General features: G+C 40.2%; 2 protein-coding genes across 5 annotated transcripts; both read left to right on the forward strand.

Moving 5' to 3' along the window:
* The first annotated feature begins 829 nt into the window (after window positions 1-829).
* LOC118856197 (glutathione S-transferase A4-like) lies at window positions 830-63,578 on the forward strand. The gene is made up of 6 exons (XM_036766343.1): window positions 830-931; window positions 2,588-2,639; window positions 6,439-6,571; window positions 59,895-60,036; window positions 61,270-61,401; window positions 63,110-63,578. The coding sequence occupies exons 1-6, from the start codon at window positions 845-847 to the stop codon at window positions 63,230-63,232; spliced, it is 669 nt and encodes a 222-aa protein (XP_036622238.1). The 5' UTR covers window positions 830-844; the 3' UTR covers window positions 63,233-63,578.
* A 25,578-nt stretch (window positions 63,579-89,156) lies between these two features.
* LOC118856196 (glutathione S-transferase A4-like) lies at window positions 89,157-119,608 on the forward strand. 4 transcript variants are annotated; one of them, XM_036766338.1, is made up of 7 exons: window positions 89,157-89,249; window positions 94,560-94,666; window positions 97,102-97,153; window positions 113,834-113,966; window positions 115,932-116,073; window positions 117,305-117,436; window positions 119,140-119,608. In XM_036766338.1, the coding sequence occupies exons 2-7, from the start codon at window positions 94,580-94,582 to the stop codon at window positions 119,260-119,262; spliced, it is 669 nt and encodes a 222-aa protein (XP_036622233.1). In that variant the 5' UTR covers window positions 89,157-89,249; window positions 94,560-94,579; the 3' UTR covers window positions 119,263-119,608. The 4 variants fall into 4 exon arrangements, with proteins under 4 accessions (XP_036622233.1, XP_036622237.1, XP_036622236.1 ...); XM_036766341.1 differs by lacking the exon at window positions 89,157-89,249 and adding an exon at window positions 92,606-92,787; XM_036766339.1 differs by lacking the exon at window positions 89,157-89,249 and adding an exon at window positions 93,218-93,355.
* The last annotated feature ends 15,934 nt before the right edge of the window (window positions 119,609-135,542 follow it).

Here is a 135,542-nt window from a genome sequence, read left to right on the forward strand (position 1 = left end):
GGTAACAACATACATTTTGTTGAAATGTATTTCTACACAGGAGAGGAAATGAGGCATTGTATATAGATAAACAAGCCACTTCAGCCTCAGGAAGAACTGGGTTCTAATCCTGCCTCTGACATCTACTGGCTGTGTGACCCTTGGCAAGTTGCTTAATCTTTCTGTGTCCCAGGCAACTCTCAGACTGAAAACCCCAGGACAATGGAAGATCTGTTATTGGTAAAGGGAATTTCCTCACCAGGGAGCTGACTACATAATGAAAGCACAGGTCCATATAATTTACTTTGTTTGACCTAACTGAAAGCTTTTCTATTGACTTGTGATTTCAAGGTTTTGATAATGAATTCCATACAGGAAGGCTTAAGTTATATCTGTAAACAGGATCACCCCCGAAAAACACCTGGAGTAAAAAAGAGAGTTATAAAGGATCCGTTATACCCAGACTTGGATGACCAACTTTTACATAATGATCAAAATTTTCCTAGTCACAATGAAAGAAACTTCATCTTTACATTTCAAATGTCCTGTGTGGACCAGATTAAGCTGATCAGTTCCTACTCACCAAAGTCCCACATGCATTTCAATCAGTTAAATAGATCCCTACCTAGCATCCTTTGGTCTGTCTTTGGAGGAAAATGGGAGGTCTGAATCCTGCCCTTCACACAATTCGCCTCCCTCTTCTGCTCTCCCCCATCTGCTCTCTGGATTATTCGCCATTAGTGTTTGGGCTTTCCTCATGTATCACCAGTACAGCCAAGAATACGAAAAGGACAGCTTGCATATTTAGGTCTCAGTCAGATTGTTTGTTCTCTTTTGTTTCTCAGAAAACGACAAATTGAAAATCATGGCTGCGAAGCCCAAACTTTATTACTCCAATACAAGAGGCAGAATGGAATCTGTGCACTGGCTGTTGCCTGCAGCTGGGGTGGAGGTAGATGTTTCATTTCTTAGACTAAGTGAATATTTACTAGTGGAGAAGTCACATGGAACTTACTGAATGACTCCCTCCAAAAAAGGGGTCTAACCACTGTGATCACCATCTTTTTTTTTTCTTTAACATTGAACTGAGTCTCAGGAGCAAGTTGAAAGGCCCATTCATCTTGATAATTAAGTGTTGATTAAGTTCTCTTTATGAAAGTAGAATCAAAGCCTGGTGGAATGGTCACTGGACTTGGATTCAGCAGATGTGGGTCCAAGTCCTGGTGATACCACCAGCTAGCTATACACCTGTAGGCAAACCTCTTTACATCTCTAAGACTCAGTTTCATCATATATAAAATAGAGGAGTTGGACTAGGTTATCTCTGAGATCCTTTGTAGCTGTAACATTCTGTGATTCTGTGATCTTTGCCTATTCTATAATGACTTTTAAAAAAAGTTTCCTATTTGTTAACACAAAAAATGATACTAGTTCTGATTAATTTCACTAATAGACAGACTATTATTATTTACTATTGTTATTAATTGAAAAGCCTGACATTTTGGAGAATTGAAAATATCAAGAAACAGAGGTTGTGTTAGTTTCTAAAGAGATTTAAACAATCTTCATTTTTGTGGATTTTATTTTTTAAAGATTCAGTCAGGATTGGGGAAGGTTCAGATTCATTATATACAAGGTCTTCCTAAAGTCTTTGTGAAGTTTCTAAACTTTTAAACATTAATAATTTAGATTGATATGCTAGAAAATATGTGTAGTTATCTTTCAGGTGGTAATGAATGATTTTTCTCCTCCTCTTTTATATTGGGAAATCTCTTCACCTCTTTGGGGTTCAGTTTCCTCTCCTGCCAGATGAGGAGATTAGAGGAGATAATCGCCAATGTTCTTTTCAGCTTTACCTGTTTCCTAGGATCTGAGGGCCTTCAGTTCTGATAATCATAGCACCCTGCTCTGTTACAGGACTGAAAATACAGCTACTTTGTGGACAGATGTATAATGTGGTTGCTGTAAACTTGAACAAACTTCTTTTTAAATATTGAAAAGTTGTTTCTATTGTATCTTCAACTGAGGTTAGATATAAAGGTCTGCAGAGGTTTTAAGAGGACCCTGGATGGATAGATATATTAGGTTAGTATGTAATAAGTGTATTATTGTTATTCTAAATGAATTAAAATTTTTAAAATATATTTACAATTACAATCTATTGTAATTTAGGTGTTTTAGTGTCTATGTTGCAGATATCAATAGATAGAACCCACATAAGTAGAAGTTCTTTGGGTAGGTCCTCAAAAATATTGCATTAAAAATGTAAAAGGGGATTCTGGGAATAAACAGTTTGAGACTGTTGGATGAGAGCCTCATAGAATCATAGGTGTAGAGCTAGAAGGAACCTTGGAGGTCTTTTAGTCCAAGATCCTCATTTTTGCAGAAGAGGAAACTGAAGCCCAGAGAAGTTAAATGACTTGCCCAGGGTCTCCCAGCTAGGAAATAGGTACCTAAGGCAGGATTTGAACTCAGGTCTTTGTGACTCCTACTCTTGTGCTCTACCCATGACACCACCTGGCTGTCTTAGGTGATCTCTAAGGTCCCTCTCAGGGTTAACATTTTATGATTCCATTGCTCTGATACCCTGCTGTGTCCTCTTTTGTAGTATGAAGAAGTGCTTTTCAGAACAGCTGAAGATTTTGAGAATTTAATTAAGGGTGAGTTCAAAGCCTTGCTGTTGTGCTGTACTGCTCCATGAAGGTCTGACTAACTACCATTGCCTTGCCTGAAAAGATACACAGAGAATCTCTAAGATCCCTCGTACCCCTAAAATTCTCTGATCCTAGAGATGTGAAAAAGTATGTTATAATCATAGCACAGATGGGGAGTTACACAGAACAGGACACAAGGGTGCTTCTCCGTGCCTCAGAGGGAGGGTTTGAATTTCAAAACAAACACATCAGGGAAGAAAGTAAAGCTTTTTTCCTCCTTAAACAAAGGGCCCTTGCCTTCTACAGAGGAATGTGGTGGAAATAAAGAGTGAAGGGATTTAAGACTGGAAAGGTTAGGTGGCAGTTGGGTCATGTGATTCCATGAATTCCAGGAAAGAATTGGAAAAGGAAGGTTATCTGAGGGTTAGTTTTTTTTTTTTGTAAAAATAAATTGATAATTGCTGCATTTCCTTGAGTGTGAAATGGGGATGATGATCATATAGTACCTGCCTCCTAAAGTTGTCAGGATCAAATGAGATAATATTTTTAAAAACACTTAGCCTAGTACCTGGCACATATTAGGCACTCAATAAATGCTTATTTCCTTTTTTTTTTCCAGAAGTTGGCCCCACCCACTTAGAAAATAAAATTTCTTTCCTCTGAAGCAGAGTCCTAGCTCTCTATAAACTGTCTTTACTTAAGGCAGCTAGTTGGTATAGTGGATAGCCTTCTGAACCTGGAGTGGGAAAGACCAGAGTTCAAATATTGCCTCAAACCTTTGCTGTGTGACCTTTGTGCTATGTGATCCTGAGCAAGTCACTAAACTTTCAGTCTCAGTTTCCTCATCACTAAATGGTTCAGAGTTACTGTCAGGATCAAATAAGATAATGTATGCAATGCGAAGTTCTTTGCAAACTTTAAAATATAAAAATGCTGATGATCATTAACTGTGGGAACCCAGGAGTCAGGAAATGGGAATGGTGTGACATTGAGTAAGGAGAATGAGAGGAAGCAGACTTGACCTAGGTAAAGAAGGTGAATGGGCAACATGGCAGCCCTAGGCCTTCTAATGAGCCAAGTAAACATTTAAGGCTTCCACAAAGTTCTTTCTTTATAATAACATGTTCACTACAAGTAGTATTGTATTTACAGATCAGAAAACTAAGGCTCAGAGAGGGTAAATGAATTCTCCAGGGCAACACAGCCAGTGATTGGTAGAACCTGCATCCAAACCCAGGTCACCTGATTTTAAATCTAGTGCCCACCATACCATACTATACTACTGTGACCTAAAGAGTACCAGGAAGTTCCCATCTAGCCTCCGTTGTAGAGGAGCTTTCATTCCTGAAATTCTTTGGGGGTAAATTTTAACCTGTTCAGGCATACACTTATAAAATGTTTTAATTTGCTAACACAAGGATGTGAATTAGCTTTCATTCATTAAATGAGCATTTGCTAAATGACTAGCATTTGAGGAGCTCTGAGCTGAGTAGCTCAGGAAAATACAAAGATAAATAAACCAGGGATCATGCCCTCAAGAATTTTACAATCTATTTGAGACAGAGATCTCTAAGGTCCCTTATAGCTCTCAACCTAGGAAACCAGATTAGAATGTAACTGAGAAACGTTTAAGGAAATAAATAAAAATACAACACAGATGGTGTTAATTTGTTGTTTTCTAAATCAATATGTAGTGCACAGGGATCCCTTTCTAAGTGGCATAGCAGATAGAGTACCACCTCTAGTCAGATACATTCCTAAACTCAAATCTAGCCTCAAACACTTACCAGCTGTGTGACCCTGCAGGGTTAACCGTGTTTGCCTCAGTTTCATCATCTGTAAAATGTGCTGGAGAAGGAAATGGCAAACCACTCCAATAGCTTTACCAAGAAATCCCTAAAAGGGGTCACTAAGAATTGGACATGACAGAAAATGAAAAAGGAGATAGGGGGCTACAAAGAGTATGAACCAGGGGCAAAGTAGCTACTGGCCAAAAGACAGCTAGGAAAAGAAGTGAAGCCCTGATGGGACCTGTCTGCTGTAGGAGACTCTTGAGGTACTCACTAATCCAACCAAAGGCCCCAGATCAAGAGTTCCAGAATTGAAAGGGTGACGTCTGCAAGACATCTTCTCTGGGCCAGTGAGCAAAGGCATTTGATCTGGCCAGGAAAAGAATGGGAAGTAACAGGGATGGGATATAAGACTAGAAAGATTTTGGAGGTCATGGAAGAGTTTGAATTATTTTTTAGTTTTATGGTAATTCTTTAACAGATTTTAAAAATGACAATAAAGCTCATACTTTGACAAGTGTTAGTAAGTAATCTAATTACAACAAAAGAAGAGAAATAAATCTGAGTTGTTACTATACAAGCACAATGTTGCCTTCTTATGGTACCAAAAGGACTAGGTATTAAATTCAGCCAATAAATTTTAGCTTAATGAAAATCATCCATTTCTACATATCTTACTTATAAAACGTAAACAGAAAATAATCAGATTACATCTTTTACTTACTTACAAAATAAGCATCTAATGAATCAAAAGGTATGGGGAAGTTTGGTTTCATATGAGCCCCCAAATTATTTTTCAGGTATTTCCTTCTACTTCTTAGTCATTAAGTCCACAGGTTTAAACATTAAGTCACTACAAATACAAAATAAACAAGCTACAAATGTCTGAATAATTATTTATAAAAGGGAGAAAATGTAATTGAAAAACTGATTAAAAATTCATTTGTTACTATCTAAAGCAGAAATATGCTATTCTATTCGTTACTAAAGCAGAAATATGGCTTTGAATCTCAAAAAAACCCCAAAATATGCTATTCTAGTTTATTTCTGTAAAATCACAAATATAGCCCCTGCCTTTAGGATAGCTACTTATGAAAAAATATAGCCTGTAGGGAAAAGTTTTGGCCATCTTGTTAAACAATCTGAGGCTTGTCTGCTAACTGCTCAAAAAAACTGAAGAATTTCCAACACGTAGTTTACTTATCATTTATCACACTTAAACAGAAGAGTAATAATGTGTTACACACAAAAGCTACATTACAAAGAGGGAGTTAGGGGAGTTTTTTGTGCAAAGAAATAACTTGATAATTGCCTTCATTCCAAAACACTAGTTAGGAAGGACAGTTTGGAAAAGACAGAGACTGGAGGTATGGAGATCAATGAGAAACATTGAAACAATCTAGATGGGAGCTGATGAGAACTAGGGTATGGCAGTGAGAGCTGGAGAGAGGATGGCTCAGTTTATCAACAAGCATTTATTAAGCATCTATTGTGTACCATCTACTATCTGAGGCATGCAGATATGAAAAAATAAAAGTCTCCCTCAATGAGCTTATATTTTTAAAAGGAAGCAATATATACAAATATAATAATTTATATAGCACTTTTAAGGCCAGCAAAGCTCTTAATAAGTTTAATCCTTACAACAACCCTGTAAACTCTGTGATATTATGATCCCTATTTTACAGATGAGGATGCCGACATTAATAGGGTAAGTGATTTGCTTAGGTTCATATACCAAGTGTCTGAGATAGGAAGTGAAATCTGGTCTTCCTAACTCCAAGTCCAGAACACTGTCCACTGTACCAGCAATGTAAGCAAACACGGGGGAAGGGAATAAACATGTATTAAACAGGTTTTGTACCCTTCTCGGGCCTCAGTTTCCTCCACTGTAAAATGAGAGAGTTTAAATAGATAATCTCTAAGTTTCCTTCTGGTTTCAGCACTATCATTCCATGACCGTACTTCAGTGAAGGGGAGTAAGCTACTGATTTGTCTTTTCTTTCTGTTTTTAGGTGGAAAACTAACGTACCAACAAGTGCCAATGGTTGAAATGGATGGAATGTACATGGTACAAACCAGAGTCATCCTGAAATACATAGCTGCAAAATACGACCTGTATGGGAAGGACCTGAAGGAGAGAGCACTGTACAGTAATCATGGCATGCTTATAATAGAACATAGAAGCCACCTTTTTCATTTTAGGAAATTTCTTCTTAATAATTGAGATTGGCAACTGATTTGTCCTGGATCATAAGGCCAGTAGAGTTCAAAGGCAAGACTTGAACCCAGGAAATTTGGCAACTGATTTGTCCTGGATCATAAGGCCAGTAGAGTTCAAAGGCAAGACTTGAACCCAGGAAATCCTGACTCCAAGGCTTGCTGTTTATTCATTACAACCTCTGTCTCAGAATGAAATTGTGTTGAACAGTTGCCTTATTTACTGTATAAAAGCAGTAATGCTCTTATCAGCATGTTATGAATATTTAAAACTTTCTCACTTCCTTTCCCCATCTGAGATGCTCTTGGACTGAAGTTGGCCTTGTAGTGGGTATCTCTACCAGGTAAGACAAAATCTCTAACTTTGCAGTAGACAGCTGAATATAAGGTAATGATATTGGTTTTTGTAGACTACTTATCAATCAACTACTAAGTAAAAATTTATTAAGCATCTCCTATGTGCCAGACGTACTACTCTCAAGGATCCAAAAAAGCCCAAAACAGTCTCTGCCCTCAAAGAGCTTATATTCTAATGGAATGCTTATGGAATATATTCCTACTAATATTGTAAGGCCCATTTGGAAGGGGCTGGCCCACCCACAAACACCTAGATGACTTGCTCAGGAGAGAAAAAATAATGGCTTCACTGAATTGCCAGTTGAATCTCAAAAAAAACCAAAACAATGAAAACAATTTAAAAATAATTTTTACTGCTTTGAAAAAGCATGCGTTAAAAACAATAAATATCTTCACTACTTATTAACTCAGTGAAAGTGAAGGTGTTTTAAAAATTAGTGTCTATGTTTATTTGCTCATCATAGAGAGGGCATGTTGAATAATGGAAGGCCACCCATATTGCATGAATCATCAAGAAGCATTTATTAAGCACCTACTATATTTTTGGTGGTGTTCTAGGCCACGGGGAAACAAAGAATGGAAATATTGAAACAATTTTTATTTTCAAGGAATTCTTTCATGTTTTGGAGTCAGAAAGAACTGGATTCAAGCCCAGGCTTAGACGCTACCTGTTTGATCCTGGAAAGGTTTTTAACCTCTCAGTGCCCCCCTAAAATGATAAGTGAAAGGTGACTTGTCAGTTTGGGGGGTTGAGGGAGAAGCCCATGCTGATGAAATCATAGGTGCAGACAAAAACATAAAACCAAAACAATGCATGCTGAATTATGCTTTACAATGGTGATCATGAGATTGTGAGCTCCTTGAAGGAAGGGACTGTCTTTGGATCTTTTTGTATCCCCAGCATTGAACAGAGTCCTTGCCACGTAATAGGTGCTTAATGAATGTTGATTGGTTGATTACTTTTGCATGTGTCCAAACCAAGTGAAAATATCCTTGAAAACAGAGGTTGATGTTTTTAAAGCCCTGAATCAAGGTTTCCTTCATTCTAAAGAAGATCCTGGCTGCCAATCTGTAGACGGACTATTTTCCATATCTGTGCCCTAACATATCTATGTTTTATTAGGCAGTGTTCTTATCCTGGGGCTTGTGATTTAAATTTAATTTAATTCAGTTAAATTTAAATATTTTAATAACTATATTTCATTTAATTGGTTTCCTTTGTAATCTTATGTATCTCGTTTTATGCATTTAAAAATATTATTCTGAGAAAGGATACATAGGATTAACTAGATTGCTAATGAGGTTCATGACAGTAAAAAAGGTTAAAAATCTGTGGAATAGAGGAAAAGCAGAAAGTGTTAAACATAATAGGATCATAGATGTGGAGCTGAAAGCAACCTTAGAAATCATCTATTCCACCCCCCCCCCCCCTTATTTTACAAATGAGGAAACTGAGGTTCAAAGGAGGTATTTATCCTATTCAATTTGAATTGCCAGTGATGACTGCTTTTCAGATGAACAGATCTGTTTGAAGAGAGAGGCAACAATTTTAAACTAATTTCTTTTCTGTCGGTAGGTCTGTTCTTCAAAGTAGGTCAGGTATTCAAAGCTTCTCCAAGGGGTCTTTGGCCACGTCCCTGGTAGCAGAAATGATACAATTTTGGTGTGACCTAGAATTTCATTGGCAGAGGGAATTACAGTAAGGAAATCCTTTTTAACAATGCAAGTCAGTAACAACTACGACTTAGGGTCTTAGAGAGTTGCTTACAGTCACTTGTCTAGAGTCATGCAGCCACTATGTGTCTTTGATGGGATGTGAACATGAGAACCTGAACATGAGTCACCTAATTCCAAGGCTGACTCCATAATGAGGGGTTCTTAACCTGGAGTCCATGAACTTTTTTTTAATTGGATAACTGTACTTCAACATAATTGGTATCCTTTGTAATTCTGTGTTTTATTTTATGCATTCAAAACATTATTCTGAGAAAGGAGCCATAGACTTAACCAGAAAGGTCCCAAAGTGGCTTATGACACATAAAAGGCTAAGGTTCCCTGCTCTTTATTTCTCCCTGATGAGTCTTAAAGTCTATAGTATAATGATGCATTAATAGCTCACATAAGACATCTTTCTTTGGTATGTCACAACAACACTTTATGCTTTTAAAAGTATGTTCATGGGCAAAATTTCATTTTATCTTGATGTGAATCATGCAAGGAAGACAGAATTATGATTCCCATTGTATGAGATCACTAAGGCCCAGGGAGGAGAAATGGTCGGTCAAGAAATAGCTCAAAGTCATTGGGCTATTTTGTGCCAGCAGTGGAATTAGAATTCATATTTTTAGAGAATCCCAGAATTTTAGAACCAAACCATATCTCAGCAATCATCTCATCCATCTATATTTTCTTTCGTTTGTGTGTGTGTGAAAGACTAACTATATTTACCTCCAACCTATCCTGCCCCCCATTTATTGTATTTTCTCCTTTGACCTTGTCCCTTTACAGAAGTGTTTGCTTCTGATTACCCCCTCTTCCAATCTGCTCTCCCTTCTATCATGCCCCCACTCTTATCTTTTCCCCCTCTACTTTCCTGTAGGGTTAGATACCCAATTGAGCGTGTATGTTATTCCCTCCTTAAGCTGAATCTGATGCGAATAAGGTTCACTCATTCCTTTTCATCTCCTCCTCTTTCCTTCCATGTGTACCAGTAAGGCAATAATAACAATGTAGTTGATAATTGTCAAAATGTCTATGTAGTTCTATATCACAAAGTACATAAAACTCTCCACATAGAAGGTAGAAAAAGTAAACCATTTATTCAGACACCAGAGAACCATATCCCACAAGCCATTTATCCAGTCAACCACAGCAGCAAAGCATTCAATACACAATATAACAACATGAAGCCTCTCCAGCCCAAAACCTCTCTGACCCCCTGCTGGGGTCTTCCCCAAAACAAACTCATAGTACAGCTAAGTCAGCCTGTTCAGTTCTAATAATCAGGAGGGCAGCCATTAGCAGCTATAACATCTCTCTCTCTCTCTCTCTCTCTCTCTCTCTCTCTCTCTCTTTCAGCATTTTTCCTGTGACATAACTTCCTTTTCCTGTCAGGAAGCTCCTCTCACCATGTAACTTAGGCTTCCTGTGATGTAAGCAGGTCACATGGCCTATTAATGGGTAGGAAAGATCTTCAAATCAAAATTGCTAATACAGCAAGTCACTTAAACCCAATTGCCCTGCTTTCCCCCCTTCAAAAAAAATAATGAAAAATAAAATTAACGGGGGGCGGAGCCAAGATGGCGGCTGGTAAGCACGGACTAGAGTGAGCTCCGTACCCAAGTCCCTCCAAAAACCTATAAAAATGGCTCTGAACCAATTCTAGAACGGCAGAACCCACAGAACAGCAGAGGGAAGCAGGGCTCCAGCCCAGGACAGCCCGGATGGTCTCTGGGTGAGCTCTATTCCACACGGAGCTGGGAGCTGGGAGCTGGGAGCTGGGAACGGAGTGGAGCAGAGCCCAGCCTGAGCAGCGTGGACGATCCAGACCAGAAGCCGGGCGGAGGGGGCCCTAGCGCCCTGAATATGTGAGCTGCGGCAGTTACCAGACCCCTCGACCCACAAACACCAAAGACTGCGGAGAAGGTTAGTGGGAAAAGCTGCGGGGTTCGGCTTCCAGCCCCGGGGGCAGCGGAGGTGGGGCAGCTACAGCTGTTGTTACTTCCGGCTCCAGGCCCACCTGGTGGGAGGAATTAAGTGGCGGATCGCAGCAGGGGTGCACAGCCTGCCGAAGATCTGAGCCCAGTCTGGACTGGGGGTCCTTGGGGAAGGAGGAGTGCGGCTCTGACAGAGTTGGCACCTCCCCCCCAAACGTAGAACATAGAACTCTGTAATCTACAAGCAGTCATACCCCACTGAAAAACTCAAGGGTCAAGTTAGTTGGTTGGGAATATGGCCAGGCAGCGAAAACGCGCCCAGATTCAGTCTCAGACTTTGGATTCTTTCTTTGGTGACAAAGAAGACCAAAACATACAGCCTAAAGAAGACAACAAAGTCATAGAGCCTACAACCAAAGCCTCCAAGAAAAACATGAACTGGCCCCAGGCCATTTAAGAACTCAAAAAGGATTTGGAAAAGCAAGTTAGAGAAGTAGAGGAAAAATTGGGAAGAGAAATAAGAAGGATGCGAGAAAACCATGAAAAACAAGTCAATGACTTGCTAAAGGAGACCCAAAAAAATACTGAAAAATACACTGAAGAAAACAACACCTTAAAAAATAGACTAACTCAAATGGCAAAAGAGCTCCAAAAAGCCAATGAGGAGAAGAATTCCTTGAAAGGCAGAATTAGCCAAATGGAAAAGGAGGTCCAAAAGACCACTGAAGAAAATACTACTTTAAAAATTAGATTGGAGCAAGTGGAAGCTAGTGACTTTATGAGAAATCAGGATATTATAAAACAGAACCAGAGGAATGAAAAAATGGAAGACAATGTGAAATATCTCCTTGGAAAAACCACTGACCTGGAAAATAGATCCAGGAGAGATAATTTAAAAATTATTGGACTACCTGAAAGCCATGATCAAAAAAAGAGCCTAGATACCATCTTTCAGGAAATTATCAAGGAGAACTGCCCTGATATTCTAGAGCCACAGGGCAAAATAGAAATTGAAAGAATCCATCGATCGCCTCTGCAAATAGATCCCAAAAAGAAATCTCCTAGGAATATTGTTGCCAAATTCCAGAGCTCCCAGATCAAGGAGAAAATACTGCAAGCAGCCAGAAAGAAACAATTTGAGTATTGTGGAAACCCAATCAGAATAACCCAAGATCTGGCAGCTTCTACATTAAGAGATCGAAGGGCTTGGAATGCGATATTCCGGAGGTCAATGGAACTAGGATTAAAACCTAGAATCACCTACCCAGCAAAACTGAGTATCATGTTCCAAGGCAAAATATGGACTTTCAATAAAATAGAGGACTTTCAAGCTTTCTCAGTGAAAAGACCAGAACTGAATAGAAAATTTGACTTTCAAACACAAGAATCAAGAGAAGCATGAAAAGGTAATCAAGAAATGGAAATTGCAAGGGACTTACTAAAGTTGAACTGTTTTGTTTACATTCCTACATGGAAAGATGATGAGTATGATTCATGAGACCTCAGTATTAGGGTAGTTGAAGGGAATATGCATATATATATATATGCATATATATATATATATGTTTAAGTATATATATAAGTGAATGTGTATGTATGTATGTATCTATGTGTATATGTATGTATGTGTATGTATGTGTATATATATATATATGTAAAAGAGAGAGAGCAGACACAGGGTGAGTTGAGGATGAAGGGAAGATATCTAAAAGAAATAAAATGAAATTAAGGGATGAGAGAGTAACATACTGAGAGAGGGAGATAGGGAGAGATAGAATGGGGTGGATTATCTCGCATAAAGGTGGCAAGAGGAAGCAGTTCTATGGGAGGAGGGGAGAGGGCAGGTGAGGGGGGAATGAGTGAACCTTGCTCTCATCAGATTTGGCCTGAGGGGGAATACCATACATACTCAGTTGGGTATCTTACCCCACAGGAAAGAAGAGGGAGGAAGATAAAAAAAAAATAAAAGGTGGGGGGATGATGGAGTGGAGGGCAGATGGGGGTGGAGGTAATCAAAACAAACACTTTGGAAAGGGGACAGGGCCAAGGGAGAAAATTCAATAAAGCGGGATGGGTTGGGAAGGAGCAAAATGTAGTTAGCCTTTCACAACATGAGTATTGTGGAAGGGTTATACATAATAATACATGTGTGGCCTATGTTGAATTGCTCAACTTCTTAGGGAGGGTAGGTGGGAAGGGAAGAGGGAAGGGAATTTGGAACTCAAAGTTTTAAAATCAGATGTTCAAAAACAAAAAAACTTTTTGTATGCAACTAAAAAATAAGATACACAGGCAATGGGGCGTAGAAATTTATCTTGCCCTACAAGAAAGGAAGGGAAAAGGGGATGAGAGGGGAGGGGGGTAATAGAGGGGAGGGCTGACTGGGGAACAGGGTAACCAGAATATACGCCATCTTGGAGTGGGGGGGGAGGGCAGAAATGGGGAGAAAATTTGTAATTCAAACTGTTGTGAAAATCAATGCTGAAAACCAAATATGTTAAAGAAATAAATTGCATTTTAAAAAAATAAATAAAAAAAATAAAATAAAATTAACAAGGTGGAAAGTAGCGCGGTAGGGGTCTGCCCTCAGCACTGAGCTGATTATCCTGTGGAAAAGTAATATGCACTCCTTTCTTTCTCTGCTTTTCTCTTTCCAACCCTTTGACCATTCTTATTATACATCAGGGAGGAAGTGAAATTCCATTTGGTCCAATTCGCCTCCTGTGAACAGGCTTAGTAAAGCCTTCACAGGGAGAGGCTGTGGGAATCATTGCATAAAGAGGAAGTTTTGAAGTACTTGTGGATTTTGTTTACTCTTGTCACCTCCATCAGGAGAACAGAATTTCCATAGAGGGTCAGACCTTATTAGGGTTTAGATTTGATTAGTTTAGATTAGATTAGATAAGAGATCTAATATAAATCATCTTCATTCCTATCAATACCATAATCCAACACGATTCTGTTTTCCATAAATTCACAATAACATCATATATTTAGATAACAGATTCCAAAGGACCAATGTAGCAGAGATAGAGAACTAATCTTGGCGTCAGGAAGGCCAGGGTTAAAGTCTGCCACACATACAGACTGGAGAGTGGGATTGGGGGGGAATCCTGGATAATGATCTCTCACTGCTCTGGGTAGCTGTCTGAGACTATAAATTGGAGAGCAAGTGCTATTATGCATCAGTAAAAGGAGCTTCCTTACTGGGAGTTCCCCATAGCAATGAAACCACAGGTTTGTTTAAAAAAAAATTGAACCAAAAACCTGTCTTATAGTTAAGGAAACTAAGGCACAGTAGGGTGAAGTAACAAGTGAGGCATGAGTGGAATACAATGAAGACCCCTCAGGGGAACCTAGGCATATGGAACTCCCAAGATGCTGCGATACCCCACACTTAGCCCCACTTTGACACTATGCACAACTTTACTGTAAGAGCAAGATTAGCTTCAGAATGTTCCAGGCAAAACTCCTAAGGCCAGTGGCCTAAAAAGGGGAGATTAGAATTGTGCCGATGTTGTATAATAATGATAGCTACACAGAATATTGATAACCACACCTGCCTGTACTTTTTTAATGTCACTCTGTACTTTTTCCATGTCTCACTGTACTTTTTTCAATGCCACAGGGAAGGGAGGGGAAATTCTGCTTTTAGATTACACACCCAAAAGCTCATGACTCTGAGCCAAGAGGAAGGGGGTTTGGGAAAAGGGGAGCTGTGGTCAGGGTCTATAAAATTCAGTTCTTTTTGCATATGATGCAGTCTGACACTAAGAACATTCTCTGTGTGAGTTGCCCTTTCTCGAGATCATAATAAAATTCCTTTCTGCTTTCTACCTTGAGAAGCCTCTGACTTTAATTTGGGTAAGGGTCTGTGTCCCACACAGCCTTGGGGGTTCATCTGGTATCCCCCTTATTTGAGGAAGAGTCCCCCAGTCGATCCAAGGACAGGTGCCAGGTGGCCATTTGCTAGCAGTCCTTGGCGGGATTTCCTTTCACTCTTAAGGAACAGACCTGAAGTGATGTACTCAGAAAAAGTGGAAATGAAAGTAAGGAGCTCCACACATGCTAGCAAAGACTGTCAGTAGAGAAAAATGAATACCAGTCACCTAAGTTGTGTGCACAGCCCAGGTAAGCGAGAAATGTGAGTCCTGTAGAGGGCGAGACTGGTGAACCCCTGGGTGACCACTAGGGAGGGAGGAGGGGAAGGTCTAAGTGGTTCAGATCTGTAAGGCTCCTTCTTCTTTAAAGGAATCCAAAGAGGAGGGTCTAGGCAGTTCAAGTCCATAAGGTTCATTCTCCCTGGTGAGACAAGTGAGTTCTGATAAAAGATCTCGTGAACCATGGGGAAAGAACAATCTAAAGTAGCTAGCACGAAAAATCTTCCTAATATTCCAGAGGATAGTCCTCTTGGGAGTAGCCTTAAAGATTGGGATGAATTACCAAAATATAAGGGAAAAGATAAAAGGAAAATGATCAAGTATTGTTGTATAGTTTGGGGAGGCGCCCCACTTGGAGGAAACATCTTCTGGCCAATGTATGCATCCTCTGAGGACTGAGTGTACCAACAACTAAATGTATATGTTAATTCCAAAGTCCCATTAAATTCAGAAGAAAGTGAATATGCAGCCCTATGGCTGCAGGTGACAGGACAATTTGTGTTAGCCACAAGGAGGAGGGGCCCAAAAGGGAATTGGAAGAACTGAAGCCCCATCCCTGGGACCCCTTCCTCTCACTACCACCCACATATGCAGCCCCACCACCAACCTCTCCCCCAGTTGCAGAGGGATGGGAACCCACTTTGGCCCTGCTATCCCTTCCTCTTAAGGAGGGGGCAGACAGTGATGTGATTGATTTCAATTCATCCACCCCTCCCCACCCCCACCCCCCAACCCACCATGGCCCTCTTAGGAGAGAACTTACACAATTGATTAAAGATCAGGAGAATTTCCCCCTCCCCTCTAAGACCAAAATCAAATCTTTCCCCTTAAGGGAGTTTCTGTTAGCCCAGGAAGGATTGGGATTTGTGAATGCCCTTTTGAGTACCTCACATATTAGGGGATTTAAGAAGGAAATGAAGTCTTTAGTGGAGGATCCCGTGGGACTATCAGAACAGATTGACTGATTTCTTGGTGCCAACATTTTCACCTGGCCAGAACTAATGTGAATTGTAGGGATCCTCTTCTTGGGGGAGGAGCAAGGACAGGTAAGGAGAGCTGCCATGAAAACTTGGGATGATTAACACTCTCTAGTACAGGGAGGGCCTGGGGAGAGCAGAAATTCCCCTTTGAAGACACAGGGTGGGATCATAACAATGCTGCCCATAGGGAAAGTATGAGGGATTTGAGAAAATTGCTAGTCAAAAGAATTGGGGGGGGGGGCAGCTAGGTGGTGCAGTGAGTAGAGCACCAGCCCTGGAGTCAGGAGGACCTGAGTTCAAATCTGACCTCAGACACTTGACACATGTACTAGCTGTGTGACCTTGGGCAAGTCACTTAACCTCAATTGCCCTGCCAAAAAAAACCAACCAAACAAACAAAAAACAAACAAAAGACTGAGGAAGGCAGTTCCCTGGAGTCAGAATATGAATAAAGTGGCAGGGGTTAAGCAAGGGAAAGATGAAAGCCCCTCAGCCTTTCTGACCAGACTTAAGGAATGCATGAGGAAATTCTCTGGATTAGGGAAAAAAGACACCACTGCCAAAGTACAAAGGGAAATACAAGAAAAAAGAAAAATGCCGGCAATGTCTAATTTGTGCAGTGGATTCTAAAAATCCTCTTTGAGCTCTGTGTCATTTTCTGTCTTTATCTGTTCTGTGTTCATGTGTTTCTGTATGAACAGAGTGTATTATCTGACTTTTCTTGGAATGCAGCTCTTTCTTTCCCTCTCTTCCCTCCCTCTCTGACTATAACAGCATTAGAGGGCGGGAGAGAGAGAGACACACAGAGAGAAAGATATTTTTTTTTGTTTGGGTTATATGATGGAAAATGCAGGTTGAAAAGGGTAAGAGAAGTCTCAGGTCAGAACTAGAAAGAAATAAAGGGGCTTTAATCAAAGTCCACCAGAAAGGAAAGGCAAGAAAGTTTAAACATGTAGGAAAAAGAGGAGCATGTGTAGAAAGTTTAAGGAAGATATAATCTATTTGCACAAACAGAGTGAATAGAGGTTTTGAGAGTAAAAGGTTTGGAAACTTTTGGGAAAGTTGTTGACAAAAAACAGTTCTCCCTCTATCTCCCTTCATTCCAATTCTGGCCAAATTTGGAATGTGAAGAGAGATAAGGAAGAAAGCGGGAATCTTTTCCCTCAGATTTAAGTGAAGTGTGTGACATGTTTAAGATAAGTCAGAATGTATTATACTATTTGGCACTAAAAGAGAGGAGGTTTGCTTAGCTTCTATTGAATTTCTAAATTACTTGGGGAAAAAGGGACTTCAGGTCTCAAAAGGGAAGTTACAGTTTGTTGAAAGGGAAGTTAAATACCTGGGGCATCTCATTAGTGAGGGAAGCAAGAGTCTAGACCCTGAACAGGTGGCTGGAATCCTCCAGACTGAACCTCCAAGAACCAAAAGAGCCGAGCAGCCCCTATTAGGAAGCAAAGGTTCCTCAGGGACCCTCCTGAAGGACCCTCCTCCTTTTCCACCAAATCCCCCTCTTCAATGACTCCTCGGACCTTTAATTCAGGCGCTGGACTCTACAGCCTCCCAGCACTTCCTGTTCCTTAGACCCTCTCTTTCCCCTTCCCAAATCCCTGATTCGGCCACCTGCAAATCCACAACCAGGTTCCACAACTGTGGGGAGAGAAGAAAAGCCTCTACACTTGGTAAGCCCAACATATGAAATGATTTGGGAATGCTATTAATGTCATCTGAAGGTTTCTGCTTATGTTATTATTGTATTTCTAAATTGTAGTAAAATTCCCCAATATTGTCAAACTTGAGTGACCATTGTGAGCCAGAAATGATGTTAAACAAAGCAATTTTTGATCTGAATTTTGTTGAAACTTAAAGATGGAGAAAAATTGTGTAAAAGCAGTTGTGTTACTTTATCAGCTTTGCTAACCCTGTCGTATAATGTTTTATAACTGCCATTTAGAAAACCAAGCATTTGCACTTTTACTTGTAGTTAAAGAGGAAGTTACAGCTAAAAACAATTTGGCTAGCACTTATGAAACTTGTAAGATTGTTAACTAAGTTATTTGCAGTTACTGTTTTAATGCTAAAACCTAAAAACTGATAATTGATTACTGTATGTAGAAAGAAGGGAATTGTGTAAATCTTTATTGGATTGGTTCTGCCCATTCAGAACAGTCTTCCTGTATGCATGGAGGTCAGCAGGAAAGGGCACCAGTATTAACCCTTCCTGGGTTCCATGTTAGTTCTCCTTATTTTGTAAAATTGCTAAGGTCCCTGTAAACCGTCTGTATGGGCTAGGACATCAGCCCAGGAAAAGAACTTGTTTCATTTATGTAGGTCCTAAACAATGAACTTAGCTTGCTGAGAAGTTGCAAGTTTATGTACAATTGATAGAAGGATTCTAACAATTGACTTTTACACCAGGACAAGTTTAAATTTAAGAAGGGGAAGGTGTCTAATGCAATCTCTTGTATATGTGAGTCCTAGTAAATCTTCATTGCTTATTGCAGCTCCATGAAAGTAAAAGCAACTGTATCTGTCCCTAAACTGTGATTGGTGAAACTTGCTGTTCAAGGCAAAAGGCACTTGGGACCATAACTAATTTTGTTTTGAGTTTGAATTTGGGTATAGTCTTCTGCATTAAAATAGTATCTGAGAGAAATTCCACAAGCTACTCAGAGGGAATGTGATCCTGTACTGTTAACAGGTGGAGGTTTGCATTTGGAAAAAAGCCGAGAGGACAATCTTAGCCTCAATCTAGGATGGGATCCTCCTGGTTTCCCCATTGTGTTCTTTTGGAAAGGAATGTTTCCTGCCTGACTATTCCTGAGTTTAGCCATGGAACAGATACTGCATGATTGGAGAACTGACTATATCTGACTTTAAACAAAGTAAGGATGTTTTATCCTGTCATGTTGGGTATGTCACATGTCCCTGCTTTTTCCTTCTATAGCAAATTTCTGTGATCAGAGCAAGTAGTCAGTATAAGATATGAGCTCTTTTGTGTTATCTTACTGGGCAATCTAATATTATTTTATCTAGAACTAGAACATGTGCAGAAATTTAGGCAAACTGCTTAAGACTCACCTTAAGATGTTCTCTTTGTTTAAAAGGATTCTGTGAGATATTTAGGGATTCTGTGATAACTAGGAATTTAATTTCTTGATAATACCCTGGAATTTGTGTTACTTAAGGACTTTTGTACCACCTTAGTAAGGGCCTTATGAACAAGGGTGGAAATGTACGTGAGCCAGTTAGGGCTCGCTTTGGAGATGTTCCTTAAGCAATGTGAGACTATAGTCGTATAATATCTTAAACTGATTATTGGAATTTGCTATTCCAAGACCTAATGGGACTGATAACTGATAAATCTCTAATCTCTTAGTGGCAAATTTCTATAATCAGAAGGTTTTGTAAGTACAGTAACAAATTTACTCAAATAATTGATTATGGAATGTCTTAGGTTACTATAGGACTGGGACTAGTGTTCCTGTGTGATTTAGGGTCCTTTAATTCTTGGCAATGTCATGGAGACAATTAGGTCAAGAGCTTGTGAGAATGTTATTTTGTTATTTGATTAATATCAAACTTGTCTAAAGTTTTGTTACAATTAATAATGCTAAAAAAAAGAAGAATGGCTTGTGGCTTATTTTGTAAATGCCATCAAAAGAAACATGGCATGACTAAAAGTTTAAGATTTTATATGTACTGTGTTAGAAATTGATTATTTAATATATTTATGGATGTATTGGAGTCTGTTATTAACTCCTTAAGTGAAATCTCATCCTCTTGGTGGGGAAATTAATAATGGATTAATGCAAAGTGTAAGACAGTAGGTTTTGATGTGAATTTCTCAAAGATGACAATTGGTCGAGGTTCCAATTTTGAATTTGTGCAAAAAAAAATGATCAGGGTATAAGGATTAGAAATGGTAACTTAAAGTTGCGCTAAGGTCACTTTTGTAGGAGAATGGACAGAAAGCTGGTTCCTACAGGAAGACAAGAAGAAGACACTGAGATGCTGTGCTGGAGATGACTGGAACAAATACCAAGGATCAGAGGACTTCATTGACGATGTTCCCTGCCAGACAACTGTATAGGAAAAGACTTTTTGAATCTTAAAGGGACAATCACATTATTGTTTTCTTTTGGGTCTCCGTATCTGTATTGATAAAGGGGACTTCTCCTTTGACTTATCAATGCATCGATCAATCCTTCCCATATTTACTTAAAGGGGTGATGGTTAAGGGGAAGAATTCAGATGTATCAATAGTGGTATGAGGGGTTCTCAGAAGGTTGAAAAGAAGAGGAAGGATTGAGTGGGATACAATGAAGACCCACAATGCTGCAATACCCCACACTTAGTCCCACTTTGACACAATGGCCAATTTCACTGTAAGAGCAAGATTAGCTACAGAATGTTCCAGGCAAAACGCCCAAGGCCATACCTCACAGTACTTTTTTCAATGCCACAGGGAAGGGAGGGGAAATTCTGCTTTTAGATTGTACCTTCAAAAGCTCATGACTCTGAGCCAAGAAGAAGGGAGTTTGGGAAAAGGGGAGCTGTGGTCAGGGTCTATAAAATTCAGTTCTTTTTGCATATGATGTGGTCTGACACAGAGCATTCTCTATGTAAGTTGCCCTTTCTCGAGATCATAATAAAATTCCTGTCTGCTTTCTACCTTGAGAAGCCTCTAACTTTAATTTGGGTGAGGGTCTCTGTCCCACACAGCCTGGTTTAGGACTGCAAGGCAAGTTTCATGACATCATGTTGAGGATGCATTCTGTTATGCACCAGTGGCCACCATATGCCACCATATTTCCAGCTTGTACCACTTTTGTGGCCAAACCAGCAGCCATATGTCCCCTTTGGTGGTCATATGAAAGAAAAACACTGGTCTTGAAAGCAGAAGATCTTGTTTCAAATCCTAGCTTTGTCATGATAAATATACAATCCCTGCCAAATGGCCGAGAGTCTCAGTTTATTCATCTGTAAAATAGGAATATACTTGTACTCACTGTGGTAGGGCAGAAAGTGTTTGGCAAGTAGTGAATAGAATGATAGACCTGGAGTCAGGCAGACCTGAATTCAAATTTAGCCTCAGTCATTTTCTAACTGTGCTACCCTGGGCAAGTCACTCAACCTATTTGCCTCAGTTTCCCTAACTATGAAATCAAGACAATAATGACATCTGCCTCCTAGGGGTGTTGTGAGGATCAAATGAGATAATATCCATACAATGCTAATCATGGTGCCTGATACATAGCAGACATTTAAATAAATATTTGTTTCCTTCCTTAAAGTACTGTATAAATGTGAGATGATGATGATTGCTGTTATATTCTACTCTACATCCAATCATCAACCTAGGGCTATAAGAACATTGTGTACAATGTTCTCCTGGTTCTGTTTACTTTAATTTGCATCAATTCATGTAAGTAAAGATCATACAATCTGAACCTTTCATTTTACACATGAAGAGACTGAGACCCAGGAAGGTTAAGGAATTTGCTCAAGGTCACCCAGGTAATAAAAGTCACAGTTAGAATCTGAACACAGTTGGCTGACTTCAGAGCCAGGACCAGGCATGTGACTACAAAGGGGCTCTGGTAAAAGCTAAGTTACTGAGTTACCCTGTATGTTATCCTTTAGGGGGGTGGGGCTTTTGATATATAGCTATAAGTCCCAAGCTCTCATACAGTCAAGAACAGCAAAGAGATTGCTCAGGAATGGAAGGTTAGTGGTAATATTTTCATAGAAGTGTCTCAAGTGAAGGGGCAGATTTTTAAAAATGCATCTTGATAGCTTAATTAGGCAAACAGGCTATTTGGGGGATGAATTTCATGTTTCTCGACTTCATGACTCAATGCTAATTGACTGTTTCTAAGCTTGTCTATAGGGGCAAAAAAAAACCCCACCCAGATAGATGTTTATTCATTTGGTTTAGACATAGTCCTGGGTTGTAGGTAAGAAACACAAAGCAAATTGTTTTACGTAAGTAGATCTATTCTGTGTTTACTTTGGGGGAGTTTAATCCAAGTCAGCAATTTTTGAGAGGATCTCAAAGTTTGTGGTATAAACTGTGTGGTGGATGGGCAGTTTGTTGGGGTAAAGGTGAATGAAAGAAAAACTCAGAGTGTTTGGAGAAGAGGTATGTCCTCTGAGTTTGCCTCTCTCAGGAATCCTGGGGAGATTACAAATTGTAATGAAAACTGCAGTGAGTTAAATGAGACTAAAAGGCTGCCTCTTTGCTTTTCTTAATGAGTTAAGAAACCCTTCATGCCCACTTATATAAAACCATCACTTTTAGCTGGCTTATGCCACTTAGAGTTTAAAAAATTGAGGTACAAGTATAAAGTAATGAGACTAATTCTGAATTTCCATAAACTGACCCTGAAGGAAAATGTGAAAAACAGGAATTCTATAAGCAATGAGAACATTGTTGAAACAAGGGTGGAGCTTCGCAATCTGAAGATTTTGAGGTAGATAATATTCAGTTTGCTGTTCAAGTTCTGATCTGTCTTAAGATGTGGGAATTTATAATCATACTTTGTACTGCACCTTCCAGGGGCTGTACTTTCCTTCCACATGGGAATTCACTTCATAAACATAAATAGCAGCCCTTCTAAGACTTGGTGAATGATTTGGGAAAGTTTCTGGGGTTGAAAAATTCATCCCCCTGGGCCTAATGGGGCACTAATGATGGATCCCTAAAAGGGGTTCCATCCTTAGACTGCAAAAGGCCAACCTGGTAATGAGATACATTGGACTTAGTTAGGATGATCCATGGACAAAAGAACCAATATGGATCTTGCCATGTCTGACCCCATATAAGAGGCATCTGAACTTGTGCACCTCAAATGTCTTAGAAAACCTAGGACAACCTCCATGTCACAATGAGGTATCATAGGAAGATGATATATAGTTGGTGGATCATATCATATAAAAAGGGGATTTCCTGGGCTCTTTGCCTAGGGCTTACAATTTGAGACAATCAATTGGACACTGGAAATACGAGGACAAAAATTAAGCAACCTCTGCTTCCAAAGAAAAATTACATTCTATCAGACAGAAAATCTGTACATATATGAGATATACAGAATTAATAGAGGGTAAGTTTTGGGAGGGTGGGCACTAACAGCTGAGGGAATCAGGAAAAGTCTAATTAAGTGGTGCTGGAGCCAAGACACTTTGAAACAGGAGTTATGTCACAGAAGAAACACTTAAAAAACCCTTCTGTGACTGGATAGCAATGGATTTATGACATCATCTGCAGGTCAAGGTTAAGTACATTTTGGGAATCCAGTCTCGTTTTTCAGGCTGTCATAGTTTCCAGTGGCAGTTTAGCATCAAAGGCCCCTCTGTACATTTGGACAAGTTTGGTATAGTTCATATACTCTAAGAAAACTGCCTTTAACCACCATTTTCTGCAGGACCTCAAAGATGGAATGTTTTCATCCTCTTCCTGACTGTAGTTGGCAGCTTGATGAGGCCATCAGGGCTTTTCACACTCCCAAAGTGATGAGTCAATGCCTTCTTTAGTCATTTGTGTCCCCAAGTAGACCATCCTCCCCTTTTTCACATGTGAAAGCTCCCTGGGACTGTCCCAAACTGTTGGTTTTCACTCCTTGGCCCCTTCTACTCCTGCAGTGTTCTAGTAGCATATGGCAGATGGGGTTCAACTTCCTCTTATCCTACTAGAGCAAGTATTATCTCCTGAAAACAATGGCAACTCTTTCTCTGGTCGTAGATGTGATCTCTGCCTCAGAGTTTGCCCAAGAGCGTGGGCTATCCTGGTAACATGCCCATGTAGGGGAATGTCCTACGCTAGTGCTTTTGCTAGATCTGACACATTTCTCTCTTGATCAGAAAGGAGGTCAAGGTCGATTTCTTTAGGGTTCAGTTTGAAAGTCCAAAGTAAAAAGATTTTATCGACAATCATTTACTCGGGAAACATTTTGTAAGTTGTTACTATGTGCCAAGAACTGTGATTGGCACTGGGGATATGAATAAAAAGCAAAACCTGTTCCTGCCCTCAAGGAATTTCCATTCTGGTAGTCACTTTCCTCGTGTTTCTATTCTCTGGGTAGGGAAACCTGGAAGAGTCCAGTACTTCAGAATGCTCACACACAGCTGCATTTGCCTCATTCTCCCTTCTAGAGGTGGTGCCCAGTAATCTATTGCTGCCTAGAGAATCCCAAGCAGTCTGCAGGACCCGTTCAGTGATGCCCCCTTCACAGTAGAATAGTATTCACTATATCAAAGAGAGTTTTGTGTGGATCTTCCTTTATTCCACTGCTTCAGTCATTTAATGATCCAGAACCCATTTCTGTAGCTTACCCTTACACCACAGTGTGATATACTGCCTCTTGTTATGTATGAATAAATGAATAGTTAGATGTGGTGGTGCACACCTGTAATCCCAGATACAGAGGAGGCTGAGACTGGTGGATCTCTTGAATTCTAAAGGGAGGAAAGGAGGAAAGGAAGGAAAGATGAAGAGAAGGAACATTTATTAAACACCTACTATATGCCAGGCACTTTACAAATATTACCTCAGCTGCAGTGGGCCATGCCAAACACCTTTTTGAGATAAGTCTGGTATCAGTATGGTGACCCCTTGAGAGCTGGGGGCCACCAGGTTGCCTAAGGAGGGGTGAATTGACATAAGTAAGAAACAGAACAGATTAAATCTCCCATGATGATGGACAGTGGGATTGAACCCATGAGTGGTAGCCATACCTCCAGGCTGAATGAGATACAGAGATCTAGTCTTAAATAAATAAATGAAAATGAGTGAATGAATGAAAAAATTTTAATTAAGCACTTACTATATACCAAACAAATACAGTCCTAAACCAAGTAATTATAAAACACTGAAAAATAAATATCCCTAATGAATAATGACTCAAAAATTTAAAATCTGAACAAAAAGACTATGTCAATATATCAAAAAAAAATTCACTATGATTAAGTTGCAGTTTCACCAGGGATGTAAGGAATGTTCAACATTAGGAAAATAATATGAATTTATAAATTAATAATATAAGATATATTAAATTAATAATATGAATTATTAATAAATTAATCATACTAAAACCTGAAATGGGGCAGCCAGGTGGTTCAGAGGATAGAGCACTGGGGTTGGAGTCATGAAGACTCATCTTCCTGAGTTCAAATCCTGTCTCAGACACTTATTAGCTATGTGACCCTGGGCAAGTCACTTAACCCTGTTTGCCTCAGTTTCCTCATCCATAAAACGAGCTGCAGAAGGAAGTGACAAACCGCTACAGTATCTTTGCCAAGAAAACCCTAAATGGAATCATGAAGAGTCGGACACAACTGAAACAACTGAACAACAAAACTCGAAACACCCCAAACTACAATGCCTGTGAAATGCCACTAGTTCCATAGTCTTCAAGTCTTTGCACAGGCTTAGGTTCAGAGGCTGCAAATACAAAAATAAATGCTATAGTGGATGATTTGGAAAACTTTATCTTGGGTCATATATCTCACCAACCCCACCCCTGCCCCATCACAAGAAACTGTGGCATAGTAGATAGAGAACCAGCCTTGGAATCTGGCTGGGAATGATGTGGGTTTAAGTCCTGAAGGTTAAGAACGTTACAAAATCGTTTCCTGAATCTCCCAAAGCACCAAGAACATCCCTAAGCACAGAATCAATATCCAAAACATGAAACTTTCAGTGCCCAACTATGTCATCAAATGAGTTACCAGATGAATGGCAGTCACCTGATCTCATCCCTTTTTGGGAGGTACCACTCTAAACTACGAGGTTTAATTCTAATATTGAAAGTTCCTATTAAGAAGGGGACAAGTATAATTATAATGACCATGCTTGTCCCTAAAGAAGAGATTATAAAATATACCTTCCTTCTTGTGCAGAAATGGGAGATTATATGTGCGAAATGCTGCATATACTGTTAGATTCAGCTGTTACTCAGTTTCTCCTATCTGCTCTTTTTTCTCTTTTATTTTTTGTTGAAAGGGCTAGCTCCCTGGGTGGGAGGGATAAATTTGGAAATGAACTTGATATAAAAATGAAGGATATGGGTAAAAATTATTTGGGAGAAGGGGAAACAGTGCAACTTCTTGTGATATATATATATATGTATATATATATATATTTATGCATATGTATATGTGTGTATACACATACCCACACATGCACATGCACACACATACATACATATGCAAAAGTAAAAGTTAAGGTGACTAGAACCTACCTCCAAGAGATTGTTTTTCTTCTGTATTTGTATTGGCCCTAAAAAAACTTCTAGAACATACAAAACAGAAAGCTCTAAGTATACTTATGCTAGTTGGCCACACAAGTGAAAGATGTCCATTCTGGTCACAAGAGTTAGAAGCAGCAGAAAGGCAGCTGTAGGAAACCAGCTGTGCCCATTAGGTCGGGTTAGACGTGAGTGGCTGCGCCAGTTAGGGCTAATATTGGTTTATACTCAGAGGGGCAAAGGAATAACCTAGGGTAAGCAGACCTTTGGTACCTTGTGGATAAATCCATTAATAATGATTTAGATAAGAACCCACACAGGTAGGGATTCTTTTGTTATCAGGGCCTACACTAAAGGACTTATCAGCCATTCTCTCTGTTTGTGTGTATAAGGAGAAAGGGAGTAGTCTGGCCATACTAGCCAGAGCCATAGGCAGAAAGGTTTCACACAACTGTCCACTATGATTCTTTTGTACAAAGACCTTGCTTCTGACTTGATTGCTTCAGCACAGCCCAGGGCAAAGAGGAACACCCGCCCCCCAACCCCCACCCCCAGCTTGTAGGGAACTTAACCCAGATCACACTTGCTTCAGTGTAGCCCAGGGCAAACAGACACCTCCCCCACGCATGTCCACCCCCTAAGCTTGTAGAGAAAGTAACCCAGACTTCCATGTGCTTCCGTGTAACCCTGGGCAAACAGGAACACACCACCCCCTCCCCAGTAGCAGAGATATGCAGGTGCTTCAGCACAGCCTCCATCAAACAGGTGCCCTCCAGCTTGTCGAGAAGGTAGCTCAGGCCTCCACATGCTGCAGTATAGCCCCAGTGAAATGCAGAAAAACCCCACAGGGATTCATCACACCCTAGACACCCCCACTAGAACTCCGCTCAGCACCAGTCAAGCTGCCAGACCCCTCCAAGCCAGTGCTAGCTACCACTTCAACACAGCACTAGACAAGAGGGTCCCGCATGGGTCTCTGGGTAATATCAGCACAGCAACAGGTAAATAGCCAGAGTTTGGAACAAGAAGGCTGAGACAGAGCCCCTTTAACCCTGAGTGCAGAGCTCAAATTTTTAAAAAAAGAGAAAATGCCAAAAAAAAAAAGATTATCTCTTATTAAAGACCTGAGATATTCTCTTTCTCAGGTAAGGAAAGGTAAGGTAAGGTTCTAGAGTAGAGAAATATGACTATAGAAGGCATTGCTTTTCTTCTTCTTCACTCTCTCCTTCCTGGCTTATTTCTTTCAAATGCTCAGTAAAATGATTTGGGTGAGGTTTACTATTGGGGGATTTTTGTGCATAAGCTTATTCAATTTTTCTATAACACTATAAAACTTGATTTTTGTAGAGAATGTGAAGCAGTAGGTTAAGAAAAATGAATCATTGCATAACCAGAAGCTCTTCTGCTCTGAGTGCAGATAGCAGCTTGCTAATCGTGGTTTCAATAAAGCTGTTGCCTGTGCACAGTCCTCTGGTTGTGACCAGTGATGAATGGGTGACATCACCCTTCCCTTTTGCCAGCTGCTCTGGCAAGCTGCCATTTGAAGGGGTTGGGGAGAAGCTACTTAGTTTCAGAGTATTCTAAAGCTAAAAGTGGACATTATTTCCAATGTGCGAACTTTTTGGGTTCCAAGAGTGATTCTTTCTCTCTCTAGTGTATTGCTTGTACTCACATGCACTCTAAAAGGTTATGAAAATAACAGATGCTCTTTTTTCCTGACTTCTCCCTGCTCCTCCATCTTGCACTGAGGGGGAGACGGTCATTTTTCCCACTGACTATGGAATCCTCCTTCTCTCTATCTCTTTGCAAACTTAGTAACTATTGCAAACAGTTTGGGTTGATGGACATAAATTTTAAGTAACAATCACTTAAATAGCATAGTTAACAAACTGAACAGGCAGGGAATAGTTCCTCACAACTCAGTTGTAAATGGCTGTTTACAAGTACAGAGTGTTTGGGTGAAAAATCTCTAATAAATTCCTAATTTGTTTTTTTTTTAAACACATATGGTATTTCTCTTTATTTTGTTCCATAGGCAACTGATAATCTGAAATCATGGCAGAGAAACCCAGACTCTATTACTTTGATGGAAGAGGCCTGATGGAGTCCATTCGATGGCTCCTAGCAGCGGCCGGAGTTGAGGTTTGTTTTTTCTAGGGCCAAGTACTGTGCAGGACTCTGACTTTATTTTAAATGGCCAGTATTCCATGAAAAAGAAGTCCTGAAGGTTCCATGGGTACATCTGCAAACTTCTGCCTCTAATGCCCCCTTTTTTTTGCAAATGAAGGAATAAAACTCTTATGTGGAGAAAGGGATGGAGAAAGTTAGGGTAGGGTTCTTTGGGATATCCATATTCTCTAGTCAGGCCTTTCTGTGCCCATCACATGTCCTGAACATTTATGTCCTTAGACCTAAGTTATTTCTTGCCCTCTGTCTTATTAGCAACTCATCATGGAAAGAGAAGCTGCCAAGTACATAGAGAAACCCTGGAAGAAAGAAGAGAAGAGGGCAAATTGGCCACAGACACAGAATTACAATTTTTTGAGAACAACATGAATGCAGAGGAGTCAAATTTAAAATGTATACAAAATGTTTTGGAGCGGAGAGAAAGTGCCAACAACTGGGAGAATTAGGAAAGTGCTCTCACAGCAGATGACCCTTGAGCTGAACCACGAAGGAAGACAGGAATTCTAAGAGGTGGACATAGTATGAGGAGTGAGAGCATTCCAGGCATGAAGGTGGAAGAGAGAATATTGTATAGAGAAAATGGTACTCGGCCAGTCTGGCTGCATTGTAGGTTGGTGAGTGTCAGGAGTAAGGTGCCTTTCTTAATACAATCTAAGATTTTTGGGGTGGGGTGCAGAACTACCATATCACATTGTTGCTCATATTGAGATTTCAGTGCAGTAAACTTTTTGTTTTTTGGTGGTTTTTTTTTTTTTTGCAGGGAGGAAGGCAGGGCAATTGGGGGTAAGTGACTTGCCCAAGGTCACACAGCTAGTAAATGTGTCAAGTGTCTCAGGCCAGATTTGAAGTCAGGTACTCCTGAGTCCAGGGCTGGTGCTCTACTCACTGCGCCACCTAGCTGCCCCTGCAGTAAACTTTTTTCAGATGAACTGCCATATCTCCCAAGATAGGATAGGTGACTCAGGATCATAGATTTGGAGCTAGAAGGAACATCATGAGCCATCTAGCTCAACTCTTATTTTACAAATGGGGAAACTGAGGTTCAGGAAAATTTAATGACTTACCCAAGGTTACATAATTGGCATAAATTTAACCTAGATCTTTTGGGAGGTAGAGGCTTCCTCATCACTTCAGGTCATTAAGCAGAGGCAACGACCACTTGTAGGGTATGTCATAAAGGTACCTGTATCATCAGGTACAGGTTGGACTAGATAACCCCTGAAATCCCTTCCAACTTTGAGATTCTATGTTTCTAAAACTCTTTTTTTTTTTAAAAAAATATTGCAATCGATGTTCTCTTCTTGCTTCTATTGTAGAAGTGTGTCTTTATCTAGGACTTTGGAAACAAAATAGTCTTTTTTTTTTAGTTTGAAGAAGTGCTTATGGAAACAAGAGAACAATTTTTGAAGTTAGTTGAGGGTAAGCCTGAATTATTTTACTGATATCTTGTGCTTGAAATGGAAACTAACTCTTTAGAGTATATTACCATAGAACTGAAAGAACTTAAATTATTTGGAAAAGACATAGTGTGCTTTAAGTAAACGTATACGTATTTCACTTCACAGACATAAATGATTAAGCACAGATGCTATGGTCCTAGTTATAATAATAGTTAACATTTACGTAGCACTTACTATGTGCCAAGCACTGTGTTAAGCACTTTACAATGATCTCCTTGGATCCTCACAACAATTCTTGGAGGTAGATGTTCTCCTTATCTCCACTTTCCAGTTTTGAGGAAACTGAGGCAGACAGGTTAAGTGACTTGCCCAGGGTCCCACAGTGTCTGAGGTCACATTTGAACTTGGGTCTTCCTGACTCCAGGACCTGGCAGAAAGCATTGACTCAAAGGTTAGAATGTTTGAGGGTCAGGAATGGGGAAGGATGGAATCTACTAACCAGCCACACAGTTCTCCCAGGTTTTGTGTTCCTTCAATAAATCTCATGCCTAGTATCAATGGTTATCTCCTGTGAGGCATTGATCCCAACTCATTCGGAGGTGGGGAGGCACAATGATCCTAAGGGTAAGTCCACTGTTCTCTTGAGGAATATGAGGAAGGAGAGCATTCCAGGCATGGAGGTGGAAGATGGAAGATTATGAGGGGCAGAGAAAATTCTTGGAGTACATCCTTTGAATGAACCCTAGGGTGATGAGGCAATATGATTTCTTCTTAGAGGGTTAACTCATGGAGATTTTTTCATGTGTTTGGTTGCTGTCTGAGTGCACTAAGAGATACCTGACATGCTTGACCCAAATATTATGGAATAGATGATGGGTTCATGGTCTGGAATTTGGGGAGAAGGTCCTAGGTTTGAGTCATATGGTACTTTCTCACTCTCTTTCCTTGCAAGTTCACTCAAAACTGGGAAGATATAACTCTTCTCCTCGCTCCCTCAGTGTTGTGAGACTGACTTACAACACGCAACCATGTGCCACACTATTACTATCTTTTCAAAAAGAAGGAAACAAAAACCAGAAAATCTTAAAAGAACAACTATTAATTCCAGCTCTGTATGTAAATCTCCAGTCACAGATCCAAGTATGAGCTCTATCTGGGGAGCTCTTTTGCTTCTCTTTGTTTTGGTTCCAAAGGAAGGTTTGTCAGGGAATCTCTGCTTTCTGTGTCTCCCTATCTGTTTCTGTGTCTCTCTGCCTTTCCAGCCTTCTCTTTCTTCCTCCCCGCTCCTCCTTCCCATCCTGTTTCTAACTCTCCTTCTCTCTCTGCTGTTCTTCATGTCTCTAAGATGAAAACAAATTATTTTACTTTCTAGGCCGAGGTTGAGGTAAATGAGTGGAAGAACTTGCATTAACCATATACTATGTGTCAAGCACTGTGTTAAGTGCTGAAGATACAAGGAACTGAGCAAGATACTCCCTGCTCCCAAGGACTTCACATTCTTATTGGGAGAGAGATCACATATAGCAGAGCTCTGCTGCAAGGGATGTGGGAACGTCCAGTGTTCCTTACAGGCTTTGATGGCAATAGCAAAGCTATTGTTTGGAGAAAGTTGCCATAAAGATGCCAGAATTTGCAAATGACCAAAAATTCTCCCAGAATTCTCTACTGTGATGGCATATTTTGAACTTGTTGGAACTTGAGAGAGACACCAGAGGAGCTTGTCCTTCATCATGTCTGTACCTTGTAGGAGACCAGGGCTCTTTCCACTGCACCATACTGTCTCCCCAAAGGGGTCCTGATGGCATTCTATAGTTCTGTGTATATATTTATAAATATATACACAGATTTACATACACATACATGTGTGTATACACACACATATATGTGCCACTTGTTCTATCATCATATTTTTTTTGGTCCATGCTATTCCTGTCTTTGGGTCTCCTCAGGGGGATAGGTATTGTGGCCCTGAAAGTTTGGTTAAAGGAGGCAAACATGCTAGGTGATATATATTTACATTATTTATTCCCTTAAAGCTAGCAGATACATGATCATTCTGACTGACTGATAAAAAGAATGAGAAGGTTTAAATACACTTCAGAACAATCCCAACTCCAATTTATGGTCTCCATATCTTGAGAAAGGAAGTTTCTTAGTTGAATAAGTAAGACAAGACAATTGACAAAGTAGTATTAGTTAGAAATTAGGATCCCAAGATGTCTGTGTTTCTCCTATATAACCATATACCCCTAGGATATCAAGATAAGAGAAGTCCCATTATTCTGGCTTATCATTCAGTGGTTACAAACAGAAAGAATACTCCTTATCAACCTTATCTGGTCTTTGAAGTTGCTGACACAGGAATGGGCATTTTTAGAGCAAATTAAAGCAGTTTGGTTGTTTAGCTCAGGCTTTGGATATTATTGGGGTTCAAATAATCTGAAAGGATTGTCCTTTCTTCCATTTGGTCAAAGGTGAGCAAAGGCAACACCAGTAGACCAAAGAAGGTACAGGAAGAAGAGGGAAAAAAAACCTTACTCATCTTCAGGGAATGAGAAATAAAGTTCTAAAAAATCTTCCTTTGTTGACCAGGGAGATGAGCTACTCTCTGCATCTGGAGTGGGCCCAGCAGACTGAGGGAAAATAAGCACAGACAGCATTATTTTGTTTACCAAGGTGGTGGAACATTTGTGGGCCAAAGTCAGCCCTCTCATACCCCCTAGTAGGAGGGGAGCAGGTATAGTAGGTACCCCAGCAGCACAAAGGAGGAAGGATCTGAGTAAGTTACTCAGCCCAGGGGAGAGGCTTCAGGTGGGGAATTTTGCTTCATGCAGCCCTGGTCTGGACTCTTGGGAAAGCTGTCTGATATCTTTTTTTGGGCCCCTTCAAAACTGGAGGACAGGGTCTCTTATGAGCTCAGATGTCCACTCAAGAGCAAGGGCAATCTTTAGAAGTGACAGATGGATCCAAGAGTCTATATCCACAGGTTGGCAGCTATGGGAGTAGTCAGAACTGACGGCTCCCAGAAGCCATATGATGAGGAAACAACACAAACATAGCTAACATGGCTAAAGGCACATAGAAATGGTTCAGTTTCCCAACCTTGCAGGGCTAGGTTCAAACAATACAATAAAGTTTTTCTCATAGTTCACAAAATTGCATATTTACATTAAGTTGGGTACAGATTAAACTACATAGATGGCTCACAATAGACTGGTTTTGATAAGGGACATTTACATGTCACCAAGATAACTAAGAAAACTTAAATATGAACCATACAAAACAATGCAATCATTATTAACAATGTTAACTAACATTAAATTCCTTGTATCCCAGTTACCTATTCCCAATGTCCATTTAAACAGCACTTTTTGAATCCCAGATGCCTGATATTATCTGGTCCCTAAAGGTCCTTTCTTTTCTTCTTAGGACAGTTCAAAAAGGGAGTTCTGATTCTCTGGTTCAGGGCCAAAAGTTCCCAGATAATTTTGACAATATAAATTAGTACAATCACTTACATGTGGGTCTCCATTTTTGAAACCAGAGAATTTCAGTTTATATATCACCTGCTGTTTCTATCCTTACCTAAATCTTGTACCTGGTATAAGAAGCTATTTAAAATATGAGGGTCCAACCGTAAAATGAGCTCATCTGACTTTTAAAATTATCAGACAGATACTTTAGTAAAGGAGAAATAATTTCACTTTTACTACTATCTTATATAATTTTTGTGCAAAATCCAAATTTAAGATCTATTTAACCAAAACATGATAAATTTTGGAAGCCAATCATATGCATTTGTATATAATTCTTAGAGGAATTCATCTGTTACTGTTGCTTTTCTCAAAATTTGCCATCCTATTTGATTAGACCTCTGTCATGTGACATCATTGTCTTATTACTTTGTCTAATCATTTCCTCCTTTTGGAGGATGTTATCTCTGTATTATATTTATACTTACAGAACTTCTTGATTATAGAAATTTGCTATGAAAGAAAAAGATGGACAATGTCACATATCTTAAGAAAAGGAAAGCACTTCTTTAGCACTCCTTGATTCCAGGCATGAGTCATAGCAAGGCTCAGGATTAATCAGGTGGGAATTTTCCTTTATCAGAAAGGAAATAGCACAATTTGGAAATAAAGTTAAAAAGATCCCACATAGGTCATGTCCAAGGTTATCTTCAAAACCTTTCCCAAGACACAGACATCCACCTTTAGCAGTTCCCAGCCTGCAGTCCATGTCATCCTACCATTGGCTTCATGACAGCTCAGACAACTATACCTGTAATTAGGATTTAAAGAAATAGTAAATTGTAGTCCCATAAAGTCTTAAATAGCAAATAAATATGAGCAGATAGCCTTCAGATAGAGCCATCTCGAATTTGATTAAGCTATTAATTATCCAATCAAGTTACTTAATTTTTCTGTCTTCTTAAAGTACTTCCTCACTCTCAGCATACTGGAACAACTATCTAGTGACAGGAGAGGCTTGGATAACCCCTACTTGTCCTCAAAACATCTTATCTGCCTTAAACAAAAGAAGTTCCTGACTTTGATCTCACAAGTGAATAGATACACATCTTTGTTTCTCAAGCTCCTTTACCTTTCTCTAAATATACTCAGTCTTTAAGGAAAAGATACTTCAGGAATTAAATCTTTTACATATCATAAGTTCAAACACTAATTTTAGCCCTTGCTTAGGCCATGTAGTAGCTACAAATTCAGATCAAGACAGCAAGATGTCTTCTGCTTTACAACTCATTACATTAATTTAGCAGTAAATTATCTTGAAAATTTAGCAATTTTTCAAATCATTTACTCTAAAATTATTTCCCCTTCTTTAAAAAGAGTTTCAAATTTATCCTGATATTAAGAGGAATAGTCACTAAACATTTATGAAGAAAATTAGTTGGAAACTTATGAGGGCAGAGCCAAGATGGTGGCTGGAAAGCAGGGACTTGCATGAGCTCCCCACCACGTTCCTGCAAAAACCTATAAAAAATGGCTCTGAACAAATTCTAGAATTGCAGAACCCACGAAATAGCAGAAGGAAGCAGGACTCCGGCCCAGGACAGCTTGGATGGTCACTGGGTAAGGTCTATGGCACAGAACTGGGAGCAGAGTGGAGCAGAGCCCAGTATGAGCCATGCCTGGACCAACCAGACTGGGAGCTGGGTGGAACAGGCCCTAGAGCCCTGAATCTGTGAGCTGTGCCAGGTACCAGACTTCTCAACCCACAAACACCAAAGACAACAGAGAAGGTTAGTGGGAAAAGCTGTGGGGAGTAAAAGGAGTTTCTGGGTTGGCCACTGCCCTGGGGGCAGCAGGGGTGGTGCAGCTACAGAACTACAGCTGCAATTGTTTCCAGCCCCAGGCCCACCTGGTGGGAGGAATTAAGTGGCAGATCATAGCAGGAATGCAGAGCCTGCTTAAGATCTGAGTCCAGTCCGGGTTGGTGGTTCTTGGGGGAGGAGGAGTGCTGGTGTGGCAGAGCTGGCTGTATAGAAATAGTTCTGAAAACAACAGAGCATCCCCTCAAGCTTGGAACAAAGTACTCTCTACTCTATAAGCAGTCATACCCTGACAAAAAACTCAAGGGTCAAGTAGTTGGCTGGGAACATGGCCAGGCAATGAAAACGACTCAGATTCAGACTCAGACTTTGGAATCTTTCTTTGGTGACAATGAAGACCAAAACATACAGCCAGAAGAAGTCAACAAAGTCAAAGAGCCTATATCAAAAGCCTCCAAGAAAAACATGAACTGGTCTCAGGCCATGGAAGATCTCAAAAAGGAGCTGGAAAAGCAAGTTAGAGAAGTAGAGGAAAAATTGGGAAGAGAAATGAAAATGATGTGAGAAAACCATGGAAAAACAAGTCAATGGCTTGCTAAAGGAGACCCAAAAATACTGAAGAAAATAACACCTTAAAAAATAGACTAACTCAAATGGGAAAAGAGCTCCAAAAAGCCAATGAGGAGGAGAGTGCCTTGAAAGGCAGAATTAGCCAAATGGAAAAGGATGTCCAAAAGAACACTGAAGAAAATATTACCTTAAAAATTAGATTGGAGCAAGTGGAAGCTAGTGACTTTATGGGAAATCAAGATATTATAAAATAGAACCAAAGGAATGAAAGAGTGGAAAACAATGTGAAATGTCTCATTGGAAAAACCGCTGACCTGGAAAATAGATCCAGGAGAGATAATTTTAAAATTATTGGACTACCTGAAGGCCATGATCAGAAAAAGAGCCTAGATATAATCTTTCAAGAAATTACCAAGGATAACTGCCTTGATATTCTAGAGCCAGAGGGTAAAATAGAAATTGAAAGAATCCACAGATCACCTCCTCAAAAAGATCCCAAAAGGAAAACTCCTAGGAATATTGTTGCCAAATTCCAGAGCTCCCATATCAAGGAGAAAATATTGCAAGCAGCCAGAAAGAAACAATTTGAGTATTGTGGAAACACAATCATAATAATACAAGATCTAGCAGCTTCTACATTAAGGGATTGAAGGGCTTGGAATATGATATTCCAGAGGTCAATGGAGCTAGGATTAAAACCAAGAATCACCTACATAGCAAAACTGAGTATCATGCTCGAAGGCAAAATATGGATTTTCAATAAAATAGAGGACTTTCAAGCTTTCTCAGTGAAAAGACTGAATAGAAAGCTGAATAGAAAATTTGACTTTCAAACACAAGAATCAAGAGAAGCATGAAAAGGTACACAAGAAAGAGAAATCACAAGGGACTTACTAAAGTTGAACTGTTTTGTTTACATTCCTACATGGAAATATGATGTCTATGATTCATGAGTCCCCAGTATTAGGATAGCTGAAAGGAATATACATACATACATGTATATGTGTGTGTGTGTGTGTATGTATGTGTGTGTGCGTATAATGTGTGTGTGTGTATATATACATATACACACACACACACACAAACATACACACACCCACATATATATATATATATATATATATATATATATATATGGACAGAGGGCACAGGGTGAGTTGAATATCAAGGGATGATATCTAAAAAAAAATCAAATTAAGGGATGAGAGAGGAATATATTGACAGAGGGAGAAAGGGAGAGATAGAATGTATTAAATTATCTTGCATAAAAGTGGCAAGAAAAAGTAGTTCTGTAGGAAGGGAAGAGGGGGCAGGTGAGGGGGAATGAGTGAATCTTTCTCTCAACAGACTTGACCTGAGGAGGGGATAACATACACACTCAATTCGGTATCTTACCCCACAGGAAAGAAGGAGGAAGAAGATAAAAAAGGGGGGATGATAGAAGAGAGGACAGATGGGGGAGGAGGTAATTAAAAACAAACGCTTTCAAAAAGGGACAGGGTCAAGGGAGAAAATTGAATAAAGGAGTTAGGTTGGGAAGGAGCAAAATATAGTTAGTCTTTCACAACATGAGTATTGTGGAAAGGTTTTACATAATGATACGCATGTGGCCTATGTTGAATTGCTTGCCTTCTTAGGGAGGGTGGGTGGGGAGGGAAGAGGGGAGAGAATTTGGAACTTAAAGTTTTAAAAACAGACGTTCGAAAACAACAACAACAAAAAGTTTTTGCATGCAACTAGGAAATAAGATACACAGGCAATGGGACATATGAATTTGTCTTGCCATACAAGAAAAGAAGGGCAAAGGGGATTGGAGGGGAGTGGGGTGACAGAAGGGTGGGCTGACTGAGGAATGGGTCATCCAGAATATATGCCATCTTGGAATGCGTGGGAGGGTAGAAATGGAGAGAAAATTTGTAATTCAAACTCTTTTGAAAATCAATGCTGAAAAATAAATAAAATAAATATATTAAAGAGAATTAAAAAAAGAAAAAAATGACAGTTATGTCTTCCTCCTTAAAGCAAAAATAAACCTTTAAAACTGGAATTCATTCCCAAAGTATTATAATAAATGAAATCCCTTGTCAGAATTCCTAGATTTCACAAAGTTCCTTAGTAAAAAGGTGTTTGTAATGGAGAGGGCACTTAGTTTCTATAAGTCAAGAAGAACATACCCAATTAAATTAGCCTTATCACAATTAACAAAGTTTACCAGGCCTTTAAAAATTTGAAACACCCTAAACATTATTATATATTTTAGAACTTGAAACACCCTATTATCAAATTAGGTGAATGCATTTCTAAATCTCTTTGCACAGTGAATCATTCATCTCCTCATTAATATGTTGAAGCTATAACTAAACCACCAAAAAAAAGAAATTATTCAACTTATTTTTGGTATTTAAAAACCACTTCAAAGTCAACAATTACAGTAGAGATAATAATAATGCTGTTCTAACATATGCCAGTCATTATGTTAATAAGCATTTTACAATCATTATCTCATTTTGATTCCATAACAACAGCCATTTTTTTCCCTTTACAAATCAGGAAATGGGTCAAATAGAGCTAAAATGGCTTGCCAAAAGTTGATACATTTTGCAACCAGAACAGAGAAGTGTGGAGTTTTCTGAGGGCAGAGGCTGGTTTCCCAGTAATGGTAATTCTTGGAGGCAGGGCTTAGGGAATGCTCCCCACAGACCCAATCTATCCACCTCTCCCTTTCCCACAACTGCAGAATTTATTGAGCCTGTGGCAGTTTGCAGCTGCTGGGGCAGGGTGGACAGAATGTATAGGAGGACCTGGGTGACATTTCCAAGCTTTGCTGAGAAGGGTGGGCTACAAGGTGCCCAGGGGCGCAGGACTGTTAGGATCACTGCCAGTCTGTAAGTGCCATCCCTCCCCTCCTCTTGCCAGGTGGGGAAGGGTGATTTAAGTTTTCCCTACAATTTTGCATTTTCTTCTCTTAATCTTGATCTGACATGAGAGGAGTCAACAAGAACCCTTGTGGCTGTTAAAATTCCCCACACTGAGATACCCTTTTAACTCTGGGGAGGGAGTAGGGAATAAGAAGTGATCAGGATTGGGGGAAGGTGTTTTACCATGAGTGAACTCCTGGAGTTACCCCAAAAGTCTCAGGATTTTTTTCCTGCATTCCCCAAATGACAAACTTTTTAATGATTAATTTCACAACCTCCAGAATCTGCTAAGATGTTTTTAGCTTTTTTGAACTTCTAACTGTAGCTCCAGGTTGGCCAGACCAGGAACCACAAGGAAGAGTCTTGCAGTTTCACCAGCTGCAGCGCTTAGAAGTCTCTGGCTGCCTGCATTTTAAATCTTATAGGGTAATAGACTCATTCACAGCACACAGACACACAGACACACACATACACACATATACACACAGACACACACTGACAGACAAAATTCACAATTAACAACATGACGAATGCAAACAGAGCTCACAATGAACGACAGAGAGGGGGGAATTAGAGGCTTGTTAGAAATCCCCATCATGAATTGGTTACTATCACTCAAAGGAATGGAGGTTGGGGAATTTGCAAGGATTCAAGACCTGACAGAGATGGATCCTGCAAGCTTTGCTCTGAGCACCTCTATGATCTTTGGGGGGAGCCTTGGTGTCCCGGATGTCTCTGACTTTCCATAGCCTACATTCAGAGTAAAGCTGTCCTCCTCAAGACCAGAGGCCTTAAGGGAGGTGGGGAGGGGGAGGAGGCAATGGTGCAACAGAGTTATCTTCCTCAGGACTAGATGAGGTAAGGGAAGGCAAGGAGGGAGGGGGTAATGGCAAAGTGCAGTTATCCTCCACAGGATCAGAGCCTTTAAGGGAAGGGAGGGAGGAAGGAGGTGAGGCATAGGGCAGAAAGAATGGAGGAGCATCAATGACTGGGGTTGTTGGGAAAGGTGGGAGAGTGGGGTAGAGGGAAATAGCCAGTACTGGGGGTGATGCTGAAGCACCTTTGTGAGCCTTAAGGGAAAAGGCTTCTGAAAACATTCCCACCCCCAGATAGATATTTTTTGGCCTTTAAACCTAATTTGGTTTTAAGACAAAATAACTTTGGCCAGTCCAAAAGAGCCCTATTGTGGCCAACATAATTTGGACTATCTTTAGTTAACTGACACTAGCGCTGGCAATACTTGTGCTAATTTTCCTGAGATCCATCATTACCTCCAGAGGATCTATACAGAGCATTTGACCAAAGATTTGATCCCTACCCCTAGAGCTAGCTTTAAAAAAAATTTTGAACTTTGACCAAACTAGTGAGAGTCCTTTGGAAGCTCGGAATAGGTGGGAACTTACCTGACCCTCTCAAGTTTGCCTGACCCTGTCAAGTTTAAGAGTCCAGGAAAAAATGAATGCTGAGGTGCCTGAGTCATTAGTGTTGGTGAGGTGCGGTGCTGCTCTGTCTTTGATCCATTCCACCAGTTCCATCTGATGTCTATGGCACTATAACTGTCCACCTGAAAGTTTGGTTAGAGGAGGCGAACAGACTAGGTGATATGCATTTATATGACTTATTCCCTTAAAGCTAGCAGATACATAATCATGGAGTCAGAAGAAACTTCTGACTGACTGATAAAAGAATGAGAAGGTTTAAATACACTTTAGAACAGTCCCAACTCCGATATATGGTCTCCCTATCATGAGAAAGGAAGTTTCTAAGTTGAATAAGTAAAACAAGACAATTAACAAAGTAGTATTAGTTAGAAATTAGGATCCCAAGATGTCTGTGTTTCTCCTATATAACCATATACCCCTAGGATATCAAGATAAGAGAAGTCCCATTATTCTGGCTTATCATTTAGTGGTTACAACCAGGAAGAATACTCCTTATCAACCTTATCTGGTCTTTGAAGTGGCTGACAAAGGAAAGGGCATTTTTAGAGCAACATAAAGCAGTTTGGTTGTTTAGTTCAGGCTTTGGATCTTATTGGGGTTCACATAATCTGAAAGGACTGTCACTCTCTACCTATAACATATGAAAGGGACCATCATAGGACCTATTGCCTGGATGCTTTTGTATACTTATACTCCTAATTATTTGTGAATCCAAAAGGTGGTGGTATAGTGGGTAGAGCCCTGGACTTGGAGTCCCAAAAATTCAAGTTCAAATCTTGCCTCATCAAATCTCTGTGATTGTAGGTATCAATTGCTTAACCTCTGAGTCTCAATTTCCTCCCAATAATGGCACCAACCTCATGGGATTATTGTGAGGACCAAATGAGAACATTAAAGGGCTTTGAAAACCTTAAAGATAATTGTTATTTAAATATAGTCTTTCTTTCTTTTCCACAAGATCCTCTCTCCAAATTCAGTGGTCCTTTGGCTGTGTACTCAGTAGTTCAGTGTCTAAAACAAGGGATTTGGTTCGAGATGAAAGGCCAATGGTTGCCATCCCACTACTTTGGCCATTCCATGTATTGGTCCCTCTTCCCAAAAGTTTTCCAACTTTTCCCTTGGTTGTCTAATTGGGGGGTGAGGGGTGGGGGTGGGGGTGGGGATACCAACACAGACTACATGCTTATTGAACCAAGTTTGCTCTTTCTTCTTGAATACCTTAATTATTAACTTTTGAAACAATCTCTAGTCTTTGTCCCTTTGATCCTGAGCTCTTTGATGGGAATCAGTCATCAGTCTGAGTCATCATTTTCATCAGTTGCTTCCCTGTTTGATTATCTAGGCTTCTATCTAGGCTTTTGAGGGAGTTGCCTTTGTTTTGGCAGTATCCATTCTTCCTGTATTTTATTTACTTCTCAAATACTCTGTGGACTTTGACACAGAAAGGCAGGATCCACTGCCTATTCTCCCAGTGGTCCTGGCTCTATTTGTAATTCTTTCAACTTGGACTTTGTTCAGCATCCTGGGGGACACAGCCTGGGAAGTACCCGTGTCACCGTCTTCCTCCTTGGAGCATCTTGCCCTATGTCATTGACTACACCTGTGGTTCTCTTCATTGTGAAGGCTGTTTTTAGATTGATTCATTTGTGAGCGCAGGCTGAAGAAGAGATAGACGTAGTACTCATAAGCTGTTGTAGCCAGCTGTTGCAAAGCAAAAGCAGATAGGTAAAGATGGAGATTTCAGACTCCTAACGCCAAGAGCCAAAGTACACCAAGGTTCTATTTCTCTCTTTTTAAAAAATTATTTATTTTATTTTTAGTTTATGGAATAAAACAAGCATTTCCATAACAACGTATAGTTAAAAAGATGATTGCACACTTCTTCCTGACATTAGTAGTTGTCAACATGTCACCCGATAAAAAAAGTTTACATTTATAGAACATTTTACCTACATTTTCTCATTTAATTTTTACAACATTGTGAGGTAGGAAAAACAATACCTAGCATTTATATAGCATTTTAAGGTTTTTGAAGTGCTTTATATATGTTATCTCCTTTGTTCCTCACAACAATCCTGTGAAGGAGGTGCTATTATCCCCTTTTTATAGATGAGGAAACTGAGGCTGGTCAAGATTAAGTGAATTTCCTCAGGGGTCACACAACCCTCAAGTATCTGAGACAGAAATTGGAACCCAGGTTTTCTTGAATCCTAGTCAAGCACTCTAATCATTACGTCAAGCTGCCTTTCTACTTTCCCCATTTTGTAGACAAAGAAATGGGCTTTCAGAGAGGTTAATGTCACAAAGTTAATAAGTGATAGACTGAAACTTTGGTATTCAGATTCTGCCTAGTGTTTGTTTTTTTATAAAAAAAAATGTATTCTCTTTTGTTATTTACCCCAGGCACATTCCTGATCTCCCCTACCCCCACACTGTAGAACCCAAAGTAAAAATGAATAGTGACTTCATCTTACTCTGTATGCAATATTCTATTCCTATAGTTCCCTACCTTAAGTTTGTATAACAGGTTTAGAGCTGGAAGGTCCCTTAGAGTTTATCGAATCCAATCTCTCCTTTTACAATGGAGTACTGAGGCTCAAAGAGGGTCTATGATCAAACAGATAGTGAGAGAGACAGACAGTATTTAAACCTAGATCCCTCTGACTCCAGAATCCAATACTCTTTCTATTTTTCTACAAGAGAAGAGAGGTATGTTTCATCGTCTCTCCTCTGGAGTCAAGATTGGTCATCGCCTTAGAGTTCAGTCTTCTTTCAACATTCTTTTCATTTGTATCATTGTCTTCTTGTATATTGTTTTCCTTTTTCATTTTATCTCTGCCTCAGTTCATACAAGTCCACTCAAATTTCTGTGAATTTCTTATATTTACCGTTTTCTATAATGCAGTAGAATATTCTATTGCATTCCAATGTTCAGTCATTTTTCAGTTGTCTGACTCTTTGTGACCCCATTTGGGGATTTCTTGGTAGAGACACTGGAGTGTTTTGTCATTTCCTTCTCCAGCTCATTTTATAGCTAAGGAAACTTAGGCAAAAAGGGTTAAGTGACTTGCCCAGGGTCACACAACTTAAATGGCTGAGGCCAGATTTGAACTCAGGAAGATGCATCTACCTAATTCTAAGCTTGGCACTCTACTGTGCCACCTGCCTGCCCTTTCCTAATCTGATAGGCACCTACTTTCCTTCCAGCTTCTTGACAGATCAAAAGTTCTACTGTGAATATTGGATTGCACTTTCTGTCTTTGATTCCTTTGTGGTAGATGGATGCTTACTGGGTCGAAGTTATGAACAATTTGGTAACTTTTCTCATATAATTCCAAATTGTTCTCCAGAATGGTTGGACTGATTCACAGCATTTACGTGCCTGCTCACATTATTTCCATCCTTTAGCATCCTTGTCAAATTGGTGGGCAGGAGGTGAAATCTCAAAGTTGTTCTAATATTCTCTTATTTAGTGATTTGGAAGACTTATTCATATGGTTGTTGATGGTCTGTAATCCTTTTAAAATTATTCATATCTATTCATCTATTAGGGAATATTTTCAATTATATATTCTTGTCAATTCTTTTTGTTATCTTATAGATAAATTTTTATCTGAAACATTTGATGCAATTGTTTTCTCATCTAATTCCTTTTTAATTATAGTTGCACTACTTTTGTTCGTGCAAAATTTTAAAAAATTGTATATAACCAAAATTATCTATTTTGCCTTTTATGACCTCCACTATCACTCATTTAGTTCTCCCATTTTACTTTAATTTTCGTGATGTAACCTTTGATATTTAGCTCACATAGCTATTTGGAGCTTATTGATATGGTATAAGACAGAGGTGGGGAACCTGTGGCCTTGAGGCCACATGTGGAACTTTGACTGAATCCAAACTTATGAAGTTCCTATATCCAGTCAAAGGGCCATGCTTGAGGACCTAGAGGGCCACACACGGCCTCAAGGCCGCAGGTTGCCCACCCCTGCGCAAGATCATGGTTCCCATCTGAACATGAGCTGGGCAGTTAGGTGGTGCAGTGGATAGAGTCAGGAAGGGGCTGGAGTCAGGAAGACTCATCTTTCTAAATTCAAATCTGGCTGCAGACACTTACTAAGTGTATGACCCTTCCTTTTTGGATTTGTTCTGCGAAGTTTGTATTCAGTCAAAGGGCCACACATGAGGACCTAGAGGACCACATGTGGCCTTGAGGCCACAGGTTCCCCACCTCTGGCACTGTAGACTCTCCTTGCATCTTGAATCTGCTGTCTGAAAATCGAATCTCACACGAGGCTGGGAGAGATAATTGATTGTTCATAGTCATCCCCTTGAGGCCAGGTGACCCTGGAGGACTGGTCAGCATAGAAATGATGTTCAGCATAGAAAAGGTCAGGATCACATGAGGGAGAAAAAGAAACAGACAATCCTAGTGGGAAATGACCGATTATTTTTTTAAAAAGGCTCAGCATAAAAGGAGTTAGGGATTCATTGATTCACTTCACTCATTAATTCATTCACTTATCTATCCAATAAACATTAATTAGTACCTGCCATGTGCAAAGTGCTATACTAGGCCCAGAACACATGCATTGAAAAGACCTAGAGATAATAATCAGATAATTTTATGATATACAATTCTATGATAAATGCATGAGACATATACAAAACAAAATGCTATGTGAGGTCTGAAGGACAAGGTTGCTGGCAGGAGTGAACAGAGAAGGTTTCATGGAGAAAGTTGTGTTTGAGTTGGGCTTTAAAGGATCTAGAGGCATGGCATAATGAACAGAGAGCTGACCTCAGAGCCAGGTTCAAATTCAACCAAGACTATAAAATGGAGAGAATGTGCTGACCTGCATCAGTAGGAAGAGGTCCTGGGAGTTCCCTATTCCTATGAAACTGCAGGTCCAGTTCCTATTCCTTTTAAAGACTTACAGGTGGAGGGGACCTTCAAGGACATCAAGTCTAATCTCTCATTTTACAGATGAGTAAACTGAGGCACGCTGGGGTTAACTGAGAATGCTAGGGTCAGTCACACAGCAAGTAAATTTTGGAGGGGGGAGCTAAACCCAGGTTTGGTTTTCTGGCTTCAAGTCCAGTATCCTATCCACTACACCATTCTGCCTGTCCAGTGTTAGAGAAATTTTTGATTTGAAGATCAAGTAAGATAACAAATATAAAAGTGCTTTTAAAACTTAAAAAAAAAAACCTTTGGCAAGTGTCATTAGTGGGATACACCAGGGTAGCAGGCTCCTGGAATGGGGAAGAGGTCTCCAAACTGCATGCCAGGGCAGGGCTTTCTTCCTTCACCCAGATGAGTGTCAGCAGTCCCTGTCTGGCTGGTGACTGCTCTCTGGGAAAAGTTTGGCAGCACAGGTAATACTTTTTTGTTGTTGTTGAGAAGAGCTTAAGAGTTGTGTTTCCTTTCTTTGTGTGATAGGTTGTTCACTTGTTTTTCAGTTGCGTACAGTCCAATTCTTTGTGGCTACATTTGAGGTTCTCTGGGCAAAGATACTGAAGTGGTTTGCCATTTTCTTCTCCAGCTCATTTTAGAGATGAGGAAACTGAGGTAAATAGGATGAAGTGACTTGCCCAGGGTCACACAGCTAGCAAGTGTCTGAGGCTGCATTTGAACTTGGGTCTTCCTAAATCCAGGCCTGGCACTTTATCCACTGTGCCACCTAGCTACCTTTTTTGTGTGCTACCTTAATATAAAAGGTGAGCTTCTATGTGATATGTAAGCCCCCCACGTAAACAAAGCCTCAGTCTTATGGGTTCCATCCTGTTCTTGTATCTTGGGAATCTTGGTTAGTAGTTTGGCTGGGAGACGAATGGGGATAGTTGGTGGTCTAATTGGTTCATAGTCTTTTGCAGCTGTTGAGAAAGAACAGCCGCAGTAACTTTGCTTCTTGGAAGGCATAGTTTTAAAGGAGGTTGGATCATGGTCCTTGCCAGAGGACATCACTGTCCACCTGTACAGATAGAAGGAAAATACCTTTGAGCTTTTTATTTAATGTATTTAGTGCCTCCTACATGCAAGACACTCTCAAAGTGCTGGGGAGACAAAGATGATGATGATGGTGATGAAGAAAAGAGGAGGATGCTGAAATCTTAGAAAATATTTCAGTCCTTACCGTTATTCTCCCCTCCCCTCAAAAATGACCAAGAAAATATCAGTGACTCAAGCCACACACCTAATTTTGAGAGGGACTGGGTCTATGATGTCATTCATACATGGTGAACTACTAATGCAGATTGGCATCAATTTTGCAATTCATTGCTTTAGTGAATTGCCTAGGGCTGTTGCTTTTCAAAGAGGACCATGATGTCATGGAGATGATGCCATGATGTGCAAGTGAATTAGATTTTAGTGAGGGAGAGCTGGACACTGAGAGGTTAAATGATTTGCCCAACTCAGGCAGCCAGTACCTGTCAGAGGTAGGATTTGAACCCAGGTCCTCCTCGATCTGAGGCCAGCTCTCTTATCTACTATACCACCTTTCCCATTTTTATTTTTTATTGAAAAAAATTTATGGGAATAATATATGTTGAGAACATTTTTTAATAAAGATAACAGAAGGTGACAGGCAGACCACATTGTTACAGTCACATAATTGACTGAAAAGGAAAGGGAAGAAGAGATTCCAGTGTGCTCTTTGTTGACTATCAGCATGTTCAGGAGAAAGAGCACTGGAGAGAGAACTAGGGGACATGGGTCCAAATCCCAGTTCTGCCACGTACTACCTGAGCAGCCTTAGGAAGGCCATTTAACCTCTCTTGGCCTCAGTTTCCTTGTCTGTATAATGAGGGGATTGGGCCTTTGAGATCCTTTGCAACTTTGTGATCTCATTAAACCCTTATTATAGAAAAGGTAATTGTAAACCCAAGCTTGTCTGTACCCTGGCCTGCCTCCAATCTGTTTGTCACAAAATCACAATCTCAGTTTGTTTCTCACAGACATAAAAAAATAAGCTGAAATTCTACTTTGTCTTACAATTATGTGGCTAGAGTTGCATGGTGACCTGCTCCAGATGGGCACACCCCATTTGTAAGGAAGGCATCCACTAGAATAGATAGACCCTGATGTGCCCAGACCATAATCGTACCAACCTTACACTCAGATTTCCTTCCATGAATGCATTGGGCCAGCTGTGCCAGGACCATAGCCACATGCCAAGGATTATGGTAAAAGGATTATGGCCTTCCCAGTTCAGGAGATTATTTGAACAAAAGACCCATATGTGCAATGATTTCCTCAGTGCTGAGTCACTGTGAAAGTCCAGCCACTGGGGAACAGTAGGCGGACCTTGCTATTGCCAGGCCACTCAGATTACCAGCTTTTAGCCATAGGACATCCCAAGCCTGCACAGCCAATCAAATCAATATGGAGCCTCCTGTGCTATGATTTATTGCTCTTATTAACTCAGTTCTCCCTGACTTGGAATGGCATGTAACTTCAGATCTGTGGGATTGCATGGACCCAGGCTTTTAGAGGAAGAAGTATATTACTGTAGCAGTCCAGTTTATGTGTCCCACTAACAAGTCCATGACCTTGTTTGTATTTCTGTGCCTTCATAGTGATTATATATTAGAGGAGGGGGAGAAGTCAGTAGGTAGTGACAGAAATATTAAAAGAAAGAAAAGAGCTTTAATAAAGAAATTCAATACATTTTTTAAAAGCACAAAATAATGGTGTCATATAGTGCTAGATTTGCAATAAGAGGAACTGGGTTTGAATTCCAGGATCCTTGATGCCCCCAGGGCTCTGTCCTGGGTCCTTTTATCATCCTGGGCAGTAAGTGGCCAGGGTCACACAACTAGTAAGTATCTGAGACTCTATCCACTACCTGCATGAGGCCCAGATAGGAGGGATGTGACTTGCCCAAGGTCATACAGGTAATGAGTAGCAGAGTCAATATTTGAACTCAGTCCCTGACTAAAATAGAATGATCTTTTCACTTTTATTCAACAAAGGAAGGCTCCAGGGAGAGCAGAAGGACATAGCTGCTAGAGAGAACTGGGAATGCGTTTACCTTTTGGGGTTGGCAACAACCCATATGGCCAGTGGAGAACTGACTTTGCCACAGACAGGACACTAACCTGCAGCTTGGCATGGGTCCCCAGGTCAGGTGGTCTTGGTGCAGCCCATCTCTACTGGGAGAAGGGCACAATAGAAATAGTATTTATAGATCACTTTAAAATTTGCAGAGTGGAATTTACATACATTACCTCATTTGGTCCTCAAAGTAAACTTCTGAGGAAGGTGCTACTTTTGCCCCCATTTTCTAGGTAGAAATTGTGGCTCAGAGAGATTAAATTATTTGTTTAGGGTCACACAGCTAGTAATTGTCCCAGGCCACATTTGAATTCAGGTCATCCTGACTCCAATTTCCGTGCTTTATTTATTATGATATAAGACCCTTAGGCTTGGTACACCAGGACCCGAGAGAGGGAGCAGATAATCAGTGGAATTGTAGGTATATGTAGGGGTCAGTGTAGATAACAAGAATTGAGGCACCCAGGATATTGGTAACCAAAGCACAACCTTAGTTCCTCCATGCCACCAGTGGCTGTGGCGCCGGAGATGGCTGAATGCCACAGAGAGTTAAAAGAAAACACGGGCCAGGTCAAGAGTAAAGAACAGCTCCGTTTATTAAACTGAGGGACAGGGCTTATATACTTTTTTAGGCAAGCAGAATCAACAGGTTCACATACAAAAACATTTGCATTGCATGACTTCCATGTGCTTTGTTCGTAAACAATATTGTGTTAATAGCCCACAGGTGGTGTTTAGCACGTGTTTGCCTTGGGGGTATTGGAGAAAGTATGTGTATACCAAGGAGGCTTGGAGAGCCTTCATCCTAAACAGCACTGTATGCAGAGAGGGGATGGGGTATGGAGAGCCCAGGTGCTGAGTTATCAGCCCAAGGGCAAGAGCAGGCCTCAGGGAAAACCTGGCCTGTATCTTATCCCAGAATGGACTTTCTCAGAGCTGGCCCTCTACAGCTGCATACTAGTTTCTACTCTATACCATGTATGTTAAGCCCCTCTAAACTATATGATGATAGGGCTGCTGGGTGGCACAGCGGATAGAGTGCTGGCCGTGGCATCAGGAAAACTTGAGTTGAAATCTGGCCTCAGACACTTATTAGCTATGTGACCCTGGATAAGTCACCTTACCCTGTCTGCCTCAGTTTCCTCATCTGTTAAATGAGCTGAAGAAGGAAACAGCAAACAACTCCAGTATCTTTGCCAGGAAAGCCTCCAGTGGGGTCAGGAAGTGTTAGACGTGACTGAAACGATTCAACAGCAACAATATGGTGATAGAATAATTGATTAGTTTAGTCAGTCAGTAAAACTCAGAGTCTACTCAGGGCTGTCCAACCTTAGGTTTTATTGAAACAATAGACAGATTATATATTTTAGTGAGAGCTCTGTGGTTGCTGGCCTTAGTTTATAAAGCATTTATGTAAATTTCTACGCTTGTAGGTGGGCCGCGTAAATGGCACTGGGTAGGTGGGGGGGGGGGGGCGCATTTTTGGACAGCCCTGATCTAGCTAGCTCCTGGGGAAGAGAAACTGAATGAACTGCTGAGTTAGTTCTGCTAAAATAGTTGATCTGGAAACTCTATGTATAGGACTGCATCCTACAAAAATATAGAAGACTGGGTTAATGCATGACAATTGTTTGAACTTACTGGCCTCCTTCAAGTTGATTCACTTCCAAACAGATCAGTATCTGAGGTCCTTTTTGGTCAAGGAGGGATCTCTCCTCATCTGAAGCATAATAATTGCTGCCTGCTTACAGGGTTGACTAATCAAAGTGAGATAATGTATTTGAAGTACATGTTAGTGGGAGGTATTATTTTTCTACCTCACATACTGCTCCTTTCTCAGTATTCTCCATTGCTTGTGGACAGGTTTGTGCCCCTGTCTCTCTGAGAACACCACCAAAAACCTGCATGCACTTATTTAATGTTTTTAAGGTTTGTTTTGTTACTGTTGTTGAGTCGTTTCAGTCCTGTCCAGATCTTCAGGACCCCATTTGGTGATTTCTTAGCAAAGATACTGGAGTGGTTTACCATTTACTTCTCCAGCTCATTTTGCTGGTGAGGGAACTGAGGCAAACGGAGTTAGGTGACTTTCCCAGAGTAACACAGCTAGTAAGTATCAGAGGCCAGATTTGAACTCAAGAAGATGATCCTTCCTGATTCCAAGCCCAATGCTCTATCCATTGTGCCTCTTACGTGCCCCGGGTTTTGTTTTTGGTTTGTTTTTTTTTTTGCTATCCTATATATTTAATTTTATGAATTTAAAAAACATTACTGTGAGAAAAAGCCATAGGCTTTGCCACACTGCCAAAGGAGTCCATGTCACAAAAAAAGATTAAGGATTCCTGTTCTAATGGGAGATGCTAAGAGGTTGTTACTTTTCCACAAGGTCATACACCTTGTATGTTTCAGGGCAATCCTTCCTTCTTGCCAAGATTGCCCTCTATCCACAAAGCACACTTCCATCTTGTAGGAACTTAATTTATTGAATTGAATGCAGAGATACCACTAGAGAAACCTTTGTTTTCCTTTCTGTCCTCCCTAATGTCTCCATCTCCCTTTCTAGCTCCTCATTTCCTTCCAATCAGAGTCTGACATTGAGATGCGACACATAAGCATGACCACCATGTTAAATTGAATTATACTAAATATATTAAAAGTGATATGCCTTTTCAAAGGCCTAAGATGGTATTATTGTGTGGAGATACAAGAGGGTGCTAACTTCAACACCCCTTTGCTATGGTAGCATCCGAGATTGAAATCTGGGAGGGACCTCAGAGGCTATTAATTTTAGAAATGAGGAAAGTGAGATCCCCAGAGGTTAAGTGACTTTCTCAGGATCACACAGGCAATAAACATCAGAAGTAAGATTTGAACCTAGGTCTTTTGACTGGAGTGTTCTTTCTGCATGCAGCAAATTCATAAATTGATAGAACTGGAAGCAGTTTTAGAGATTGTCTAAACTAGGGGTTCTTGGATAGACTTTGAGAAATATTGGAGTATATAAGGGTTTGATGTGCTGTGATCCATGGGGGTCACAAAAAGGTGGACATAACTGAACAACTGAACGACAACAACAAACCAGGGGTTTTTAATGTGGTTTTTTCATGTTTGATGTACCCTTTTGGTAGGCTGGTGAAGCCTATAGACTCCTTCACAGAATTATGTTTTTCAATGCATAAAATAAAGTACCTAGGATTACAAAGGAAGCCAATTACACTGAAACATAATTATTAAAATAATTTTAAAAACAAATTTGTGAATGCTAGTTTAAGAGCTGTGCCCAAGATCACAGAGCCAGTTTAATGGCAGAGCAGAAAGGCCCCAGGTGAGCTAACTCCTTACCTGGAGCTCTTTCTAGTTTTTTTCTCTTGAGAAATTAATTGGTCATTACAACTTGAAAAAAAAAGCATCAACTCCCTAGAAAAAATCTCCAGGGCCAGATGGGTTTTACATGTGAATTCTATCAAACACTTAAAGAACAATTAATTCCTACGCTTTATAGACTATTTGGGAAAATAGGTGAAGAAGGTGTCCTACCAAGTTCTTTTTATGACATAAATAATACCTAAACCAGGAATTGACAAAACAGAGAAAGAAGGTTATAGACCAATTTCACTAATGAATATTGATGCAAAATTTTTAAATAAAATAGCAAAAAGATTGCAGCAACTTATCATGAGAATAATACACTACAACCAGGTAGGATTTATTCCAGGAATGCAAGGCTGGTTCAATATGAGGAAAACTATCAGCACAATGGTTCAGATCCACAACAATAATAGCAGAAACCATATGATCATCTCAATAGATGCAGAAATATTAAGGTTTTTTGTTTGTTTTTGGAGGGGGGAAGGCAGGGCAATTGGGGTTAAGTGACTTGCCCAAAGTCACATAGCTAGTAAGTGTGTCAAGTGTCTGAGGCCAGATTTGAACTCAGGTCCTCCTGACTCCAAAGGCAGCGCTCTACTCACTGAGCCACCTAGCTGCCCCATGCAGAAATATTAAAAACACTAGAAAGCATAGGAATAAATGGAGCCTTCCTTAAAATTATACATAGCATCTACCTAAAACCATCAACAAGCATTATTTGTAATGGGGATGAGCTAGGTGCATTCCCAATAAGATCAGGGGTGAAATAAAGATGTTCATTATCACCCCTACTATTCAATTTGGTACTAGAAATGTTGTCTATAGCAATAAGAGAAGAAAAAGATATTGAAGGAATTAGAATAGGTGAAGAAGAAACTAAATTATCAGTTTTTGCAGATGATATGATGATTTACTTAGAGAATGCTAGAGAATCAAGGAAAAAACTACTTGAAATAATAAACAACCTTAGCAAAGTTGCAGGATATAAAATAAACCTACATAAATCCTCGGCATTCCTATACATTGCTAACAAAGCCCAACAGCAGGACATAGAAAGAGAAATTTACTGTTACTGTGGACACTATAAAATACTTGGGAGTCTATCTGCCAAGACAAACCCAGGGCCTATATGAACATATTTATGAAATACTTTTCAGACAAATATAGTCAGATCTAAATAAATGGAAAAACATCAGTTGCTCATGGTTAAGCCGAGGTAATATGATAAAAATGACAATTTTACCTAAGTAAATTTACTTATTCAGTGCCATACCAATCAAACTACCAAAAAATATTTTATACAGCTGGTTAAAATAATAACAAATTCATCTGGAAGAACAAGAGGTCTAGAATATCTAGAGAATTAATGAAAAGAAATGCTAGGGAAGATGGCCTAGCCATACCAGATATTAAACTGTACTATAAAGCAGCAGTCATCAAAACTACTTGGTACTGGCTAAGAAACAGAGTGGTGGATCAGTGGAATAGGTTAGGTATACATATGTAGCAGTCAATGATTATAGCCATCTACTCTTTGATAAACCCAAAGAATTCAGCTTTTTAACTAAGAATTCACTATTTTACAAAAACTGCTGGGAAAATTGGAAAATGGTAGGGCATAGACCAATATCTTATACCATATACCAAAATAAAGTCAAAATGGATTCATAATTTAGGAATAAAGGCTGATACCATAAGCAATTTGGGAGAGCAAGGAATAGTTTACCTATCAAATTTATGGGAAAGGAAAGCATTCATGACACAACAAGAGATAGACAGCACTACAAAATGCAAAATGGATAATTTTGAATATGTTAAATTGAAAAGTTTTTGTTTAAACAAAGCCAATGCAACAAAGATTAGGAGGAAAGCAGAAAATTAGGAGAAAATCTTTACAATCAGTGTCTCTGATAAAGCCCTCATCTCTAAAAGCCAAATTTATAGGAATACAAGTCATTCCCCAATTGATAAACGGTCAAAGGATATGAACAGGCAGTTTTCAGAGGAAGAAATTAAAGATATCTATAGGCATATGAAAAAATGCTCTAAATCACTACTGATTAGAGAAATGCAAATCAACTCGCCTGTCAGATTGGCTAAAATGACAAAACAGGAAAATGATAAATGCTGGAGAGGATGCGGAAAAATTCGAACACTGTTACATTGCTGGTGGAGTTGTGAACTGATCCAGCCATTCTGTTGAGCATTTTGGAACTATTCCCAAAGGGCTACAAAAATGTCCCTACCCTTTGACCAAGCAATACCACCTTTAGAGCTGTATCCCAAAGAGATCACACAAGTGGATAAAGGACCCATATGTAGAAAAATATTTATAGCGGCTCTTTTTGTAGTAGCAAAGAATTGGAAATCAAGGGGTGCCCATCAATTGGAGAATGTCTGAACAAGTTGTAGTATATGAATGTAGTGGAATACTATTGTGCTATAAGAAATGGGGAAGACACAGACTTCCTAATAACATGGAAAACCTACGTGATATAATGCTGAGTGAGAGGAGCAGGACCAAGAGAACATTATACACAACCACAGACATATTGATTCTGTGATGACTAACCTTGATAGACTTGGCTCTTCTCAGGAAAACAAGGTTCAAAGACAACTCCAAAGGACTCACGATGGAGAGAGCTAACTACATCCAGAGAAAGAACTGTGGAGTCTGAGTGCAGATTGAGGCAAACTGTTTGCTCTCCTTTTTTTAATTTTGTTTTTTATCTCTTTTGTTTTTGGTTTGTTTTTTTTGGTTTTATTTCTTTTTCTCATGATTCATTCCATTGGTCATAATTCTTCTTTACAACTTGAGTACTGCGTAAATAAATTTAATGCAAAGTTATGTGTAGAAGATATATCTGATACCATGCCATCTGGGGAAGGAGAGGGGGAGGGGGAGGAAAAAAACCTGGAACTCAAAATCATGCAGAACTGAGTATTGTAAACTAAAAATAAAAAACATAATTTAATAAAAAAATAAATAAATAGAAGTTTTAAAAGAGAAAAAAAGAAAAAAAAAGCATCAACACATTCCTGAGGACACATTGGTGAGTTCTGGCTTCTGCCCTTGGTCACGTTGTTATTCTTGTTGTAAACAATGTGTAACAATTAACATGAATAGAAACCCATTTTTGCAACATTATTTTTTAAAAGAATTTTTATTTTTTAATGATTTAATATTTTCTTTTTCCCTAGTCACATTTAAAAACAATTTTTAACATTCTTTTTTTTTTAAATTTTGAGTTCCAAATTCTCTTCCACCGTCCCCTCCCTCATGCCTTATTGAGAAGGCAAGAAATTTGATATAGATTGTATACATGCAGTCATGCAAAACATGTTTCCATATAAATCATGTACAACATTTCTTTAACTACAGCGTTTATTCATCCAGGTGCCGGTAATGAAAGGCAATGAAATAACTGTGTTCTGCAGGAGAATCATAGCAGATTCTTACTCTATAGAAAATCCTAAGTAGTGATATTTAGGCCAGACAAAGACAATGTATTTCATTAGGAGTTACTACAGCCATGAAAAGAGACTTAATGAACCTACCTGTTTTCATCCCACAGATGGATCTCTGCTCTTTCAACAAGTGCCTTTGGTTGAAATTGATGGAATGAAACTCACCCAAAGTCGAGCCATTCTTAGCTACCTGGCTGCTAAATACAACCTGTATGGGAAGGACCTGAAAGAAACAGCATTGTACAGTATCAGCTCTGCTCTTCCTTGATTTTGGCACAATATAAGTTCCCCCTAATAGAGAACCTATTCTGATGTTACAGCCTTTGGGAAAAGGCCAACCTGAGGGTAGATTGATTAGAAGAGAATGAGGGTGGGTTAGGTAATGACAGACTAGACTGACCCTAGGAAAATTTTTTAAATTAATTTTTTCAATTAAAAAGCATTCATTTTTTTCTTACTCCACCCTCCCCATCCTTCACCCTCAAAGAAAAATAAAACCCTTGTAACAAATATGCATAGTCAAGCAAAACAAATTCCTACAATGGCCATGCCTCAAAATGTGACTTATTCTGAATCTTTAGACTATTGCATCTTTGTCAGGAGGTGTGGGTATCATTCTTCATCACTGATCTTCTGGAATCATGGTTGATGCATTGAGCAGAATTCGGGAGACTTTCAAAGTTGTTTTCTTTACTGTGCAGTGATTATTGAGAAATTGTTCTTCTGGTTCTGCTCACCTCACTCTGAGTCAGTTCCTATAAGTCTTCTCAGGTTTTTCTGAACCTATTTCTTTCATCTTTATTTACTTTACCAGAGTACTTCATTACATTCATATACCATAATTTGTTTTGCCATTCCCTAGGTTTTATTATGCTTAAGCACAGGCTCAGGAGGTAGAAAAATAATTAGGATTATAAAGAGGCTTTTAGTAGACCAAATTACATCAGAGTGACAGAGAAATAATTCTTTTACATATTGTAATCCTGTGCATTCCTTTAGGCCATAAAAATTAAGACAGATTTATAATCTCATGCCTTCATTGATGTCATAAAAGTTGAACAAACTTAAACAGAATCGTAATCTCATATATCCCTAAAGAAACAAGCCTAGTTAAATAGATTCTATAGGTAAACTAAGTCAAGTTACAGGTTCATGATAGGGTGGTTGAGAGGGGACATTTACATGCCTACAGAATCAGATGAATCGTTTCTCAAGCCAAGTCAAATTACTTGGGAAGCCTTGATTCACTTTTTGGCTGCTAATCTGAGGCCTTAAATAAGTTTTCACATCCCATGGGTTGGATTTCAGCCAGCTCAATACCCTCCTAGCGAAAAGAAATCCCCTCCCCAACAAAAATTAATTTTAAAATCCCATAATAATAGTGGTTTTAGTAATAGCCTTTTTATGTCACTTCAAGGTTTCCAAAGCCCTTTATTTGCATTAGCTTATTTGATCATGACAGTTCTGTGAGTTTTGTGCTATTATTACTCGCATTTTACAGATGAAACTGAGCTTGAGAGGGGTAAAAGGACTTAACAGAATTACTAAGTGATTGAGGAAGGATTTGAACTTGGGTCTTTCTTGACTCCAAATTGTGTGCTCTAGTCTTTAGACCATGATGGTGGTGATCTCTCCAAGCTGAGCCAGCAGGCACAGGTGTACCTAACCTTTATTCTATGCATGCCCGTGCTTCTGATTATCTTAAATGAATTATCTTTCTACTATATTACTCAGAAAAGGATGATGTAGAATTATAGGCATCAGCAAGCCAGTTGCAAAAGGTATTTGGTAGACATGGGTCATTCCTTAGCACCCTTGAAATCTTACCACCATTGCCAAAGCCCACTTGTTTTTTTTTATTTAAATTTATTTATTTAACATATTTAGTTTTCAGCATTGATTTTCACAAGAGTTTGAATTACAAATTTTCTCCCCATTTCTACCCTCCCCCCCCACTCCAAGATGACGTATATTCTGGTTGCCCTGTTCCCCAGTCAGCCCTCACTTCTGTCACCCCACTCCCCTCCCATCCCCTTTTCCCTTCCTTTCTTGTAGGGCAAGATAAATTTCTACGCCCCATTGCCTGTGTATCTTATTTTCTAGTTGCATGTAAAAACATTTTTTTTTGTTTTTGAACATCTGTTTTTAAAACTTTGAGTTCCAAATTCTCTCCCCTCTTCCCTTCCCACCCACCCTCCCTAAGAAGTCAAGCAATTCAACATAGGCCACAGGTGTGTCATTATGTATAACCCTTCCACAATACTCATGTTGTTCACTAACTATATTTTTCTCCTTCCCAACCCATCTCCCTTTATTGAATTTTCTCCCTTGACTCTGTCCCCTTTCCAAAGTGTTTGTTTTTGATTACCTCCACCCCCATCTGCCCTCCCCTCCATCAACCCCACCCCTTTTTTATCTTCTTCCCTCGTCTTTCCTGTGGGGTAAGATACCCAACTGGGTATGCATGGTATTCCCTCCTCAGGCCAAATCTGATGAGACCAAGGTTCACTCATTCCCCCCACACCTGCCCTTTCCCCTCCTCCCACAGAACTGCTTCCTCTTGCCACCTTTATGCCAGATAATCCACCCCATTCTATCTCTCCCTATTGCCCTCTCTCAGTATGTTCCTCTCTCATCCTTTAATTTAATTTTATTTCTTTTAGATATCTTCCCTTCATATTCAACTCACCCTGTGCCCACTCTCTCTCTCTCTCTCTCTCTCTCTCTCTCTCTGTGTATATATATATATATATATATATATATATATATATATATATATATACACACACACACACACACACACATAGATATATACATACATACACATTCACTTATATATATACATAAACATATATATATGTATATATATATATGTATATACATATGCATATTCCCTTCAGCTACCCTAATACTGAGGTCTCATGAGTCATACATGGCATCTTTCCATGTAGGAATGTAAACAAAACAGTTCAACTTTAGTAAGTCCCTTGCAATTTCCGTTTCTTGATTACCTTTTCATGCTTCTCTTGATTCTTGTGTTTGAAAGTCAAATTTTCTATTCAGTTCTGGTCTTCTCACTGAGAAAGCTTTAAAGTCCTCTATTTTATTAAAAATCCATATTTTGCCTTGGAGCATGATACTCAGTTTTGCTGGGTAGGTGATTCTTGGTTTTAATCCTAGCTCCATTGACCTCCAGAATATCGTATTCCAAGCCCTTCGATCTCTTAATGTCGAAGCTGCTAGATCTTGGATTATTCTGATTGTGTTTCCACAATACTCAAATTGTTTCTTTCTAGCTCCTTGCAGTATTTTCTCCTTGATCTGGGAGCTCTGGAATTTGGCAACAATATTCCTAGGAGATTTTCTTTTGGGATCTATTTGAGGAGGTGATCGATGGATTCTTTCAATTTCTATTTTGCCCTGTGGCTCTAGAATATCAGGGCAGTTCTCCTTGATAATTTCTTGAAAGATGATATCTAGGCTCTTTTTTTGATCATGGCTTTCAGGTAATCCAATAATTTTTAAATTATCTCTCCTGGATCTATTTTCCAGGTTAGTGGTTTTTCCAATGAGATATTTCACATTGTCTTCCATTTTTTCATTTCTTTGGTTCTGTTTTATAATCTCTTGATTTCTCATCAAGCTTCCACTTGCTCCAATCTAATTTTTAAAGTAGTATTTTCTTCAGTGGTCTTTTGGACCTCCTTTTCCATTTGGCTAATTGTGCTTTTCAAGGCCGCCTTCTCCTCATTGGCTTTTTGGAGCTCTTTTGCCATTTGAGTTCGTCTATTTTCTAAGGTGTTGTTTTCTTCAATGTATTTTTCAGTATTTTTTTGGGTCTCCTTTAGCAAGTCATTGACTTGTTTTTCATGGTTTTCTCGCATCATTCTCATGTCTTGTCCCAATTTTTCCTCTACTTCTCTAACTTGCTTTTCCAAACCCTTTTTGAGCTCTTCCATGGCCTGAGACCAGTTCATGTTTTTCTCAGAGGTTTCTGTTGTAGGCTCTTTGACTTTGTTGACTTCTTCTGGCTGTATGTTTTGGTCTTCTTTGTCACCAAAGAAAGAATCCTAAGTCTGAGACTGAATCTGGGTGCGTTTTCGCTGCCTGGCCATATGACCAACCACTAACTTGACCCTTGAGTTTTTCAGTGGGGTATGACTGCTTGTAGACTAAAGAGTTCTATGTTCCACATTTGGTGGGGATGTGCCAGCTCTGCCACACCAGCACTGCTCCTTCCCCAAGAACCCCCAACCTGGACTGGGCTTAGATCTTCAGCAGGCTGCGCACTCCTGCTCTGATCCGCCATTTAATTCCACCAGTTGGGCCTGGGGCCGGAAGCAACAGCAGCTGTAGCTGCCCCACCTCCACTGCCCCCGGACTGGTAGCCAAACCGCGAACTCCTTCCACTCTCGCAGCTTTTCTCACTAACCTTCTCCACTGTCTTTGGTGTTTGTGGGTTGAGAAGTCTGGTAACTGATGCAGCTTACTGATTCAGGGTGCTAGGGCATGCTCCACCCAGCTCCTGGTCTGGTTGGTCCATGCGGCTCACACTGGGCTCTGCTCTGCTCCACTCCCAGCTCCCAGCTCCGTTTGGGATAGACCTCACCCAGAGACCATCCAGGCTGTCCTGGACTGGAGCCCTGCTTCCCTCTGCTGTTTTGTGGGTTCTGCCGTTCTAGAATTGGTTCAGAGCCATTTTTTATAGGTTTTTGGAGGTACTCGGCAGGGAGCTCACACTGGTCCCTGCTCTCCAGCTGCCATCTTGGCTCCGCCCCGTAACTTGCCAAAGCCCACTTGTAAGTCTGGCCCAAACCAAGCACAGTTTCAGAGATCCTAAATGCAAGAGACAAAAAAATGATGGCTGAGAAAACAGGGAATACTCACGGCAACAAGTGCCTACTATGTGCTAGGCATGGCTTTGGTTTGAATCTTCAGACAGTCTCTACCTGTGTGACTCTGGGCAAGTCATTTCACTTCTCTGTGTCTCAGTTTCCTTATTTGTAAAATGAAGGGGTTGGACTGAACCTAAGGTCTTTGGCAGCTCTAAATCTATGAGCCTATGACCTTATTAGCATAGAAAAGACTGGTATAGAAATTAACTGTTCCAAAAGGATAGCTTTGAGTGAAACTAAAATGCTCTGCTTTCAGGATTAACATGTATACGGATGCCATCTCGGACCTGATGTTTTTGACCAGGGAGTCTTATTTAAAGCCACCTGAAGAAAAGGAGAAGGAGATTAAAGTTATCCTGGAGAAAGCCAAAAGTCGGTATTTCTCTGTCTTTGAAAAGGTAAATCTTTGTGAGTCAAGGATTTCACATGCTCTAACACAACAAATTCCAGTACTTTGCCACTGCAAAGAGAGCTGTTCTAAACATTTTAGAACACATAGGTTCTTGTTCCCTTTTCCTTAATCATCTATATTATGGAAATGCTTGTTTTAGTCCAGAAACTTAAAAAAATGAAAAATTCCTTTTTCTCTTTTCTAGGCTTGAACCTACACTTTGTTCCAGAGAGACTGGCCTGAGAGTTGTTCCTTTTATGCAACATTGTAGTTTCTAATTCCATGTTTTTGCATAGATCCACCAGGGTCTGGAATGCATTTCCCTACTCACTTTGGCCTCAAAAAATCCCTGGCTTTCCTTAAAGCATAATTCAGGAGCCCTCTTCTACAGCAGGCCATTTGTAACCCTTCCCCCTGCTTTTATTGAGGCTCTTCCTTTTGAATTTTACTTTCCAATGACTTTTCAACCTTATTTCTGTTCATATTGTATCCCCCCCAGGAGAATGCCAACTCCTTGGACCCAAGGGCTATTTTGTTTCTGTCTTTATATCTAGAGTGAGGCTTTGACTAGAGTATGCACTCAGAACTGTTTGTTGGATTGGATTGGATTAAATTGAAGGTTGTCCCAAAAGAGAATATTTGTAGATTGTCTCAAAGGAGGATGCTACATCAGAGGAGAACTTTATGGACTTTGGCCAAAGGCCATCAAAAAGCTTTGAGGGTGAAGAATAGTTAAAAAATTAAGAAAAAAAGAATTTAATACTTTTGACAGAACTGTTTAAATGGGTTTAGGAGTTTCCAAGTATGCAACAGGTTTCAAGAGAAGCTAGGTGTTGAAGTAGATAGTACACTGGGCCTTGAGTAATGAAGATCTGAGTTCAAATGTGGCCTCAATCACTTCCTAGCTGTGTGATTTTGGGCAAGTCACTTCACCTTGTTTGCCTCAGTTTCCTCATCTGTATAATGAGCTGGAGAAAGAAACGGCAAACTGAGTTAAGTGCCTTGCTCAGGGTCACAATAGTAAATATTGGAGGCCAAATTTGAACTCAGGACCATAAGTCTTCCTGACTCCAGGCCCATCATTCTATCTACTATGGCACCTAACTGCCCAAAGCAGCATATACAAATGACTACAATCCAGTTTAGTAAATGATTCCATACTTTAGTGTGTACTGAGCCAAGGTCAGATAGGGCTTACTTTGATCCAACATCCTTTTGTTGTTTTTTTCCCCTTCTACAGGTTTTGAAAAACCCCGGACAGGATTATCTGGTTGGCAACAAATTTAGTTGGGCCGACATTCACCTGCTGGAATTTATTTTGATGGCAGAAGAATTATGTGCTACTGCGCTCTCTGAATTTCCACTGCTGCAGGTACCTGGTTATGCTTGGGGGAAGGAGGGGAAAAGGAGGAAACCCATCTCCCCACATACACCTGAAAGAAATGGCAGGAACAAAGATTGAAATAGAAATGATACATCCAACCTAACCCGTAGGGCTCCATGTAGGATCCAAAAGAAATTTAAGGAGACCAGCCAGGTGTTTCTATTTAGTTTTGTTCTTTTGCTTGCCTAACATGTAATTTGGAGACATCTTCTGGGTAGGGAAAAGATTAAATCCTGTGGGCCTCTAGTTTGACCGTTTAGCAATTTGCAAGGGTGTTTTGTGTTATTTTTTGAATGGAAGCAAGGACTGACCCTAGGCAAAAAATAATAATTTCTTTCTACAGAGATTGTCTTCAGTACTGCTCTTACCAGAGTCACCTCACTCCCACCCCTTTCTACATCATGCCAAGTGTCCCATTCTGTCCACTTGCCGCCTAGGGTGCCAGTCTCATAGCTCCCTTCATAGCAGTGACCTATTCCTCCACACCTATTTATTCTCCAGCTATAGTGGTCTGCTTGGAAATACATGTTATTCTGTTTCGAGATGCTGCTCCTTTATCCTGGCTGTCTCCCAGGCCTAGAATGCTTTTTTTTCCTCCCGCACTTCTATCTCTTGGCTACCCTAGTCCCTGACTTTCTCCAATACTTATATCAAATCTGACCTGCTGAAGGTGGCCTTTAAGGATCCCCTTCACCTCCCCTCTCCTTCCTAGTATGTTTCCTCTGAGACTACCTTTTATCCACTCGGTATAAAATAGTGGGGTGGCTATGTGGTGCAGTGGTTGAGGGACTGGCCCTGGAGTCAGGGAGACTGAGTTCAGATGTGACCTCAGATGCTAGCTGTATGATCCTGGGCAAGTCACTTAACCTCTGTTTACTTCCAGTTTTCTCATATGCCAAATGGAGATAACATTTATGCAAACTGTAGATAATACTTTTAAAGTGTCTGGCATGTAGTAGGACTTATGTTAGCTGCTATTATTATTGGGCAGCTAGGTGGTACAGTGGGAAGAATGCCAGGGGCTCAGAGTCAGGAAGACACCTCTTTCTGAGTTCAAATCTAGCCTCCGATACTTACCGGCTGTGTGACCCTGGGCAAGTCACTTACCCACTTCTGCCTCAGTTTCCCCATTTGTAAAATGAACAGGAGAAGGAAATGGCAAACCACTCTAGTATCTTTGTCAAGAAAACCCTAAGTGGGGTCACAAATAGTCAGACATGACTGAACAACAAAAATGATTATTATTATATATCTTGTATGTACATAGTTACCTACCTACTCTCTTCCCTATTAGGATGTCAGCTCTTTGAGGTTGGGGCAGGGTTTTTACTTTTTTTTTGCATCCTTAATGCTTAGCACAATGCCTGATGCATAGGAAGTACTTACTAAGCGCTTGTTGACTCACTATGCTCTGACCTTTCACTCTGCTTTTACCCTGCATTGAAACTTGGCTCTCCTTTGTTGTACCCACAACCCTATTTTCTTCTTGGCATCTGTGAGTAGGGATTACTTTGAATCAGATAAACTAATCTCCACAAAGAAGCTGATTTAGCTCCTCCTTTTTCCTCCTCACACAATGTCTCCATCCACACATGTCCAACATTTCTGTCAATATTGTGTGTCAGAGAGCCAGCGTGCATTTAGGTAGAGTTTTGATCTGCCTTCTAATTATGGTTTCTTTTCCCTCTTTGATTAGGCATTTAAAACAAGAATCAGCAACATCCCTACAATTAAGAAATTCCTTCAGCCTGGTAGTCAGAGGAAACCCCCACCAGATGACCACTATGTGACTACTGTGAGGAAGATTCTACAGTTTTAATGGCCAAGGGTAGGTCAATTAGGGAATGGAAAGAGATTCAGCTCATGAATCAGAAGATATGGATTCAAATCCTCCCTCTGATGCTTGCAACTTGTCCCTGGCCTTCACTTTCCTCATCTGTAAAATGAAGGGCATGGATTATGGTCCCTTTGAGCTCTATATCAATGACTATGAAGTAAAGAGTATAAAGATTTTAGCCATATTATCATTAATAGCACAGGGTCAACGTCATAGTGGATAGCCGAAGCCTATCTCTAGATACTAAAAATAAAATGTTAGAAGAGTACAAAACTAATGATGCCAACAAATGCAAAGCTGATTAAATTAATAATATCTTTGTGGTGTATGGTGTGTGTGTTTTTAAATTTATTGCTATTTTTATATTACCTTTATTTCCTAATAAACCCTTTCTCTCTCTCTCTCTCTCTCTCTCTCTCTCTCTCTCTCTCTCTCTCTATCTCTCTCTCTTTGTCTCTCTCTGTCTCTCTGTCTCTCTCTCTCATCTACACAGCCTTAACGCTTACCCTCACTCCCTAATTCAAAGATTCAGCCCCAGAAACATACCTAATCCTTCAAGAATACCATCAGGGCTCATGCACAAGCTATAGGGAAGCCATGCCTGGACATACCAATACACTCTCATCCATCATAAGCCGGACTCAATTCTTTTAGCTTCTATTAAATTCCCTCTTTCTCCTCCTAGGCTCCCATTGCTATTCATTTCCCAACATCTCACTGCTCTCTACGGACCTAAGAGACAATTTTCTACTGGAGAAAGTCTAATCACTCTTTTATCACCTAGGACAGGCCTGCACAACATATGACCTGCGGGCTGCTTGAGGCCTACCAAAGGAATTCAGGAAGTCCAAGAAAAATGGAAAGGATGTAAAAGAAAGTAAAGGTGTAATGAGTGCTTTGTCCATGCCCTCTTAACCTGCCTTCCACTAGTCACTATCGTGCCCATCATGTAACTTGGTGGGTAGGTTGCCACTGGAGTTCTCTCCTGTTTGTCACTGTAACCAACCATCACCACTCTGTCTCTAGTCTAAGAGGAGCGAAAGTTGTATCTTTTCCCTGTGTTTTTGGTTGTTACTGGCATTGAACAACGCAAGGGATTCTACCCCTCCCTCTCTTCATGGCCACCCTCCAAGTTACATGAGTGTCTGGCGCTCTTTCCAAGGTCAGACACTCAGTTCAGTATTTTTTTGTATGTGAGCAGTTGCAGTGGAGATCATTTGGTTCTAACATTCAAGTTTTTGGGGTGACTGTAAAATGTGTGATAAAAAGAAACAAGATAAAATCAGAACATAGAGTCTTACAAATAGATAGTTGTTCACTTACATGAGAGACAAAATACTGAGCTGTGATTGCTAAGAAGTAACAGCCGGTTCTGAAGGAATACAATCTTCATTGTCATTTTGAATCAAAAGAGCCTGACTTAAGCAAATTGGATACCAGTGAAAAACAAATTAAAGATTCCAGATTGTTGAAAAATCTCATCAGGGAACAACGGTATTTCAAGAAAGTAAACTCAGACAATGGAGTGGCTACTAGGGTTAGTTTTCAGATTTCTAAAGAAATCACTTTTAAACATGATTCTGAAGTATGATAAACTGATTGATGACAAAAACTGTAACATCATTAACTAAATGTAAAACAGTAAGAAAACCTGAAAAAAATCTTAAAACTTGTAGCACTTAGCAAACTAATTTTTTTTAAGATTCATGTGATTTCATGATGAAAAGCTTAAGTAATAAGTGTAATTGATATTAATTGGAATTTCCCTTTTCCAAAATGTGGTTTATTTGCAAAATAGTTTAATCATTAATTATACCTTTACTTGGAAAGTGAGCGACTCAAAACCTATCTGTGGCCCGAAGAAGTTTAGCCTATTTTAATTTTGGCCCCTGCCTACTGCCAAGTTGTGCAGTTCTAACCTAGGAGAACCCCTTCAGACTCTATACAAACGTGAGGCAGATGGTTTGAGGTCATTGGCATAAACAATGCTCTGGGGCCAGAAGTAGGATTCAGTCCATGGGGGGAATAAATGGCACGTGATGTGGGAAGTACATTCACTCCAGCCTCCAATTTAAACTCTTTGTACTCTTAATAGTAAGAAACTGGCAACTAAGGGAGGCTTACCCTGGGAATCAAAGGGACTGCACCTGACTCATAAAGGATCACAGTTAAGAACTTTTGGGCAATACCATTGAGAAAACTTAAGGCGCCTCAGCGTATACAGCCCTGGGTTTGGAATTAGGAAGAGTCATCTTCCTGAGTTCAAATCTGGCCCTCAGACACTGCCTAGCCATGTGACCCTGGGCAAGTCACTTAACCCTGTTTGCCTCAGTTTCCTCATCTGTCAAATGAGCAGAAGGAAATGGCAAACCACTCCAGTATCTCTGCCAAGAAAACCCCAAATGAGGTCACAAAGAACCAGAAACAACTGAAATGACTGAGCAACAACAAGAGGAAGGAGGTCTCAGTTTTTTGTTGTTAGTTTTTTTTTGGCAGCTGAGGAACTCTTACCACCATAGATGTCAATTCATTCAACAAGTGTTTTATTGACCTGGGTGTGGTGGTTCACACCAATAGACCCTATTGCTGGGTAAACTGAGGCTGGTGGATCACTGCAGTTCAGAGCTTCTGAGCTGTTGTAGGGCTAAAGTTGACCTAGTGCCATAATAAGGTACTAAAAAATGTTGATTCAAGGGCCATGATGAAGCACAGGTCAGAAAAAATGAAGCAGGCTGAGGCTTCTGTGCCAATCTGTATTGGTATGGGACCCATGAGTGGTCACTCCACTTTCAGCCTGGGTGAGTTACAGAGATACAGTTTCAAAAAAAAAGTCTCATTGAAAGACTACCATCTATATAAGACATACGCTAAGCCCTGAGGGGGATAGAAAGGTGAGGGGGGGTCTTTACAAAGTAGTATTGGCAATTCATGTTTTTATGTAAGAACCCTGTTAGGTAGGTAATGCATGTGTGATTATTTCCAATTTTACAAATGAGGAAACTGAAGCACAGAGAGAAGTGAGGTTACATAGTTTGCAAGTGTCAAAGCTGGGACACAAAACCACATCTCTCCATAATCCAGGTCCATTATCTTATTTTTTTATTTCTTCTACTACTTCACATAAACCTCATAGAGGTTACAATCTAGTGCAGGAGATAAAGTAGAATATGAAAGCCCTATAATAGAAATGCATATAGGAGCTCAAAAGAAGGAGCATTCACTTCCCTTTGAGGGGATGAGGGAAGGTTTGTTAGAGGAGGTGGCATTTTGACTAAGTCTTGAAAAGTAGATAGGCATTAATGCATTGTTGGTGGAGTTGAGAACTGACCCAGCCATTCTGGAGAGCAATTTGGAACTATGCCCAAAGGGCTATAAAACTGTGCATACCCTTTGACCCAACAATATCACTTCTGGGTCTGTATCCCAAAGAGATCACACAAGTGGGAAAGGGACCCACATGTATAAAAATACTTACAGCAGCTCATTTTTGGTGGCCAAGAATTGAAAATTGAGGGGATGCCCATCAACTGTGGAATGGCTGAACAAGTTGTGGTCTATGAATGTAATGGAATGCTATTGTTCCATAAGAAATGGTGAGCCAGCCTACTTCAGAAAAACCTGGAAAGACTTACATGAACTGATACTGAGTGAAGTGAGCAGAACCAGGAGAACATTGTACACAGTAACAGCAACATTGTAGGCTGGCTAACTTTGATAGACTTAGCTCTTCTTAGCAATGCAAGGATCTAAGACAACTCCAAAAGACTGATGATGGAAAATGCTATCCACATCCAGAAAATGAACTATGGAGCCTGAATGCAGTTCAAAGCATATTATTCTCTCTCTCTCTCTCTCTCTCTCTCTCTCTCTCTCTCTCTCTCTGTCTGTCTCTGTGTCCCTGTCTCTCTGTCTCTCTCTTTCTCTCTCTCTGTCTCCCTCTCCCTCTTATTTCTTCTTTCTCATGGTTCCTCTCATTGGTTCCAATTTTTCTTTACTAATGTGCAAATTAAAAAAAAGGTAAGTAGAGATTGGACTCTAAAATTTAGCAGATGTTGAGAGCCCCCATTTGGTGCAGTGTGGGTATGTATTTGGATGCCGAGAATGTGAATTGGAAGCCTACCTCTGTCACTTACTGTGTGACCTTGGGCAGGTGACTTGAGCTTTATGAGCCTCATTTCTCCAGATGGGATTTCTAAGATCCCATCTAGTTCTAAATCTCTTAGCAGCATGGAAACAACTGGGATTACCACCTAGTTAGCAAGAACAATTATTTTAAAATTAAATAGGAAACCATAAAAAAAAATAGGAAGCATAAAGGCAGCTACGTGGCGCAGTAGATAGAATGACAGGCCTGAAGTCTAGAAGATTCATCTTCCTGTTAGAATAATTTTGATACCCCTATTTCATTTAATCAGTATTTACTTAGTTCTTGATGATTTATGGGTATCAATGATTGTTTTTAAGTAAGATAAATAGGATAGATGTAAGTATGATTTAGTTAACATTGTTAGAATAAGAGTTATGTAAATTAGGATTAATTTATCCACTCTGTATAGATGATTTTGTTGCCTTTCATTGATTTGTAGGATAGATTTATATTATATTAGGCCTGTTACAAAATCTTGCCCTACCCAATTCCTATGAATGTACTATGAGAGCTGTGTTCCAAAAAAAAAAAAAACAGTTTCCCCATTTCCTCTATTCTTGGGGGAAAAGCAACTTAACTTCCAAACCCACAACCATACCAGCAAATCTGGTGCCCTTAGGCAACACAAAAACCACAAGACTGAATTTGTCAAAACAAGGGGAATATGCCTGATTGCTCTGAACACTGCTTCCACTGTATGTGGCACAAGTTTACATTTTTAAAGGTTATAAGGGAAAATGATCTATGCAATAATAGAAAATAGATAGAAGATATTTAATAAATTCTAATTGATTGATTGCATGAGATAGTGTTTGAGCTGAGACCTGAAGGATAGATAGGAATTAGAACTGGATGGGTAGGGTACTTCAGGTGAAGGGAAGAGCATGAGCAAAAACCTAAAGGGAAAATAGTGCATGTATTCAGAGAACAGTGAAAAAACCAGTTTGGCTATAAGATATATTAAATTACTGAAAAGACACAAAATATCATAAGATTTAGAACTGGAAGGAACCTTAGCAATCATCTAGTCTGACTCCCTCGCTTTACTAAGGAGGAAACTGAGGCCAGGAGAGTTTGAACTGTTTGGACAAAGTTGTATAAGACAATAAACAAAGAGCTTAGATTTAATCCCAGGGCTTCAAACTTGGTCAGCTAATAGTGCAAGACAAGCTAGAAAATGCAAATTTTGGTCAGATTTCTAAGGGCTTTGCTCACTACATTAAGTTTTGTTGTTTGGCTTGAGACTAATTCTATTAATAGTTTTTACTGAAAATTTCAACCTTAGGAAGGTAGTCCACTATTTCAACATGTCCTCAGGTCTTGGTCTGGATGTTTTCTCTACCAGGTTACATGAATTTAAGCCTGCTGATTTGGATGACACAACAATTTTGAATGATGGAATGTTTTTGGAGGTCAGAGTCAAATACAATATTTGAGTTTGACTATCAACATAATGATTTTGCCTGAAATTGGGGTTGAATGCTGTAGCAACAATTCGGCTACCAGCTGCTGTGGCTCTGTAAAACCAACAACCATTACAGAGAAGGCCGCTAACATAGGTTCTTTTGATCTGCTTTACTAAGGAAAGCAACGTTAAGGGGTTAACAATCTTACTTTAATCCAACATACAAATATCATTCACTTAGTTCAGGAGGAAAAGCCAGCAACCTGAGCTTCAGAGAAAATACAAACAAATTGAAAACATACACAATATAAACAGACCAAATCACAATTCATAGTTACTAGGAAAGCATCAACATCTGGGTTTATGAGCTGGGCGGGGTGGGGGAGGGGCTCTTAAAACAGTTGTCCAGAGTCCCACACCACTCTTCCAGTGACTGAGAGCCCCCAAGGGAAGACACCAACCTCTAGAGTTTATATATTCTGTCAGGGTCAATGTGCATCACAACATGTGACTCACCCACATGACCTAAAAGTGTCACAAACATGCTTCTTATATCCATGTGGCCTAGGCTTTCCCTTGAGGCAAGGAGGTCATCAAAGACTCCTGATTTAATCAAAGAAACAAATGCCAGACTCTTCAAGAGGACTTGATTAAATAAGTGCTAAAAGGGAAAACAGTAAAAGAAAGTCCCACCTTAATTACCAATACAAATCCTTTTCACCAAAAGGCTGCTAGGCCCCACTTCCTCATTCCCCAATATGCAACTGTAAGAATTATAGATAATCCTCTAGAATCACTTCTCCTAGACTTTGATTCCAGTATCTGCATGTTTCCACCCCACCACCCATTTTTCTTTTGTTTTTTTTAACTGGACTTGAGATTTCATTGGTGTAGGGTATAGGGAACTCACACTGTGAAACATCCCCCCTGAAGAACGCAAACAGATTGTTATAATGTACAGCTGCAAAATACAACTTGTATGGGAAGGACCTGAAGGAGAGAGCACTGTACAGTAATCATGGCATGCTTATAATAGAACATAGAAGCCACCTTTTTTAGGCATCTTTTGGGCAAGTCTGGTGCATGTACACATGCTTAGTCCATTCCATTTCATGAACCTGAAGCACCAATTGTGTCCTCCTTCGAAAACAGTAACTTCTTTTTCATCAACAATTCTTCTTGCTTCATGCTGAACCATCTTTGTGGACACAGGAATTCCAATTGCCCTTTGCTCTTCAATCCATATCTTCAATTCCCTCTCTAGATCAGGCCATTTTGCTGACTTGCCTCTCATGGGCTTCTTCTAACATGGTGTTTTCAGTAGGGTTTCTTCTTCCCATAGCCAGTCTTGGATTGTTTTCTCAGTTGGAGGAGGAACAAACTTAGGTTCAGCAGCACTTTTGCAAACTGTATCACTTTTAACTTAAATTCAGCCCCGTACGATAATCTTTTCTGATAGGCAGAACATGGCAAAACATAACCTAACATACTGGTAACAAATGCAAACCAACGAGCGCCAAGACAATAGGTGGGAAAAAATGGGAAATGCAAGTAAAAAAAAACTACTACTATATAGGACGCACCCAGTTTTTAGACCCCAAATATTTTGAAAAAGGGTGCATCTTATACATGGAGAAATACGATATAGCTCAGCAATCATCTCGTCCATCTATATTTTCTTTCTCAGTGTGTGTGTGTGTGTGTGTGTGTGTGTGTGTGAAAGACTAACTATATTTCCCTCCATCTTATCATGCCCCCATTTATTGTATTTTCTCCTTTGACCTTGTCCTTTTACAAAAGTGTTTGTTTCAGATTACCCCCATCTTCCAATCTGCTCCCCCTTCTATCATCCCCCTCCCTTATCCTTTCTCCCTCTACTTTCCTGTAGGGTTAGATACCCAATTGAGTGTGTATGTTATTCCTTCCTTAAGCTGAATCTGATGAGAGTAAGTTTCACTCATTCCTTTTCATCTCCTCCTCTTTCCTTCCATGTGTACCAGTAAGGCAATAATAACAATGTAGAAGATAATTGTGAAAATGCCTATGTGGTTCTGTATCTCAAAGTATATGAGACTTTCCACATAGAAGGTAGGAGAAATAAGCCATTTATTCAGACACTAGAGAACCAGATCCCACAAGCCATTTATCCAGTCCACCCCAGCAGCAAAGCATTCAATACACAATATAACAACCTGGAGCCTCGCCATCCCAAAACCTCTCTGACCCCCTGCTGGGGTCTTCCCCAAAACAAACTCACAGTACAGCTAAGTCAGCCTGCTCAGTTCTAACAATCAGCAGCAATAACATCTCTCTCTCTCTCTCAGCATTTTTTCTGTGACATAACTTCCTTTGCCTGTCAGGAAGCTCCTCCCACCATGTAACTTAGGCTTCCTGTGAAGTAAGCAGGTCGCATGGCCTATTAATAGATGGGTAAGATTTTCAAATCTAATTGCTACTATGACATTATAACAACTTTTTCTTGCTTCTTTTGTGAGAGATAATTTACCCCATTCTATCTCTCCCTTTCTCCTTCTCCCAATATATTCCTCTGTCACCCCTTAATTTTATTTTTTAGATATCATCCCTTCATATTCAATTCACCCTGTCCCCTCTGTCTATATATGTATATTCCCTTCAACTACCCTAATACTGAGAAAGGCCTCATTAGTTACAAATATCATCTTTCCATGTAGGAATGTAAACAGTTCAACTTTAATAAGTCTCTTATGATTTCTCTTTCCTGTTCACCTTTTCATGCTTCTCTTGATTGTTGTATTTGAAAGTCAAATTTTCTATTCATCTCTGGTCTTGTCATCAAGAATGCTTGAAAGTCTTCTATTTCATTGAAAATCCATTTTTTCCCCTGAAGAATTATACTCAGTTTTGCTTGGTAGGTGATTCTTGGTTTTAATCCTAGCTCCTTTGACCTCCAGAATATCATATTCCAAGTCCTTAATGTAGAAGCTGCTAGATCTTGTATTATCCTGATTGTGTTTCCATAATACTCAAATCTTTTCTTTCTGGCTGCTTGCAATATTTTCTCCTTGACCTAGGAACTCTGGAATTTGGCTACAATATTCCTAGGAGTTTCCTTTTGGGTTCTTTTTCAAGAGGTGATCAGTAGATTCTTTCAATTTCTATTTTAACCTCTGGTTCTAGAATATCAGGGCAGTGTCCCTTGATGATTTCTTGAAAGATGATGTCTAAGATCTTTTTTTGATCATGGCTTTCAGATAGTCCAATAACTTTTAAATTATCTCTCCTGGATCTATTTTCCAGGTGAGTGGTTTTTCCAATGAGATATTTCACATTGTCTCCTATTTTTCATTTCTTTGGTTCTGTTTTATAATATCTTGATTTCTCATAAAGTCATTAGCTTGCATTTGCTCCATTCTAATTTTTAAGGAATTGTTTTCTTCAGTGGTCTTTTGGACCTCCTTTTCCATTTGGCCAATCCTGCTTTTTAAGGCATTCTTTTCCTCATGGGCTTTTTGGACCTCTTTTGCCATTTGGGTTACTCTAGTTGTTAAGGTGTTATTTTCTTCAGTATTTTTTGGGGTCTCCTTTAGCAAGCTGTTGACTCATTTTTCATGATTTTCTTGCATCACTCTTATTTCTTTTCCCAATTTTTCCCCTACTCTTACTTGATTTTCAAAATCCTTTTTGAGCTCTTCCATGGCCTGAGACCAATTCATATTTTTCTTAGAGGCTTTGGATGGAGGATCTTTGACTTTGCTGTCTTCTTCTGGTTGTATGTTTTGATCTTCTTTGCTGCCGAAGTAAGACTCTATAGTCTGAGGTTTTTACACTAGCTCATTTTCCCAGCCAATTCCTTGACTTTTGATCTCTTTGTCAAGGTAGGACTCTGCTCCCAGAGTTGAGAGTGCTCTGTCCCAAGCTTCAAGGATTTTGCACAGCTGTTTTCAGAGCTACTTGTAGGCACCTGTAAATTTTCAGTTCCTCTGAGGTAGCATGATCCAAGGAGAAGTGTTCACTCCTCTTCTGGCCTGTGCTCTGGTCTGTGAGTGACCTCAAGCACTCTCCTCTACCCCTCCACAACCACCACAAGCTCTGCCACACAAGCACTCCTCCTCACCCCAGGACCACCACCCAGGACTGCGAGCTAGGTCTAAGCAGGGCAAAGCAACAGAATCCTGCCTCAATGACAGCAAAGAGGCCTCTGCACTCCCACTCTGATCAGATGCTTGATTCCTCCACTGTTCTGTGGGCCTGGAGCTCTGGAAGCAGCCACTGCTGCTGCCAATGCTGCTGCTGCTGCAGCAGCCACCTGTGCCACCCTGGGACTGGGGCAGGACTCTTCTCTCACCAAATCTGACAGAGTTTTCCCACGACCTTTTATTTTGTCTTTGGAGTTTGTGGGTTTACAAGTCTGGCTGCCAGTGATTCAGTACCCTGAGACCGGCTCCATCTCATCTGACCAGCCCAGTCTGTGCTGGTGTGGCCCACGCTGGGCGGTGCTCCTTTCTCTTCCCATCAACTTTCCTGGCTGACTTGGGATGGAGACTTGTTTCACTCTGTCATTTTGTGAGTTCTGTAGCTCCAGAATTTGTTTAGTCATTTTCACAGGTATTTGGAAGGATTTGGGGGAGAGTTCAAGCAAGCCCCTGCTTTTACTCCCCCATCTTGGCTCTGCTCTCATCTAGGTTTTCAAAATCTGAGCCAGTGTTCTTTCTGCAGTTCCTTTGGGCTCATCAAAAGCAACATGTTTCTTCCCATTCGCTCTAGAGAGGGATTATTGGTGTTGGCAAAGATGAGTTGATGAAAGAGGTCTTTTGCCCCGTCAAAGGGGTCTTGAGATGGAAAAACATCAGAAACCATATGCCTAGGATGTATTTCCTCCTCACTTTCACTTCTTAAGACTCCCAACTTCCTTCAAGGCTCAGGTCATGGACTACTTCCTATGGGAAGTGTTTCATAAGTTCCTTAGTAGGTACTTCTCTCTGATTTATCAAATTATTGTTATATATCCCCAAAGGAGTCAGTAAGCTCCTCGAGGGGAGGGAGTTTTTCTTTGTATCCTTAGGACTACCATAGGACCTTATACCACTTCACAGAGCTGCCAAAGAAGGGACAATGTGTCTTGAGTTGAAAGACCTGAGTTCAAATTTTGCCACTGATGCACACTATTTGTGTGACCTTTTGTAATTACCCTGGTTCTCAGTTTTCCTTATCTATAAAATGCTGGCTGGGAGGTTGGACTAGTTGGCTCTTGAGATCCCTTCTAAATCTACATCTGTGATCCTATATCAGTCATTTCAGTTGTATCCAACTGCTTTCTGAACTATTGCAATTATAAGATACTGGAGTGGTTTGCCATTTTCTTCTCCAGCTCATTTTACACATGAGGAAACTGAGGCAAAGAGAGTTAAGTGACTTGCCTAGGGTGACACAGCTTTTAAGTGCCTGAGGCTGAATTTGAACTCAGGAGTTCTTGACTGCAGGCTTGACACTCTATCCACCAACACACCTTGCTGCCCTATGACTTGAGTTCCAGTCTCACCTCTGATGCATACTATTTGTGGGACCTTTCTGGATTACTCTTGTCCTTAGTTTCCTTATCTTTGAAATGAGGTGGTTGGACTAGTTCCTTTCTACCCTATGTCTATGATCCTATGACTAAAGTTCAAACCTCACATTGAGGCTTCCTATTTGTATGACCCTGGACATTAAACATCCCTGAACCTTGGTTTTCTCATCTGTAAAGTGAGGAGTATGCTAAGTGGCTTTTGAGGTCTCTCTTGTTCCAGATCTGTAATCCTGTATTTTAAGAGCACAGATATGACCATATGTTTAAAATAAAATGCCTGTGTGGTGACAACAAGATGTCTAATCAGACTTTTTCTCTGGTCCCCACTAACTTTCAAGTCACTTCTCAAAAGAGTGAGTATGTGCCAGAGGTTCAGTAATACAGATGAATCTACAGGAAAACAAAGGCAGATGCTGAAAAAGGTAACAGCCTTATGAATGAACACTGGGCAACTCTAACCCTTAAGACATTCACTAGTCATCCTCATATGAGCCATAAGCCATCATGCTCCACAGGTCATACAAAGCTTGTGCGTTGGACCTTGACAAGGACTCTTCTCCTGCTGTAGACACTCTGAGCACACATCTACCTCCAACTACCACTGTAGTAGACGGTCAGCATTGATTCTGCCTAGCTATGTGAGAAGGAAGTGGGTTGGGGAAGGGAATCAGGCTTCCTTCTGCCTGGGGCAGTCCCTAAGGAACCTCAAGACTACAGAGACTGGGGGGCGGAGCCAAGACAGCAGCTGGAAAGCAGGGACTAGCATGAACTTCCCGCCAAGTCCCTCCAAAAAACCTATAAAAAGTGGCTCTGAACCAATTCTAGAACTGCAGAACCCACAACATAGCAGAGGGAAGCAGGGCTCCAGCCCAGGACAGCATGGATGGTCTCTGGGTGAGGTCTATCCCAAACGGAGCTGGGAGCAGAGGGGAGCCAAGGGGAGCCGAGCCCAGCATGGGCGGCGCGGACCAACCAGACCAGGAGCCAGGTGGAGTGTGCCCTAGTGCCCTGAATCAGTGAGCTGCAGCAGTTGCCAGACTTCTCAACCCACAAACACCAAAGACAACAGAGAAGGTTAGTGGGAAAAGCTGTGGAAGTGGAAGGAGTTGGAGGTTCGGCTACTGCCCCAGGGGCAGCGGAGGTGGGGCAGCTACAGAACTACAGCTGCAGTTTCTTCGGGCCCCAGGCCCACCAGGTGGGAGGAATTAAGTGGTGGATCAGAGCAGGAGTGCACAGCCTGCTGAAGATCTAAGTCCAGTCCGGGTTGGGGGTTCTTGGGGAAGGAGGAGTGCTGGTGTGGCAGAGCTGGTGCATCCCCCCAAGCTTGGAACATAGTTCTCTTAACTCTACAAGCAGTCATACCCCACTGAAAAACACAAGGGTCAGGTTAGTTGGCTGGGAACATGGCCAGGCAGCAAAAACACACCCAGATTCAGTATCAGACTTTGGAATTTTTCTTTGGTGATAAAGAAGACCAAAACATACAGCCTAAAGAAGACAACAAAGTCAAAGAGCCTACAACAAAAGCCTCCAAGAAAAACATGAACTGGTCTCAGGCCATGGAAGAGCTCAAAAAGGATTTGGAAAAGCAAGTTAGAGAAGTAGAGGAAAAATTGGGAAGAGAAATGAGAAGGATGTGAGAAAGCCATGAAAAACAAGTCAATGATTTGCTAAAGGAGACCCAAAAAATACTGAAAAATACACTGAAGAAAACAACACCTTAAAAATAGACTAACTCAAATGTCAAAAGAGCTCCAAAAAGCCAATGAGGAGAAGAATGCTTTGAAAGGCAGAATTAGCCAAATGGAAAAGGAGGTCCAAAAGACCACTGAAGAAAATACTACCTTAAAAATTAGATTGGAGCAAGTGGAAGCTAGTGACTTTATGAGAAATCAAGAGATTATAAAACAGAACCAAAGGAATGAAAAATGGAAGACAATGTCAAATATCTCATTGGAAATACCACTGACCTGGAAAATAGATCCAGGAGAGATAATTTAAAAATTATTGAACTATCTGAAAATCATGATCAAAAAAAGAGCCTAGATACCATCTTTCAAGAAATTATCAAGGAGAACTGCCCTGATATTCTAGAGCCAGAGGGCAAAATAGAAATTGAAAGAATCCACCAATTGCCTTCTCAAATAGATCCCAAAAAGAAATCTCCTAGGAACATTGTTGCCAAATTCCAGAGCTCCCAGATCAAGGAGAAAATACTACAAGCAGCCAGAAAGAAACAATTTGAGTATTGTGGAAACATAATCAGAATAATCCAAGATCTAGCAGCTTCTACATTAAGAGATCGAAGGGCTTGGAATATGATATTCTGGAGGTCAATGGAGCTAGGATTAAAACCAAGAATCACCTACCCAGCAAAACTGAGTATCATGTTCCAAGGCAAAATATGGATTTTTAATAAAATAGAGGACTTTCAAGCTTTCACAGTGAAAAGACCTGAGCTGAATAGAAAATCTGACTTTCAAACACAAGAATCAAGAGAAGCATGAAAAGGTATTCAAGAAAAAGAACAAGAAAAAGAAATTGCAAGGGACTTACTAAAGTTGAACTGTTTTGTTTACATTCCTACATGGAAAGATGATGCGTATGATTCATGAGACCTCAGTATTAGGGTAGCTGAAGGGAATATGCATATATACATATATACGTTTATGTATATATATGTATATGTGAGTGTGTATGTATATATGTATGTGTGTGTATATATATACAGAGAGAGAGAGAGAGAGAGAGAGAGAGAGAGAGAGAGAGAGAGAGAGAGAGAGAGGGCACAGGGTTAGTTGAAGATGAAGGGAAGATATCTAAAAGAAATAAAATAAAATTAAGGGATGAGAGAAGACTACAGAGACTGTGCAGAATACCCACTCCACCCTACCTTAATCCCCCAAATGTGGTAGAAGCTGATGCAGTCCAGTTAGAGGAAGAAAGAACCAAGGAAGGAACTTGGTCAAAGGGCCAAGGTGTTTGTTTGCACCTGGTCTAAAGGAAAGGGGATTGAAATACAACTGAAACAACTATGTCCAACCTACCTGTAAGTTGGGCTTGAGACCCAGGCCCTAGCCAGGGAAAAGTATGTCCTTCAACATGAGAAGAGACTGAGGTAGATCTGTAGTACAGCCCTGGGAATATACCTACCAACAAAGGGAGAATTTCAAGAAATGAGTAATAGGCTTTCAAGGGAAAAAAGGCTAAAACTAGTGATAATTTCAGGGAGATAAAATTTAAAACCTTGAAGCACAAGCAGATAAATCAACAGAGAAGATATACAAATCAGAAGGAAGGATGAGTACTAAAGTCTTCAAAAGAGGACCAAGTTCTGCAAATATTACAAGAGAAAGGAAATTGGACTTTGATCCAAAGTGTCTAGTTGTTTCCTAATTCTAGGTAAATTACAAACTTTTCTGTTTTACATTCATAGCCATACAAACATGGGGTTAAGCACCAGGTTATGTCTTTCCAGGTTTCTCACATATTATTCACCTTTACACACTCTACCTTCCAGCCTAATTTGCCTTCTTGCTGCTTCCGACTCGGTATTAAGGCTCCAGTCTCTCAGCCTTTGCAAAAGCATGCTGGTTCCCATGTCTAGAAAGTACTTCCTCTTTACCTCTGCCTTTTAGAATTCCTAGATCCTTTCAAAGCTCAGCTCAAGGGCCATTTCCTACAAGAGACCTTTTTTGTCTTCCTCATTTCTCATTCCCACTCCAATTATTTTGAGTTTATTGTACATAAACTTTACATTTACCTATATATTCCCATCTTATTTCCTCCAATAGGACATAAATTCTTTGAACCAAAGGCCTGTTTCTTTTTCATCTTTATCCCCCTAGCATAGTACCTGAACATAGTAGGTGATCAGTAAATGCTTATTTGATTGATTCTACATAAAAGGAACTTAATAAGAGTTCATTGGCCAGAGTGAATCAGAACCATTCTTCTAAGTGACAAAGATGGTGGCACTGCAAGGGCCATCTTGGACCTCTTCCCCTATAGAAACTGTCCCTACTTTGGGGCCACTTCAGTATTGCCATTGTATTACAGAGTCAATTTTCACTTTTCTTTTCCCAGTTGACAATTTCTTTGATCATTCCAATACTACATGTTTCTTGAGCATTAATTATATTCCCTATATTTATTAAGTGTTGAAATTTGTATCTTTTGAGCTCTATGTTTCTGAGCGTTCCTGGGGAATAAGCATTTTTTTTCAGGAAAAAAACCCCACAACTTTGGGGACACTGAGCCAACTGCCTTTTAGAGAAGAATAGAGTGATGTGTGAAATAACAGATGACAGGATCAGAGATTTAGAGCAGGAAGAGACCTTAGGAGTCTTCTAGTCCAAATTCTTCCTTTTCCAGATGAGGAAACTGAGGCACAGAGAGTTCAATTGACTTGTCCAAGGTCAAACTGATAGTAAGTGACATATCTAGAATACAGATGTTAGGCCTAGAGTCAGGATGGCTAGGTGGTGCAGTGGATAGAGTGCTGACCCTGGAGGCAGGAAGACTCATCTTCCAGAGTTCAAATCTGGCCTCTGGCCTCAGACACTCAGTAGCTGTCACCCTGGACAAGTCACCTACCCCCGTTTGCCTCAGTTTCCTCTTCTATAAAATAAGCTTGAGAAGGAAATGGCAAATACACTCCAGTATCTTTGGCAAGAAAACCCCAAATGCAGTCACAAAGAGTCGTACATGATGGAAATGCCTGAACAACCATAATAATAGCAATGATGGCGCTTAGTATTAGTTTTTTATGTTGAAAAATATAGCTAGTCCTGGCATTGATCTCCTAGAGTTCTTATGCACCTTTTTAGACTGGCAAAAGAGGGAAGGGCTGGTGGCAAAGCTGTGTGTGTTCTTTCCATAAAAATGGAACTTTTCTGAACCTCTATACAAAGTTGGTACAATCTAATCCTTTTGGGACAAAGACTTAGTAAATCATTTAATGCACACACACACATTAATTACATCAGAAAACTCAATATCATCAACCTATCCATAAGCATTTATTAAAGAGCCAATTGCATACCAGGGACTCTGTTCAGCCTTGAGCACACAAAGGAAAAATGGAATAGACCCTGCCCTCAAGGAGCTTACATTCTTATACCTAAAAGTGAGTGTGTTTGTGTGTCTGGGTATCCATATGTGGGTCTGGGCATGCACACACTGAAATAAGTACAATGTAATTTGAAAGGAAGATATTACTAAATGGGGGGGGAAGGGTGGTCAAGGAGCTCATTATGTAGGAGGTGAATTTTGAAATGACAGTTGAAGGAAACTCAGGATCCTATGAAGGCTGAGGTAAAGAGTTAGTGCATTCTGGGGCAGCTAGGTGGTGCGGTGAGTAGAGCACCGGCCCTGAAGTCAGGGTGACCTGAGTTCAAATCCGGCCTCAGACACTTGACACACTTACTAGCTGTGTGACCTTGGGCAAGTCACTTAACCCCAATTGCCCTGCCTTCCCCTCTCTAAAAAAGAAAAAAAATTAAAAAATAGAGTTAGTGCATCCTAGGCACGGGGACCAAACTGTGCAAACATATGTAGTCAGGATGTGTGATGCCTTATGTGAGGAATATGAAGAAGGTCAGTTTGTGTGGACTTCAGACTGTGTGAATGAGACCGATGTAAAATGAAACCTGAAAAGGTAGGTTGGAGTCAGGTTGAGAAAAGCTTTAAATCCCATAATAAAAGCATCATATATTTATGAAGTGCTTTGTGATTATCAAATAGTTTACAAGCATTATTTTACTTGTTCCTCACAACAACACTATTAGGAGAGCAATGCCAGCATCATCTCTATTTGTGGTATTAATGTGATGAAAGATCTTCCCCGCCCATTCAATAGGGCCTTTACTTAAACCCTTTACTTATTAGGTGGAGGCCCCAGGCCCACAACCTTTTGCTATTTAGATTAGGAGAGGTGTGAAACCCTCAGGGCCTTAAGGAGAGGTGCTAAGACCAGAGCCAATTGTATGTGCACTGAGTTTTAGCCAATCAGATGTGCATGAATCCAGCCAATCAGAGACTTTAGTTCTAGCCAATGAGATGGTGGCTAGGACTGTATATAAAGAGAGCCCAGAGTGTGAGAGAAGCAGAACTGACAGCAGCAGAACTGAGGAGAATTGAGAATTGGACATCCAGAAGACCCGAGGCAGCAGACATTGAGAGAGAGTCAGCTTCAAGAGATCCTCCAGAGCAGAGAGTGCAGCTAGAGAGTTGTGGAGATCAAAGAGCTGAGAATCTACCACATTGAGAGATTGGATAACAGAGAATCCAGGAGACCGCAAGAACTCTGAGAACTGCAAGGGCTTTCAGAACTGTGGGAGAGGATGCAGGTAAGCAGACAGTTAGATTTCATGAGTGATTATTTATGGGAAGGCCTTAGCAGGGGGGAACGTTACAGGATGACCTGGTGCCTTGCTATAATACTGTGTTATAATTTGCTTGTTCCCACATTGCGGTGGGCTTACTGGTTTTGGAATATAATTACCGTTATATCGAATTGGGGTTATTGATCTTGGGACTGGATCTTCTGGTGTCTAAATAAATGTTATACTTCCTCTGCCTTCTACCTAGAGAGCATTTCATACTTTGCGATTCTCAAAACATACAGGCATGTTCATGGTCATCCTTGAAATCATGAATCTTGTCTTACTGATAAACCATTTTATGGATGATGAAATGGAGTCTCAGAGAAGTGAGACTTACCCAAGGTCACTTATCCAAAGTCACAAGACTTACTCAGAGACTTACCCAAGGTCACATAGTAAGTGGCAAAGGTAGAAGGAAAATCAAGGTCCTTCTGATTCCCAGTTGAGGATTTCATCCATAAGACATCTATAGTAAGTTATTAGACTGTGATTTTACAGATCATAGTTTTACTGGAATGGGGGCGGGGAACAAAATATAATGCTAGATTTGAGACTTGCATTATAGATTCCAGTTCTAGTTCTGCCATTTTCTAACTGTATAGTAGTTTGGGCAAATCACTTTAACTTCAGTGGGCTCCTTTTCTTCACCTGAAAAAGAAGGGAGTTGGACTAGGTAACTATAATTCTGAGTGGCAATGAAGCGAATGTTTTGTACAACTCTTCACTGTGTTTTCAACATATATACTGTGTATTACGTTTGTCTATGTATATTGTAGAATTCTCCTCCTCGTATATTACAAGCTCCTTGATGACAGAGATTAGATTATTTTTCCTCTTTTTAACCCTATCACCTTACCTAATGCTATGCATTCTTGTTGTTCAGTAATTTTCAGTTGTGTCTGACTCTTTGTGATCCCATTTGGGATTTTCTTGGCAGAGATACTAGAGGTTTTCTCATTTTCTTCTTCAGCTCATTTTACAGATGAGTAAACTGAGTCAAACAGGGTTAAGTGACTTGTCCAGGGTTACACAACTAATAGAGGTCTGAGGTTGGATTTGAAGTCCAGAAGATGAGTTATCCTCACTCTAGGCCTGGCAATCTATCCACCGCGTGACTTAGGTGCTGTGCATGGAGGAAATATTTAACGAATGTGTGTTGATTTGTTGAATAACGTCTGAAACAGAAAAATATGTCCTACCAGATTTGTTGCACAAACTGTTGTGTTGTTACACAACACGATTGTTTTATTGTTATGTCTAGATCTTTGTCATAGTGGGGAAGAAATTTATCCATAGGTCTGTCAGTTTCAGTCATCATAGGAGGAAATCTATTTAAAAATACTTGGGGTTTTGCTCCTTGGGAAAAAAAGTATTTTATCTTTCTTCTGAGACAACTCTAAAATTATCCCGTCTATAGCTTGTTTTTAACTAGTTGTTTACATGTTGTCTCCTCCAATAGACCAACATCCTTGAGAGAGGACCTTTTTTTTTTGCCTTACTTTATATGATCAACACTTACAGAGACCCCAGTACATAGAAATATTTAATAAATGCTTGTTTCCTGAATACCTAACAAGATAGAAATAAACTTGCTCTCTATCTTTTTCTACCCTATGTTTTCTTCTGTGGGTTTTGGCTCTTTGCATTACCATACAAGTAATGTACCATATGTCCAAATACATCCTCTCCTTTCTCTCCTTGTCACTGCAGGCATTAATGTTCTACAGGCATTAAAAGACCATGGGAAAAATTATTTTGTTTGCAACTAGTTGAGCTGGGCAGATATACAACTGGTGGAAGTCATCCTATTGATTGATTGAAGAACTCAAGTCTCATTCTCTCTGCATTCCCTAAACTTCAGGGAATTTCATCAAAAGTGCTCACCATTTATCTTGTACATACCCATTGATTTATAAGTTGTCTTCCCATTCACATGTAAGCTCCTTGAGGGCAGAGATGGTGTTTGTTTGTAATTTTTATCTCTAAAGTTTAGTGTAGTGCCTAGAACACAATGAATGATTAATACATGCTTGCTAATTATTTGACTTAAAGATCTGGGATTTCCCTTGTGTGGGTCTATTCTCTACTGACCCTAACTCTATCTTCCAAAGCTTCCTTCACAGATGGTCTTCAAGATCTGCTGTGGCCCCAAACAGTCATCAGCTGTTGAGCACCCTTCTGTTGATGAGTCTTATTGAATTCAACTGAATGTGTTTTCAGATAGTGGGCAGGGCCAGCCCCAAACTCAAAGTCTTTCCAGCTTGGTGGGACCACCTCAACTTTCATTTTACTAGTATAGCTTTTGAGAATTGTTGGTTTCCTCCACATCATTTTGAGCAAATAGAGGAAGGATTTTAATGGAAGGTATGCTAGAACAAGTCCCTAAATTTGATAAATTCATCAATTTTTCACTAATAAATCAAGAATTAGAACCTATTATGCACAAAATACTCTACTAGTCTCTGGGAGTAGAGGTAGGGAAATATACAAATGAATGTCATCATCTTTGCCCTCCATGGGTTTACAATCTATCACATTTTGCTAAAGCTTTCCTTTTTGATTTCCTATGTAGCTGTTTTTATTGTGGGCAGGGGTGGTCTGAGGCCACCATTCACTGGTGTAGGGAAATCCTGTTGGGTAAACTCAACCCACCAATGAAAATCAACACTAACTCTGTAGCTTTTTTTTTTGAGAAGTAAACAATTCCTTTAATTAGCTACCCCTTTCAAAATAAGCAATAAACCAAGATTTTTAAGGAATTATTTTAACCCCAAGGCAATGTTTTACGGGTACTGTTGTATGAAATTATGTGGGGATGTGTCTGAATATGAGTATATGCATATATATATGTACCTATATGCCTACACACATCATATATACACACATACATCATGTGTCACGCATGTATACATATGTATATATAAATATCATATATACACACATCACATATATAAGTCAAATGCATTTATATCAAAGTCATGTAGTCATAATAACTATCACATAAACCCTTTGATTTCACAAACCATGAGCTACATTTCAAGCCATCACAAGAATTCACTTTCTACCCCATTATGGCTTGACATCTCCGAGTTGTTCCTAAATCAATGACATTCTTGTTTCTATAATAACTAAAGTACTATAAAGAGGAAAAAGAGAGGGAAATTTAAGGAACAAAATGAGGAAACAGTGGAACCAAAGCCAAACATAGGATAAAGAGCATCATGAAGTTTCTTTTTTTATTTCCCTTTTTACGACAACTCACACAATGCAGCTCACTGGTGGCCCATTCCATGCTTAAGAATCATGGGGGACCGTTGTCTTATGCTTTCAGCACCAGTAATTCTGGAACCTTGGCAGGAACTTTTCATGCTTCTCTTGATTCTTGTGTTTGAAAGTCAAATTTTCTATTCAGCTCTGGTCTTTTCACAGAGAAAGCTTGAATGTCTTCTATTTTATTGAAAATCCATATTTTGCCTTGGAGCATCATACTCAGTTTTGCTGGGTAGGTGATTCTTGGTTTTAATCCTAGCTCCATGACCTCCGAAATATCGTATTCCAAGCCCTTCGGTCCCTTAATGTGGAAGCTGCTAGATCCTGTGTTATCCTGATTGTTTTCCCACAATACTCAAATTGTTTCTTTCTGGCTGCTTTCAGTATTTTTTCCTTGACCTGGGAGCTCTGGAATTTGGCAACAATATTCCTAGGAGTTTTCTTTTGGGGATCTTTTTGAGGAGGTGTTGTATGAATATATGCATAAATTAAAAGCACTGTTTTTGAAGTTAATAAAAGTAAATACAACAATTCATCTTTCAATGTTTAGGCCAAGCATTATTGTGAGCTAGGCGAATGTGGGCAGAATATTACAGGGAAAGCTTAACAACTTGAAATCATTTTGAGGAGCATGCATCTATTTAGATTTTTTAAATGTCTGCCACAAATGAAAATCGAATGGTAGAATGGCTGACCACAGCAGTGACCTCTTCAAGGCTCTGGCTGATTTTGGTCTAATTACACGTGCTAAAGTTTAAAAAAAGAAGTTACATGATAACTTTGGTATATATTTCAAAGGAATAGTCAGTTGTACCTCACAGATTCGTAGTTTTATGTGCAATCATCCTTTTTTTCTATTCTCCTATGTTGTGTTAATACTTGTTTTATTTCTCAAGTTCAAAATTAAATAATTTTTAAAAAGAAGAGGGTATGAACAGGAAGATTACAGCTAGCTTTATTTTACCGCAGATTCACATAACTGTTCAAGGGGTCCTGAGATGTTAGACTGGCTTGCTGTAAACTTTGTAACTTGGCTTTAGAAGAGGAATAAATGGAAATCTTTGAGATCAGAGGCTGGAACTATGAACATAACTGCACAAGGTGTCATTATTTGTGTGATTTTAGTTGTATAGGTTTCCATTGTACTTATAGTCTGTTTTTGCTAAATCTGGCCAAAGATGAGTATTGTCCATCACTAAAACGCCTCTGCCTCTTTGACTTTGTGTGCTAACTTTGTAGCCAGAGTGCCTTGATCAAAACTCTCAATCTTTTTTCAGTGCATAGGAAGGTTTTAAAAATCTCCTAAAGTGCAATAGAATTTCAATTGTATCATACCTTGTTCTAAAGTGTTATTTAATTAGGTGCACTTCATATTACTGAGGTAATCTGTTCTGGTGCTATTTCAATTGGTCTAGATTTAGTCCCTTGTACATTATGCCCTTCAGCTAGGGGGAGCATGCAATGGATAGAGTGTTGGGCCCAGAGTCAGGAAGACTCATCTTTCTGAGTTCAAATAGGACTTCATACACTTTCTAGGTGTGTGACCCTGGGCAAGTCACTTAACCCTGTTGGCTTCAGTTCCTCATCTATAAAATGAGCTTGAAGGAAATGGCCAAACATTCCAGTATCTTTGCCAGGAAAACCCCAAATGACATCACAAAAAGTTGGACATGACTGAAGAACAAAAAATATTTTGCCCGCAGCTCTTTACAAAATGCTTCTTTTATTGTACATTCAGAGAATTATCTATATGTATGTATATCCATCCATCCATATCCATATCCATATGCACATGTCTTTTGTGCATGTCCATAAACTGCCAATCTTATTTTGTCTATTGAAGATTGCTTAGGGCAACAGTCTAGTCTAAGGGACTAGATTCTAAAATGTATTGGGGACCATGGCAATGATAGTTGAGAAGAAAACCATTTGTCCATGACAGATTTCCAGATACTTTTTGCTGCTGTTTTTGCATAATGTTCATTGAGCCTTTTAACAAATATTCATTTTTGTAAGCCTAAGAGTGATTCTTTGAAAGTTTAGAGAAACTTCACCAAAAGATTCTATCAAAACACTGTCACTCAAATGTGGAATGTCACTGTGTGTGTGAAATTACATATTTTGGAATAGTGTGAGCTTTTAATATTAGGTCATATTAAACTCTGAAGTCAATTAAGCAGACCCAATGCTGGCAGTGTAGCCACAATTTTCTGATGTTAGTAAAATAAAATCGACAACTTGAAATTAAAACATGCCAAGGGCTTGATACACTTGTCTTAAGACAATAATGAAACATTTCTAAACAGTGATGTGAAGTGTCCAGATTCTCAGATGTTTGTTGTATGAGTTTTGTTTAGTTATGTTTTCCTTTTTCCCCCATGAATGGCTAATACGTTGCAATCCTCAAACAGGTGGTTATCTTTGTTGCGTTGGCATAATCAGTGACTTGTACACTTAGTGGTAACATCTTAGCAAGTTTTTTCAGCCAGCAATACTGTCAGTTCATAAATAAAGATTCAAAGATCATCTGTAAGAATAGATTTAAACTTTCTAGGTGTAAAGATGGACTTTTGAGTCCCTGCGGGTTTATTTATTGCTTACTGGATTAGTTATGCATGTGCTGTGCATATCCTGGTGTTATTAAAATAAAAAGTTGAACTGCTATGTATGTAAAATTATTACTGCTAGTATGTTTCTATGAATAGAGTCTATAAGCTGCAATCTCCATTAAGGGGAGACTGTCATGGTGGTCTCAAGGCCATCAAGCCTAATTTTATGACACTAGCCTTTAAGAACCTTAATAGTCAAATCAAGCCAAGAAGCATTTATTCATTGCTTACAATGCTGTAGGCAGAGGCAGTTAGGTAACACTGTGGATATAGCACTGGGCTTAGAGTCCAGAAGATTCATCTTCATGAGTCAAATCCAGTCTCAAACACTTCCTAGCTGTGTAACCCTGGGCTAATCACTTAATCTTGTTTGCCTCAGTTTCCTTATCTGTCCAATGACCTGGAGAAGGAAATGTCAAACCACTTAAAGTGATGGAAGATCTTCCCTGCCCATTTAATAGGGGTCAGGTGGAGCTAGTTAAGGGAAGCTTGATTGGGGAGGCTTGTTTGTAAGCAGGCCCACATTCTTTTGCTAACTAAGTGTTAAGTCCCAGGCCCACACCCTTTCGCTAACTAGGTATGAGGCCCCAAGCCCAGAGCCTTTTGCTGATTAGGTATGAAGCCCTTGGACCCTAAGAAGGGTATGTATATATCTTGAGGGTAGCCATTAAGCTCAGAGACACAGAAAGAACTGGAAGGGCAGACAGAGAGGACTGCAGAGACATAGAGACAGAAAACTGGAAGACGTGGAGAGACACAGAGAGATGCAGAGATGGAGAGAGAGAGAAATACAAGGGCTCTGAGAACTGCAAGGGCTTTCAGAACTGCAGGCTCTCAGAACTTCGGGAGGAAAGGACACAGGCAAGCAGACAGTTTGTATTCGTGAGTGAGTGTTTACAGGAAGGCCCCATGTAACAACAATGTTCTAGCAGCTGCTGTAGCCATGTAAGACCAATAACACCAGCACAAAGGAGGGCTGCTAGCACAGGTTCTTTGATATGCTTTACTAAGGAAAGCAACTTTAAGGGGTTTACAATCTTACTTTAATTAAATATACATATATCATTCACTTAGTTCAGGCGGAAAAAGCCAGCACCCTGAACTTCAGAGCAAATACAAACAGAAATTACAAAAATACATTACATAAACAGAGATCAACAGACAGGCCTCTATCTGTCTGACCAAAGAATTACATAGAGAGAGGCACCAACATCTGGGTTTTTCAAAGCCAGGGGGGCTCCTTACCAGCTACCCGGAGTCTTGTCTGGTCAAATCACAAGACACTCTTCCAGTGAGTGAGAGCTCAAAACAAAATGCCAACCTCAGAGCTTATATACCCTGCTCAGGGCTCTGAGGGCTCAGAGCCTACTTAGCCAAAAGGTGTGGGGCCTGGGGTCTCACATCTAGTTAGTGAAAGGGTGTAGGCCTGTCTCTAATCAGGCCTCTCCTTGTTGGCCCCACCTGAGGCCTATTCAATGGGCAGGAAAGATTTTTCACTTACAGATTGGCCTTACATATAGTTAAGGGAACTAAGGCATAGTAGGGTGGAGTGCTATCCAGCTAGTGAAAGAGCGGGTGTAGGACTGCAATGCAAATTTCATGACATCATGTTGAGGATGCATTCTGTTATGCCACCAGTTTGTGACCACCATATGCTGCCATATTTCCAGCTTGTACCACTTTGGTGGCCAAACCAGCAGCCATATATTTCCTTTGGTGGTCATATGAAAAGAACACTGGTCTTGAAGGCAGAAGACCTAGTTTCAAGTCTCAACTTTGTCATGATAAATATATTTGTCATGATATATATATATATATATATATATATATATATATATATATATATAACCTCAACCAAATGGCTGACAGCCTCAGTTTTTTCATCTGTAAAACAGGAATATGCTTGTACTACCTACCTCATTGTGGTAGGGCAGAAAGTGTTTGGCAAATAGCAAATAGAATGATGGACCTGGAATCATGCAGACCTGAATTCAAATCCAGCCCCAGACATTTTCTAGCTGTGTTACCCAGGCAAGTCACTCAACCTGTTTGCCTCAGTTTCCCTAACTGTAAAATGAAGACAATAATAGCATCTGCCTCCCAGGGTTGTTGTGAGGATCAAAGAGATAATATCTATAAATGCTAATCATGGTGCCTGGTACATAGCAGACATTTAAGTAAATGTTTGTTTCCTTCCTTAAAGTACTGTATAAATGTGAGATGATGATGGTCGTTGTTATATTCTACTCTACATCCAATCATCAACCTAGGGCTATAAGAACATTGTGTACAATGTTCTCCTGGTTCTGTTCACTTTACTTTGCATTAGTTCATATACGTAAAGATCATGTAATCTGAGCCTTTCAATTTACAGATGAAGAAACTGAGACCCAAGACGGTTAAGTAATTTGCTCAAGGTCACCCAGGTAATAAAAGTCAGAGCTAGAATCTGAACAGTTAGCTGACTTCAGAGACAGGACCAGGCATGTGACTACAAAGGGGCTCTGGTAAATACTAAGTTACTGAGTTACCGTGTATGTTATTCGTTGGGGGGGGGTGGGGCTTCTCATAAATAGCTACAAGTCCCAAGCTCTCATTCAGTCAAGAACAGCAGTGACTGCTCAGGAACAGAAGGTTAGTGGTGATATTTTCAGAGAAGCGTCTCAAGGTTTGGTCAACAGGAACGGATTTTTAAAAATGCATCTTGATAGCTTAATTCAGCAAATGGACTATCTGGGGGATGAATTTCATGTTTCTAGACTTCATGAGTCAATGCTTATTGACTGTTTCTATGCTTGTCTATCGGGGGGGGGGGGGGCTCCCACCCACCCCCCCACCCCCACCCATAGAGGTTTATTCATTTGGTTTAGAGATAGTCCTGGGATGTAGGTAAGAAACACCAAGCAAATTGTTTTACATGGGCAGGACTATTCTGTGTTTACTTTGGGGGAATTTAAGCCAAGTCAGCAATTTGAGAGTATCTCATAGTTTGAGGTATAAACTGTGTGGGGGGTGGTCAGTTGTTGGGGTAAAGGTAGATGACAGAAAAAACTCAGAGTTTTTGGAGGGGAGATGCATCGTCTGAGTTTGCCTCTCCCAGAAAGCCTGGGGAGATTACAAATTGTAATGAAAACTGCAGTGAGTTAGATAAGAATAAAAGGCTGCCTCTTTCCTTCTCTTAATGAGTTAAGAAACCCTTCATGCCCGCTTATATAAACCCATCATTTTTAGCTGGCTTATGCCATTTGGAGTTTAAAAAATTGAGGTACAAGTATAAAGTAATGAGACTGATTCTGATTATCCATAAACTGACCCTGAAGGAAAATTCAAAAAATAGGAATTCCATAAGCAATGAGAGCATTGTTGAAACAAGGGTGGAGCTTCCCAACCTGATGATTTTGAGGCAGACAACATTCATTTTGCCGTTCAAGTTCTGATTTGTCTTAAGATGTGGGAATTTATAATCATATTTTGTTCCAGGAGCTGTGCTTTCTTTCCACGTGGGAATTCACTTCATAAATGTAGATAGCAGCCCTTCTAAGACTTGGTGAATGATTCTGTAAAGTTTCTGGAGTTGAAAAATTTTTTTCTTCAGTGGTCTTTTGGACCTCCTTTTCCATTTGGCTAATTCTGCCTTTCAAGGCATTCTTCTCCTCATTGGCTTTTTGGAGCTCTTTTGCCATTTGGGTTTGTCCAATTTTAAGGTGTTATTTTCTTCAGTATTTTTAGGGGCCTCCTTTACCAAGTCGTTGAATTGTTTTTCATAGTTTTCTTGCATCATTCTCATTTCTCTTCCCCAAATTTTCCTCTACCTCTATTATTTGCTTTTCCAAATCTGTTTTGAGCTCTTCCATGGCCTGGAGGAGCTGGGGGGGAAGGAGGGGGCGCAGATCTTCTCACTTACTGATTGCCTTTACACAAGCTTTAGGGGCTGCACTGCTGTTTTCAGAGCTACTTCTATTCCACTGTCTCCGTAAGCTCTGCCACAGCAGCGCTTCTCCTCCCCCAAGGACCACCAACCAGGATTGTGACCCACTCTAGTCTGCCACTTGATTCCTCCCACTGTGTGAGCCAGTGACTCTGGAAGCTGCCGTACCACCTCTGCCACCCTCAGGGCTGGGGCCAGACCACTCTCACCCTGATCCAGCAGTTTTCCCACTAACTTCTTCCATGATCTTTGGCATTTATAGGTTGAGAAGTCTGGTAACTGCCACAGCTCAATGATTCATGGCCCTAAAGGCTGCCCAGTCAACTCCTGGTCTGGTCTGTGCTTGTGCAGCCCACACTGGGCTGCCCTCCGCTCCCAGCACCTGGCAATAGACCCTTCCCAGCTGCTATCCAGGCCATCCTAGGCTAGAGATCTGCTTCCCTCTGCTATTTACCGCAGCTCTAGAATTTGTTCAGAGCCATTTTTTACAGGTGTTTGGAGGGATTTGGGGGAGCGCTAAAGCAAGTCCCTGCTTTCCAGCTGCCTCTTGGATCTGTTCCCTCCCCCTGCCCCAAGTAAATGTTGATAGCTAATAGGCAAATGAGAGGGCAGGGAAGGAAGGGAAGAAGAGAATTCGGAACTCAAAATTTTAAAAATGCTTAAAATTTGTGTTTACATATAGTTGAGAAAAAAGAAAAAAGAGAAAGTGAATGTCGAAAAATTATAAAGAAAAAATTGTCCCCAAAGAATAGATATAAAAAGGCTTTTTCTCTTGCTCCTTTGCAGAAGTCAAGGAGTGAAGCACTGCATATGAAGTCAGATTTTGGGGGGATGCATTGAACAGTGTTCCTGAAATTTTTTTCTTCTTCAAAAAATATCCTGCTATAAGTTAACTCTCTGGGACCGGGAGGAGTTGAGAAGGGGAAGATATAGGGGAAATCTAGGTGATGGGGGAGAAAAGATAATCAATTTTTTTTAAAGAAGTATCCACTGATCTGTGTCCAGAATTGGCCTAGGAAGTAAGGGAAATGCAAAACAAGCAAGACATGATCTCTATCTTCAAGCTTGCCATCTTTTATCTGGAGCATCCTGGAAAAGGTGGTGTGGTGAGATGGGAGATGGCTTCCATTGTAAAGATGTTAGTTCCAAAATTCTTGGGGTGAAATCATTTAGAAATTAAAATGAGGCATTTCAACAGCAGGGATTTATTAGATTTTGGATGATATTATTTCTAAGGTCCAGTCTAGCTCTAAATCTGTAGTCCTATGAATTTATGATCTTTTTGTGGGGAATGAGAGGAGCAATCTGGGAGAGATAATCCCTATCTGAAATTTGGTAGAGTGGTATATATTTGTGCCTACTTTTTCTTTACCATTCCAAGGTAAGAATATATTTGAGGTTATCCCAAGGAAAGAGGCTATTTCAGATTTAGAAAGGACCTTCGTAGGAGGCTATCTCTGAAATGGCCCATGGTGAGAGAGGTAAATGACAGGTTTTCCTTTAAGCCTGAGCCTGTTCTAGCTACACTTGAGGACGTGCAGAACGGCATGTGGAGATCCAACTATGTCTTGGTAAGCCTACAAGATAAGAGGTGGTGGGTCCAGAATCACCCTCACGGCTGTGATCCAAATGGGAAAGAACAGAAATGTTTCGGTATGGTTATCTGCACGGGAATGCTCAGGAATGTTGCAATATAGTCAGCATCTATGTATCAGAGCTACATGGGCTACTCGAGACATGAGGCAGGATGTCCCAGTAAAGTATCAAAGATGTCCCAGTAAAGTAACGAGGCAATGCATTAGGTAATGGTTCAGAAGCATTAGGTCATGGTTGAGAAACAGTATAAAAGTCTGTTGCTTGCTTGAATAAAGTTGAGTTCTGATTCAGATTCGGCCTGACTCCTGTCATTTCTCCACGGAGCACCCGAAGCTCCTGGTCGGCTTCAGACCTTTCACGGTTTAGTTACAATAAGGGGAGATAAGAAGGAAGAAGCGTTGGGATTTCCCTTAAAAATAGGTTTGACCAAAGATTTGAAAGTATCTCTTGGATCCAACTTCTGGGAAGCCAGAAGGAGGGAAGTAAGCAGTAAATCGCTGCAGCTCTCCCACGTTCATCTCCAAACAACCATAAAATAAGCATCCCAGATCAAATTCTGGAACAGTGGAACCAGGAGAAAGACAGGCTGGAGCTGTCTTTTAGCCCAGGAAACCCGGAGGATTGGCAAGAAAAGTCCATCTCACTCAGGTAAAAGGGTTTGAAAAGGGGGAGCACATTCCATTACAGGAAGTGTCCCTGCCAGCCAGCAGCAAGCCCCAGCACAGCAAACAAGGTGGAGACCCACCCTGACCCCCACCCACAGCTTGTAGGGAAAGTAGCCCAGATCTGCAAGTGCTTCAGTGTAGCCCAGGGCAAACAGGAACAACCCCACCCCCACCCCCAGCTTGTTGGGAAAGTAGCCCAGATCTGCATGTGCTTCAGTGTAGCCCTAGGGAAATGTAGAAGAACCCCACAGGGCTTCAGCACACCCTAGACACCCCAACTAGGACTCTAGCTCAGCACCAGTTAAGCTGCCAGACCCCTGCAGCCAGTGCTAGCTACTACTTCAACACAGCACTAGCATAGAGGGCCCCACATGGGCCTCTGGGTAATATCAGCACAGCAACAGGTAAACAGCCAGAGTTCGGAACAAGAAGCCTGAGACAGAACTCCTTCTGCCCTGCACACAGACCTCAAATTTAAACGAAAGGGAAAAGGCCAAAAAAAATTATCTCTTATTAAAGACCTGAGATGTTCTCTTTCTTCGTAAAGAAAGGTAAGTTAAGGTTATCCCAAGGAAAGGGGCATTCCTCTTCACCTCCCTACAATGTATGCCCACCAGTGAAGGACAACATATAGATAAATGCACACATTCATGGATGAAAATATAAGCATGTGGCAGGGTACATGAAGCAAAAGTGTCTTTGTGAATTCACATGGGTTGTCAATCTATGTGAACATTGGCAGGAAGTTATCAAGCTGTTTCACCAGGCTAAAGAAAAGGAAGGCCACAGTCAACCATCCAGAAAATCCCACCAAGGTGGGGACCTCACTGGGACCACTGCTAATACTCAGACTTTGAAATTTGTAGAGTAGAGAAATGTAATTATAGAAGGCATTGCTTTTCTTTCTTCTCTCTCTCCTTCCTGGCTTATTTCTTTCAGACTCAGTAAAATGATTTGCTTGAGGTTTACTATTTGGGGATTTTTGTGCATAAGCTTATTCAATTTTTTTCTATAACATTATTATACAACTTGATTTTTGTAGTTAGAGAATGTGAAGCAGTTGGTTAAGAAAAATGAATCATTGCATAACCAGAAGCTCTTCTGGTCTGAGTGCAGATAGCAGCTTGCTAATCATGGTTTCAATAAAGTTGTTGCCTGTGCACAGTCCTTCAATTCTGACCAGTGGTGAATGGGTGACATTATCACCCTTCCCTTTTGCTAGCTGTTCTGGCAAGCTGTCACTCAAAGTGGGGTAGTGGGGGGGGGGGCGGTGGGAAGCTACTTAATCTCAGAGTATTCTAAAGCTAAAAGTGGACTTTAATTCCAATGGGTGAACTTTTTGGGTTCCAAGAGTGATTCTTTATCTCCCTGTCTACTGTATTGCTTATACTCACATGAACTCTAAAACATTGTGAAAATAACAGATGCTCCTTTTTCCTGACTTCTCCCTGCTCCTCTATCTTGCACTGAGGGGGAGACAGTCATCTTTCCCTCTGAGAAATGGAATCCTCCTTTTCTCTATCTCTTTGCAAACTTAGTAACTATTGAAAACAGTTTGGGTTGATGGACATAAATATTATGTAACAATCATTTAAATAGCATAGTCAACAAAATGAACAGGCAGGGAATAGTTGCAACTCAGTTGTAAATGGCTGTTTACAAGTACAGAGTGTTTGGGTGAAAAATCTCTAATAAATTCCCAATTTGTTTTTTTTTTTAAACACATATGGTATTTCTCTTTATTTTGTTCCATAGGCAACGGATAATCTGAAATCATGGCAGAGAAACCCAGACTCTATTACTTTAATGGAAGAGGCCTGATGGAGTCCATTCGATGGCTCCTAGCAGCGGCCGGAGTTGAGGTTTGTTTTTTCTAGGGTCCAGTACTGCCCAGGACTTGGACTTTATTTTAAATGGCCAGTATTCCATGAAAAAGAAGTCCTGCAGGTTCCATGGGTACACCTGCAATCTTCTGCTTCTAATGGACCCCCTTTTTTTGCAAATGAAGGAATAAAGCTCTTATGTGGAGAAATCGATGGAGAAAGTTAGGGTAGGGTCCTTTGGGATATCCCTGTTCTCTAGTCAGGCCTTTCTATGCCCATTACATGTCCTGAACATTTATGCCCCTAGACCTAAGATTATTCCCTGCCCTCTGTCTTATTAGCAACTCATCATGGAAAGAAGTACATAGAGAAACCCTGGAGGAAGGAAGAGAAGAGGACAAATCGGCCACGGACACAGAATTTCAATTTTTAGAGATTTGTTGCTTCATGTACCCTGCCACATGCTTATATTTTCATCCATGAATGTGTGCATTTATCTATATGTTGTCCTTCACTGGTGGGCATACATTGTAGGGAGGTGAAGAGGAACGTCCTGGCAGTATCATAGAGAAGAGGAAACAAAGCATGATTGTATATGTTGAAATAACTTGGCATCTGGCCTCAAGCAAATAAGCAATTTTATCAAATTTTATTTGTCATTCAATCCTTAAAGTTGTGGTGTCAATGGAAACCACTAAGTGAAAGAGCTTATTTTCCTGTGTCTTTTGATTTGAAGTCAAATGCAGTTTGGTTGGGCTTTTTTTTTTGTTTGTTCGTTTGTGTTTGGTTTTTTTGCCAAACTTTTGTGGGTGAAAGTTCATCCATTGTTTCTCAGTTTCTGTTTTTTTTTTTAATCCATTTATTGAAATTGTGCCTGAGTGCAAAGTCTGAGTATTAGCAGTGGTCCCAGTGAGGTCCCCACCTTGGTGGGTTTTTCTGGATGGTTGACTGTGGCCTTCCTTTTCTTTAGCCTGGTGAAACAGCTTGATAACTTCCTGCCAATGTTCATATAGATTGACAATCCATGTGAATTCACAAAGACACTTTATTCAAATTCCATATTCTGGTTCAATTCAATGACAAATTATGCTTTTTCAACTTGGTATTATAATCACCAGTGGATCCAGTAACATGACATCGATTTTAGCTTACTATTATAATTGTTAGCAGTCTATAGGGTGTAAGTTCTCTGAGGACAGGAATTCTTTAATTTTTGTCTTTATGTGCCTAGGACCCAGCACAGTGTCTGGATGGGTTATAAACTTAAGAAATGCCTAGTGAATGAATAATAATGGAAATGGAATACTAAGCTCCATTCAAGGCTCAACTCCTGTGAGGCACCCTGAGGCCTTTTCTGACCCTTTCCTCTCCCCTACTCTCCCCCTGCCCCTTTAGAATTTCACCACTTCCCTGAAATTATTTTGAATTTACTTTTTACATATTTTGTATTTCCTGATCTTGTGTTCCTGTCATCCCTCTCACTTTGGATGCAATTTCATTTCGTTTTGATTCAATTCAATTCACATTTATTAAGTGCTTAGGGATAGCCAGGCACTATGCTAGGTGCTAGGCATACCAAGTCAAAAACGAAATAAACCTTGATCTTAAAAGAATTTACAGTCTACTGGGGATGGAGGTGAGGCACAACATGCATGCAGAGAAGTCAAATTAAAAATGCATACAAAATGTTTTGGAGGGGAGGAAAGTGCTAACAACTGGGAGAATTAGGAAAGGGTTCTCACAGGAGGTAGTCCTTGAGCTGAGTGAGCCATGAAGGGATTCTAAGAGGTGGATATAGTATGAAGATTGAGAGCATTCCAGGCATGAAGGTGGAAGAGAGAATATTGTATAGAGAAAATGGCACTAGGCCAGTTTGGCTGCATTGTAGCTTAGTGAGGGTCAGGAGTAAGGTGCCTTTCTTAATACAATCTAAGATCAAATTGGCTTTTTTGGGGGGAAGGGGGAAGCTACACATCACATTGTTGGCTCACATTGACATTCCAGTGCAGTAAACTTTTTTCAGATGAACTGCCATACCACCAAAGATAGGATAGGTGACTCAGGATCATAGATTTAGAGCTAGAAGGAACCTCATGAGCCATCTAGCCCAACTCTTATTTTACAAATGGGGAAACTGAGATTCAGTAAAATTTACTGATTTACCCAAGGTCACACAGGTGGCATAAATTTAACCTAGATCTTTTGGGAGGTAGTGGCTTCCTCATCACTGGAGGTCATTAACCAGAGGCAATGACCACTTGTAGGGTATGTCATAAAGGTACATACTGTATCATCAGGTACAGGTTGGACTAGATAACCCCTGAAATCCCTTCCAACTTTGAGATTCTATGTTTCTAAAACTACTTTTTAAAAAAAAATATTGTAATCGATGTTCTCTTCTTGCTTCTATTGTAGAAGTGTGTCTTTATCTAGGACTTTAGAAACAAAATAGTCTTCTTTTTTTTTTTTTTTAGTTTGAAGAAGTGTTTTTGGAAACAAGAGAACAATTTTTGAAGTTACTGGAGGGTAAGGCTGAATTATTTTACTGTGATAATAGTTCTTGAAATAATGCTTGAAATAGAAACTTAACTCTTTAGAGAAGGTTACCATAGAACTCAAAGCACATAAAATATTTAGAAAAGACATAGTGTGCTTTAAGCAAACGTATATTTATTTCACTTTACAGACATAAATGATTAAGCACGGATGCTATGGTCCTAGTTATAATAATAGTTAACATTTATGTAGCACTTACTATGTGCCAAGCACTGAGTTAAGCACTTTACACTGATCTCCTTTGATTCTCACAACAACTCTGGGAGGCAGATGCCCTTATTATCCCCATTTTACAGTTTCAAGGAAACTGAGGCAGACAGGTTAAGTGACCTGCCCAGGATCACAGAGTGTCTGAGGTCACATTTGAACTGGGATCTTCCTGACTCCAGGACCTGGCAGAAAGCATTGATTCAAACGTTAGGGTGTTTGAAGGTCAGGAATGGGGAAGGATGGAATCTACTAACCAGCCACACAGTTCTCTCAAGTTTTGTGTTCCTTCAATAAATCTCATGCCTAGTATCAATGGTTATCTCCTACGAGGCATTTATCCCAACTCATTCTGAGGTGGAGAGGCACAATGATCCTAAGGGTAAGTCAGCCTGGGAATTGGCTTATCCCACCACTGTTCTCTTGAGGAATATGAGGAAGGAGAGCGTTCTAGGCATGGAGGTGGAAGATGGAAGATTATGAGGGGCAGAGAAAATTCTTGGAGTACATCCTTCGAATGAACCCGAGGGTGATGAGGCAATATGATTTCTTCTTAGAAGGTTAACTCATGGAGATTTTTTGATGTGTTTGGTTGCTCTCTGAGTGCACTAAGAGATACATGACATGCTTGACCCAAATATTATGGAATAGATGATGGGTTCATGGTCTGGGATTTGGGGAGAGGGCTCTAGGTTTGAGTCACATGGTACTTTCTTACTCTCTTAATTGGAAGTTCACTTAAAACTGGGAAGATGTAACTCTTCTCCCTCCCTCAGTGTTGTGAGACTGACTTACAGCATGCAACCATGTGCTACACTATTACTATCTTTTCAAAAAGAAGGAAACAAAAACCAGAAAATCTTAAAAGAACAACAATTAATTCCAGCTCTGTATGTAAATCTCCAAAGTCACAGATCCAAGTATGAGCTCTATCTGGGGAGCTCTTTTGCTTCTCTTTGTTTTGGTTCCAAAGGAAGTGTTTTTCGTGAGTCTCTGCTTTCTGTGTCTCCCTATCTGTTTCTGTGTCTCTCTGCCTTTCCAGCCTTCTCTGTCTTCCTCCCCCTCTCCCCCTTCCCATCTTGTTCTAACTCTCCTTCCCTCTCTGCTGTTCTTCATGTCTCTAACATGAAAACAAATTATTTTAGTTTCTAGGCCCAGGTTGAGGTAAATGAGTGGAAGAACCTGCATTAACCATAAACTATGTGTCAAGCACTGTGTTAAGTGCTACGGATACAAGGAGCTGAGCAAGACAGTCCCTGCTTCAAAGGACTTCACATTCTAATTGGGAGAGAGATCACATACAGCAGAGCTCTGCTGCAAGGGATGTGGGGGCATCGAGTGGTCTTTAGTGGGGGTGATGGCAATAGTAAGGCTATTGTTTTGAGAATGTTGCCATAACGATGCCAGACTTTACAGATGACCAAAAATTCTCCCAGAATCCTCTAGTGTGATGGTATATTTTGAACTTTACTTGCTGGGATTTGAGAGAGGGAGAAACCAGAGGAGCTTGTCCTTCATCATGTTTGTACCTTGTAGGAGACCAGGGCTCTTTCCACTGTACCATACTGTCTCCCCAAAGGGGTCCTGGTGGCATTCTATAGTTCCATGTATATATTTATAAATATACAGACAGATTTACATACATATACCTGTATGCCACTTGTTCCATCGTCAGATTTTTTTGGTCCATGGTATTCCTGTCATTGGGTCTCCTCAGGGGATAGCTATTGTGGCCCTGAAAGTTTGGTTAAAGGAGGCAAACAGGCTAGGTGATATATATTTACATTATTTATTCCCTTAAAGCTGGCAGATACATGATCATTCTGAGTGACCGATAAAAAGAATGAGAAGCTTTAAATACACTTCAGAACAATCCCAACTCCAATTTATGGTTTCCATATCATGAGAAAGGAAGTTTCTTAGTTGAATAAATAAGATAAGACAATTGACAAAGTAGTATTAGTTAGAAATTAGGATCCCAAGATGTCTGTGTTTCTCCTATATAACCATATACCCCTAGGATATCAAGATAAGAGAAGTCCCATTATTCTGGCTTATCATTTAGTGGTTACAACCAGGAAGAATACTCCTTATCAACCTTATCTGGTCTTTGAAGTGGCTGACAAAGGAAAGGGCATTTTTAGAGCAACATAAAGCAGTTTGGTTGTTTAGTTCAGGCTTTGGATCTTATTGGGGTTCACATAATCTGAAAGGACTGTCACTCTCTACCTATAACATATGAAAGGGGCCATCATAGGACCTATTGCCTGGATGCTTTTGTATACTTATGCTCCTAATTATTTGTGAATCTGAGAAGTACTTTCCCGAAAGGCAGTGGTATAGTGGGTAGAGCCCTGGACTTGGAGTCCGGAAAACCCGAGTTCAAATTTTGCCTCATCAGATCTCTGTGATTGTAGGTATCAATTGCTTAACCTCTGAGTCTCAATTTCCTCCCAATAATGGCACCAACCTCATGGGATTATTGTGAGGACCAAATGAGAACATTAAAGGGCTTGAAAACCTTAAAGATAATTGTTATTTAAATATAGTCTTTCTTTCTTTTCCACAAGATCCTCTCTCCAAATTCAGTGGTCTTTAGGCTCGGTAATTCAGTGTCTAAAACAAGGGATTTTGTGGAAGGTGAAAGGCCAGTGGTTGCCATCTCACCTCTTTGGCTATTCCACGTATTGGTCCCTCTTCCCAAAAGTTTTGCCCACTTTTCCCTTGGTTGTCTAATGGGTGGGCGAGGGGTGGGGGGTGAAGATTCCAACATAGACTACATGCTTATTGAACCAAGTTGGCTCTTTCTTCTTTAATACCTTAATTATTAACTTTTGAAACAATCCCTAGTCTTTGGCCCTTTGATCCTGAGCTCTTTGATGGGAATCAGTCATCAGTCTGAGTCATCATTTTCATCAGTCACTTCCCTGTTTGATTATCTAGGCTTCTATCTAGGCTTTTGATGGAGTTGCCTTTGTTTTGGCAGCATCCATTCTTCCTGTATTTTATCTGCTTCTCAAATACACTGTGGACTTTGACACAGAAAGGCAGGATCCACTGCCTATTCTCCCAGTGGTCCTAGCTCTATTTGTAATTCTTTCAACTTGGACTTTGTTCAGCATCCTGGGGGACACAGCCTGGGAAGTGCCCGTGTCACCGTCTTCCTCCTTGGAGCATCTTGCCCTATGTCATTGACTACACCTGTGGTTCTCTTCATTGTGAAGGCTGTTTTTAGATGGATTCATTTGTGAGCGCAGGCTGAAGAAGAGATAGACGTAGTACTCATGAGCTGTTGTAGCCAGCTGTTGCAAAGCAAAAGCAGATAGGTAAAGATGGAGATTTCAGACTGCTAACACCAAGAGCCAAAGTACACCAAGGCTCTATTTCTCTCTTTTTAAAAAATTATTTATTTTATTTTTAGTTTATGGAATAAAACAAGCATTTCCATAACAATGTATAATAAAAAAGAGGATTGCACACTTCTTCCTGACATTAGTAGTTGTCAACATGTCACCCAATAAAAAAAGTTTACATTTATAGAACATTTTACCTACATTTTCTCATTTAATTTTTACAACACTGTGAGGTAGGAAAAAAAATACATAGCATTTATATAGCACTTTCAGGTTTTTGAAGTGCTTTATATATGTTATCTCCTTTGCTCCTCACAACAATCCTGTGAGGGAGGCGCTATTATCCCCTTTTTATAGACGAGGAAACTGAGGTTGGTCAGGGGTCACACAACCCTCAAGTATCTGAGATAGAAATTGGAACCCAGGTTTTCTTGAATCCTAGTCAAGCACTCTAATCACTACATCATGCTGCCTTTCTACTTTCCCCATTTTATAGACAAAGAAATGGGGTTTCAGAAAGATTAAGGTCACAAAGTTAATAAGTGATAAACTGAAACTTTGATATTCAGATTCTGCCTAGTGTTCTTTGTTAAAAAAAACTTTTATTATCTTTTATTTTTTTACACAAGGCACACTCCTGATCTCCCCTATCCCTACACTGTAGAATCCAAGGTAAAAATGAATAGTTACTTCATTTACTCTGTATGCAATATTCTATTCCTAGAGTTCCCTACCTTAATTTAGTATAACAGGTTTAGAGCTGGAAGGTCCCTTAGAGTTTATCTAATCCAATCTCTCCTTTTACAATGGAGTACTGAGGCTCAAAGAGGGTTTATGATCAAACGGGTAGTGGGAGAGACAGACAGTATTTAAACCTAGATCCCTCTGACTCCACAATCCAATACTCTTTCTATTTTTCTACAAGAGAAAAGAGGTATGTTTCATCGTCTCTCCTCTGGAGTCAAGATTGGTCATTGCCTTAGAGTTCAGTTGTCTTTCAACATTCTTTTCATTTGTATCATTGTCTTCTTTTTCTTTTTCATTTTTATCTCTGCATCAGTTCATACAAGTCCACTCAAATTTCTGTGAATTTCTTGTATTTACCATTTTCTATAACGCAGTAGAATATTCTATTGCATTCCAATGTTCAGTCATTTTTCAGTTGTCTGACTCTGTGACCCCATTTGGGGATTTCTTGGTAGAGACACTGGAGTGTTTTGTCATTTCCTTCTCCGGCTCATTTTATAGCTAAGGAAACTTAGATAAACAGGGTTAAGTGACTTGCCCAGGGTCACACAACTTAAATGGCTGAGGCCAGATTTGAACTCAGGAAGATGCATCTACCTAATTCTAAGCTTGGCACTCTTATCTACTGTGCCACCTGTCTGCCCTTTCCTAATCTGATAGGCACCTACTTTCCTTCCAGCTTCTTGCCAGATCAAAAGTTCTACTATGAGTATTGGATTGCACTTTCTGTCTTTGATTACTTTGTGGTAGATGGATGCTTACTGGGTCGAAGTTATGAACAATTTGGTAACTTTCCTCATATAATTCCAAATTGTTCTCCAGAATGGTTGGACTGATTCACAGCATTTACGTGCCTGCTCACATTATTTCCATCCTTTAGCATCCTTGTGAAACTGGTGGGCATGAGGTGAAATCTCAAAGTTCTTCTAATATTCTCTTATTTAGTGATTTGGAAGACTTATTTATATGGTTGTTGATGGTCTGTAATCCTTTTAAAATTATTCATATCTATTCATCTATTAGGGAATGTTTTCAATTATATATTCTTGTCAATTCTTTTTGTATCTTATAGGTAAATTTTTATCTGAAACATTTGATGCAATTATTTTCCCATCTAATTCCTTTTTAATTGTAGTTGCACTACTTTTGTTCGTGCAAAATTTTAAAAAATTGTATATAACCAAAATTATCTATTTTGCCTTTTATGACCTCTACTATCACTCATTTAGTTCTCCCATTTTACTTTAATTTTCGTGATGTAACCTTTGATATTTAGCTCACATAGCTATTTGGAGCTTATTGATATGGTGTAAGACAGGGGTGGGGAACCTGTGGCCATGAGGCCACATGTGGTCCCAAGTGTGGAACTTTGACTGAATCCAAACTTATGAAGTTCCTATATCCAGTCAAAGGGCCATGCTTGAGGACCTAGAGGGCCACACATGGCCTCAAGGCCGCAGGTTCCCCACCCCTGGGTAAGACCATGGTTCCCATCTGAATATGAGCTGGGCAGCTAGGTGGTGCAGTGGATAGAGTCAGGAAGGGGCAGGAGTTAGGAAGACTCATCTTTCTGAATTCAAATCTGGCTGCAGACACTTACTAGCTGTATGACCCCTCCTTTTTGGATTTGTTCTGTGAAGTTTGTATTCAGTCAAAGGGCCACACTTGAGGACCTAGAGGACCACATGTGGCCTCGAGGCCACAGGTTACCCACCTCTGGCACTGTAGAGTCTCCTTGCATCTTGAATCTTCTGTCTGAAAATCGAATCTCACACAGGGCTGGGAGAGATAATTGATTGTTCATAGTCATCCCCCTGAGGCCAGGTGAGCCTGGAGGACTGGTCAGCATAGAAATGATGTTCAGCATAGAAAAGGTCAGGATCACACGAGGGAGAAAAAGAAACACAGAGAATCCTAGTGGGAAATGACCGCTTATTTTTTTTAAAAAGGCTCAGCATAAAAGGAGTTAGGGATTCATTGATTCACTTCACTCATTAATTCATTCATTTATCTATCCAACAAAATTTAATTAGTGCCCGCCATGTGCAAAGTACCATACTAGGCACAGAACACATGCATTGAAAAGACCTACAGTCTAGAAACATAAGATGCAAAATCAGATAATCTTATGATATACAATTCTATGATAATGCATGAGAAAGGTAGAAAACAAAATGCTATGTGAGGTCTGAAGGACAAGGTTGCTGGCAGGAGTGAACAGAGAAGGTTTCATGGATAAAGTTGTGTTTGAGTTGGGCTTTAAAGGATCGAGAGGCATGGCATAATGAACAGAGAGCTAACCTCAGAGCCAGGTTCAAAACCAACCAAGACTATAAAATGGAGAGAAAGTGCTGACCTGTGTCAGTAGGAAGAGGTCCCAGGAGTTCTCTTTTGTTATGAAATTGCAGGTCTAGTTCCTATTTCTTTTAAAGACTTACAGGTGGAAGGGGCCTTCAAGGACATCAAGTCTAATCTCTCATTTTACAGATGAGTAAACTGAGGCACGCTGGGGTTAACTGAGAATGCTAGGGTCAGTCACACAGCAAGTAAATTTTGGAGGGGGGAGCTAAACCCAGGTTTGGTATTCTGGCTTCAAGTTCAGTGTCCTATCCACTACACCATTCTGCACCTCCAATGTTAGAGAAATTGTTGATTTGAAGATCAAGTAAGATAACAAATATAAAAGTGCTTTTAAAACTTAAAAAAAAAAACCTTTGGCAAGTGTCATTAGTGGGACACACCAGGGCAGCAGGCTCCTGGAATGGGGAAGAGGTCTCCAAACTGGATCCCAGGACAGGGCTTTCTTCTTTCACCAGATGAGTGTCAGCAGTCCCCGTCTGGCTGGTGACTGTTCTCTGGGAAAAGTTTGGCAGCATAGGTAATACTTTTGTGTTGTTGTTGAGAAGAGCTTAAGAGTTGTGTTTCCTTTCTTTGTGTGATAGGTTGTTCACTTGTTTTTCAGTTGTGTACAGTCCAATTCTTTGTGGCTGCATTTGGAGTTTTCTTGGCAAAGATCCTGGAGTGGTTTGCCATTTTCTTCTCCAGCTCATTTTACAGATGAGGAAACTGAGACAAACAGTTAAGTGACTTGCCCAGGGTTTACACAGCTAGCAAGTGTCTGAGGCTGCATTTGAACTTGGGTCTTCCTAACTGCAGGCCTGGCACTCTAACCACTGTGCCACCTAGCTACCTTTTTTGTGTGCTACCTTAATGTAAAAAGTGAGCTTCTATTTGATACGTAAATCCTCCATGTAAACGAAGCCTCAGTCTTGTGGGTTCCATCCTGTTCTTGTATCTTGGGAGTCTTGGTTAATAGTTTTGCCGGGAGATGCAGGGGGATAGTTGGTGGTGTAATTGGTTCATGGTCTTTTGCAGCTGTTGAGAAAGAACAGCCACAGTAACTTTGCTTCTTGGAAGGCTTAGTTTTAAAGGAGGTTGGATCATGGTCCTTGCCAGAGGACATCACTGCCCATTCATATAGATGGAAAATACCTTTGACCTTTTTATTTAACGTATTTAGTGCCTCCTACATGCAAGACACCCTCAAAGTGCTGAGGAGGCAAAGATGATGATGATGGTTATGATAAAGAAGATGATGAAGAAAAGAGGAGGATGCTGAAATCTTAGAAAATATTTCAGTCGTTACTGTTATTCTCCCCTCCCCCAAAAAAGTCACCAAGAAAATATCAGTGATTCAAGCCACAGACCTAATTTTGGGGGGGCCTGGGCCTATGATGTCATTGATACATGGTGAACTGCTAATTCAGATTGGCATCATTTTTGCAATTCATTGCTTTAGTGAATTGCCTAGGGCTGTTGCTTTTCCTTCATTCTCAAAGAGGACCATGACTTCGTGTAAGTGATGCCATGATGTGCAAGTGAATTGGATTTTAGTGAGGGAGAGCTGGACACTGAGAGCTTAAATGATTTGCCCAACTCAGGCAGCCTATATGTGTCAGAGGTAGGAATTGAACCTAGGACTTCCTCAATCTGAGGCTAGCTCTCTTATCTACTATACCACATTTCCCATTTTTATTTTTCTTTAAAAAATTTTTATAGGACTGCGCTATGTCGAGGGCATCTTTTATAAAGATAACAGAAGATGACAGGTGGTCAGACCACATTGTTATAGTCACATAATTGACTGAAAAGTAAAGAGAAGAAGAGATTCCACTGTGCTCTTTGTTTGTTGACTACCAGCATGTTCAGGAGAAAGAGCACTGGAGAGAGAACCCAGCTCAGCCACGTACTACCTGAGCAGCCTTAGGAAGGCCATTTAACCTCTCTTGGCCTCAGTTTCCTTGTCTGTAAAATGAGGGAGTTAGGCCTTTAAGATCCTTTCAAACTTTGTGATCTCATTAGACCCTTATTATAGAAAAGGTAATTGTAAACCCAGGCTTCACTGGACCCTGGCCTGTCTCCAATCTATTTGTCACAAAATCACAATCTCAGTATCTGCTCCAGATGGGCACACCCCATTTGTAAGGAAGGCATCCACTAGAATAGATAGACCCTGATGTGCCCAGACCATAATCGTACCAACCTTACACTCAGATTTCCTTCCATGAATGCACTGGGCCAGCTGTGCCAGGACCATAGCCACATGCCAAGGATTATGGTAAAAGGATTATGGCCTTCCCAGTTCAGGAGATTATTTGAACAAAAGACCCATATGTGCAATGATGTCCTCAGTGCTGAGTCACTGTGAAAGTCCAGCCACTGGGGAACAGTAGGCGGACCTTGCTATTGCCAGGCCACTCAGATTACCAGCTTTTAGCCATAGGACATCCCAAGCCTGCACAGCCAATCAAATCAATATGGAGCCTTCTGTGCTACAATTCATTACTCTTATTAACTCAGTTCTCCCTGACTTGGAATGGCATGTAACTTCAGATCTGTGGGATTGCATGGACCCAGGCTTTTAGAGGAACAAACATATTACTATAGCAGTCCAGTTTATGTGTCCCACTAACAAGTCCATGAGCTTGTTTGTATTTCTGTGCCTTCATCGTAATTATATATTAGAGGATGGGGGGAAGTTAGTAGGTAATGATAGAAATATTAAAAGAAAGAAAAGAGATTTAATAAAGAAATTCAATACATTTTTTAAAAGCACAAAATAATGGTGTCATATAGTGCTAGATTTGCAATAAGAGGAACTGGGTTTGAATTCCAGGATCCTTGATGCCCCCAGGGCTCTGTCCTGGGTCCTTTTATCATCCTGGGCAGTAAGCAATGTTACAATCTTCATCTTACAGATGAAGAAACTGAGGCAAACAGAGGTTAAATGACTTGGCCAGGGTCACACAACTAGTAAGTATCTGAGACTCTATCCACTACCTGTATGAGGCCCAGATAGGAGGGAGGTGACTTGCCCAAGGTCATACAGGTAATGAGTAGCAGGGTCAATATTTGAACTCAGTCTCTGACTAAAATAGAATGATCTTTTCACTTTTATTCAACAAAGGAAGGCTCCAGGGAGAGCAGAAGGACATAGCTGCTAGAGAGAACTGGGAATGCGTTTACCTTTTGGGGTTGGCAACAACCCATATGGCCGGTGGAGAACTGACTTTGCCACAGACAGGACACTAACCTGCAGCTTGGCATGGGTCCCCAGGTCAGGTGGTCTTGGTGCAGCCCATCTCTACTGGGAGAAGGGCACAACAGCAATAGTATTTATAGATCATTTTAAAATTTGCAGAGTGGAATTTACATACATTACCTCATTTGGTCCTCAAAGTAAACTTCTGAGGAAGGTGCTACTTTTGCCCCCATTTTCTAGGTAGAAATTGTGGCTCAGAGAGATTAAATTATTTGTTTAGGGTCACACAGCTAGTAATTGTCCCAGGCCACATTTGAATTCAGGTCATCCTGACTCCAGTTTCCGTGCTTTATTTATTATGATATAAGACCCTTAGGCTTGGTACACCAGGACCCGAGAGAGGGAGCAGATAATCAGTGGAATTGTAGGTATATGTAGGGGTCAGTGTAGATAACAAGAATTGAGGCACCCAGGATATTGGTAACCAAAGCACAACCTTAGTTCCTTCATGCCACCAGTGGCTGTGGCGCCGGAGATGGCTGAATGCCACAGAGAGTTAAAAGAAAACACGGGCCAGGTCAAGAGTAAAGAACAGCTCCGTTTATTAAACTGAGGGACAGGGCTTATATACTTTTTTAGGGAAGCAGAATCAACAGGTTCACATACAAAAACATTTGCATTGCATGACTTCCATGTGCTTTGTTCGTAAACAATATTGTGTTAATAGCCCACAGGTGGTGTTTAGCACGTGTTTGCCTTGGGGGTATTGGACAAAGTATGTGTATACTAAGGAGGCTTGGAGAGCCTTCATCCTAAACAGCACTGTATGCAGAGAGGGGATGGGGTATGGAGAGCCCAGGTGCCGAGTTATCAGCCCAAGGGCAAGAGCAGGCCTCAGGGAAAACCTGGCCTGTATCTTATCCCAGAATGGACTTTCTCAGAGCTGGCCCTCTGCAGCTGCATACTGGTTTCTACTCTATACCGTGTATGTTAAGCCCCTCTAAACTATATGATGATAGGGCTGCTGGGTGGCACAGCGGATAGAGTGCTGGCCGTGGCATCAGGAAAACTTGAGTTCAAATCCGGCCTCAGACACTTACTAGCTATGTCACCCTGGTCACTTCACCCTGTCTGCCTCAGTTTCCTCATCTGTTAAATGAGGTGAAGAAGGAAACAGCAAACGACTCCAGTATCTTTGCCAAGAAAGCCTCCCGTGGGGTCAGGAAGTGTTAGACGTGACTGAAACGATTCAACAGCAACAATGTGGTGATAGAATAATTGATTAGTTTAGTCAGTCAATAAAACTCAGAGTCTACTCGGGGCTGTCCAACCTCAGGTTTTATTGAAACAATAGACAATATATTTTAGATTATATATTTTAGTGAGAGCTCTGTGGTTGCTGGCCTTAGTTTATAAAGCATTTATGTAAATTTCTATGCTTGTAGGCGGGCCACGTAAATGGCACTGGGTAGGTGGGTGGGGGCGCATTTTTGGGCAGCCCTGATCTAGCTAGCTCCTGGGGGAAGAAACACTGAATGAACTGCTGAGTTAGTTCTGCTAAAATAGTTGATCTGGAAACTCTACGTATAAGACTGTATCCTATGAAAATATAGAAGACTGGGTTAATGCATGACAATTGTTTGAACCTGCTGGCCTCCTTCAGGTTGATTCACTTCCAACAGATCAGTATCTGAGGTCCTGTGGTGGGCAAGGAGGGATCTCTCCTCATCTGAAGCATAATAATTGCTGCCTGCTTACAGGGTTGACTAATCAAAGTGAGATAATGTATTTGAAGTACATGTTAGTGGGAGGTATTATTTTTCTGCCTCACATACTGCTCCTTTCTCAGTATTCTCCATTGCTTGTGGACAGGTTTGTGCCCCGTCTCTCTGAGAACACCATCAAAAACCTGCATACACTTATTTAATGTTTTTAAGGTTTGTTTTGTTACTGTTGTTGAGTCGTTTCAGTCCTGTCCAGATCTTCAGGACCCCATTTGGTGATTTCTTAGCAGAGGTAATGGAGTGGTTTGCCATTTCCTTCTCCAGCTCATTTTACTGATGAGGGAACTGAGGCAAACGGAGTTAGGTGGCTTTCCCAGAGTCACACAGCTAGTAGGTTTCAGAGGCCAGATTTGAACTCACGAAGATGAGTCTTCCTGATTCCAAGTCCAATGCTCCATCCATTGTGCTACTTAGGTGCCCTGGGTTTTTTTTGTTTTTTTGTTTTTTTGCTATCCTATATATTTAATTTTATGAATTTTAAAAAAATTACTTTGAGAAAAAGACATAGGCTTTGCCACACTGCCAAAGGCATCCGTGTCACAAAAAAAGATTAAGGATTCCTGTTCTAATGGGAGATGCTAAGAGGTTGTTACTTTTCCACAAGGTCATACACCTTGTATGTTTCAGGGCAATCCTTCCTTCTTGCAAGGTTTGCCCTCTATCCACAAAGCACACTTCCATCTTGTAGGAACTTAATTTGTTGAATTGAATGCAGAGATACCACCAGAGAAACCTTTGTTTTCCCCTCCGTTCTCCCTAATGTTTCCATCTCCCATTCTAGCTCCTCATTTCCTTTTAATCAGAGTCTGACATTTGAGATGGGACACATAAGCATGACCACCATGTTAAATTGAATTATACTAAATATATTAAAAGTGATATGCCTTTTCCAAGGCCTAAGATGGTATTGTTGTGTGGAGACACAAGAGGGTGGTAATTTCAACACCCCTTTGCTATGGTAGCATCCCAGATTGAGATCTGGGAGGGACCTCAGAGGCTATTTCAGCTCTATTAATTTTAGAAATGAGGAAAGTGAGATCCCAAGAGCTTAAATGACTTTCTCAGGATCACACAGGCAATAAACATCAGAAGCAAGATTTGAACCTAGGTCTTTTGACTGGAGTGTTCTTTCTGCAGGCTGCAAATTCATAGATTGATAGAGCTGGAAGCAGTTTTAGAGATTATCTAAACTAAGGGTTCTTAGACAGACTTTGAGAAATATTGGAGTATATAAGGCTTTGATGTGCTGTGATCCATGGGGTCACAACAAGGTGGACATAACTGAACAACTGAAAAACAGCAACAAACCAGGGATTTTTAATGTGTTTTTTTCATGTGTGATGGACCCTTTTGGTAGACTGGTGAAGCCTATGGACTCCTTCCCAGAATTATGTTTTTCAATGCATAAAATAAAATACCTAAGATTACAAAGGAAGCCAATTATATTGAAACATAATTATTAAAATAATTTTAAAAACAATTTTGTGAACCCTAGTTTAAGAGCTGTGGCCAAGTTCAGATAGCCAGTTTAATGGCAGAGCAGAAAGGCCCCAGGTGAGCTAACACCTTACCTGGAGCTCTTTCTATTTTTTTCTCTTGAGAAATTTATTGGTCTTTACAACTTGAAAAAAAAAAGGATCAGCTCCCTAGAAAAAATCTCCAGGACCAGATGGGTTTTACATGTGAATTCTATCAAACATTTAATGAACAATTAATTCCTATGCTTTATAGACTATTTGCAAAAATAGGTGAAGAAGGAGTCCTACCAAGTTCTTTTTATGACACAAATAATACCCAAACCAGGAAGTGACAAAACAGAGGAAGAAGGTTATAGACCAATTTCACTAATGAATATTGATGCAAAATTTTTAAATAAAATATCAGAAAAAAGAATGCAGCAACTTATCATGAGAATAATACACTATGACCAGGTAGGATTTATTCCAGGAATGCAAGGCTGGTTCAATATGAGGAAAACTATCAGCATAATTGATCATATCAACAACAAAACTAGCAGAAACCACATGATCATCTCAATAGATGCAGAAAAAGCCTTTGACAAAATACAACACCCATTTCTGTTAAAAACACTAGAAAGCATAGGAATAAATGGAACCTTCCTTAAAATTCTAAATAGCATCTACCTAAAACCATCAACAAGCATTATTTGTAATGGGGATAAGCTAGGTGCATTCCCAATAAGATCAGGGGTGAAACAAAGATGTCCATTATCACCCCTACTATTCAATTTGGTACTAGAAATGTTGGCTATAGCAATAGAAGAAAAAGAAATTGCAGGAATTAGAATAGGAAAAGAAGAAACTAAATTATCAGTTTTTGTAGATGATATGATTTACTTAGAGAATCAAGTAAAACACTACTTGAAATAATAAACAACCTTAGCAAAGTTGCAGGATATAAAATAAACCCACATAAATCCTCGGCATTCCTATACATTACTGACAAAGCCCAACAGCAAGAGATAGAAAGAGAAATTCCATTTAAAGTTACTGTTGACACGATAAAATATTTGGGAGCCTACCTGCCAAGACAAACCTAGGGCCTACATGAACATAATTATGAAACAATTTTCACACAAATAAAGTCAGATCTTAATAAATGGAAAAACATCAATTGCTCATGGTTAGGCTGAGCTAATATGAAAAAATGACAATTTTACCTAAATTAATTTGCTTAATCAGTGCCATATGAATCAAACTACCAAAAAATATTTTACAGAGCTGGATAAAATAGTAACAAAAGTCATCTGGAAGAACAAGAGGTCTAGAATATCTAGGGAATTAATGAAAAGAAATGCTAGGGAAGGTGGCCTAGCCAGACCAGATATTAAGCTGTACTATAAAGCAGCAGTCATCAAAACTACTTGGTACTGGCTAAGAAACAGAGTGGTGCATCAGTGGAATAGGTTAGGTGTACAAGATGCAGCAGTCAACGATTATAGCAATCTGCTCTTTGATAAACCCAAAGAATCCAGCTTCTTAACTAAGAATTCACTATTTCACAAAAACTGCTGGGAAAATTGGAAAATGGTAGAGCATAGACTAATATCTTACACCATATACCAAAGTAAAGTCAAAATGGGTTCATAATTTAGGAATAAAGGCTGATACTATAAGCAATTTGGGAGAGCAAGGAATAGTTTACCTATCAGATTTATGGGAAAGAAAAGAATTCATGACACAACAAGAGATAGCATTACAAAATGCAAAATGGATAATTTTGAATATGTTAAATTGAAAAGTTTTTGTATAAACAAAGCCATTGCAACAAAGATTAGGAGGGAAGCTGAAAATTAGGAGAAAATCTTTACAACCAGGGTCTCTGATAAAGGCCTCCTCTCTAAAATATACAGGGAACTGAGCCAAATTCATAGGAATACAAGTCATTCCCCAATTGACAAATGGTCAAAAGATATGAACAGGTAGTTTTCAGGGAAAGAAATTAAAGATATCTATAGGCATATGAAAAAATGCTCCAAATCACTACTGATCAGAGAAATGCAAATCAACTCGCCTGTCAGATTGGCTAAAATAACAGAACAGGAAAATGATAAATGCTGGAGAGGATGTGGAAAAATTTGAACACTGTTACATTGCTGGTGGAGTTGTGAACTGATCCAGTCATTCTGTTGAGCAATTTGGAACTATGCCCAAAGGGCTATAAAAATGTTCATACCCTTTGACCCAGCAATATCCCTTCTAGGGCTGTATCCCAAAGAGATCACACAAGTGGATAAAGGACCCATATGTAGAAAAATATTTATAGTGGCTCTTTTTGTAGTAGCAAAGAATTGGAAATCAAGGGGTGCCCATCAATTGGAGAATGTCTGAACAAGTTGTGGTTTATTAAGGTAATGGAATACTATTGTGCTATAAGAAATGGGGAAGATACAGACTTCCTAATAATATGGAAAAACCTACATGATACAATGCTGAGTGAGTGGAGCAGAACCAGGAGAACATTATACACAACCACAGACATATTGATTCTGTGATGACTAACCTTGATAGACTTGGCACTTCTCAGGAATACAAGGTTCAAAGACAACTCCAAAGGACTCACGATGGAGAGAGTTGTCTACATCCAGAGAAAGAACTGTGGAGTCTGAGTGCAGATTGAGGCAAACTGTTTGCTCTCCTTTTTTTTCTATTTTTTTTTTCTCTTTTGTTTTTGGGGGTTTTTTTTGGTTTTATTTCTTTTCCTCATGATTCATTGCATTGGTCATAATTCTTCTTTACAACTTGAGTACTGTGTAAATAAGTTTAATGTGAAGTTATATGTAGAAGATATATCGAATACCATGACATCTGGGGGAGGAGAGGGGGAGGGGGAGGAAGAAAATCTGGAACTCAAAATCATGCGGAACTGAGTGTTGTAAACTAAAAATAAAAAATATTAATTTAGTAAAAAATAAATATTAAAAGAGAAAAAGAAGAAGAAAAAGCATCAACACATTCCTGAAGACACATTGGTGACTTCTGGCTTCTACCCTTGGTCAGGTCATTATTCTTGTTGTAAACAATGTGTAACAATTAACATGAATAGAAACCCATTTTTGCAACATTATTTTTTAAAAGAATTTTTATTTTTAAAAAATTTATTTTCTATTTTATTTTTCCCCAGTCACATTCAAAAACAATTTTTAACATTCTTTTTTTTAAAATTTTGAGTTCCAAATTCCCTTCCAACCTCCCTTCCCTTATGCCTTATTGAGAAGGCAAGCAATTTGATATAGATTGTATACATGCAGTCATGCAAAACGTGTTTCCATATAAATCATGTACAACATTTCTTTAACTACAGCGTTTATTCATCCAGGTGCCGGTAATGAAAGGCAATGAAATAACTGTGTTCTGCAGGAGAATCATAGCAGATTCTTACTCTATAGAAAATCCTAAGTAGTGATATTTAGGCCAGACAAAGACAATGTATTTCATTAGGAGTTACTACAGCCATGAAAAGAGACTTAATGAACCTACCTGTTTTCATCACACAGATGGATCTCTGCTCTTTCAACAAGTGCCTTTGGTTGAAATTGATGGAATGAAACTCACCCAAAGTCGAGCCATTCTTAGCTACCTGGCTGCTAAATACAACCTGTATGGGAAGGACCTGAAAGAAACAGCATTGTACAGTATCAGCTCTGCTCTTCCTTGATTTTGGCACAATATAAGTTCCCCCTAATAGAGAACCTATTCTGATGTTACAGCCTTTGGGAAAAGGCCAACCTGAGGGTAGATTGATTAGAAGAGAATGAGGGTGGGTTAGGTAATGACAGACTAGACTGACCCTAGGGAAATTTTTTAAATTAATTTTTTCAATTAAAAAGCATTCATTGTTTTCTTACTCCACCCTCCCCATCCTTCACCCTCAAAGAAAAATAAAACCCTTGTAACAAATATGCATAGTCAAGCAAAACAAATTCCTACAATGGCCATGCCTCAAAATGTGACTTATTCTGAATCTTTAGACTATTGCATCTTTGTCAGGAGGTGTGGGTATCATTCTTCATCACTGATCTTCTGGAATCATGGTTGATGCATTGAGCAGAATTCAGGAGACTTTCAAAGTTGTTTTCTTTACTGTGCAGTGATTATTGAGAAATTGTTCTTCTGGTTCTGCTCACCTCACTCTGAGTCAGTTCCTATAAGTCTTCTCAGGTTTTTCTGAACCTATTTCTTTCATCTTTATTTACTTTACCAGAGTACTTCATTACATTCATATATCATAATTTGTTTTGCCATTCCCTAGGTTTTATTATGCTTAAGCACAGGCTCAGGAGGTAGAAAAATAATCAGGATTATAAAGAGGCTTTTAGTAGACCAAATTACATCAGAGTGACAGAGAAATAATTCTTTTACATGTTATAATCTTGTGCATTCTTTTAGGCCATAAAAATTAAGACAGATTTATAATCTCATGCCTTCATTGATGTCATTAAAGTTGAACAAACTTAAACAGAATCGTAATCTCATATATCCCCTAAAGAAACAAGCCTAGTTAAATAGATTCTATACGTAAACTAAGTCAAGTTACAGGTTATATTTAGAAGGTTCAGGATAGGGTGGTTGAGAGGGGACATTTACATGCCTACAGAGGCAGCATCAGATGAATCGTTTCTCAAGGCAAGTCAAATTACTTGGGAAGCCTTGATTCACTTTTTGGCTGCTAATCTGAGGCCTTAAATAAGTTTTCACATCCATGGGTTGGATTTCAGCCAGCTCGATACCCTCCCAGCTAAAAGAAATCCCCTCCCCAACAAAAATTAATTTAAAAATCCCATAATAATTGTGGTGTTAGTAATAGCCTTTTTATGTCACTTTAAGGTTTCCAAAGCCCTTTATTGGCATTAGCTTATTTGATCATGACAATTCTGTGAGGTTTGTGCTATTATTACTCGCATTTTACAGATGAAACTGAGCCTGGGGGAGTAAAAAGGCTTACAGAATTGTGATTGAGGAAGGATTTGAACTCAGGTCTTTCTTGACTACAAGTTGTGTGCCCTAGTCTTTAGACCATGATGGTGGTGATCTCTCCAAGCTGAGCCAGCATGCACAGGTGTACCTAGCCTTTGTTCTATGCATGCCCGTGTTTCTGATTGTCTTAGAATGAATTATCTTTCTATTATATTACTCGGAATAAGATGATGTAGAATTATAGGCATCAGCAAGCCAGTTGCAAAAGGTATTTGGTGGACATGGGTCACTCCTAAGCACCCTTGAAATCTCACCACCATTGCCAAAGCCCACTTGTAAGTCTGGCTCAAATCAAGCACAGTTTCATAGCTCCTAAATGCAAGAGATAAAAAAAAATGATGGCTGAGAAAACAGGGAACAAGTACCTACTATGTGCCAGGCATGACTGGGGTTTGAATCTTCGGACAATCCCTATCTGTGTGACTCTGGCCAGGTCATTTTACTTCTCTGTGTCTCAGTTTCCTCATCTGTAAAATGCAGGGGTTGGACTGAACCTAAGGTCTTTGGCAGCTCTAAATCTATGAGCCTATGACCTAAATAGCATAGAAAAGACTGGTATAGAAATTAACTGTTCCAAAAGGATAGCTTTGAGTGAAACTTAAAATGCTCTGCTTTCAGGATTAACATGTATACAAATGGCATCTCAGACCTGATGGTTTTGATTATGGCGCATTTTTTCAAGCCACCTGAAGAAAAGGAGAAGGAGATTAAATTTATCCTGGAGAAAGCCAAAAATCGATATTTCCCTGTCTTTGAAAAGGTAAATCTTTGTAAGCTAAGGATTTCACATGCTCTAACACGACAAATTCTAGTACTTTGCCACCCCAAAGAGAGCTGTTCTAAACATTTTAGAACATATAGATTCTTTTCCTTTTTCCTAAATCATCTATATTATGGAAATGCTTGTTTTAGTCCATAAATTTAAAAAAATGAAAAATTCCTTTTTCTCTTTTCTAGTCTTGAACCTACTCTTTGTTCCAGAGAGACTGGCCTGAGAGTTGTTCCCTTTATGCAACATTGTAGTTTCTAATTCCATGCTTTGGCATAGGTCCACCAGGGCCTGGAATGCATTTCCCTACTCACTTTGGCCTCAAAAAATCCCCGGCTTCCCTTAAAGCATAATTCAGGAGCCCTTTTCTACAGCAGGCCATTTGTAACCCTTGCCCCTCCTCTTATTGAGGCCCTTCCTTTTGAATTTTACTTTGCAACGACTTTTCAACCTTATTTGTGTTCATATTGTGTCCCCCCAGGAGAATGCAAATTCCTTGGACACAAGGGCTATTTTGTTTCTGTCTTTATATCTAGAGTGAGGCTTTAACTAGAGTGTGCACTTAGAACTGTTTGTTGGATTGGATTGGATTAAATTAAATGTTGTCCCAAAAGAGAGTATTTGTAGATTGTCTCAAAGGAGGAGGCCATATCAGAGGAGAACTTTATGCCCTTCAGCCAAAGGCCGTCAAAAAGCTTTAAGGGTGAAGGATGTTTATGAAATTAACCTAAAAGGAATTTAATACTTTAGACAGAACTGTTTAAATGGGTTTAGGAGTTTGAAAGTATGTAACATGTTTCAAGGAAAGCTAGGTGTTGAAGTAGATAGAACACTGGGCCTCAAGTAATGAAGATCTGAGTTCAAATGTGACCTCATTCACTGCAAAGCTGTGTGATCCTGGGCAAGTCACTTCACATTGTTTGCCTCAGTTTCCTCATCTGTATAATGATCTGGAGAAAGAAATGGCAAACAGAGTTAAGTGCCTTGCCCAGGATCACAATAGTAAATATTGGAGGCCAAATTTGAACTCAGGACTATAAGTCTTCCTGACTCCAGGCCCATCATTCTGTCTGCTAGGCCACCTAGCGGCCCAAAGCAGCATACACAAACGACTACAATCCAGGCTGGTAAATGATTCCATACTTTAGTGTGTACTGAGCCAAGGTCAGATAGGGCTTACTTTGATCCAACATCCTTTTGTTGTTTTTCCCCTCTTCTACAGGTTTTGAAAAACCCTGGACAGGATTATCTGGTTGGCAACAAATTTAGTTGGGCCGACATTCACCTGCTGGAAGTTGTTTTGATGGTAGAAGAATTATGTGCTACTGCGCTCTCTGAGTTTCCACTGCTACAGGTAACTGGTTAAGCTTGGGGGAAGGAGGGGAAAAGGAGGAAACCCATCTCCCCACATACACCTGAAAGAAATGGCAGGAACAAAGATTGAAATAGAAATGATACATCCAAGCTAACCCCTAGGGCTCCATGTGGTATCCAAAAGAAATTTAAGGAGACCAGCTGGGTGTTTCTATTTAGTTTTGTTCTTTTGCTTGCCCAACATGTCTAATTTGGAGACGTCTTCTGGATAGGGAAAAGATTAAATCCTCTGGGCTTCTAGTTTGACTGTTTAGCAATTTGCAAGGGTTTTGTTTTATTTTTTGACTAGAAGCAAGGACTGACCCTAGGCAAAAAAAAAATAATTTTTTTCTACAAAGATTATCTTCAGTACTGCTCTTACCAAAGGCATCTCACTCCCACCCCTTTCTACATCATGCCAAGTATCCCATGCTGTCCACTGGCTGCCTAGGGTGCCAGTCTCATAGCTCCCTTCATAGCAGTGACCTATTCCTCCACACCTATTTATTCTCCAGCTATAGTGGTCTGCTTGGAAATACATGTTATTCTGTTTCTAGACTCTGTGCCTTTATCCTGGCTGTCTCCCAGGCCTAGAATGCTTTTTTTCCTCCCCCACTTCTATCCGTTGGCTACCCTAGTCCCTGACTTTCTCCAATACTTATATCAAATCTGACCTGTTGAAGGTGGCCTTTAAAAGTCCCCTTCACCTCCCCTCCCCTTCCTAGTATGTTTCCTCTGAGAGTACCTTTTATCCACTTGGTATAAAATAGTGGGGTGGCTATGTCCAGTGCACTGGACCTGGAGTCAGGGAGATTGAGTTCAGGTGTGACCTCAGATGCTAGTTGTATGACCCTGGGCAAGTCACTTAACCTCTGTTTACCTCCAGTTTTCTCATATGTAAAATGGAGATAACATTTCTGCAAACTGTAGACAATATTTTTAAAGTTCCTGGCATATAGGAGGCATTATGTTGGATGCTATTATTATTGGGCAACTAGGTGGTACAGTGGATAAAATACCAGGGCCTAGAGTCAGAAAGACACCTCTTTCTGAGTTCAAATCTGGCCTCAGATACTTATTATCTGTGTGACCCTGGGCAAGTCACTGATCCCTTTCTGCCTCAGTTTCCCCATCTGTAAAATGAACAGGAGAAGGAAATGGCAAACCACTTCAAGATCTCCTGCCAAGAAAACCCTAAATGGGGTCACAAAGAGTCAGACATGACTGCACAACAAAAATGATTATTACTATATATCTTGCATGTACATAGTTGCCTACCTACTCTCTTCCCTATTAGGATGTGCGCTCTTTGAAGGTGGGGCAGATTTTTTACTTTTTTTTTTTTTTTGGTATCTCTATTGCTTAGCACAGTGCCTGATGCATAGGAAGTACATACTAAGCCCTTGTTGACTGACTGTGCTCTGACCTTTCCCTCTGCCTTTACCCAGCATTGAAACTTGGCTTTCCTTTGTTGTACCCACAACCCTGTTTTATTCTTGGCATCTGTGAGTAGGGATTTTTTTGAATCAGATAAACTGATCTCCATGTAGAAGCTGATTTAGCTCCTTCTTTTTCCTCCTCACACAATGTCTCAGTCCACACATGTCCGATATTTCTGTCAGTATTGTGGGTCAGGGAGCCAGTGTGCATTTAGGTAGAGTTTTGATCTGCCTTCTAATTATGTTTTTTTTCCTGTTTAATTAGGCATTTAAAACAAGAATCAGCAACATCCCTACAATTAAGAAATTCCTTCAGCCTGGTAGTCAGAGGAAACCCCCACCAGATGACCACTATGTGACTACTGTGAGGAAGATTCTACAGTTTTAATGGCCAAGGGTAGGCCAATTAGGGAATGGAAAGAGATTCAGCTCATGAATCAGAAGATGTGGATTCAAATCCTCCCTCTGATGCTTGCAACTTGTCCCTGGCCTTCACTTTCCTCATCTGTAAAATGAAGGGCATGGATTATGGTCCCTTTGAGCTCTATATCAATGACTATGAAATAAAGAGTATAAAGATTTTAGCCATATTATCATTAATAGCACAGGGTCAACGTCATAGTGAATAGCTGAAGCCTATCTCTAGATACTAAAAATAAAATGTTAGAAGAGTACAAAACTAATGATGCCAACAAATGCAAAGCTGATTAAATTAATAATATCTTTGTGGTGTATGGTGTGTGTGTTTTTAAATTTATTGCTATTTTTATATTACCTTTATTTCCTAATAAACCCTTTCTCTCTCTCTCTCTCTCTCTCTCTCTCTCTCTCTCTCTCTCTCTCTCTCTCCCTAAGAAAACCATCCCATCAAATAAAGGATAAAAAAAAGAAAGGAAAATAAATCAGTTTAGGAAAACTCACCCACACATCAATGAAGTCTGACAATATATACTATATTGGTATATTGTTTTTTCAGGCCTCTGTTCATTTAGAATGAAGTTCTACAACTTAAAATAAACACTATGGAAGCACTTACACACATAGTAAATTTAATCATGCTTCAAGTACTGGATATCCTGAGACCTCCCCCCCCCCACCCCAGCCCCAAGTGCTCTTTTTTTCTGTGCAAAGACTACTGGGGCATTGAGAACTCTGCTGTTCAGATATAGAATCTATTAGCATTCTTACTTGCTTCCCCAGATACAGAATCTTTTGTGGGTCGGGCATCAGTTTGGGGAGGCAGACTCTCTCTCTCTCTCTCTCTCTCTCTCTCTCTCTCTCTCTCTCTCTCTCTCTTTGTCTCTCTCTGTCTCTCTGTCTCTCTCTCTCATCAACACAGCCTTAAAGCTTACACTCACTCCCTAATTCAAAGATTCAGCCCCAGAAACATACCTAATCCTTCAAGAATACCATCAGGGCTCATGCACAAGCTATAGGGAAGCCATGCCTGGACATACCAATACACTCTCATCCATCGTAAGCAGGACTCAATTCTTTTAGCTTCTATTAAATTCCCTCTTTCTCCTCCTAGGCTCCCATTGCTATTCATGCTCCCAACATCTCCCTGCTCTCTATGGACCTAAGAGCCAGCTTTCTATCAACTTCTGGAGAATGTCTATCACTCTTTTATCACCTAGGACAGGCCTGCACAACATGGGCTGCGGGCTGCTTGAGGCCTACCAAAGGATTTCAGGCAGTCCAAGAAAAATGTAAAGGATGTAAAAGAAAGTAAAGGTGTAATGAGTGCTTTGTCCATGCCCACTTAACCTGCCTTCCACTAGTCACTATTGTGCCCATCATGTAACTTGGTGGGTGGGTTGCCACTGTCAGTTCTCTCCTGTTTGTCACTGTAACCAACCATCATCAGTCTGTCTCTAGTCTAAGAGGAGCGAAAGTTGTATCTTTTCCCTGTGTTTTTGGTTGTTACTGGCATTGAACAATGTAAGGGATCCTACCCCTCCCTCTCTTCATGGCCACTCTCCAAGTTACATGAGTGTCTGGCGCTCTTGCGAAGGTCAGACACTCAGTTAGGTATTTTTTTGTATGTGAGCAGTTGCCGTGGAGATTATTTGGTTCTAACATTCAAGTTTCTGGGGTGACTATAAAATGTGTGATAAAAAGAAACAAGATAAAATCAGAACATAGAGTCTTACAAATAGATAGTTGTTCACTTACATGAGAGACAAAATATTGGGCAGTGTTTGGTAAGAAGTGACAGCCGGTTCTGAAAGAATACAATCTTCATTGTCATTTTGAATCAAAACATCCTGACTCAAGCAAATTGGATACCAGTGAAAAATTAAAACGTACTGATTGTTGAAAATTCTTACTGGGGAACAACGGTATTTCAAGAAAGTAAACTCAGAAAATAGAGTGGCCACTAAGGTTAGTTTTCAGATTTCTAAAGAAATCACTTTCAAACATGATTCTGAAGTATGATATACTGATTTATGACAAAAACTGTTATATGTCCCATTAACTAAATGTAAACAGTAAAAAAAAAAAACAACCTGAAAAACGTCTTAAAACTTGTAGCACTTAGAAAAAAAATTTTTTTAAAGATTGATGTGACTTCATGATAAAAATCTTAATCAGTGTAATTAATTGATATTAATTGGAATTTCCCTTTTCCAAAATATGGTTTATTTGCAAAATAGTTTAATCATTAATTATATCTTTACTTCGAAAGTGAGCCACTCAAAACCTATCTGTGGCCCAAAGTTTACCTGTTTTAATTTTGGCCCCTACCTACTGCCAAGTTGTGCAGTTCTAACCTAGGAGAACCCCTTCAGACTCTATACAAACGTGAGGCAGATGGTTTGAGGTCATTGGCATAAACAATGCTCTGGGGCCAGAACTAGGATTCAGTCCATGGGGGGAATAAATGGCACGTGATGTGGGAAGTACATTCACTCTGGCCTCCAGTTTAGACTCTTTGTACTCCTAATAGCAAGAAACTGGCAACTAAGGGAGGCTTACCCTGGGAATCAAAGGGACTGCACCTGACTCATAGAGGACCACAGTTAAGAACTTTTGGGCAATGCCATTGAGAAAAGTTACGGTGCTTCAGTGCATAGAGCACTGGGTTTGGAATTAGGAGGACTCCTCTTGCTGAGTTCAAATCCGGCCCTCAGACACTTCCTAGCCATGTGACCCTGGGCCAGTCACTTAACCCTGTTTGCCTCAGTTTCCTCATCTGTCAAATGAGCAGAAGTAGAAAATGGTAAACCACTCCAGTATCTCTGCCAAGAAAACCCCAAATGAGGTCACAAAGAACCAGAAACAACTGAAATGACTGAGCAACAACAAGAGGAAGGAGGCCTCGGTTTTTTGTTGTTAGTTTTTTTTTGGCAGCTGAGGAACTCTTATCACCATGGATGTCAATTCACTCAACAAGTGTTTTATTGACCTGGGTGTGGTGGCTCACACCTATAGACCCTAGTGCTGGGTAAACTGAGGCTGGTGGATCACTGCAGTTCAGGGCTTCTGAGCTGTTGTAGGGCTAAAGTTGACCCAGTGCCACACTAAGTTAGGTACTAAAAAATGTTGATTCAAGGGCCATGATGAAGCACAGGTCAGAAAAAATGAAGCAGGCTGAAGCTTCTGTGCCAATCAGTATTGGTATTGGACCCATGAATGATCACTGCACTTTCAGCCTGGGTGAGTTACAGAGATACAGTTTCAAAAAAAAAGTCTCATTGAAAGACTACCATCTATATAAGACATAGGCTAAGCCCTGAGGGGGATGGAAAGTTGAGGGGAGGTCTTTACAAAGTAGTATTGGCAATTCATGTTTTTATGTAAGAACCCTGTTAGGTAGGTAATGCATGTGTGGTTATTTCCAATTTTACAAATAAGGAAACTGAAGCACAGAGAGAAGTGAGGTTACACAGTTTGCAAGTGTCAAAGCTGGGACACAAAACCACATCTCTCCAGAATCCAGGTCCATTATCTTATTTATTTATTTCTTCTACTACTTCACATAAACCTCATAGAGGTTACAATCTAGTGCAGGAGATAAAGTAGAATATGAAAGCCCTATAATAGAAATGCATATAGAAGCTCAAAAGAAGGAGCATTCACTTCCCTATGAGGGGATGAGGGAAGGTTTGCTATGTTGTGCCGAAAAAAAGCGAGCGAGACCCGGATATAAATTTAGATGTGGATTTATTGAAGGGCGCGACTGTTCAGAGTAATTACTCAAATCAAACAGCAGTGAGCAAGGGAAGAGAAAATGTACTTAAAGGGAAAGAACACAATTAGATTTGCGTGGAGATGGGGACACAAACAGTGGGACAAGCTGAGGCAGGATTATTTCCATGGAGAAGGGAACATAAACATAAACATAAACATAAAAAAGGGGTCGTGGAGATGGGAGTACAGACAGTGGGGTGAGCTGGGGCAAGAAGGAGAAACTGGAGGTGGGGGGCAGGACATAACAGTTAGAGGAGGTCGCATTTTGACTAAATCTTGAAAAGTAGATAGGCACTAATGCATTGTTGGTGGAGTTGAGAACGGATCCAACCATTCTGGAGAGCAATTTGGAGCTATGCCCAAAGGGCTATAAAACTGTGCATACCTTTTGACCCAGCAATATCACTTCTGGGTCTGTATCCCAAAGAGATCACACAAGTGGGAAAGGGACCCACATGTATAAAAATACTTGTAGCAGCTCTTTTTGTGGTGGCCGAGAATTGGAAATTGAGGGATGCCCATCAACTGGGGAATGGCTGAACAAGTTGTGGTCTATGAATGTAATGGAATACTATTGCTCCATAAGAAGTGATGAGCAAGCCGACTTCAGAAAAACCTGGAAAGACTTATATGAACTGATGCTGAGTGAAGTGAGCAGAACCAGGAGAACATTGTACAGTAACAGCAACATTGTAGGATAGCTAACTTTGATAGACTTAGCTCTTCTTAGCAATGCAAGGATCTAAGACAACTCCAAAAGACTGATGATGGAAAATGCTATCAACATCCAGAAAAAGAACTACAGAGCCTGAAAGCAGTGCAGAGCATACTATTCTCTCTCTCTCTCTCTCTCTCTCTCTCTCTCTTTCTCTCTTATTTCTTCTTTCTTGTGGTTCCTCTTATTGGTTCTAATTTTTCTTTACAACATGACTAACATGAAAATCTAAAAAAAAAGTAGGTAGTGATTGGACTCTAAAATTTAGCAGGTGTTGAGAGCCCCCATTTCGTGCAGTGTGGGTATGTATTTGGATTCTGAGAATGTGAATTGGAAGCCCACCTCTGTCACTTACTGTGTGACCTTGGGCAGGTGACTTGAGCTTTATGAGCCTCATTTCTTCAGATGGGGTTTGTAAGATCCCATCTAGTTCTAAATCTCTTAGCAGCATGGAAACAACTGGGATTACCACCTAGTTAGCAAGAATAATTATTTTAAAATTAAACAGGAAGCCATAAAAAATAGGAAGTGTAAAGGCAGCTAGGTGGCACAGTAGACAGAATGCCAGGCCTGAAGTCTAGAAGATTCATCTTCCTGTTAGAATAATTTTGATACCCCTATTTAATTTAATCGGTATTTACTCAGTTCTTGGTGATTTATGGGTATCAATGATTGTTTTTAAGTAAGACAAATAGGATAGAAGTAAGTATGATTTAGTTAACATTGTTAGAATAAGTGTTATATAAATTAGGATTAATTAATCCACTCTGTATAGATGATTATGTTGCCTTTAATTGATTTATAGGATAGATTTATGCTATATTAGGCCTGTTACAAACATTTATATTAACTTGTGTATTAATCTTGCCCTGCCCCATTCCTATGAATGTACTATGAGAGCTGTGTTCCCAAAAAAACAGTTTCCTCATTTCCTCTGTTCTTGGGAGAAAAGCAGCTGAATTTCCAAACCCACAACCATACAAGCAAATCTGGTGCCCTGAGGCAACACAAAAACCACAAGACTGAATTTGTCAAAACAAGGGGAATATGCCTGATTGCTTTGAACACTGCTTCCACTGTATGTGGCACAAGTTTACATTTTTAAAGGTTATAAGGGAAAATGATCTATGCAATAATAGAAAATAAATAGAGGATATTTAATAAATTCTAGTTGATTGATTGCAAGAGATGGTGTTTGAGCTGAGACCTGAAGGATGGAGAGGAATTAGAACTGGATGGGTTGGGTATTTCATGAGAAGGGAACAGCATGAGTAAAGCCCTTAAGGGAAAACAGTGCATGTATTCAGAGAACAGTAAAAAGTCCAGCTTGGCCATAAGACATATTAAGTTACTGAAAGGACACAAAATGTCATATGATTTAGAACTGGAAGGAACCTTAGCAATCATCTAGTCTGACTCTCTTGCTTTACTAAGGAGGAAACTGAGACCAGGAGAGTTTGAATGATTTGGACAAAGTTGTGTAAGATAGTAAACAAACGAGCTTAGATTTAATCCCAGGGCTTCAAACTTTGTCAGCTAATAGTGTAAGATAAGGTGGAAAAGCTAAATTTTGGTCAGATTTCAAAGGGCTTTGCTCACTGCATTAAGGCCTGTTGTTTGGCTTGAGACTAATTCTATTAATAGTTTTTCTTGGACTACCCTAGGAAGGTAGTCCACTATTTCATCATGTCCTCAGGTCTTGGTCTGGATGTGTCCTCTGCCATGTTACATCAGTTTAAGCCTGCTGATTTGGATGACACAACAATTTTGAATGATGGAAAGTTTTTGGAGGTCAGAGTCAAATACAATATTTGACTTCGACTATTAATATAATGACTTTGCCTGAGACTGGGGTTGAATGCTTTTCACCAAAGGGCTGCTTTGCCCCACTGCCTCATCCCCCAATATGCAACTATAAGAATTATAAATAATCCTCTAGGATAACTTGGCCTAGACTTTGATTTAGGTATCTGTATCTTTCCACCCCACCATCATCTAACCTGAGCCTTCCAATTTACAGATGAAAAGACTGAGACCCAGGAAGGTTAAGAAATTTGCTCAAGGTCGCCCAGGTAATAAAAGTCAGAGCTAGAATTTGAACTTAAGTCCGCTAACTTCAGAGCCAGGATTTTTCCCCTATATCTGAGTACAGAATCAGAGTGTACAGCCCACACAACAACAACAGCATGTGACTAGAAAGGGGCTCTGGTAAATGCTATGTTACTGAGTTACACTGTATTCTACCCTTTATGGGGGTGGGGCTTCTCATAAATAGCTACAAGTCCCAAGCTTTCATTCCGTCAAGAACAGCAGAGAGACTGCTCAGGAACAGAAGGTTAGTGGTGATATTTTCGTAGAAGTGTCCCAAGGTTTGATCAACAGGGACAGATTTTTAAATATGCATCTTGATAGCTTAATTCAGCAAAAGGGCTATTTGGGGGATGAATTGCATGTTTCTAGACTTCATGCCTCAATGCTAATTGACTGTTTCTATGCTTATCTGTAAAGGGACACCCCTGCCCCCACCCCCCACCCCCAGAGGTTTATTCATTTGGTTTAGAGATAGTCCTGGGATGTAGGTAAGAAACACCAAGAAAATTGTTTTACGTAAGTAGGACTACTCTGTGTTTACTTTCGGGGAGTTTAATCCAAGTCAGCAATTTGAGAGTATCTCATAGTTTGAGGTATAAACTGTGTGGTAGACGGGCAGCTTGTTGGGGTAAAGGTAGATAATATGACAAAACTCAGATTGTTTGGAGGGGAGGTGCATCCTCTGAGTTTGCCTCTCCCAGGAAGCCTGGGGAGATTACAAATTGTAATGAAAACTGCAGTGAGTTAGATAAGAATAAAAGGCTGCCTCTTTGCTTTTCTTAATGAGTTAAGAAACCCTTCATGCCCGCTTATATAAACCCATCATTTTTAGCTGGCTTGTGCCATTTGGAGTTTAAAAAATTGAGGTACAAGTATAAAGTAATGAGACTGATTCTGATTATCCATAAACTGACCCTGAAGGAAAATTCAAAAAATAGGAATTCCATAAGCAATGAGATCATTGTTGAAACAAGGGTGGAGCTTCCCAACCTGATGATTCTGAGGCAGACAACATTCATTTTGCTGTTCAAGTTCTGATCTGTCTTAAGATGTGGGAATTTATAATCATACTTTGTACTGATCCTTCCAGGAGCTGTGCTTTCCTTCCACATGGGAATTCACTTCATAAATGTAGATAGCAGCCTTTCTAAGACTTGGTGAATGATTTTATCCTCCTGGGCATGTTGGAGCACTAATGATGGACACCTAAAAGGAGTTCCCAGCACCCCTAGATAGCAAAAGGCCAACCTGGTAATGAGATACTTTGGAATTAGTTGGGATGATCCATGGACAAAAGATCCAATATGGATCTTGCCATGTCTAACCCCAAATAAGAGGCATCAGAATTTGTGCATAGTAGATAGAGAACCAACCTTGGAATCTGCCTGGGAATGATATGGGTTTAAGTCCTAAAGATTAAGGACCTTACAAAATAGTTTCCTGAATCTCCCAAAGCACCAAGAACATCCCTAAGCACAAAATCAATATCCAGAACATGAAACTTTCAGTGCCCAACTATATCATCAAATGAGTTACCAGATGAACTACACTTTCCTGATCCCATCCTTTTTGGGGGGTACCACTCTAAACTATGAGGTTTAATTCTAATATTGAAAGCTCCTGTTAAAAAAGGGGACAAGTATAATTATAATGACCAAGCTTGTCCCTAAAAGAAGAGATTAGAAAATATACTTTCCTCCCTTTGCAGAAGTGGGAGACTATAGGTGGGAAATATTTCATATACTGTTAGACTCAGCTGTTACTCAGTTTCTCTTAACTGCTGTTTTTTCTCTTTTACTTTTTTTTTTTGAAAGGGCTAACACCCTGGATGGGAGGGATAAATTTGGAAATGAACTTGATATAAAAATGAAGGATATGGGTAAAAATTATTTGGGAGGAGGGGAAACAGTGCAGTTCCTTGTAAGATATATACATATATATATATACATATATATAATACACATACATGTATATATGTGTATATACACATGCACACACATACACATGCACACACATATACACACATATGCAAAAGCTAAAAGTCAAGGTGATGACTAGAACCCACCTCCAAGAGATGGTTTTTCTTCTCTATTTGTATTACTTGGACCTAAAAAACCCCTCTAGAATATACAAAACAGAAGGCTGTAAGTATACTTATGCTAATTGGCCACGCAAGTGAAAGATGTCCATTCTGGTCATAAGAGTTAGAAGCCGCAGAAAGGTAGCTGTAGGAAACCAGCTGTGCCCATTAGGTCAGGTTAGACGTAAGTTGCTGCACCAGTTAGGGCTAATACTCAGAGGGGCAAAGGAAAAACCTAGGTAAGCAGACTTTTGGTACCTTTTGGATAAATCCATTAATAATGATTTAGATAAGAATGCACACAGGTAGGGATTCTTTTGTTGTCAGGGCCTGCACTGATGGACTTATCAGTTATTCTCTCCCTGTCTATGGAGAGAAAGGCTTCCACACAACTGTCCATTATGATTCTTTTGTACAAAGACACTGTTCCTGAGTTGGCTGCGTCATCTTCTTTGATTGTGAACATCTGTCCCCTCTGGGGGGAGATCACCAGATGGACTTCTTTTGCCTAGACACCCAATTTGTTGGGTTTGTGACTCTAACCAAAAATAAATGCTATTGTCATCTCTTTTCTTCTTGTAATGGTTTAAATGTATGTGACACTTTAGAGCAGGAGTGGGGATCCTGCAACCCCTTTGACTGAATCCAAACTTCACAGCACAAATCCCCTTAATAAAAGGATTCCTTCTGTAAAACTTGGACTCATTCAAATGGCCACCCCCAAGGACCTAGAAGGCCATGTGTGGCCTCAAGGCCAAAGGTTCCCCACCCCTGCTTTAGAGTATACCAAACATTTTCTTCTCAACAACCTGGAAGTAGATCATGCAAACAATTGGTTTTTAAGAGGTTCAGAGAAATTGCAGACTTGGTTACATGGCTAGAAGGTGAAGTGGGCACTTGAACCTAGACTTCTTGACTCTTAGTCTAATATCTTTTCATCATGTGGCATTGTTTTGGCATCCGTCCTCTCTCTCTGCCCAGAACACCGCACCCTAACTATCCAAGCTCAAACAACTCACCCTCATTATTTTCCAGCTGACTCACTTTAGGCATTGTGTGACTAAAGTTTTCAATGGTATGTTCTCCATGAGCTCAGCACATCAGGTTTTAGGTAAAACTGCTCTATTCTTCAAACATTCCCAGGTACACAAGCCCTGAAGAGTTTACTCTCAGCTGGGGTGGGGTGAGGGGGTGGGGTCCTGGGAGGGTGTGGCTCAGAATCTTTAGGTATCAGATTTACTTAAAACTGGACACTCCTGATCTAAAAGCCTGTGTCAACATGACAGATTTGAAAAAGTAGGACCATTCAACCTTAGCTTAAAGGAGAGTCAGAACTCACAATGACTTAGCAGTTTTTTGGAAATCTAGGCAGCCCTCACCACTCACTTTCCTTCCTGGTTTGTTTCCCACTGGTGCAATGCCTCCTTCTGGGGTACCTGCTGTTTTGATTTGTGGCACTGTTCCGTTCTCATAATGAGAATAATTGGGTTTCATGGTTTTTAAGTACAATTATCCCTTCCCCATCGCAACTTTCCCCATCTTGGTTTTGATGTATCTTGGGTCAGCATAAGGAATTAAATGGGAATTTTGGGGGAGTTTTGCAGAAGAGGAGGAAGACATGCAAAGGCCAGCAGATAACACAGAAGAAGTTTAGACACTCAGAAATGCATAAATGTATGTGTAGTATTTTAATAACACATTTTATCTTTAATACCATAATAATTCAGATTTCTCTGGTGTGAAGGGAGGGCCAAAAATTTTTACATGGATTTTCCAGATGGCAGGGTGCCATGTCCCTAAACCCCTCCATGTGGAAGGGATAATTGTATTTGATTTTAGGAGAAAGCAGGGTGGTAGAGTGATGACTTTGGAGCCAGAGTCCCTAGGTTGAAATCCTTGCCCTGCCATTTCCTACCAGTGTTATCTCAGGCAAGACACAACTTCTTTGGGCCTCAGCTATGCTCCTAATGCATCCTGGGCCACCTGTAGTCATCCTGGTGAATATGTGGCCACTGGACCCAGATGGCTCTGGAGGAGAAAATGAGGCTGGTGACCTTGCCCAGCCCTCCTTCACTCAAATGCAAGTCAACTGCAAGTCATGCCATAATTTCCCTGATGTCATGGTCCTCTTTGAGAATAAAGGACAAACACAACAAGAACCTCAGCTATAAAATGAGAGCTTTGGACTAGCCTTTGAGGTTCCTTCTAGCTTTAAGTTGATGATTCTATGAAATGTACCATGGTAGGAGTGAAAATAGAGGGGAGAGGAACAATGTCAGAAATATTGTAGAAGGGGATTTCAAGGGACATGGTAACTGGTTGGATATGAGAGGTAATAGAGAAAGGCCAGTCAGGTGAAGAGCAGACCCACTGACAGAAATGGCAAAGTCAGAGGGAGAAATAATCGTAGGGGTAGAAAGGAGGTAATATGATGTAGTGGAAAAAGAACTGCATTTGGAATAAGAAGTCCTGGGTTCAAATCCTAACTCTTATATAGCTTGGGGCCAGACCCCCAGGGCAGTTCCAGGTACTGACTATCCTCTGACCTTGTGTACCCCACTAGAAACTTAGACTTGTCTCTGTTAGACAGATAATACACAGGAGGCACTGGAGGCTTTGAACTCCAGCCTCTAACAGGTTCGCTCTTGATCTGGTCAGACAGGAAAGACAGCTTCAAAGGGCTTAATAATAAGCTTTATTCTAGTCTAGTCTTCTCTAATACAGTATTGCTGATAACGGAAGCACTACAAACTCCTACAGCATTCCCTAGTCACCTTCTCTCAGGGGCTGGTGAGAAATGGGGGCAACTACACCTACATCTTAATGGGGCCAGTCAAGACAGGCACAACCTGTGCATTCAACCCTAAAGGGTTCCCCTAAATCCCCTCAAACTTCAATGGGGGGCCGGTTGAGGCAAACACAGATTTCCCCCCTCCCAAGCCTTGATGGGGGCTGACCAAGGCACACAGCATTCCATCTTGTGCATTCAACCATAAAGGTTCCCCAAACTCACTAACCAGTGCCCACCTGTTCTATAGGGCATCAGACAAAAGAAGGCATATTGCCAGCAATAGCTCCATCTCACTGCGCAGTTTCAGCACACATGTTTATATTATTTATTCTTATATAATGCTGCGCAAGTGTGGTGGAGATGTTTTGAGCCATGAGTGTGGGAACTTATATCTAATACCTGGGAAACAGATTGTTATGGCTGCAGATCCTGGGAAACTGAACTCTAAGAAATAACAAAAATCCACCTTACATACACTAAAATTCACCTTACTTACAGCCTCCTAGACCAGATAGGTGTGCTTTCCCTTATGTTGCTGTTGCTCAGGCCTTCCTACCAACAACATCCCACCTAGGGAGACTCCTGGACAGCCCAGGGACAAGAAGTGGGTTGGAAAGTAGTTCCCCAAGTTCTATCCACTCATGGAAAGGGAGCACTTCAGGACTCTGGAGCCTCTTGGGAGAGGGGATAGGCTGCTTAGGAATGGAGGAAGTGCTTCTTTGCACTATACTCAGTTTGAGAAGCATGATAGCACAGTGGTTGGGCATTCCTGGAATACGTGGTGGATTGTTGTTGGTTGTTTAGTCGTTCAGTTGTGTGACCCCATGGACCAAGCAAGCCGGGATCTTTTATCCTCCACTATCTCTTTAAGTCTGTCCAAGTTCATGTCTCTTGTTTCCTTGAAATCATCTATCCATCTCTTCTTCTGCTGCCCCCTTTTCTTTTTGCCTTCAGTCTTTCCCAACATAAAGGTCTTTTCCAGTGAGTCCTGTCTTCTCATTATATGGCCAAAGTATTTAAGCTTCAGCTTCAGCATTTGACTTTCCAGTGAAAAGTCTAAATTAATTTCTTTAAGTATTGACTGATCTGATGTCCTTGCTGTCCAAGGGACTCTCAAAAGTCTTCTCCAGCACCACAGTTTGAAAGCATTGATTCTGCGGCCTTCAGCTTTCCTCGTAGTCCAACTCTCACAACCATACATTGCTCCACGAAAAATCATAGAAAAGTTGTGGATTGGCAGGCATTACTTTGTCCGTTATCAATTCCATCTAGCCTGCCTCCCACTAGCTTTGGCAACTGAATGTGTCCCAAGTGCCAGGATTCCTACTTACGTCTCTAGACGAGACAATCTCTAAAGTCCTATCCAACTCTAAATCCTATGAATTTAAACAAATATGAGCTTCCTTGTTCCCAGGGGCTTAAGGGACACTGTTCAATGAAGTTAAATAGAGGTCAGGGAAAAGAGAATGCATACTATAAAGGTTTGAGGTTAGCTGGACACTTGAAGGGGTTGCTTCTGAATTATTGCTTAAGAAGCATTTACTGTGTAAGCAGGACTGGGGAACTTAGATACACAAGGCCTAGAACAATGCACATAGAAAGAACAGTGACCACAAAATAATTCAAAGTAAATGTTGATGGCTAATAGGGAAATGTTTTGTATGACTGCATGTGTATAATCTCTATCAAATTGTTTGCCTTTTCAATGAGAAGGGAGGGAAGAAAGGGAAGAAGAGAAAGTGGAACTAAACATTTAAAAAAATGCTTAAAATTTGTGTTTACATATAATTGAGAAAAAAAGAAAAGAAAAAGGAGAAAGTGAATGTTGAGAAATTATGAAGAAAAATATGCCCCTAAAGAAGAGATATAAAAAAGACTTTTTCTCTTGCTCCTTTGCAAAGTATGTGTGAGTCAATTGAAGTCATTTGAAGTCAAAGAGTGAAGCATTGCATATAATGTCAGATTTTGGAGGATGCATTGAACAGTTTTCCTGAAATTTTTTTCTTCTTGTGAGAGATTAGTAAAAGTTAGGGAAAGTTAAGTTTCCACAGAATAATTAATGAAGGGTCAGCTTGAACAAAGAAGGGAATAAAAATTAGCTAAGGTAGATGGACCCAGCCAATGAGAGCATAGCTAGTGGCTTTCTGAAAACCACAAACTCCAGATATAGGCAAAACTGGCCTAAACCAGCCAGATAACAGTCAGGCTTGAAGAGAGAACTGGGTCAAATTTCTACCATGCATGCTTAATTGGCTAATTGAATATTACCTTACACACCTACAGGGAGTTTTCTGCCATTTTGAACATGGTTTGTATGTTGAAGGCGGGGGGGCGGGGAACATACCAAGGAGTTGCATGTGAGGGGCGTACAGGGAAGATTGTAAACCAGAATCTGTTCTCTGAAGGGAGGTACTGAGCTGATGCTGCATCAATCTGCAGAATAAAGCTGGTCTCACTCCTGTATTGGCCACTATTCTTTCTAAAGAAGGGTGGAGTCTGCTCCTGGTCAGGAACATTTCCAACTCCTTTGGATTCTTCTAAAATAAACTCTCCTTGATACTTGAATTTCAGTGTCAAGCCTATCTCTAACATTTTTTTTAATCCTGTTATAAGTTAACTGGGAGGGGAAGGAGTTGAGGAGGGGAAGATATAGGGGAAATCTAGGTGATGGGGGAAAAAAGATAATTTAGAGAAAAGCATTCACTGAATTGTGTCCAAAATTGGACTAGGAGGTAAGGGAAATGCAAAACAAGTGTAAGACATGATCTCTATCTTCAAAAAACTTGCCATCTTTTATCTGGAGCATCCTGGAAAAGGTGGTGTGGTGAGGTGGGAGATGGCTTCCATTGTAAAGATCTTAGTTTCAAAATTCTTAGGGTGGAATCATTTAGAAATTAAAATGAGGCATTTCAATAACAGAAATTTATTAGATTTGGGATGAGATTATCTCTAAGGTCCAGTCTAGGTCTAAATCTATAGTCCTATGACTTTATGATCTTTTTGTGGGGGATGAGAGGAGCAATCTGGGAGGGATAATCCCTATCCTAAAATTGGTAAAGTGGTATATGTTTGTGCTTACTTTTTCTTTATCATTCCAAGTTAAGAATATATTTGAGGTTATCCCAAGGAAAGGGGCTATCTCAGAGTTACAAAGGGCCTTTCACAGTTTAGTTACAATAAGAGGAGGTGAGAAGGAAGAAGAGTTGGGGGTTCCCTTAAAAATAAGTTTGACCCAAGATTTAAAAATATCTCTTGGATTCTACTTCCGGGAGCCAAGATGGCAGAGTAAGCAGTAAATCACTGTAGCTCTCACATTCACCTCCTAACAACCGTAAAATAAGCATCCCAGAAGAAATCCTTGGAACACCGAAACAGCAGAAAGACCAGGTGGGGCTGTCTTTTAGCCCAGGAGACTTGGAGGATTGGCAGGAAAAGTCCCTCTGAGGTAAAAGGGGAAAAGGGGGAGCATATTCCATTACAAGACGTGTCTTGGCAAGCCATCAGCAAGCCACAGGGGGATCCTGAGCCCCAGGGTGGTGTAGGCAAGCGCCAACATCAGGGCCCCCCCCCATGTGCTTTAGCATAGCCAGGGGAACCAACACAGGCTTCAGTGTAGTCCAGGGCAAACAGGAACACCCCCACCCCAGCCTTGTAGTGAAAGTAGCCCACATCTGCACGTGCTTCAGTGTAGCCCAGGGCAAGCAGGCATCTCTCCCCACCTTCCCCACCTTCTTCTGGTAGAGAAAGTAGCGCAGATCTCTTCGAGCTTCAGTGTAGCCCAGGGGAAAACGCAGAAAAACCCCACAGGGCTCCAGCATCCCCCCTCCACACCCCAGGATTCCACTTCAGCTCCAGGTAAGCTGCCAGGCCCCTCCAGCCAGTGCTAGCTACCACTTCAACACAGCACTAGACAAGAGGGTCCCGCGTGGGTCTCTGGGTGATATCAGCATAGCAACAGGTAAACAGGCAGAGTTTGGAACAAGAAGCCTGAGACAGAGCCCCTTCTGCCCCGGGCACAGAGCTCAAATTTAAAACAAGGGGAAAAGACAAAAAAAAAATTATCTCTTATTAAAGACCCAAGATGTACTCTTTCTCAGGTAAGGAAAGGTAAGGTAATGTAAGGTTAGGTTCTAGAGTAGAGAAATACGACTATAGAAGGCATTGCTTTTCTTTCTTCCTCTCTCCTTCCTTACTTCTTAAAAACATTCAGTGAAAGGTTTTGGATGAAGTTTGCCTTTCCTGGATTTTTGTGCATAAGCTCGTTCAATTTTTCTATAATGCTATAAAACTTGATTTTTGTAGGTAGAGAATGTGAAACAGTTAGTTGAGAAAAATGAATCATTGCATAAGCATCTGGCAGAGCGTGTGAGCAAAGCCAAAAGCTCTTCAGCTCCAAGTACAGACAGCAGCTTGCTGCTCATGGCCTCAATAAAGCTGTTGCCTGTGCACAGTCCTCCAATTCTGACCAGTGGATGAATGGGTGACATTGTCACCCTTCCCTTTTGCTAGCTGCTTTGGCAAGCTGCCACTTGAAGGGGTCAGGGAGAAGCTACTTACTCTTAAGAGTATTCTAAAGCTAAAAGTGGATGTTAATTCCATTGGGCAAACTTTTTGGATTCCAAGAGTGATTCTTTCTCTCTCTAGTGTATTGCTTGTACTCACATGTACCCTAAAAGGTTATGAAAATAACAGATGCTCCTTTTTCTTGACTTCTCCCTGCTCCTCCATCTTGCATTGAGGGGGAGACAGTCATCTTTCCCTCTGAGAAATGGAATCCTCCTTCTCTGTATCTCTTTG

The sequence above is a fragment of the Trichosurus vulpecula genome, chromosome 7 (genome assembly GCF_011100635.1).
Source record: "Trichosurus vulpecula isolate mTriVul1 chromosome 7, mTriVul1.pri, whole genome shotgun sequence".
Lineage (NCBI taxonomy): Eukaryota > Metazoa > Chordata > Mammalia > Diprotodontia > Phalangeridae > Trichosurus > Trichosurus vulpecula.

Excerpts from the sequence above, each read along its gene's own strand:
- LOC118856196 (XM_036766338.1), top strand. The coding sequence starts at position 94,580 with ATGGCAGAGAAACCCAGACTCTATTACTTTAATGGAAGAGGCCTGATG. Across the intron at positions 94,667-97,101 it reads TAGCAGCGGCCGGAGTTGAG|TTTGAAGAAGTGTTTTTGGA; the intron begins GTTTGTTTTTTC and ends TTTTTTTTTTAG. Across the intron at positions 113,967-115,931 it reads GACCTGAAAGAAACAGCATT|GATTAACATGTATACAAATG; the intron begins GTACAGTATCAG and ends CTCTGCTTTCAG.
- LOC118856197 (XM_036766343.1), top strand. The coding sequence starts at position 845 with ATGGCTGCGAAGCCCAAACTTTATTACTCCAATACAAGAGGCAGAATG. Across the intron at positions 932-2,587 it reads TGCCTGCAGCTGGGGTGGAG|TATGAAGAAGTGCTTTTCAG; the intron begins GTAGATGTTTCA and ends CCTCTTTTGTAG. Across the intron at positions 61,402-63,109 it reads CTGAATTTCCACTGCTGCAG|GCATTTAAAACAAGAATCAG; the intron begins GTACCTGGTTAT and ends CTCTTTGATTAG.